Source organism: Cygnus olor, chromosome 1, assembly GCF_009769625.2.
Source record: "Cygnus olor isolate bCygOlo1 chromosome 1, bCygOlo1.pri.v2, whole genome shotgun sequence".
In the NCBI taxonomy this organism is placed as follows: Eukaryota; Metazoa; Chordata; class Aves; order Anseriformes; family Anatidae; genus Cygnus; species Cygnus olor.
The window spans coordinates 28861340-28983235 of record NC_049169.1 but is presented as its reverse complement, the minus strand read 5'-3'; the positions used below and the strand labels follow the sequence as shown (position 1 = coordinate 28983235).

The following is a 121896-nucleotide window of genomic DNA, read 5'->3' as shown; positions in this document are numbered from 1 at the left end:
CCACCATGACAAGCCCAGGAGCTTTTCAGCAGGGTTACTCTTCAGCCAGTTGGTTCCCATCTGTCCCAATGCATCCGAGTATTTCTGCCCCAGGTGCTGAACTTGGCTCTTCTTGTTGAACTGTGTGATGTTTCTGTTGGCTTGGTCCCCAAGACCTCACTGAACTGAAAGTGGCATTTTTCAGAACAGAGTTTTTCATTCAGTGGCTGTAACACTGTAGAATTCATCTTGTTTTAACTTGGAAACTTTGAAGTACCTTTAGTGGCAAATAACTTTATGTTTCCAGACAAAAATCCTTAGCCAGAATTCACTGCTTTATTGTAATTGCTTCATTGTCTTAGAAGTTAGTTGGGTTTCATTTGCAGAAATTGTGTAATGTAGGAATGAGCAAGTCTTACGCTTTAATTGTAACCTTGTTTTCTCTAATCTCGGAGCTATTAGGTTTGAATTAGCTTGTGGTCTAATTTTTTATCAGATACAATGGGTCCTGAAAGAAATTTTGCAGAGTGCTGAATTGACTCAATGTGTCCCAGGGTCAGACCTAGAAGTGTCAACAGTGACAGATATTTGCAACTCTATGAAGAGACTCCATATAAATCAAGAACATCTACGTTTAGATTACCAAATTAAATGTCTGTTCATTTCATGTGGGTTCAACTACTTGAGGAGGAGGAGCGGAGAGGAAAATTAACCTTCTAGCTTTTTTAGAAATGTACCAATGTTGATTGAATTATACCTTTATTGCTAATAAATGTTGTTTACCAGCTGGTAGGTAGTATGCCTAAGACTTTGCCTATTGCTCTTTCACAGCATGGTTACAACTTCATAACGAAATCACAGATTCATAGAGGCAAAAACACAGCTGTTTAAGCCCGTAAAATAAATGGTTTACAAGAAAAAGCATAATCAGTAGTATCAAGTATTTTGTCAATTACATTAACAACAGGGAAATAGATAACAATGCCTATTTGACAAGAGACTGTTTTTAAGATGTTATATTTGCAAAATGCTTGTCTTTTCTTATTACAGAAGGAACAAGACATCATGAGAGCTATCCATTATTCATGAATTTAAATACTCTGACTTGCATGTAGAAAATAAGACTGAACTAGATTTTATATTGTTACAGTGGCCGTCTAAAAATTACAGGCAATTATTGTTTGTTGTTTTCTTAAACTAATCCTGTTTCTTCAGAGGCTGATTCATTGTATGATCTTGCAGTTAGTAAATTAAATATTTTCTTGTTAACTTCAGTATAATTGACACCTTGTATGACTCAGAGTGCTGAGAGTAAACAACTCGGCAGAATTACCCTGTCACATCTGTGGGGCTGATTAGACATAAACATCAGTCACGACAGTTTAGGTTTGCTGTAGTACATGTGGCTTCTCCAGATGCCCCTGTACTATAAGTGTGGATATTAACTAAGACTATGTTGGTGCAAAAGACCAAAACAACCCAGAAGAAGAATATCCTTACTTTATTGCTCCATTCTATTTTTTAGGCAAGAACTGTTGATCTCAGCACAGAATTAGTGACTAGGTATAATATTCAATGGAAGAGTCATAGGCAGATGAGTCTGTATCTGTTTACTCAAATAACATATTTTTGGAGTATGGTTCTTCCATAAGACCTCAGTTTTGGTTAGCACAAAATGCTTGAATCTGTGTATTTTTTTCAGCTCTCCTGAATATGCTTCAAGGCTTTATACCTATTTTCCAAATATAAACTCTTCTCTCTTTCCACTGAAAAATCACAGCGAAGCCACTGTGTTGTTCAATGCAACAACTGTGCAGTTGCAATGTGCAACCCTGAAATGCAGATGAGATTCTGTTGTGTCAGTTCTAAAGTTCTGTATTCTCCCTCCCGCGGCTACCCCCATGAGAATTTAGAGCATTTCTTGCTGTCTTTATTCAGGCTTTTTCTTTCAAAATCTTACAGCATAGTCTCAACTTGACCAAGTTCTCTTCATGTTTCTGACTCTATGACTTTGTATTCTCTAAAGATGACAATATATTTTGAATCATTATTTTTTGCCTTTTTAAAATTTTATTTCTTCCTTCCTTTGTTGAGAAGGGGTTCTCTAGTAATAGTGTTACTGTAGCTCTGGTAGCCTGTGGGTATAAGCGAACCAAGGTTTATAAGTCTAAGTAACGTATTTTAATTACTTTATCAGTTGAAATATTCTATAAAGAAATCAAGATTTCTCTGACACTCGTCCAAGGCAAAATGAGAGATGCTGATACAGGACTTGATTAATATATAGTTAAAGGAGGAAAAATGTGACAATTAATAAAGCTTTATAGAAAAATGACATTATTAATTGGAAGGCAGATTCTCCCTCACCAATTCCATATTTTTGTATCTTACCAAATACATTCTTTAATCTGTATTTACACCATGGATAGGCTTTCTCATTTCTCTTCAATTAAGCTCAATTTGAACCAGGAAAACCTTGAGTTTCTAACCAGTGATGTGATCAGGGATCTTTAAGACAACCTGGACAGGACAGAACCCTCAGGAGCTCACTCTGGCTTTTGCAGCCAGTTACAAACAGATTAGAGGTCAAGATTTTTATATGTAAAAACTGTTTAAATGCATATCTTACTGTGATAGATACCATTATGAGTCAACTGATTAAATTATGTGGGTTAAAGCCCATTTCATTTGAAATCATACTGCTTCTGTAGACTCACTAATATAAATGAAATTTTGGACTTGCTTTTGACCTAAATTCCACTCTTGACACCCAAATCCTTCTATTAAACTGGAGTTAAATGCCTACCAACTTAGGCAACAGCTGAACAAGGGTTTTAGAACCTAAATTTTGGACTTTGGCACTGAAGAAGCATGTTGGAGGTACCTACATGCTGCAGTGGTTTGTCTTGCACACATGAGCTTTGGGGCTATTTATAAGCTTGATTTTTTTTTTCCATTGAGCTAAATGTGACTTTATTAATTGTCATTAGACAATTTGATTCCTCTACCTAACTTCAAGTTTGGGAAACCTGTTCTGAATTTAACCTTTCAGCATACATACACCTAGTATTACAGTCTTGCTGTCTTTTTTCTATTTAAATCAATGGCTGTGGGAATAGGAACATTTTATTTGAATAAGAATGTTTTGTTTTAATTGTGAAAGTTTTGTTTTGTTTTGTTTTTTTTAAATAATGGTAAAGAATTAAATTGAATTAAGAATTAAATTGATAGCCTTTTTTTGGTGTCTTTGCAAGCTATTTTTCAAAGTATTTATTTGAAGGTTAATAGACTTGATTTTTTGGAAGTGTCATCAACTAACAGAGAGCCTTTCTTAACTCACCATAGAAAATGCTCCATGGCTCAGGGTTAGGTAATACTCCATGAAACTCATCAACTGTATTTTCAGTTAGATCCATCTGATTACATAGACTAAGAACAGAATAAATTGACATCTGTAAGATTACATAGACTAAGAACAGAATAAGTTGACATCTGAAGTAAGATGAAACATTTTTAGAGAACCCGTTCATGGATTCTTGGCATGGATTATCTAGAGAATATTTTTTTAATATTGTGGAATTAAACTTCATTGTAGGATTATAAATGATTACATTTTACTGTTCAATCCTGCCATTACCAAGAAAACAAAACAGGTTTCCTCTAGTAGTATGTATCAGTTTTACTCCTAGACTGAGATTATTTTATGCTTAGTCACATTTCAGTTTGAAATGCAATTTAACAAGCTTACTTCTTTCCACATTTGAGAAGTTTACTTCCAATGCGTTCAGAAATTTGCAAAAGTAGGTCTGAATTTTGTGGCCTGTAGAAGTAACTACAACTGAAGTGACATGGAAAATCAAAAGTTCATCTGAAGTCTCTCAGTACTTTGCAGAGTTGGAATTGGAAACATGTGTCCCTGTATCGAGAGACCAGGTTTCCTGACTTAAGCCAGAGTTATTTATCAAATAGTTCAAGAAGGATCGTTGTCCTTAGTGGAACCTTGTGCTTTGCCTTTGTTGAGTTCAGCAGTAATCTGTCTGTCTGATGTAGTTGTTTACAAAAACTTTGCATCCATGTAAAACTTCAGACAGTTGCACTTTTCAGAGTAGTCAACAGTAGACTTAAAATGAAAAAGTAGAATTGCATGTTGAGCATTGCACTCATACAGGTCATCTTTGCTAAAGATTAATCTGAACTATGTCACAGCTCTTGGTGTCAAGGCTATCTGTGTGTCAGTGCCAGTATTTATTAATTCCTGAGGAAGCCAAAACCACTTCAGTGAAAATTTATCACCATTGCAAGTTTCCCTCTGTACAGTATCTTTTTCACTAACATATCAAAAAAAGATTGTGTTTGTCTCAAATCACTTTGAAGTATTTCACAACAGCCTTTGTGTAATGAATTTTCAAAATAATATTGTACTATACAGCTTGCAAAATTTTATCATAAGTATAATACAATGGAAGAATGCATAAAGTCTCTTTTGCATTATTTTTATTTGATCTACATTTAAGACATTGATGCATAAATTATATTTCTTTATTATGATTCAGTACAAACTGTTTAATTAAAGAACCAATTAAAATGCTTCTATTTTTAAAATATTCCCTTATTCTAGGTTAACTACTTTTTCATTATGTGTGTGTGTGTATATCTATCTATTTATTTATTTATTTATTTATTTATTTTTCCCAGGCAATATCCTCTGTTTTTATTTGGGAAAAATTTTTGTTCAGAGATTTGGAATCTGTTCCTTCCCTTGATTTTTGCAGGGCTGGAAGTCTTCCGTTATAATTTTGCTTATAAAATATGCAAGTCTAATAATTTAATTGGTGCTTCTTTTATCTTACCCATGGCAATGATGGTTCTGTAGACAACAGAGACCACATCTAGCTGCTACTGAAACCAGACTCTTTCTCTTGTAATCTCAATGGAGAGTGAAGCAGGTTTCATGAAAATGGATGATAGCCTGTAGATCAAACAAAGGTATCCCCGTGCTGCTGTGTGATGAAGATGCATTTCAGCACCCTTCTGTTCTGTCCATTCCTTGAGAGAGCACTGCTCTAATGTATTATAAGCCAGTACTGCAGCCTCAGCCTGCAGATCCTACCACTAATGAAGTAGTAGGTACTACTACTAATTAAGCAGTCTAATCAAAACTGAAAATTTCTGTTAAATGAGTATTTCTGTTAAATGAGACATACTAATATTTCAAGAAGTTTGTGTTGCCATTAAATATAAAGCCTATACGTCTGGAGTCCTTTTCTATCTAAAATTTATTTCAAAACATTTTTCCATTTAGAAAATGAAGCTGTCCTGTTTCATGTCCCTGATTCCAAACTGAGTCGAATGCCCCAGCTTTCAGCAGCTCTTAGGTCTTGTTCCTGGAACGGGAAGATTTCTGTCACCAGAAGATTATTTACTGGCTATGACTGAAGGCAGTGTGACTGCTGAGAACTTCAGCTGAGGACTTGCTGTGTAGTATTTGCAAGATATTTAGCATCTTACTTCATAGGTGTATCAGCATTTGAGACCCAAAAATAAGACAACTAGCTGAGAGAAAAGATTATTTGGGATGCCACTGAGCTGTAAGCAGTCAGCATCCTCTGGGAGGTGCTAGTGCTTTATAGTATTGCATTCCCAGCTTATACATTGTGGGGCATATCTTTCTAGTGAGGCACTGAATGCTTTTTATTCTTATAAAATTTGGGGAAGCTGGGGAGGAACAGTCTTGGAAAACTGGTCTCTTAAATGCATCATAAATTTTACTCATTTTAGGTCATTTCTCTGAGTGGCATTATTAGCATATTTAGATTTTTTTTTAATAGAATCTTTACTAATTTCACTTTCCCGTACAGAATGAAAGATATCAACCAGAAAAAAATGCATTATTTCTGCATTTAAGTCCCTGTGATAGCGCATTGATCTACAATGATACTGAACAAGAAAACCATCTCACTATTTTTATCCAGGCATGATTGCACATATGTTGTTTTACCTGGCATAATTATGGCCAAAATGCAAAATCTGGAGGCGATCCTCTGTTCCTTTGTAAGACAAGTAACGTAAAGGGAACAGACTTACCAAGGCCATACAAATTAAGACCCTTCATATTTTTCTTGTCAACCTTTCACATGCTTAGTGCTCATTTCAGCTTGCTAAAAGAGCCTTTATTATAGCATTTTAGTATTTGATTTTAAATTTCTCACTGCAGATTGTTCAGATAACTGTTCTGGCTGCCTCTGCACCTGTTTTGGATCCTGCAGGGACAGTTGCTCTTTGTAAGTCTTGAGGACCTGTGACCTCTTTCTGTGCTTTCCCTGCTCTTGCTGCAGAGGGTTCTCCTGTGCCTTTGCTCTCCTGGGGGAATGGCTTCTCCAGCCATGCTTTCATGTCCCTCACATCCACGCTAAAACACTTCTGTTGTCTTTTAAGCACAGCTTAGAAACCATCTGCACAATTCTTCTCCTCAATGTAAGACTTGTACTAGTTTTGTTTGTGTTGCAACCCCATATTGGGGGAGGAGGGGTGGAAAGAAACAGATTAAATTGAATTTTGGCATAGTTCTGTTTGTCATGCTTTTGCTTCAAAAATTATAAGTCCTATTATACCACATCAATCCCTTTCAAGTATTAGCTGCTTTTTTTACTTTTTTTTTTTTTTAACAGCAGTATAACTTCATAGTAAATGATTTTTTAATATTTATTTTTTTAAATCTCAGGCTTTAATCCAACCTGCCATAGCATTATAATATTGTATTTCAAAAAACATTCTCAAAAGGCATTTATAATTTAAGCTGAAGTTCCTTTTATCTTTTAATGGTATGACATTAATGCCAAGGTTTTGGGGATTTCGTTTAGCTATGGTTATCTAAAGATAAGCTACTGAATATATGACCTGATTCTCGACATCGTCAGATAGCTGCAGTGCCCAGGAAACCCAGGACTGCAGTTTGGTTCAGAGCCTGTTTAACAGATTTATTAGCCTAAGAAGTTTCCAGAGCTCTTGAGGTGAAGCTAAGCTCATTATTTATGAAAACAAAGCACATGCAAGTCTTGGGCCAGCTAGTACCTGTATGCAACTTCCAGTCTGGGAATATATAGACAGCAGTAGGAGGAAGCATTCGTCCAGCTGGATAGCTTTGTGCATTTTGTGCAATTGCATAACACTGTAAAGCCAAACCTTTTCGGCAAAGTTAATTGCTTCAAAGAGAAGCATTGCATTAACTCTGCAGGTCTTGGTCCCCACACCTGATTATGTGGCTTTGCACTGTGCCCCTTTACTGGCAGCTTTACTGCCCTGGTTCACTGGGACACTAGTTTCTTGTTATTCTTATCATTCATATTATTCTTGTAATTCTTATTATTCATATTATTCTTCACAGATAATATGACAACTTACATGTGCTGGTCTGCCAAGCAGTCTAATGTCTCTCAGTTTAGTTACAAGACTTCTGCATCTTGCCAGCTTCTAAGATCCATCTAAAAACTTTTTAACCATGCCTCCTGTAGTATGCCCTGTTTAACCTGTAATAAAATCTCCTCTGATTTCCTGTTGATTTGTTCAGATTGAGATTCTTACATCAAGGATTTGTACTCTGCTCCCTGAACATATAGAAAACCCATTTGCGCTGGAATACACAAACAGTACCAAACCCAAGTGTAATACAGGAAGAACTGGTCTCTGCTGTTTGAGTCAGGTCTTTGTAACTTGCAGACTAAAGGCTGGGATTCTAAAAAGGATCAGTTTCCAGAATGGTAAGACTGGGGATGAGACATAATGTTACTATACCAGAATCAAACATCTTGGTATACAAAGTGTTTCAGACAACTTTATTACAGCAATCAGTATGTGGACCCTCCCAAGGAAAATAAAAAGGTGAAAACAAAGCAAATAAAAGTGATCCTACAGCATTTGGGTTTGGGGCACTATGAAGCAGAATTCACAGCCTGAAACCCTGGCTTACCCTAGGTCCATGAAAGGATTTGTGTGCCAGTACGTCGGTTTGCTAATGTTTGCTGTCTTGTCCCCCACAGCTTAACCTGGAAACTTGTATTTACAGGCCTGGGCTCCCCAGAGCATGTCGTGCACACACCTGGTATCCAGGCCTATTCAGCAAAAAATGGTGAGCTTTCCTGGTGCTGAAGGATTACTGTCCTTTAAGTTCTCCCCACATTCACCTGGGATTTACAGTTTCCTCTCTGATAGTTAGGTACCTAGGAAACAGCTACACTGGAGCTTTCTGCAGAAATAAGAAAGGTGAGTTTAACAGAGAGATTTCTAAGGAATTATTTTGTATTCTTACTGCATCCAGAGCTATGCAAAATAGTAGAATTTCTGCAGTTAATCTCCTCTTGGGTGTTTCTGGAGATCTGATCCAGACCTGGACTCCTGACAATCAAGATGTTTCTTGCACCTGAGAAAATCATGTCCTTTAAATGTCTCACCTGAAGGTATAAAATGCAGATCTTACAGTTGTTTTCATTCCCTCAGCTCTGTTGCTTTCCTTATGTATATCTCTATGGACAATATAAGGAGAACCAATTTCCCAGCCTAACTTCCTGCACAACCTTTCCAGCTACTGGTTGTCTCATAAGGAGACAGTCTAGTTTCCAACTTCCTGTCCTGTAGCATACCAGATCTGGTTTAAAAAACTCCAGAAAACAAAAAGGATAATCCTAGGATCACAAATATAACAAAAAGTTCATAACATGCAGATTTCTTATCTTAGCATATTGAAACAACGTCTGAAGTCTGCTGTAGATAAAATAACTCTATTCAGTACAGAATGGATAAAACCAAAATGGCTGACTAATTTTAACGTCAGTCAGTAAAATAAAGAGGTACACATGATTTTTTTTTTTATTATTATTTTTATTTTACCTTTTTGTGCATCATAGGCTGATTTGGTGAGATCAGATAGAGGAAGGCCTGAATCTTTTGGAGGTGTGGGGAATCGCAGCCAGAAGGAAGCTTTGCTGCCTTTTCACAAGTGTCAGTTGACACTTCAGCATCCTCCCAGGATCTCTCGTGCTGAAGCACATGTCCCTCTGACTCAGCTTCACCTGTGCCAGTGGGGGGCTCAGAGCTAGGGCTGGGAAGTTTTAAACTATCACAGCTATTTTGGACAGAATCCTGAGTCAGGCCAATTTCAAAAAATGCATCCAGAGAAGATGGCCTTAAGACAGTAAGTATGTGCTAGGCTTGTGTAGTATCAGAATGTAAAATTTCATGGCTATTTTAAGCTGAATTGATGGTATTTGCATTCTTTAAACTTAGTCACTAAAAAAACATGTGGCCTAGTTTTCAGAGATTCTGCAGATCCTTTTTTTTTTTTTTTAATTAAGAAATACTGATTACATTTGTGATGAAGAAGCAGCATTTAAAGGAATACTAATGAATAGTATAGTATTTCTTTCTTCTTCAAAGCAAAACTGCTTCAGCTTAGGTGCTCTGTATAGCTGTAACAGGAGACTTGCTTGACTCTCAAGTACATACAGCTGTCCTTACAGGAAAGGTGTCTGTTTAAAGGGTCATGGAGGGGATACAAATGGTAGAAAAAAAAAACAAAACACTAAAAATACAGACAGAAGAGAGCAACAAAATCCCAGTTATTCTGAGATGGCAGGGAGAGACTGAGACCCCTTGTGACTAATGTGCTCAGGAACACCTTTGACTCAGTGCAATTACTAAAAACATTTTAATCCAAGGTATCGATGCTTTAATAGCAGTGCAGTTTACCTTATCAGCTTTAACAGGCAGTGGTGTATACTCCAGAAAAATCTGTGACTGAGTGTTATTTACTTCACTGTGTAGTGAATTGTTGTACCCATAAACAAAAAGGACATGCAGACTACTATGAAGTCAAGCAAAATTGCTCTCAATACACAGTGCTACCTTTACAAGAAGAAGTCTTTTAAATGCTTGTACCCCTTTGGTCAGTATAATCCAGTTTGCCATTGCAATGGAGAGGAATTGCCACAGTCCTGTTCCTGCTTTCAATCAGACACACGAGGCACTGGTTTGTGCTGAAATTAACAGCAGCGCTGTCTATTGTGTCTCGCGACAGCCTTTGTGAGCAATGTAAAGTACTTCCGAAATCAGTGCCATGTATTTTAGTGAAGCAGGAAGGGACCTGGAAGTTTTGGGACTTATGTCCTATCATTTGCTTTACTCTTCTAACTGAGGTCGTTGTTACTTGGGACAGTTATAGAAACTCTCAAGTACCTAGTTTTCTGTCCTGCTTCTTCCATTTTTATTGCAGCCTCAGATGAGTATGTCACACAACCACTGGTAATCCAAGACTACTGCAAATCTTTGGCATTTTAGCATCTGTTACATGAAGAGCAGAGGCACACCTGAGGTAGGGTGTAGGATTTTCCAAGAGAGAGGACAAATAAACAGCATGTGAAGGCACCACAACAGGAATTCTTAGTTAATCTCTGTGCACTGAATGAATTACAGCCTTTAGTTTCATATGGGAAAGATACTACAGTGGTGACTTTGGTGTTGCCCTGTACAGGTTGACTCATTTGGGAAGTCTACATTATATACATGTACTCAAGTTTACCTTGAAATCTGGCATGTCCTGTGGTGAAGTGGAATAGCACTTGTGACCCAAATTCAGGCAACAGTCTTGAAATTCATTTTCCATTTCATAAAACAGCACATTTTGAGTGCCAGCAAGAATGTCTTCTTTTGTGAAGACATGACCTGCAAATCATGAATCTACTTATTCCTCAAATGTCCTTAGTTACTGAGCAGTTATGCTAGGCTTGGCAGAGCACCTACTGCACCTTTGAGGGCTTTGCACGGAGAGCTAAATTCTCTCTTTAGGGAAACTGTAGGGGATCTTCTGGGCCAATAAAATATGGTCTTGTGAAATTGCCATATAAGAATGGTTCTGGTGGGGACATAACATGGCTGCAGAACTGCAATGCCATCCAGTCTATGTAAATTTCATGCTTGTTGTTGACAGAAATCACTGTGGTATTTAGAAATGCCTGATGGAGGAAATCTATTTCTTTATTTCTGTGGCAGTTTTATTTTTCTTTTTTTTTTTTTTTCTTTCTTTTTCTTTCTTTTCCTTTTTCTAACCTTAAAGGAAATATTAAATTAACTGCTTTACAGGTTACAATTCACCAATTTCAGGACAGAAATGAAGTGTGAGTGTTTGTCAGGAGCAGACACTACAAGACAAAAAACGGGGGAAGGAAATCTTGGGGTTGCAAAGGAGAAAAAGGCAAATTATGGGAAAAGGTGAAGCTTTGGGGCAATATTAGGGGGGATGTTCTGGGTGAGGAGGGAAATGGAGAAGTAGGAGAAACCGAGTTTAAACGGGAAAGAGGGCTGTTACCTCTGACTGTGTACCAGGATCTTGCAATTCCAGTCCTTCCGCAACATCTGAGATAAGACCTCTGTGCTAGGCGCCAAGAGAACTTCTCACCCTCTAACTTCCTCAGTCACCTTGTCCAAGACCCCATCTCGAGCAAGCTGAGGAGGGCATTGGACACCACAAAGCAACCTTCAACTTTTGCCAGCCACTTTTTGTTTTGCCGTTAAGTAATAATGCTGGCAGGCCCCAGCTTCCTGCTTCCTCTGCAGGTGCTCGGCACAAAAGCAGGCAGCCAGCTGGGGGCAGGAGGCAGGGACCTGCCGCTGAGATACAGAACTTGTTCTGTGCTCACCAAAGTTTGAGCTGTCATGCTACGTTACCCATTCTGGGAAAATTCCCTGTAATTCCATATTTGAGGGTATCCATTTTGTTTTGGCTGAGCCATTTCAGTGGATACCGTTAATGGCCTTAAAAAAAATGCCTTGAAGACTACTTTACAAAACAGTTCAAGAACAGGGTACAGCAAATAAATGTTCAGAAGATCCATTCATCATTTTAAAATAGCTATTTTCCTGTGGCACTGCAGCAGCTTCAATGAGATGACAACTCCAAAACTGAAGGTGCATCTTCACAGGGGTATTATTTTGCATTTAGCTTAGCTGCTGCTCATGAAAGCAGCTGCAATAACAATGCAATAATTAGAGTGCACTGACTGCCAAGACAGTGTTTGTTCCTCACTCTCTTTTGAAGGTGCTTTAAGTTCACTGCTTATTGATGCAGTACAGACAAAAATACACCTTTAAAGTATGGCAGTCCTTCAGTTTTGCTTCACACCAGGAACAAGCAGTCCTTTTGCCATCAGGTGTTATCCAGCTGTGAAGAAAATTATGGGCATTACTTGCACATTCCTGAAATCATCATCACCAGAATATGGCTGTGGTACTCTAGGAATGTTTCAGCCAAGGAGGGGCAGTTCTTGACTTTGAGGGGGAAGGAAAGGCTCAGGATGGGCTCAAGAAGTATTCCTCAAAGGGTTAACTGAACCAAGATGTATCTGGCTAGCCAGCAATATTTTATTAACACAATGAGGTAAAGGCAAATTGTAGAAAACCCAAAGAAATTAAAACCAAAATGTTTCATGAGTTCAAAAAGGAAATGAGTTACCTGTGGATTTGAATTTCCTATATGAAATCTCCGGTATTTAATTATACCAGCTGGGATTTACGCTCCAGCAATATGGGTATTCATGATGCATTCGCACCTGTGTACAGTAGAGAGTACCTTTCATTGAACAGGGATGCACGCTAATGAGATGTCCCTCTCCATCTTCTCTACTTACTTCCATGAAACTTGTAGGAACCAAATATCTTTAGCATCTCCACCTTGATGCAAAATAAGATTTAAATTGGCCACTGTGTTCAAAAGTTACTGGGAACATATGCAGGCACACAAGGGGGTATTGTATATGTAATCTCCTTAGGAAACTGTCCAAAACCCAGACCTCAGCAATATTTTTATCATATTCATGGTCTGACAAGCTGGATGGAATTTTGTCAGAGAGCACCCAGCAGAAGCCTCTTTTGGCTGCCAATAAAGCTAAGGACAGCTTCTGGTTCACAAAGCTGGCAAGAGAGAAGTTCAAGAGAATTCTGGCATCAACAACCAACTTGTCTACCTTGGCGGTGTTTTTAGTGTGCACACACCCTAGATTTGAGTAATAAAACCTTAAAATAAATGAGTTTCTGGAGCAGGCTAGAAACAAGGCATCAGTTAAAGTAGGTTGATTCAGTTTTATCCCTCGGTTTTTGAGATGATACTTATGGCAGATGACTCACAGAATTATGCCATGGTGATAAAGCATTTAATTGCCTAGCTCTACAAGGATTACTGTAACCATCAAATGAACTTTGTACCTATCTTCAGGATATGCTAAAGGTACATCTGTAACACTGCCAGACAGCTGTCCCTTCTCATCTGCTCCAGGACATGAAGCTACGCCTCTGCATGCCAACAGCATTTTGTGAGGAATCAATCTGCCTGTGTCGTGCTGAGTTCCCACTTACCTTAAACAAGCACATTTGTACTTTTTAATGCCTTTTTTTTTTTTTTTTAGATACAGTCTGCCAATGGAAACCGCTGCACAATTAGTAGCTTACTTCCTGAAGGTATTCTTAGCATGAACTTTCTTCCATGACTTTCCCAAGTATTTCCCGGCCAACATCTTCTGAAAACTCTTCTTCCTTCCCCGCTATGGTGATGGGAAAGATTGCTGCTGATAGCTCTTCTCGGTCAGTAGTCCACAACAATAAATAAATAAATAAATCGCCCACCTGCCCAGTGGCCATACATTGCAGGAGTATACAGCGAGTACTCCTGACTGCAGGGTGTCAGACTTGGGAAGAACAAGGAGGGGAACCATTTACTGTCCGCAGTCCAGGGAAGAGGCAAGAATCTCTCAACTGAAGAGAGTGGGGGAATGTATCTTTTAAGACACCAAAACAAGAAGTTCATCTTTGTCTTCCTGCCTTTCATAGTAATGGAGCTTGATCCATTAGTGCTATCAAGGACTATTTCCTTCTTCCTTGCAAATCTGAATGAGAAGAGAAAAATCAGAGGAGAACATGCTTGAACAATACCTAGTAGTTCAAGATGTCTGACAGCAAGGGTTTTTGGGACTGAACAGGATCTCTCAGGGTTGGAAAGGGAAAGATGAGGGGTTAGCTTTTTATAACCAAAGATAATCACGCTATCAGCAAGACTTAGGAAAACAGAGATAAATGAGGATTCCTCCTGCTCTGTGAAGAGCAGGCAAATGTTTTTTTATTGGAAAGAAGACTGAAACAAGGCCTTTATTTTATTTTTTCTTCCTGTCACAGATTATTTTCTGCATAGGTCATAGCATTTGAGATTAAGAACTGAAGGTTTGGTTTGAAGGCCCTACTGACACAGGATACCCAGCTGAGGGCTCTCTCCCCCACAAGATCTTGGTCCTCAAGATACCTGAAACAGAGTGGGCAGCAAATTGTAAAATTGGAAACTTGTGATCTCTCAGACTTTGACAAATCCAAGCAATAATTTTTATAAGCATCAAAATTTAATGACTTACTGTTTTTAAGTTTACAAACTTCCCACTTAGGTGCACTTCATTACAGCAAAATAACTTCTACTTATTTTTTGAGAAGAACAAGCGTTTTACATCGCATCTGTGTAACTGAAAAAAGTCCTACTAATGAGCAACTTTCAGCCAAAGAATTTCTGTTTTCATATTCAGTTTTTTTAAGAACTATCTAAAGTATTTAAAAACTCCCTGATGTTTCCATGAAATATAGGTGCCAGTGTATAAAGAAAATAATTAAGATCTTAGTGAATTACACTGTATGTTGAAAAGACTCCAAGACAACACATGCTCAGTTTTCATGAAATTGTATGTTGCATTTCATTAATTGTTCAGGCCCCATATTTTACAATATTAATTAAGTTTCATAGCAACATTCATGACATTTAATAGCGATGCTCATACAATATTAAACAAACCATTAAAAGAAAATCACAGCCACGAGCTTAATAAATTACAGGAGTGAAAACTTCCTTCCGAAATTTGAGAGAACAGTCATCCTGCTTCATTTGTGTTATATTTCATTAAAGAAAGATAAGCAATATGTTTCATGACAGATTCGCAAAATAGGTCTTAAAATTCTCACCAGCCATTCATAAGCTAGTCATTCAAAATCCCACAAAGCATAAAGGCAGCACAGCCACAGCTTAAGTGGAAATTATTTTAAATTATTAATAACAAAAAAATAGTCCCCTCCTGTCATAGCAGGAGTGCTGCTTTGACAGCCCTCATCAAAGGCCACATAATACTCTTCCTGTATCTTTCTGGCTGGTCAGAATTTCTACCTCCACGTCTTGAAGTAGAAAATCTTACCCCTCAAAGACTTTTAAATGGAAATCTCTAGTCTGGCAACTTACCTTTCAGATTTCCAAATTCGTACTTCATCCTTGCCTTGCAGCTTATCAGTCAGTAATTCAGCAGTCATTCAGGAGAGGGCTCTGTTGATCAGGGGAGCTGGGGGAGACAAGGTGGGGCTCCAGCGGGAGGACCATCAGCTGTATCAAGTGCAGTAGCTGTGAGAAGAAATTGATACCTTACAGCACAACAGTTCAATGTTGGCACATAGATAACTGTGATAAACCCCGCTTTGGAGTACTGAATCCATCAACAAAGAAAGGCACATAGTGCAATGAGAAAGGTTCTTTAATCACTCCCACCCTATTAAAAACTGGTCACCTCCTACCTGCACCAGCTGTGTTGGCTTTGTATCAGTGGAGCACAAGCACAGCAACCTGCTTAGAACTACCTGGTAACTGATGAGTAGAGGCAGCAGTTTCTGGGTGGTGTTGGTGACTGGCTTCTGCAGGCTGGCGTTAGGGGTTTGGTATTGGGGTGCTGCTTTGCCAGCAGCTTGTTTCTAGAGATATGAAATTGCTCAGAGCAAAGTTCTTCAAGCAGGGTAGGTCACCCCGGATCTGAGGAACATTTTTCTCCCTTCTTGAGCCCTGAAACATTTTTATGCTGCAGCCAGAGTGTCCAGGGAAATTCATTACAGGATACTGGCCCATGGCTCCTTGTTTATAATTTGCTGGAGCTGTTGGCAAAGCTGTTTTACTGGCAGAGCAGGGGCTGTAAGGAGCAGCAAATACAAGGCCATATAGGTATGTTACACATGTGCTACTAATGACCTAGAAATGACTGGCAAGCTCAAGAGGAGGGAGGTCACGGAGAGGTGCTGGTAGTCTTGTACCCCACAGCTATTCTGTGTACTCACTTCTTCCTGTGGCACAGTACTAACTGGACCTTCATAAGCTCTACAATAAGTAGGTAAGTGTTACCCTTTGGGTTCCTTCTCTTTTTTCCCTTTGCTTTTCAATATTTTGCTGTACTTGGCTATCAACGCTTGTGGATGGTGATATAGTATGAAGCATATTAAATAATGTAACTAGTATGGAGTATTTTAAATGCTCCATCTGTAATGTTAAAGCCCTCAATCAGTAAGGTTTAATACTGAAGGAAAGTGTCGTGTGTGCTGGATAATAGGGATATGTACTGGGATTTCTTTTGTAGCTTATTAATTGCTTAAGGAAAGCTTTCTCTAATGGGAGTTTGTAAGAGGCTAGTTTGTAATTTGGCCATGATGAAGAAATTAGTATAGTAAAGGCAGTACTTCGAACTAATTTTTTGATTCCTCCAAAGAGGAACACATTTTTCAAGAGAGGCCTTCACATATCCTCAGATCCTCACGTGGACAAGTTAGGGCTGAACAAAGTCTGTGCTGTGATTCCTGAGAGCACGAAGCAATTGAATCCCACACTGTTTTATTATTTTCTGTGTATGAATGAGAGGTCTACTGCTGATATTTGTGATTCAGACTCTAACACTGACCGCTTTCTCTATCAGCGACAGAACTGCTTCGCTATAAATATTTAATAGTAATGTTTAATATTTCCAGACATGACAGAGCTGAAGCACTGAAGTGACCTGCTTTTTTTTTTTTTGCTTTTTTTTTTTTTTAAATGTGTGTGGTGGTTGAGAGGAAATTCTCCTGCTCACTTCTTGGAAAACAGTAGAACAAAATGACAACCACATTACAAAAAAAATAATAATAAAAAGATAATAAAAAATAGAGTTGTCATAAGGTACCAGAAATGCCTGGAAAGCATGGCTGACTGTAGGATGTTCCTGTGAAACCATTCTGTGCCAGCTCATTAGAGGGCTTTGGCAAGGATATTTGGCATAAAACAGGTTTTATTTAGAATTAGGAACTCTGCTGCCCTGCTCTTGGCAAGAAATGAACTTGCAAATTAAACTGTCTTGTAATATAATGACATTACCTTGTGCTATGTATCATTGTAGAATTAGAAACATTGATCTGAATAAGAAATAAAATTTCTTATGAAGTGGAGAAACACGGACAGCTAACATTCAGGGAAAGTGCATAGATACAAGTGACGAATGCATTGCGTGCTCTCACAGATGAAAGCAGTTCTTAAGGTCTAAGCCTGTGTTCAACACTTGAATCCTGTTTTGCTAAGGCTTTCAGTAACTCCAGTGGTTGCTTCAGTAGTTATCTTTTTTTCAAGTTCAATTTCTAAAGAAAAAAAAAGTCTTCTTCACTGGACATCTCAGGTGACATAATATTAAAATCTTATATTTGCCAGGGGCTTACTTTTCAATTATAGCAAGTTTGAAAAGTCTAGGTTAGGTGGCAGAAAGTTTCAAATGCAGGAATACAGCAGCTGGGCATGTGATGCCTCTCTAAATGTTTGATGAAACATAGGGCTCATTTCTGGCTACCCGTGGGGAAAAAACCCACAGGGATGGTTGTGCATTTCTGGAGCAACTCACTGAGTATAGGTTTAGTTTAGTTTCTAAAGTAAATTCAATGCTTTTAAATCAAAAGCGCAAAAAGCCTAAATTGGTCTTCAGGGTCTGTGTCCCCTTTATAGGAAATGGATGCATTTTAGGTGTGATGATCTCATCTCCTTCAACGTGCCTCAGACTCATAGAGTTACAAATGGAGAGAGTTTCCCTGATATTTTCTTGCAAATCTTTTTCTCAGATCAAAGACAGCATCCAGCCCCCTGAAGAAAGCCAGGTTACGGAGCACTACAGCTATTTTCTTCTAGCCTGAGCATACAGGAACACAGTATGCTTTCCTGCAGTTATTGTGCTTTAGCATTCATGAGTGTCCTTATGAAGTCAAGCTGTGAGTCACATGCTGTGTCACACTACAGGGAAGAAGAATATCAGTTGTATAGCATTCTTAATCATGAGGAGAAATTGATTTGACTAAATGAATATGCAAATATCAACACAGAATAAAATTATGAGTTCTTCCTGATGTGCAAAATGCCCTGATGAAAAATATTTTACTGTATGGATGCTTGACTTCAGGAGATTGTCCATTATGAAAGAAACAAAAAGAAAAGGGAAAGAAAAGTAATTTAATTTCTTCTTACATTATGTTATTATTGAAACTGTTGGTATTTTTCTAGTTTGGAGAAATGTAGTTGACACGAAGCTTTTACTGCATACTTTGACATTTAAAACACAGCTTCCTGTGTTTGCATTCATGCATGGTTTCCTGAGATGAAGGCTGGTAAATAAATACTCGCTGCTGTTTTCCTGCATACACCATGAGGATGTACCAGATGGGATTTGTTCTACAAAAAGGCAAGTTACTTCTGGAGCCTTAAACACCCTTGCCCTAATAAATCAACAGGTGCTTGGCAAGGAGGCAGGCGTTTTCCTTCTGACCCCAAACTTGGCATTGAGAGAGATTTACCCATGGTGTGGGAGGTCACAGTTTGCTGCCTGCTACTGCTCAGTGAGAATGAATGTCACCACCCCCAGGTGTCAGAGAAGTCCTTGGTGGAACATCTGCTCCACGCCTCAGCTCGGTATTTCACTTTGGGATGGGCTGGCTTGGGGAAAGATGCTGTGTGCTGTCCAGAGTGGGGAAACCTCATTCCAAACAGCTTTAAACACTGTGCTGAAGTAACCAGAGTTCTGGCAGGTGAGGCCAGATTTCCAGCACCCTTAGTGAGCATTTGAGCCAGTCGTCTAGTCAAATGGCAACCTCTTTCCTCTCTTACCAGCTCGTGTCTAGAGCACGTGTTTGGAGATCTTGTCTGATAGAGCCACGAGATCAGGTTTTCCAGGAGGAAACCCTTGGGCCCAGAGGAGCTCGTAACACTGGGCTGGGTGGTTTGGTACGCAGCCCCCTGCGGACTGAGGGCTTCCAGCCAGACACAGCAGCAGCATAAGGAGGACAGAAACTCCTTTGACAGCTGCAGGCACTGGCAGAGTTCAGGCCTCGGGGCTCAGGAGAGATGAGGTGTAAGCCCTGGTGCTACAGCAGGGATGTGAATGTGGTGCCCCTTCACAGCAAACCGCTCTGCCTGCTACCCCTGCACCTGTCAGCTGCCTTACTGCCAGCAGTGCTGCTGTGTCCCTTGTCCTCTTCTCCTTCTATTTCCCTCAGCATGCTTTTAAAATGCCATTTTAATGGTGAAACAGGGCTCCAGAAGCTAACTGAAATGTTTGGCTCCAGAACAGGCTTCACAGATCCCAGTTTCGAGCTGCTCACCTGCCTGTGACTGGGCTTTCGGCACTTCCCAGTACTCCATGAGTGGTGTTCTGCTTGGCCTGGGGCCTGGGAGCCTGTCTGGGTGCCTTGCTTTCCTCACACGTCTGTGACTTGAAGCCCTGGGATGGGGCAGCACCGCACCTTCACACCACACACCAGGAGCAGGCAGAGGCCCTGGCCTGGCCCTCCTTCCATGGTGAGCTTGGTGGGCAGCTCCTTTCCACCCAGACCCACTCTGCAATGCGTCTGAGGCTGGCAAACAGCTCTGGTAGAGAAAGGTGCTGCTTCTGCACATGGAGGAAAGCCCAGCAGAGGTGCATTTACTTCAGTGGTGGAATGATGAAGTGAAGTGCTAGCTGTGTCCTGCTACTTATCTCCTAAAATCCACAGTTTTAAAGTATGTTACAGCTGCCATTTGGAATGGCTTTTTGGTAAAATAAACCGATGGCCTGGGCTGTGGGATACGTGTTTGGTGGAAGTACCAGTGTGGCTCTCCTGACGTGTTCTGGTGCAGGATGACCACACACCCCTGAGAGTGGTGGGGTGCTTCCACACGCTACAGGTCAGTTCGGAGGATGTTCCACACCCGCTAGTGTTACCATTCCCTTCACTTCTCGATCTGTGTGGGTTTTTGGGGTAAGCCTAATGGCTTGAAAGAGGAGCTGTAGCCGAGCTAAGCACTCCAACCAAGATCTTCTGTGGTGGAGAAGACAACAGGATAAATATATGAAAAGTGACGGATGGACGAGTTGGAATGGGCTGTGAACTGACAGCTTTGTGACCAGTTCTGACTTATTTCCCTTTTGCGGTCTAAAGCTGAGTGCCTCATAAATCCTAAAGACATCAAAACTGTAACTAACATAGCAGAAACCATCCAAGATCTCTAGAAATTTAAGGAGCAGTGACTATAACTAGAAAAGAAGAGAGAGTGAACGTGGAATGAGTTCCCTCGCCAAAGTGATATTTTGTGTATTTCAGTTTTGATGTTGTAGGTTGACTCAGCACACTGACACAGTTGTGAGCATTGGCGGTCACACAGTGACTATCTTAAAGTCTGACGTGGACCCAAAAATGAAAGTCATTTCACAGTTTACAGTTCTGTTTTACGGATGAATCTTAAAGACTCTGTTATGCTCCAGCAGATGGCTGATAATGCCCCCATGCTCTGCCAGCCATGAGGCACATGGCTCCCTGGGTAGACCAGAGGGCTGCAGGCTTTTCAGAGGGAGGAGAACCTGAACTGACCACAAGAGGAGTCCTGGCCTTGGGTTACCAGCTTGGTATTTCAGAGCCCTCAGTGCAGCTGCTGTCCACGAATCTGTCCCATATCTCTTTAATTCAAGTACCTGCAACAGGCTCTGGCAGGACCAGCAGCTTAACTCCCTGTTAAGGTTAGTTGGTGAGGAGCTGGGGAAAGAGTCAGAAAATGAACTACAGTAATGCTGCCCAGCTGCAAATTAATATCTAGCATCATGCAATGACTAATAAACCTTCTCTCCAGGGTAAGTGCAAGTGAGACCTGCTAACTTTTTGGTGGCAGTTCTTTACTGTGCAATTGTACATGGCAATTTCCCAATTGCCATCAATTCATTATTTATTTTTTCTCAGAAGAGCCACAGGGCACCTGCTGCTCAGCAATGAATTCCAGACAAGTACTAAGGTCTAGCTATTGAGACATGTTTTTATTGTTGTTTTTATAAAATCAAACAAAACCCACCAAAACTCCATAAAACATCTCAATGCTGCACATTATGAAATGGAACTAGAAACTTTAGAGGAGGTTCTCAGGAGCACCCCACTTGCTAAGTTTGTCTAGCATCCCCAGCAGGACAGTTTGCTTACCCAGAACTGAAGGTGCCTGAATACTCCGCATGTGTTACAAGTCTCCATCGGCTAATTCTGGTGTGTGTGCACACTTTTTTGTGCGTCAGGACCAGGCTGGTCTGCTTCCTTCTGTCTCTGGGTGGAACCTGTCTGTTCTGCCTTGTCCACACAGGAGTTCACCCCATTGTGCATTTTCTGTACTTGAGATGAGGTAGATGATACGTCAGTCATTGGAATCCTTCCTGATAGTTATCTTAGCTATGCTGTTTTTAACCACCTATGCCAAACAAGCAGACGCTACAAAATATTATTTCACTTCCTGCCCTAAGTCAAGCCGTCTTCTGTACGTCTGGGCGTGAGACAAACAGGATGCAGGGCACTTGCTGGACGTCCTGTGCCGCTTCCCGCCCGGCTTTCAATGGGGCCGTAGTTCACGTACCTCATGCGTGTAGGCCAGCGCTGCATTCGCTCTATGTTCATAAAACCTCTTGTCAGAACGTGCTAGGCCTTCAGTGAATTTGCTTCTCTGAGGAATCTTAGGTATTAGAGACCTGCCTTGAACTCAGCAGGGAAGGTAGCACCATTCAGGGGAGGTTCGGGTTGGAAATTAGGAGACGTTTCTCTCAGAAAGGGTGGTTAGGCATTGGAATTGGCTTCCCAGAGAGGTGGTGGTGTCACCGTCCCTGGGGGTGTTCAAGGAAAGGTTGGACCTGGCGCTTAGGGATGTGGTTTAGTGGGTGACATTGGTAGTAGGGGGGTGGTTGGACCTGATGATCTTGGAGGTCTTTTCCAACCTTACTGATTCTGATTCCTTATCTAGAGAAGCATGTGGAGCCCAAGAGTAAAAATGAGCCAGAGGCCTGGCTTAAATGGAGCAAGCCACCTTCCTCACCAGTGATGGCAGAAAACAGGAAGGTTCCTTGCTGCTGCAGCAGGCATTTCGTGCAGACACTGCTGTGTGAATGTGCCTGAAGGTATGGGTCAGCCACTGTTGCCCTTGTACTACACAAACCCCACTAGCTAGGCCAGCTGTTGCTGTATAGTGATAACTGGTTTCAGGCACTGATTTTTTTTTTTTTTTTAAGAAACCTTCTCTATAGCAGTAAATTAAACAGTGCCAGGACACGAACCCAGAAATGAAACCTGTCCTGTCGGTGTGTAAGGCTGGGCCATGACAAGGCTGGGCTGTGGCGAGCTGATAGCTTCCCCAGCAGGGTTTGGGAGCTGGTATGGGTCAGGCACAGGCTTGGCAGGCAGGCTGGATACAGGTGCCGGGGTTTGTAGGTCAGGGTGTAATACTACAGACAGGCTACAGCTGCGAGAGACAAAACTGACCAGCCCTGAAGCCTCTCTGTAGCTCTAGGTCTGCAAAGCCTGTTCCCCTGGCCACAGCTCTGGATCAGGCCCAACTGTTAGTATTTCTTTTCCTCCTGGCTTTCCTTTTTTTCTTCTGCCATTTCCTTCCTGGAGGATAAGTAGCCTTTCTCTAAGGATAAAATCTTCATACTCTTTTGCAAGGCAGAATAAATCTTTAGGGCTTTCAGTAATATAAACCTGATCCGTCAGGTTTTTTCCCCCTCCCCATCTCTCTTAATGGATCTCATGCATTTATAATACACAGTACCATGGTATCTAGGGACCTTATGCACAATTTATAAAGCAAACTTTTTTTTGCAAAAACTTTCTACTTGTCTTCTGGCTATTGCCAGTCTCTGAATCAGGCTGTTCTGTTTGATTCGCAAAGGAAGCGAGTTGTCTGTTTTACGGTCTGACACGGACTGTTTTCCAGTATCCTGGCCTCGTGTCTGGGGGATGGCAAAGTCAGGTTCACATTGCTTTATTTTAGCAGCAGGTATTAATTATAGAACTGTCTATCATCAACAGAGCTTGATACGTTTCTCCGTCAGCTTCAGCATGGGCATAAGTCAGCACTGGCAGCTCCCTAGCTCAGTTCAGAGCAGTAACTGACGTAGGAACCCAAAATATTTCAATGTACCCTGCGATGGTGATACTATTACTACAGAGAAAATTGAGTGTTAATGAGGACTGAAATTTTAAGTTTCCGTATCACTGGTTGCAAGCAGCTGCATGCATGGATTTGGAGCAGCTTCCTACTTGGTATCCTGAGCAGTGTGTCTGCTCCCTTGCAAGGTGACTGACCCTTCACAAACGCCTGAGGTGTGCATCTGCTTGTGCAAGGACATTGCCCTCGGTTTGGGTCTGGAATCTCTGAAGGTGAGCTCTGTAACACTGAAGGCCTTTTGTTTGGATCCAGCTTTTTAATCTCCAGGCTTGTGAGAGCATGTTTGTATTTCACTCCGTAGTTATGGTGCACAATGTATTCAACAGCTGATGAAGCCCAGCTGAGGACAGGGCAGGATCAGTAGGGAACAGGGATCAAAGCCTTTGTACTTGTTGCCAAATCAACGTGCTTGATTTTTACTTGTAAATTTATTTGCTATAAAATGTTGTAGTCTTTTTTTAATATTAGCATTTTTCATCCTACATACTAGTCAAGTGCAACTAAATACTGTATTATCGATGAGTCTGTTTTATCTTCTTTCCTAACCAACAATTGCATGATTTCAACAACAGAAGGCTTTCTGAAAACAGGTCAATGTTCAGGAGAGGTGAATTTGAATAGCTTTTTAAAAGTAAGTTCTTATGCCACAGTAATGGCATAAATAAAACCTATTTACTAGGTGTTCTAGGTTATGTTGTTTTCCAACACAAATATGTAACAGCACCTAAGGAGAAACATGATTTGAACATTTTTAAGTTCATAAGGATCTTTGAGTCAAATCTGATTTTTTCTTTTTTTTTTTTTTTTCCCTTCATTGTCTGGTTGGTGTCTTAAAGCACTGCTAATGGTGCAGTGACTCCCTCCGCAGCTCTGGATACTGGATGGGCACTACCGTGCCCATCACCTACCCCTCACGCTATCAGCTCTGCTTCTCTGGCATTTCCCCCTGCAGTCTTCACTGAGAGGGTCACAGCCCAGCCCCAGCTCACTACGAGTGATGGAAGGAGTGTTTCATAAGGAGGGAGTGCAAAAACATCCCTAGTAGTTTTTTAAGAGGAATAAATGTGCAGATTTGACCTCTTCATCACTGTACACCATCACAGTTTCCTTCTGCTTTGTTTTCCCAGGCTTGATCTAATTCAGACAGGAACCCTCCATTAACTTAAAGTCAGATCTTACCGGAGATGACAAGTTTGAACAAATACAAATACTCACATCAATGAAATCTTCAGTTAAGACTCTAAAAAGTAATGTCTCAAAGCACAAATAACACTTTTACTAGCTTGTTGACTAAATTATAAAAAATGAGAAGGTAAAGGGTATGTTAATAATTTCAGTTAATATTTATCATTTCTATTAAATTGTTAAGCTACAGATAATCCTTAGTGTTTTCAGTAAGCCCCATTGCACTTTCTATCTAAACAAAGAACTCTGAAACAAGATGTACACAAAAAAAAACAAACAAAAAAACACGTAATTCAAGATGGAGCACAGGTTTTGGAAGTGATAAATAAAAACATGAAGTGGAAATGAGCATCCAAAACAGCAAAATATATTTAAGCAATATCACAAATACACAAAAAAATCTATTTACAGATTTAAAAACAGTATCTCCAGTAAAAAATCTTCCCCCAGAAAGGTATTTGTATACAAGAAATTTAACCCAGTTACATTGTCCACTGCTGACACCATAGATGCTTACAGCTAGCATAGCATTAATTATGTCTTTTGCAAAATAAAGGGAAAGCTTAATAAAACTGATGAAGTTTCTAGGAAAAACTGAAGGCCAGACAACAACAATCACAAGGCATGCAAAGCATAATGAACAGCAAATACTTAACTCTGGTAGTGCAAAAATTAAGAAGATGGCTTTTATTCCCATACTGTTCAGAGAAAAACATTACTGTGAATTTGCAATTTGAATTTCTTTTAAAGACAAAAGTTTGTAGGACTTAATGCTTTTGCATGTTTCAGCAAGGTTGATAATGTATGGGAAGTAAATGAAAGAAAGTCAACATAAAATTGATATAAATTTATAGCAACCTTTATAACAATTTCTGAATGTACAGTACAGACAAGCATCTTGGAAAAAAAAAGAAAAAAGTTTAGACCTCAAGCTACCCTTCTCAATCCATATATATAAATCCATATAATAAATTCTTGAGCGTCTCAAGCGTAACTCGCATGTCAATGATAGCATATGTAACATTCTTTGGAATTAGGTCTAAATTTCTCTTTCAGGCTTTGCCTCTATTTCATACAGAGCACAGCAGAGGGATAATCCCTCACTGCCATGAGGAGCTTCTGGTGCATTGTCTCCCACAATGTGCACGTGGGGCTGAGCCAGGCAGAGACCCGTGGAATTGCTTGAGTACCAGGCGCCAGAGGAGAGTTCTGCCTTCACTTGGTCCTTGCCTGGGAACATGGGCCATGGTAGGATGTCTTGATATTAATTAGTGTAGAAGTGGTGAATTAATACTGCTGAATTCCTGAGGCTCATCATCCTACACCCTGGATTTTGAAAGACAAAATACAGTCTCTTTGTCCAAAAAGGCCTCACAGTTTTCAATGGCTGTAAACATATACTTTAGATTAAAAAGGCATTTTCACCATGCCTTTGCTTTAAAAAATAAAATCAAAAGTAGGTATAACCTTAGTTAATGTTAATATTATTACAAATTCAGAAAACTAGAGTTAATTGTGAAAACTGAAACAAATCTGAAAACACATGACTGGTTTTGCAAATAATCTTTTTGCAGATTGAAGAGCTGACTCTTCATTTAATTTTTAACAAACTGCTAAAGATCACACAGTCTATCCTACAGAAAAACCTAACAGTTTAATAAATATGCTGGAAACCATTTAATAAACTGAGGCAAAAGTTCAGCACCAAATGTTGTGTTTGTTCTGTACAAAACTGTGTATCACGACACTGCAGAGCAGATTTTCACTTTAGTCTACTTACAGTTCCCAGCATAGGTCAGAAATCCCACGCTTTTCAGTTCCTCTTGTCGTACAAAGATACAGGCAACGTTCATAAAGATGTAACAGTAGAAGCAAGAGAACAAGATGTACCCGTTGTAGTTAGCAAGAAGTGTTATGATTGATGTTCTAAACTTTTTCAAAAATAAAAAGGACTAATTTCTTGATTTTTCAAATGTTTGGATTGTACACGTGTGCAACACCACAAAGCGTGCTACCTTGGCGGCTTAGTTATTTAGCTTCTGACTTACTTACAGTATTTGGGCAAACAAGACAAAAAAAGCTACGCAGCTTCTCTGACTGAAGAGTACCAAGACAAGATTTCCAGAGTCCCATCCAACTCTGTAACTGAAGGACTAAGACCAGGACCTTGTGGCTGGGAGAACAGAGTTGAAGAACATTTAGGATTCAGTGCTGGCTTATGGGAATAATTTTTCTGACAAACTGCTTGCTCATAGATTTAATACTTTTGGAGGTGAACCCATCTGTCTAATCCCAGACTCAACATTTTACAGGACTGAGGTCTTAGGCACAGCAAAGACTTCAGATAAATGTGGAAGCAAAGCAGCATTTGTATTTCTTATTTTTTATCAATAGACTAGTTTCTTACTTAAATTCCTTGTTTTTTTTTTGTTGTTGCTGTTTTTCACTTCAGAGTAGCTTTTCAAAAATACAAACAGATAAGAGCCTGAAAAAGACAGAACCACCCTGACCAGTGAGGAAAAAACCTCTCAGTGCACTTTTAACTCCATCAGAACATTACAATATTGTCTGATTTCCTTGTTTTCTGTGGCAAATTTCCACTGATGGAAGTAGAGAACGAGGCAAGAGCTGAAGATGCAAAAGCAAATAAAACAAGATTCCTGGTAGCTACTTATCTACAATGACTATTCATTCTTCTCTTTTAATTTTTGCCTCAGTGCTATTTTATAATAGCCTTGATCCCACCAAACAATTTCAAGGACATAAATATTGATTTCAAGATTAGCTTGTTTCCCTTCCCGTATTTGAACCTTATAGGGGATATAAATGACAAATAAGCATGCTCTAATATTCATAGGAGCTCCTGTCTGTCACACTGGTGATTCTGAACAAAGGCTGCTTGAAGTAACACATATGAACATGCAACTGTCGCCAAAATGCATGGTCATAGTAAGTCTCTTACATATGTACATACAGTCCAGTAACAAAACGCAAATATTATAGTCCTAGCCTCTTCTGTTTAAGACTGGAGTTTCTAACTGTTGCATATACTTTAGCTGCTCAAAGAGCTGAACAAAGTGAGTGTAGCAGATTTATTCAGAGAAAATAGTCATACAAAAAGTTGCAAATGCTTTAAAGTGAGAAAGTTCCCAGAGCTCTCACTTCATTTCCTCTTTGGTTCCTAATTAGGATTTGACGAGTTTGAAACCCTGTCCTGTGTCCAGCACTGTGGGAAGAAACCAACTCATTTTCAATCTTTTCAGGCACCTGAAACACGCTTTACAGACCCAAAACATATTGAGACCACAAAACCAGTTTGCCAAATGCACTAATGGATAGGTAATACGCGGGAAATAAATCATCCAGTGTTTGGCAATATCGCTTCCCGTTGGCAAATGCAAAGTGTAGTCACTCCAGTGTTTTGACACACCATACACTGCTTTCACTGTACGACCCTTTTCAGACCAGCTGATGTTGCTGTCAGGGTTACAGTTGTACTCAACCCATTGCCTGGTGAAGTCGCCAAGCTGTGGAGGGTCTGCTTCCTCAACGTCTACAACCTTGGCCATTTCTGCTCCTTGCACTGCGATGTACTGGTCGTTTACTTTCCTTACTTCTTTAACCCAAGGCTGAGAGTTCTCACAGTCTAGAACAATGATGAGTCGGGAACAAAAAGTGCCGTTCTTTTCTCTCCACCACTCCAAAAGTGTGTCAAGTCGTAAAGCATCGCCACCTGCAACAAGGAAATACGTTTAACGTTAACATGAAGAAACTGAAAACTCTATAGAATTTTAACTGTGACACTTGCAATTTGAGTGTCCAATTTCTCATGCTCCATCTCAGCTCACGCTCCAGCTATACTTTGAAAGAGCACGTTTTTATTAAGCGAAGTTACCTATAGTGGGGATTCCTTCTGCCTAGAGTAATGGATACTTCAGGATCTACGTGACTTTGAAAAGCAGACTACTTACTCAAGTGCCCAAGGAAAATATCTTGCAAACAAGTGAATAAAACTCCCCTGGCTCCACAGTGACTATTAATGTGAAGAAATTATGTCTGTGTTTTAGCAAGTTGGAGCTATGATACAGATTTACAGCAAAAACACTAGTTTGAAAATGTCAGCTTTTAAAAAAAAATTTAAGATGACTTTCAAAAGAGGTAGAAAAACATTATTTAAAATAACTGCATTTCAACTCCATAGCGATTTTCATTGTGTAGCATAAGTACATTTAGTAGTGTTTAAAATCTTGTTACTAGGAATTGAACTGCACAGATAAATCTCAAACAGAGTAGCTGCATATTTCAGCACTCACATTTCTGTCTATAAGGGGTGACAAAAAACTGCTTCAAATTAATAGCTTGGAGTTAAGGCTTTGAGCCTGATATTGCAGTTATAGTAAAAGCAAAATTACAGGGCTACAACTTTCTCCAAAACAAATACAAACCTGGAAAAAATAGCATCAAAGAAAATCATAAGAATATACAAACGTACAGTAATGACAGTCTTGGTACACGATCCCCACATTGCTGTACTTACAATATTTACAATAGCGTGTATTTACAATAGAGATTTGTATAGAAGCCAGTTTCCTTTTTTCCTAGGTAAGCCTTCTGTGTCAATTATCAGTAAAATGGATTTGTTAACATTTGAAAGGCTTGTAAGTAAACTTTATTTTGGTGTAACTATGCAGGGGTAAACTGTGCAAAGAAAACCAGCTCATCCTTCATACGCACACAAACACACCCTCTGTTTCTAACCCTACCAACATCAAACACATGCATTGATCAGCTGGCACAAGATTCAGGCACCAAGCTGAGGAAGAAATCCATGTGTCTGGCCACATCTGGCTCTTAGGCAGGCTTCACAGGCAGTTAAGCTGACAATTCAGCAACACAGACAACACCTCAGCAGCCCAGCTCTTGTCTTTGCATTCACCGAGAATAACATGACCTCCCAGGTCGTTTGACTGCTCGTGCTTTATGCGTGACTAGTTAACAGTTTCTTTTATACACCGCTGTGTTACATCCCACCTTCCAACAACAGAGAAACATCATTAGTGAACTAAAGAATCCAGTAAGCCTCCTCTAAAGGATGTCATTATAAAGCAAAGACTACATGCTACTGCTGTGCTGTAGCAGTGCCTAAGCCAGCAGTAAGATGCTCCTTTCTCTGTTAGATCCAAATGTTGTGTTTCCTGGTTGCCATCCCTCTTAACCCTCTCCAGAGGCCAGAGGACGGCACACATTGCAGGAGATAACGACCAGATGTTCCATCTGCCACAAAATGCCACTGCCCAGCATACAGTACTTGCAGTACCATTATACAACCAAATATCCTTAGTCTTTTCAGTTTATACTTCAGGTTACGTTCAGGAGCAGTGCTATCTGGCAGGATTATCAAGTTATGCTCCATAATGTATCTAACTCTCACAATGGGAAACTGAGCACAAGAAAGCATTCGAGACAAGCACCAACTGCTTGTTCCTTTCCTTTCTGTGACTACCGATTATCTCAGAGTAGAAGCTGAAGATGTGCTTGGATAGAGAACTGAGAAGAACTGCTAAGAAAGCTGAAAACCACCACATTTATACACTATATTGTTATCACAGTAACTCTTTTTATTGCAACTGGTACCTTCACCCTTATCTGAAAAGTAAAGACAGAGTTTAATACAGACTATTGCTCTCTGAACAGGTACACAGAGATCTCAGCTCCTCCGCCACACTCCAAGATGGCCAGATGTAAGCTGTGATCTGGAAGCTGTTGAATTTCTGCATCAGCTTTCATCTGTACATAAACTAGCAGTGTATGCTGCCGGCTGGAGCCGTGGTAGGAGGCAGTCTTGCAGTTAGCAGGCTCCACACCTCGTGTGGACATGCCTGGCAATTGCACAGGGTGGCAGGTGATCTCAGGAACAAGACCACCCTACTCTCAGAGAAGTAATTCAGCCATATCGGCACGCACTGCGTTATATCACTCCTGCTAACTGAGAACTGCTGTGGCTTTTTTAATCCGCTGATACAGATGAAGCCTTTGAGAAAAAATATGCATTGCTCTTCAGCAGGTGTAGTACTTCGGGCCTGGAATTGCACCAAACAGGTGTTTGGCCTCCAGGTGAAGACTGACCTGTGGCTGAACAGCTCAGCATGACCACAAGCAAAGCTCCAATCTGTCTACATTGCTCAAGAGCACATGCTCCTGTAGAGAGACTGCTGACAAGCAGACAGCAGCTCACAGGCAAAGTACTATCTGTGAAAATGAATTCTGTCCCAGGAAGAAAACAAGTTGCAATTTTTCAAAGTTATTATTAGAAGATTCACTTTTTGCACACAGAAGAATCAGAAGCCCCATTCCATACAGCAAGAGAGCAAGGCTAAGCCCATCAGTAATGTGAAAGCCTCACAGGCTTACCAAAGAACAATTTTTACACAGCCGAGATAGAACTGCATTATTACAAAGAGATCAAAAATGGGACGGAAGAGGGGAAAGCAGTGAAGTCTATGCCAAACATATGATTAGGCATTAAAACAACCCTTTATACATGCATTTGTAGTCTTGAGGCTACATTGCACCTACAATGACTGCCAAACTCTAGGATGTCAGCAAACCATAGTTCCTTCCATGATACAAGGTTTGCTGTATTAGAAGACCTGCTTTTCTAGCATGGGATTTACACCTGCTTCCTACCGCTCTGATTAACTCCTCTATAAAATACAGAGTACATCTTAAGGACACACATGCAGCCCTTCATGACAGACTAGCTGTCACAGCAATACAGAACGCTGTATAATTCACTCGTAAGTAAGTGTGCAGGTTCTGCCATGTCCAGGGAATGAGAAGAGATTATTCTTGTTCAATACAGTGAACAAATATTCCTCAAAATACAGGGAAAATCTGTATTTAGAGCAGGAGGGTGTCATTTCCATATTACTTTTCTGGAATAAAAACCTGATCATTAAAGGCAACTTTCTTTAAAGACAACTTCTCGAACTGTAAGTGGAATAAGAAATCATGTTTAAACTTGTAAGCATACATTTGGGGTCAACAATAATCAGACAATTTTTAGAACAACTGTAAGAACAGTCAGTTTCAAAAGGATTTTTATCAAAGTGACTAAATACTAAAAAATGATATAGTGGTTCACACAGTAACATACCTGACTGTCATACAGAGAAAGGTAAGGAAAGAGCTGCTTCTTTAGATCGACTTAACTGCATGGAACAGGGGCTTCTGCATTTCTGCATTCTTTCCAGTAGTAGAAATAGTCAGCCTGCAACATTGCCTATTTAGATGATTCCTTGTAATTCCTTGAATTTCTCAACAGTCATGTTCTGTGTATTACCCATTCCTTTCTTCCTTCCCTGCCAGGAGCTCATATGAACTTGTACTCCAAAGACTGGTGGTTCTCACTATCTGATAGTTCAGAATGACTAAGTGGGACCAAAAGTGAAGTTTTGCAATAATTTTTCTTTCTTTTTATAAGAAAGAATTCAATGATTTGTGAAGTTTATAAATGCCAAAACTACTAACAGAAAAAAAATCACAAAACAGTTACCTGCTAGTGCCCATTCACCAGTGCCATGTGAGTGACCACTGTAATATAAAATATAAGTATCATGTCTGGGTCCATCTGCAGTCCGAAGTTCAAGAAAAGACTTGATCTTGGAGTGAAGGGTATCGAAGGACAGTCCACTCGTAGAGTAGTCACAGCCGTATGTCTCAATCATGTGATACGCAAAAAATCTTTGGATGGCATTAAGCATGCCTGTAGACCTCAGGTTTAACTCTTGCACATGATCAGGTGGAAGAAGAGTTGGCTGGCCATCAGGACTAAAGAGAAGCAAACCAGTTATGAGCAACAACAATTTCATGTTTAGTGGACTTTTAGCAACTGGCAATTTTTTTTCTTCCCCTGTGAAATATTTTCTCCTCTATGAAGTAGCACTGCTGTAAATTCAAATTGACTTGAAATGTACAGCTTTCAAACAATGCCAAATACTGTAGTTAAGTGAGGAGCCTGAGGAGCCACTATCTCCTCCCATCACACTTGTTCCACTTCAAAGTGTAGTCTCTACTCAACCCCACACAGGTAAGTGGCAGGGAGAGAGAGAGAGCGTCTTTGGACTTAATGCTTGCTCTGCCTGCACTCTGAACTTGCTAAACGAAGACGAGCAGTGATGTGAACATGCTGGGCTTCAACTATTTTGTGAAGTCCCACTGAGAGTACACTGCCTTCAAACAGGTATTTGTTCACTCACAATTGGAATGAAGTGCAGGGAGAATGAATGCTTATCTGCACCAAAAAAGTCTTGCAAACGAGTTTCCAACAATAGACAAGGAGAAATGCAAGTACACATTTTACTCAGGTATTTTGAATTCATATATCTCTGTTCCAAAATAGCTTTTATTCAATATGGAACTCACTTATGCAGATAGAATAACTCTTACTTGTGTGTGTTGTTCAGATGCTGATCTTTCAGCATCAGAAGCAAGTTTCAGATAATGGCATTCACTGCTTAGAAAATGAAAGTTCTAAGAAAATGATGAACTGGACCTGGAACAAGCCAGGTATATACAGGTATGTGTGCATATATACCTCAACATGAATACATAATCAACGAGACTCGGGATTACAAAATGCATGCTTTTATATATATTATAGCTATAGTCTTCATAGCTAGTCATTAGTCATGACAGTATGAGATTTGGTTCTTCAAGACACCAAGTGGAATCAGTTACTCATTCTTTCTGAAAGGTGACAGAAATGAAAAGGAAAATACAAAATTTGTCTATTAATTAAATTTGTATTTTCTTATTGAAAAAATACAAGCAACACCACTGGATTGCCTCTATTAGCTAACAGCTCACTTACACTACCGTGAGGTTGAAGTGCACGGTAACTATACCTGCAAAAGTTGGTGGGAATCACAACAGCATACCCAACACACGTTCCTCCCAGGCAGTTTCCCAATTCATGAAAAAGCCCATGAGCCATGGATTCCAGAGGCAAAACAATGAGAAATGCACTCATGAAGATCCCATTGGTTGGCTAAAAAGAAAGAAAAATATATATATAGAGAGAGATTTAGGTATGGCATGAAAAACCCTTCCTGTATGCTGGGTATGGTTTTTAATAATAATTCCCTGTGTTTGATCAAACGTAACTGGGTCCTGAAACATGGAACGTGAGTTATTATACGTAATGTAGACTTATTTTTCCACATACGTTACACAGTGAAGTACTCTAAAGAGAAATGGAAGCTCAATTTGGATATCTGGGGAGAAGGTGGCTGGCAAGCAGGGATCACTCTTCTGAAAGGAATGCATCTGAAATCACTGACAGCACAGGATTTAGGTTTGAAAACCCTGATCATAGCTTAGCTTTTAAGCAGAGAAATCACATGCCACAAAATTATTTATGTGCATAAAATAAGTACATTGGTAAATATCAGCAGGATCAGGACTTAATCAGTAGAGTACTGCACAGAATATCATGTACCTAGCATAAGATGACAACATACTATATTGCATCATTAAAAATACACATTTAACTATTCTTGCTTTTTAATGCCAAGAGATTTTAAAAATATTCTTAGTGCAGACTATTTAATGTGTCACACAAAGGATGACTTATGCGAACATTAAGAACTTTATTGCAATTAAAAAGACAATTCTTTATCAGCTACACAAATATCAGATGAGAAAGAAAATCTACTACGGGACTTCGTAGTGCCCACACAGCTAATGCCCTACCTGAAACTTTCCTGTTTTGTAGATAGAAACCAGTTTTGGAAAAGATTACTTCAGTTAACACTCACTGATACATAAATCACTTCTGAGAAAAAAAGTTTCACAAGTTATGTTGCAACCACTAGTACTAGTAAATGGTACGGTTATTCATGGAATCACAGAATCCCGGAACAGTTTGGGCTGGAAGGGACCTCAAAGACCACTCATCTCCAACCCCCTGCTGTGGGAGGGACACCTCCCACCAGACCAGGCTGCCCAAAGCCCCATCCAGCCTGGCCTTGAACACCTTCAGGGATGGGGCACCCACAGCTTCTCTGGGAAACCCGTTCCAGTTCCTCAGCACCTTCACAGTAAAGAATTTCTTCCTAATAACTAATCTAAACCTACCCTCTTTTAGTTTAAAGCCATTCCCCCTTGTCCTATCACTACACTCCCTGACAAAGAGTCCCCCTTTGGGTACTGGAAGGCTGCTATAAGGAATATTAAGTATTCATCCTTATGTAGCAAAGGAAATATATTCATACCTTATAGCCTTCTGCCGTTAGAACAGCCTTATGACCTCCCAACCACAACTATTTTTGTGCCCTCATTGCATAAATCTACAATATTAATGGCTATTTATTTATTTAAAAAAAACAAAACTGGATATTCCCTTATTGTTTAACAGTCTCAGTGATTTGATGAGGGCTGGTAGTTCATTTTACACACAGACAAAACAATTTATAATTTGGAAAGTAAATGAGACTAAAAAAATGACACCTAAATGGAGTCAGTTCTTGTCGGCACACAGCACTATCTTAAAAATACTCAGTTTTTAAGAACTGAAATACTGCATGGCTTTGCAAGTGTTACTTATCTAATGTGCCTCCTGTGCTAAGAAAGAGTACTGTGTTTGCTGAGTGTCCCAGTTTTAAATAGTGCCCCATTGTACTCCTGACAGAAGAATTTCACTTGTGTGTCCTTGAAACGGTGACAGCAATACTTTTACCACAAGTAAACACCAGAATCCAGTATTACCTGATAACTAACTGATAACTGGTAGCACTCCTCTCAAATAACTGATAACTTAACTGATGGCATCACTCTCAAATTCCACTACCTGAAGCCACTAGAAGATGATATCCAGAACCAACGATGCTTTACTGAATTTGCTAATTGTTAATACTGCAATCAGATTTCGTGTGGTATAATGTCAACTGATTTGGTGCTAATAATTTCAATCCACATGGAGTAATGCATGCCCATGAAGCGCACATACATTATAGGAGATTCTTAATCAGTTTTATATACATCATTTTCTTAGCCATCTTGGGAGGTATCTTGCATCACTCCAGATAGATTCCTTTCCCATTCCCAATATTGCCTACTGCTCAGAGGGTCAGGATCAATGACTGAGTTAGGTTAAGTTAGGTATTTGGGGCAAGTGCAGAGAAGCTTTCAGCTAGTAATTCTTAAGTTGTGTCAGAGAATAAGGATTTTCAGAGTAATTTCCCCAAAACACAGTGTAACAATTATGGTGCAACCTGAACTTGTTCTGTTGTAAATTAGGAGAGGAAAAAAAAAAACAACTATATTTTTTTCCAAATGCATCAGCAGAAAGTTTTTGTTGCTCAGTTTCCTAAATATGCTCTGAAAAGGACTCAATAAAAATTTTTTAAAAAGTCATGTTAACATTCATTCTATAGAAAGTTGTTAAAGTATAACGCATTAATGAAATTGTGGAGCTCTCTGGCTAAACTAGTTTCAAGATTTGAAGACTTACTTTTGAAACTGTAGAAGCCTGAAGGTAACTTGCCTTAAGTTATTATGCAGAAATTGAAGGGCTCATCTGGGAAAGCTTCCTATTTATGATCAGTCTGAGGATTTTCTAAACCTTGGAAAGACTGAATGCACGGACCGTGAAGTATTATAACCCACTTTTAGAACTACGGCAAATTCAGCTTCTCCATCATATGATGTATATGACTTTTTTGGATCTTGTTATAACAAACTGCTCTTACACTGCATTAGTGTTCTGATCTGAGCGAACATATTACAAAATAAAAAAATACACCTGCCCATAAAAAGTACAGCTACCAGAATATCATAAAAATACTATTGTAACATTACTTGCTATGACTTTTTATTTTAAAAGTTTTCTTTCAAACTGCTATGTTGTTCTAAACACTCCCTGCACTCCCCAAGCCCCTAAAACATATACAAGTCAGTAAGCCTACAGAATGTTCTGCAGTAACAGAACTTGAGATCATCAAAAAGGTTAAGAGTTTTCACCAAATTTCTGACTGAGTCTGATTTCTAAAAAAAAAAAAATATTTACTTTTAATTGCTGAAAGTATTCCTACTAATACAAAGCTACCAGCAGGAAAATTCACAAGTACGTGTCAGATAAAGGCCCTATATAGAAATGGTAAGGATCGCCTCCTATCATAGAATGGCTCGGGTTGGAAGGGACCTCAAAGACCATCCAACTCCAAGCCCCTGCCACGGGCAGGGATGCCACCCACTGGACCAGGTTGCTCAGAGCCCCATCCAGCCTGGCCTTGAACACTTCCAGGGATGGGGCATCCACAGCTTCTCTGGGCAATCTGTGCCAGTGCCTCACCACGCTCTGAGAGAAAAATTTCCTCCTAACCTCTAATCTAAATCTCCCCTCTTTTAGTTTAAAACCATTCCCCTTTGCCCTATCATTATCTACCCCAGTAGAGTCCTCTTTTTTTTTTTTTTTTTTATAAGACCCCTTTAAATACTGAAAGGTTGCAATGAGATCTCCCCAGACCTTTTTCTTCCCCAGGCTGCACAGTCCCAGCTCTCTCAGCCTGTCTTCATAGGAGAGGTGCTCCAGCCTCTGATCATCGTGATAATCCATGTCTCTCTGTATCCTGCTTTTAATTTGTACCACATATTAAAGAGGAAAGGGAAACGCATTCTATAGTGTTATGAGTCAACTCTGCTCCATCTGAAGTTTCAAATTCATCTTCATTTACTGGCCATCTTATGCTATGAAGTAGAGAAGTATGTTGGTAGGATGGATATTTCACACGTATGGGCATCTCTGTAATGTAAAGATGCTGGCACTTGCTGTCAGCACTTCTTCAACAATTTTGATTTAGAAGAAATATATCACTAAGTAATATAAGAATGATTAATAGTGTTTAGAGCAGCTCTGTAGTAAGATAATAAAATATTAATTTAGTGCTGCAAAAAAAAAGTAAAAGTAAAAAAAAATTTAGTGCTGCATTTTAAAACATCCAAACTATAACAACTTGAAATAGCAAAAAAAAATTAAAAACAAAACTAATTAAGCTACTAATTACTGTAAATCTTAAGACAGGTCACTCTTTTAAGATAACAGATAAGATGCAAGGTCGAGACTTACTAAATCCAAAAGATTTGATGACTGGTCCTTAATGCAGCAGATGGCTGTGCATACATAGCCGGGGCCACAAAGGGATTCTGTTCTTTCATCTGTTCAACCCATTTTCACTCTGGTTTCAACTGCACTGGCAAACTTGGCCTAAAGTAGCTCTCTGTACTCCGAGTGCCCATTGACCCCAGGCTGCGCCAAAAGCAAACAGAACACAGGGACCCTCACAGCAACGCCACTGAAAACATCTGAAACCATTTCACCTTTTTGTCTTTGGTGGTGGTGGTTGTTTTTGTCTGCTTGCCTTTGTCCGTCTTCTTCTAAATGAGTACTTCTGAAATATACAGTGAGTTCTCATTTCAAAGAACAAGGAAAAATAAAATAAAATAATAAAATAAAATACTTCTTGCCTTTGACTACTGAAATGACAGACAATGAAAGATGGGTGAGATTCGCAAGCAGTGCTATTTTTCCCCTTCCTTTAGCTTTTCAAGCAACATTTTATGGTTAAATGTTGCTTTGTTAAAACACCAGAAGTTACAGGTACTTTGTACCCTAAATATATAATTTTATATTCATGGATAGGACAACTCCATTCCCAAGGAGAAAACCACTGTTGAAAGTGAAGCCATTCTGATAGAGTATTTAAAGATGGAGCGTTATTTATGTGTGACTGATGAAAATAACTAGGAGGAAGAAAAAGCTGAAGCAGCATTAATTTAAATTGGAAGCCAGTTACAAAGACCTACAGAAAAGCCCTTCTGATTAAAACAGAAATAAATTCATAAGCAGATGTCAACTTAGATTATCACAGAACCTCTGAATGTCACCTGGTCCTCCCGTCACCCTGCTGAGGGACACCCAGGGCAGGCTGCCCAGGATCACGTGCAACAGGCCGACACAGCTGAGGAAGCTTACACAGATGTTTTTGCCTATTTGTGAGGAAAACTTCTGCCCTGCTTTCCATTATCCAAGCTGAATTTATCCAATTTCTGGTTTTATATATCCCTAAATGCCTGCACTCACATATAAGTAAATATGAAACAAAGCTGCTTAGCTCCTCCGCAGTTATCATGCAAAACCAAAGACGTATACGCTCCGTGAAAAAGAAAGCTCTGGAGAAAAAGACTAACTTGATAACTAATCTACAGACATTTGAAGGATAGCTTATTCCAAATGAAAACAAGAGGTGTGCTTTACAGGGAAAGAGAAACTTACAGTGTAAATCAACAACCAGGTGAAACAGCTGTAGATAACAAATTATTTAATGAAAGAACAGTCTCTGGAGAGCAATAAATAATCAGCTAGCTCTGACTATTAAAATAGCACTGGGAAAACCTAGAAAGCAGTTTGCAGAAAATAGCCATCACGTTCTCTGGCAGGCAGATTTAACGTGTTGTTTCCCGTCCCTGACCCCTGCTCTAATCCCAGGAAAGCCCATGCTGTTGCATAGATGGAACAGCAGAAGCAGAAGGGGTGGTCAATTTACAAGCACGTTAACTTGAGTCCTGAATATTCGGAATGCAGAAATTCAAATTCTGAAATTAATGAGACTGACAGCAAAGCTGCGCACATTAGCCAGATTCTGTAGGCTTACAACAAATACTTTCTCTTGTCCCAAAATAACACTGGTGCATTTTCCAGCATTTCGCCGAGGGGCTGTGGACAAGGCACCCTAACTCGGCTCTGAATTTCAGCCTGACGGCACTCATCGTGATGCGAGGAACGTAACCAATTGCTCCTTATTAAGCCCTGAGCCTAACTCAGCTACCAAAAGCACCCAGGCTCATCTGAACTCTTTCTTTAGCCATTCTTCTCCAGTGAAGCAGTACAATGATGAGCAGCTAGGGCTCTGCTCCCACTGCCAGGGCTGGAAGGAGGCTCCAGAGGTCCCCGACAGCCTCAGGCAAGATGACACCGTGACGTACTGACCAGGACGGGACCAGAGATGCAGGTAACCAGGAAGGGCTTGAGCGCCCCTTACAAGAGGGGAAGACGGGTAGCAAAAATAAAGAGGGTAAGGGGTGAGCTTGAGAACGGTTCAGCGGGGCATGAGGGGGATTTAGAACCTAGCTGAAGAGAGGTGAAACAGAGGGGAAAGGGGAAACGACGGTGTTGTGAAAGAAACGGAGCACCTGAATCCGTAAAGAAACCGTGAAGCTGCTATGCAAGTCAAACAGCAAGCCCAACAACAAACAAAGCCCGAGAAAACTTTTCACGATTCAGAAAGCAATCTGTTCTTATAGAGAAGTTAAAAAAAAAAAAGTCAACACCTTCTATTTTATTAAGGCATCGTAACCTGAGCTTTCAAAAACCTTTTGCAAGACCGTGGCACTGCATAAAGAATACAAAATCACAAACTCGCCCCAAACAAGAAAACACACATACCATAAACTAACTGTTCTTCCATGAACAATTTGAGTTCAACAGTACTGCTCATTTAAGCGCAAGTACTCTTGCATATCATGAATACGATTATTTTACTAATCCATAAAATTCACTAAAACCGAGAATAATGTACTGAAAGTACCTCATTCCATTACTTTACCTGTCTCTGACATAGTTCATTTTTCTCTTGGTAATACTAAATACAGGTCTTCCAGGGATAATAATTCTCTTCAGTCAGTAATTAAGCAAAACTGCGCTGCTACCTTGGCATATAGCACTTAACAAAATCTGATTTGAAATTTCTGAGAAAAAGATTCCTCCAAACCTTTCCAAGAACCATGCTTGCAAATTCCAAGCCCTTCATCCCCAAATTTTTCATCATTTTACTAGCTTCCAGAAGAGGTAATGCCTGAGTCATTTGCATGACTTCTGCTGGATCTTGTCCCAACCCAGAGCCTAATTACAGACATGAGTAATTGCTGAAATGAGTAAGTACTACTGGAGCTAAAGAGGCTATTGATCTGACTAAAATTACTCACACAAATGTAAAGGCAGCGCAGAACGCTTCCTGCAGATTTCGCAAGGAAAATTTTCAACGGGTTTCTACTGACGAGTCAAGGTGTCTTTCCTCTCCAGCTAAAGCAGGGATTAATCTCAGAAGCAGACCGTGTCACTACTGAAACACGTCCCACTGAAAAGCTGTTACTCCATTTTTGAATGCAATCAGCTTTGACAAATTGCTTCTACAACCCTCGTGCTTCCTGAGGTCATCCGCCAGCTTCAGACAGACCTGAGGGTTCTGCTCTTCACAGTTCAGTTTGATCTGTCGGAGAGGGATTCTGCTGGGAGCCCCAACCCTTCCCAAGCACACCTACAGCCCCTGGCTTCTTGCAAAAGCTAGACCCCCCTTAAAGCAAGGTCCTCAGCTAACAGGGCTCCATCCGCAGCAGTTCTGCGTGAGTCACAAAGGCCCTACGTGCGCAACAGCGAGTTAATTCTCCTCATTTTAAAGGCCTTTCTATGAAATGAGATTATTTTTTTCCTGGCAATTTTCGTCAATCAGCATGCATTGTAGCCACCAATTAGCAGACAACTTTCTCTTTAGGCCTTGACCTCTCATACATGTCATATTTATACGATGCATTGGTATTGCAGTTGTTCAAAGGGCATACATAATGTTTCTGTAATGAAGTTCTCCAGGAAACAGAACCCCTTCCATCCTCTACCCCATTTTTGGCTATAAGATAACACACACAACCGAGCCAGCTTTTTCATATGCTAGGGCTAGGTATTTATAGCTGACTGTTAGGAAGCGACTTTCCAAGGCGTAGACTTTTAGCCAATTCTGTTCATTATACGAGAGGCCAAATGGCAAACCATTAAGCAATTCCAAGCCACCTCTCTTATCGAATGCAGTGTCATTAAACTAGCTTTCAGCACATCCTCAGACTGAGGAAAGGTATAAACGGAAAACGCTTCATCTTCTAGGTTACACTTAGCAGACTTCAAATACAATTAGCACTTACTAAAATGACATAAATCCCAAACTGCAAGTTGTAAAGACTGGAAACAGTCCTGTTATTTTACACACGCAGAAAATGTTAAGAAGGAAACTTTAAGAAGAGCAAACACATTTTCAGGAACTTTTGACTCTGGAGTACTTTCCACTCCTAAGAATGTAAAGAAAAAATGTGTTGCAAATTTAACTAAAGACATTCTCCTAATAGGATCTTTGGTGCAGCCTCATGCAGTCACCCTTACCTTTTTATGTTAGGGATGTATTTTTTGTCTCAAAGACTCCAAATGCATGCCTAGGAAAGACTGTGAGGATAGAATAAGCAGGCATGTTTCCTGAGTACTCCAACTACTGGTGGCTCTTGAGCCAGACACGGGTTCCTTGCAGAACATAAACCTCAGTGAATTTGTCCCCACGGACTATGCAGTTTCCCCTTGAGCCTGTATGACTGCTTAGCACACCGGGATGCACATTTCTCAGCTAGCTTGACTCTGTACGAGGAGCTGTCCCCACCTGTCTGGCTCATTCCTGCTTCCTGCCAACTCGATTCCCCTCAGCTCTTGGGCTGGGACTCACTGCCTGTTACTTCTCCACATCACACACAGTATTTTATATTCCCACTTTGTTATCTCATTTCCATACCGGAGTATCCCCACTTAGTCATTCTTTCCTTGGAAACTGTGCTAGGTCTCTAATGAACTTCATCACCCTTCTCTGAACCGTCTCCTGTTTTCTGGTCTCTCGGATGGCAAGTAAGAATTGCACAATTATTTGACATATTGAAGCTATACATTTATACTGTGGCATGATGATACTTCCAGTCCTTTCCCAATACTTAATTTACTTTTTTGACCATTAAAAAAACATTTTAATGGAACGGCATCTAACAGTCCTAAGATCTTTTTCTATTACATTCTATGTCAGTAACTTTTTTTTTTTTTCCTGCAGCAAGGGTTTCTTAAAAACAAAACGCAAACAAAATACAAATTCTAACCTATTAAGTATTTAGGGATAGTTTTTTTTTGTTTTGTTTTGTTTTTTAAGGAGGAAAAGCAGAGAGTTCTCTAACAGTTTGTCTGTTGCAATATGTGTAAAGCATCAATAGGAAAGTACATATTCACTGCAGAAGTTTGTTTGCTGCATTACCATTGAGTTTGCTAGACCTTTGGAAACAACACTCAAAAATCCTGCAAAGGACTCTAAAATAGAGTCTTGAGGTCTGCAATTCCCCCTAGAAAGAAGAAAAAATGTCTAGTTCCCTTAAAGCCCCAGAAAAAAAAAAAAGTCCTGCAAGAGGGTAAATTTTATGCTCATATATCATTACTTTCTCATTTCTAATTATTTTGAAAACTGACACTATCCAGAAAAACAAAGAAAAGGCCACAGCTCCTTGCAGTCACTGTAATAAATGATGTATCCATTTATCAAGTCATGCTCTGACCAGGTCTGGTAAAGTATTTCATTTTCTGACAACAGATGAAATAGGCGCAGTGATCTGTGTGGCAAACATCACACCTCTGAAATAGAAAGGATTTTGGTTGGAGACAAGTGCATTTGTAGTCTTAAAGTAACTCGTTGATGTAAATACATAATGGAAGAGACATAAATACAGTAAAATAAACGCCAATATAATTATCTACTAGAATTATTATTATTATAATAAAAACTGTATTTCCTGACAAGTAAAAGTATGTGGTCTGATGCCTCTCATTTTTGCCACCACAATTACTCCCCTTCCCACTGAACAGGTAACAAACAACCTATCGGACAGAGGAGGTGAGCGACAGCTTATCTTATGTACACACAGGATGCCAGAAACCGAAGTTAGCCAACAACAAACACTAAGGGTTCAGCTGAATTGCCAGCTTGCTCTTTGTGAACTGTCCTGCACGAGTCCTTCCAAAGTCCAACAGGACTTCTCCAAAATTAGAGAGGCCTGGAAATTATCAAACGTGTAACAGCTGCAGTTATTTCTGGGCACACAACAGAGACGGAAAAAAAAAGAAAAATGATGAAGAATTATCAGCATGAAGAGGAAAATGTAACCTGACAAGTTTGAATCCAAACCTCCCTGCTTGTGCACATAACCTGCACTCAGGAAGAGTACCCCTGAAGGCAGCGCCCGCGTACTTTCAGCAGACCAGCAGGGAGAGGGAGCCCTGCCCAGGGGGATCCTGCAGGACACCCTGGCGGTGTCTGGTGTCCAGCTGCACGCGGACCGGCTCAGGAAGCCACCAAAAGACAATACCTCTCTCCCGTGACTACCCAGCCAGCTTACATGCCTGGCTTGTTCTGACCGCTGTTGGGTATAAATAGGTGGAGTGACTCCACACAAGTCACTTCTCTAATTATTAACTAATGTGTATCAAGGACGTTAAAGGAGAAAGACAAGAGAAACTAGTAAAACTATTTGAGAGATGCTAAGAAATTTGCTTTTAATGAAAAAGTCACCTAGCATACCAAAATTAAAGATTTGCATTTTGCTTGACAAAATCCCATAGTTCTCAGGAAAAAAAAACCACATGGAAGTCAACAACATTAATCTGTGTCAGTTTATCTTTGCTGCTTTCTGTTTCCCAAAGTATTTTCCCATTTCTTTCAGTGCATTAGCACCTTCACCCTCTGTAAACAGAATCACGGAATGGTTTGGGCTGGAAGGTACCTCAAAGACCACCCAGCTCCAACCCCCTACCATGGGCAGGGACACCTCCCACCAGACCAGGTTGCTCAGAGCCCCATCCAGCCTGGCCTTGAACACCTCCAGGGATGGGGCATCCACAGCTCCTCTGCGCAACCTGTGCCAGGGCCTCACCACCCTCTGAGTGAAGAACGTCCTCCTTATATCTAATCTAAACCTATTCTCTTTCCTACCCCTTATTAAAAGAATGTTGCTGTTTTCAGATCAACGTAAAAAAGAATACAGGCACCAAACTCCCTTTTCACCCTGCTGCACTAGTGATAACACACAATGTACTTTAGTTTGAGCATTGAGCAAGCGCTTTTAGAGAAATGTGTGTTTCCTGACAAAGAAAATGCATAGGCCTTATGTCAGGAATTGGAAGAAAAGTCACAGATAAGAACACCGTGTGATGTTAAGAACTGGTCTTTCTAGGAATGTATGAGATGCATAAACAGATTGCAATATAAGAAACTGAGAGCACCTTATACCAACAATTTATCAGTTTATCAACTGACCTCGGACTTCACATCAAAACAAAACTATTGAATAATGCATTCTTAAAACGTAACTTTGCCTTGATTCCATTAAAATAGTCCATAAGAAAAGCCCTCAATGTGGTGCACATTACTAGGATTCTACACAGTGCTTTCATTTGAAAAAAATAAATAAATTACAGCACAAAGAATTCAGAGGTAAATTAATTTTGTAAGCAGGTACGTTTAAAATAATTTGCACGCTTCATTTGCCTGGAAGCATGAACTCTGCCCATTCTGACTATATGGGTAAGCTGCTAAGTGCCAGTTGCCTTCCTCAGACACAGTCAAGGCAGCACAAAGTGTTAAACTGGAAGAGCGTGCTTTTGAAGCCAAAGGCTCCAACTCTGAACTGCTGAGCTACAATACACCACCAAATGGCACAAGAACTCTTAGGAGCCAACAATTCTCAAGAGGGAGATCAAGATAAAGAGATTATTGTTTACCTGCCAAGAAACGGCCCCCAAAACAGCAGTTGCGACAAGGCTGAAAAACACTAGCTGTTCTGAAATTAAACAGAAGTGACGCATTCCTTTGGATGCCATAACTCTGTCAAGGCTGTTGTTTTCTGCACGGTGGGTATAGTATATCTTGTGACAGTCATTTAGTTTTGTGTGAAATCCCCAAAGAGTTATAAAAAAAATCACATGACAGATCATCCAAAAAATTCCAAAAATAGAAAAACCAGGTATCACAAAATACCAGAGATCCAAATCACGTAGCTTAAAGGCGGCAAGGATGAAAAAGATCAGTTCAATGACTCCAACTGAGATGACAGAAAGCCTTCTGCAAATCTTCCCACGGTACAGGTAAGGCTTCCATCGTTCAGTAACAGAAAGTCCACTGAAGTAAACGTCGAGAAGGGGATCTGAAATGAGGCAGCTGAAGAAACAGGCCAAGGCAAATGGGTTTGTGGGAATGTGCAGTGATGGAAAAAAAAGCAAGGATGCAATGGCTCCAAAAATTGCCAAATTTGGAATTGCCAAAAAAGACTTCATACGTAAGTCAATAATTAACACGGCCAAAGCAATAACCAAGAGAATGATACTCATAGATTCTTCCACCAGCATAGTTGTGCTGGCAATTGCAAACCCAACTAGCTCCAAAAACTCAACTGTTGTCAGCAGAGTCGGTCGATGATGGATACAACCACAAATCCTCTCAACCAAAGCACACAATACCCTTAAAACAATGGCGGAAAGGAGCAGATATTTAGTTGCTTCTTCTTTCACATCATTCTTGAAGGCAGAATTATTAAGAAAACAGAGAAGGCCCAGCAAAAAGCCAAACCAAAGATTGGAGAGACTCAAACTTGCTGTTTCCATTGAAAAATAGTAGTAGAGTATGCTGGCAATTCCAAGAACAAAGAGTCCCAGAATAAATATTACCAAAATCAGTGCATCTGCAGTTTTTTCCCATCTGACATAAAGGCCCATGCAAATAGCAACCAGTAAGTTGATTCTGGCAAGATAGCCCAGATATCTGACCGATGAATGCATGTTCACTTCTCTGTTTGCTTCTTCTAGCCTTGTCATTGCTGCATAGAGACAATGACTAACACAGTAACGCAGTGACCTACACATGTAAACTGCAGTTAGGGGGTTTTACCCACTTGACTGAAAGAAAATATTTGGGTTTCATCCAACAAATACAATGCAACAGCTGTCTTCTGTAATATCATTGCAGTAACAGTGGTCCAGAATCACTGAAGTCCTGGAAGAAGAATTAAAATAAGCGTTAGTGGCAATTAATTACATTTAATCATACACAGAATAAACATGACACATTCACTTAACATCTAAATTAAAAAACACATAATGAATATCAGGAAAGTGTATTCTCAAAGGTCAGTCAAATTGGGGTCATTATTAAAATATAATATGGTTCTCACATAAATTTAATTTCATAATTTGAACATAAGAAAAATTTAAACCAAACTTTCCACTGAGTAACACCCATTGGGTATCTACATCGGATATCTGTGGGTATCCAAAATATTCTTATGACATCCATTACCTTCTAAAACATTTCTCTATTGTTTTAAAGTACTGTTTTATTTCACCATCGCATTTTACAAGTTCTCACTTTACACTAAACATTTTCAGTATGTTTTGCAAGACTCCTTTTTAGTAGTCGCATAGCTACAAGGGTTTACAAAAAGAACTTCACAATCAGTTAATGAGCTTCAACACACAATAGATCACAAAAAAAGCAATTATCATTATCTCCACTTCTGGGAAGGGGAATGGATACACGGTTTATCAACTGGTTTGGCATTCAACATATTCGGAGATAAAATCCAGCCTTTTTTTTTTTATGTCAACTCAAAGCCTTTATTTGCTCTTCTATGAGACACTTTTTCCCCACCAAAAAAATACACATAAATAAAATGATCAAGATAAATATTATACTTAGAACGTAAGCGCTTCGTACCCACACCCATTTAACCACCATAGTTTTCTTTTCAATACAGTATAGGAACACGCAATAATATTTTAGGGGGGGTGGTTGTAAGAAAATGTGGCTATGGAGACCTCACTTGAGGTCATCAATAATTTACAGAAAATGTTTCTTCCTGGTCTGAACTGAATCTTGAAACGTGAGGACTATTCTAATCCTACTAGTGTTTAATCTTACTGAGTTTACACATAACAAATAGCATTCATTTCCATAATGAGAAATGAAAGTTCTTGAGGCAATTCTATTTCCACCAAAATCTGTATTTCACTGTATTTAATGACAGTTTTCTACTTAACACAATGTTGTCACAGGCAAAGTTCAAAGCTCTCTTGTTAAAGGCAAAAAAGGTTTGTGCTTCAAAGCCATAACCCTGCTCTGTAAGCAGAACGTGTTATAAGCCACAAATTGGTAAGAGTTACTCCAAGAACAAGCCTTCTTAAAGCTTACAGGTAAAGCAAAACACATGTACTTCTGATTTTTGACCATTTTGCACCTAGAAACTCTACACAAGGAGTCACTGAATAAATAAAACAGAACCTACACCTCCGGAGAAAGTAAGACAGAAACCAGCAGGTGGATCAGGAGAAAATAAAGAAACAATATGATCAGTATCAGTATTTTTCCCTTGCTAATTTTCCTAAGAAGCATCACAAATTAGAAAGGGCTCCAGAACAAACAAATTCCCTTAGTTAAGACTTACCGAAATCCTGTGTAATAATTATATTTAACTTTTGTTTCACAACGTATTAACAAAATGTTTATCTCAGAGTACAATTAGATAGGTTACTGGCAATCTCCAGCAAGTAAGAAGACTCATTTGTAGCCTCTATCATTTCTGAAGTAATTACCTAATTGCCCATCTTTCAATGACTTCTGAAGAGTTAACGGTACCGGAGAGCAGATAATGCCTCAAGAACACTTAGAGCTAGTGTTATAGCTTACTGCTTTCATTTATAATGCTGGGGGAAGTATTAAAGGACACTTTGACTGAAACTCTTAAGAATTCATTCTCTCTCTTAATTTTTATTTATTTATTTATTTAAGTCAGTGAACAACAGAAGTGTGGGATTGATTTGCCTATCTGCTTTAGCTTCTCTGAAGACTGACACGCCGTATCAAACCAGCTTAAATAACTGGTGCAGCGACCAACTAGGCCTAAGGAATCCTAGTTTTTAAGTTACTTAAGATTGATGATATATATTTTCAAATTATCTTAAATACCTAAGATACATTGCAGATATTATTTGGAAAGAACTGTGCATTAAAAATCTGTTTAATTAAAACAGCGTACATACGAACTACTCAGAAGGGATGGTTATTACATAGTGCCGTTACAAGTTCAAGTTCTTTGAACTTCAGTAATGCACTTTCACAGCTCTCATTATTATTAATGTTTGATACATGTAAACTTAATTCTGAACTGCCTAGACACTTAAGGTCTTGTAATACTTCTCCCATCACCTAGTAGAATACTTTCAACCTTTCCTTTGTTTCCTACTTCATATAGATAGCACAGCTCAGTTAGCTATCATATTGCTGGTGGCACTGTATCAGTTATTACAGCACTGGCCTCACTCTTGTATTCCTGTAATACAAACAACACATGTTATACGCAACCTGAGCTATTTATTTAAACTCCTGCGTGTCCTCTCTCCCCCCACCAAAGTCACCAGTTAGCTCACATTGAAACCATGAGTACCAGAGGTGTGATTTCGTATTTTCTTCTCTCTCTCTCAGTATTGATGCGTGACTGCTGCTATGCTGAACCACGTTTGCCGTCCTGTCCCATTATCTCGCTCACTGAACCTTTCTGGAATCCCTCCGAGACGACGGACTGCTGCTCTAAGTGTGTGTGCAGACAACAGCCTCACACAAGCCACCAGACTGGCACACGTACAAAAGGCGTAAGCTCCCGACGAATGTCCAGCTTAAAATTCTGCCGCTGTCACTAAATCCTTTTTGGGTAGGATCAGTACAAAAGCAACACCATCACCCTGCAGCAGGCAAGCAGCCACTCTGAGAGGCAGAAATCCTCTGCCCAGTTCAGCGCATTGCTGGCAGCAGGTCGCAAGAAATGTGGCACAGAAGCTGCTGCTGCTGCCATCGACGTGCCTGCACGAGTTGCCACGGCGGGGAGCGCACACGGGTTTAGAGCAGAAAGGCACAAAGCCTGCACAAGTGCTGTTATCTGCAAAATGACAGCTTGGACCTTGAATTCAACCTCCTCTTCCTGGTTTTCCACTGATTCAGCAAAAAGATGGGCTAGTAAACCCTGCTACTGACCGTGAATATCCTCCGAACCAAATCACATGGTCAACTTTTTGGTTAGAAGAAGAAAAAGTAGTGTTCTTGTGATTTACATATCACATCACACGGATATTACCAAACTGCTGTAACACAACAATTTCAATGGGAAACTTCTGTAGCTCATTAATTCTTTACAACATAATTTGGTACTTTTGTCACTCATTTGTGTTTAGACTTTGAACAAAGACAGTTCAAAGTTTATTTTTTTTCTTTAAAGTAAGGGTCTTCAGGTTTCAGGTTGCAACATCTGCACTAAATATTTGAGCAAATCAAATTTAGACATAAAATAAACAGAAGGCACACATTTCTTTTTAAACGCTCATTAATTTTTGCAAGCCCATGGTTTTAAGCTGAATTTAAAACCAGGTTTACTTTTAAGCTCAACTATCCAAGAGCCTTTCTATAGATATTCAGGAACAGCATTCCCAAAGAAGTTTTTAACGTGATTTGTAGGAATCGAAAGAAAAACCCAGAAAAGCACGCTTTAGTAGCATAACAGCAGTTGACTTCAAGTTTGGGCAAGGCCTCTCGAAATTGGATAGTGACGGTCTCTTGGCTGGAGCTGGCCTCCTGTTTTATTCACCCAGTTTAGCACAAGTTTACAACAAAAGCAACTCCGTGAGACTTTAAAAAAACAACAAAAAAGCAGTATTTATGCAGAGCATCAACTGAGTGGTTTAGGCCTCAGACCGACGGCCCCTTCCCAGCGGCGGTGCCGAGCCCTCAGGCCGCTGCGGGCACCAGCATCGGCGAGGACAACGCGCCCGAGGGGTCCCCGGCGGGGCAACACCGCCCGCCCCGAGCCTCGGCTCCCTCAGATCCCTCCTCCCAGGGCCCGGCACCCCTCAGGACTCCCCGCCGGGCCGGTGCCGAACCCCCCGCTGTGCCCAGGCCCCGCCATTCGCCCCCTGCCCCCGCCTCCCCGGCCTCACCTCCGCGGGCGTCCCGGCAACCTCCCGCCCCCGCGCGCAGCGCCGCCGCCATCTTAGGGCTGCGGCGGCCCGGCTACGGGCAGCGCGGAGGCTCAAACGGCGCCGCCCGGGCGCTGCCAGAGCCCCGGGACCGGCCCGTGAGAGGGGTGCGGGGCTCCCTGGAGGCCAGGGCGAGGTGTTCGTGGAGGAACGGGCACCTCCGCCGCTCCCCTGCGGTTAGAGGAGCCGGAGGTGGGGGTGCTGCGTTCCCACCCGCAGCCCCCGCCGCCCCACGCAGGGAGAGTTCAGCAGTGGGTTGACAGGAGGGAAAGCACGTCCTCCCCTACACACACACACGCACAAAACGGAAGGCTGGTGGGGTGGAAGGAGGGAAAGCAAATAGACACGCGCCCGGAGTCAGCCTGCAGGTGCTTGGGACACACAAGAGGGACGGCAGTGTGGAAATGAGGAGGGATGCCTACCCTCCTTCACTAGCAGCACCATTCTGCAAGGCCACAGGACGCAGATCCCAGACAGACTCGTACCTCCCAAACAAAAGCTGCCACCCCCCCTGTTTTATACAAAACGCAATCTGTGTTTCATTCACAGCACTGCCTTGGCAAGCACAGCCAGATGGGTGGGAGGAGGAAGCTCATAGACCTTAACAGGGCCATTGCTTACACAGGCACATCAGTGGTAGCTGAGCTGGAAGTGCAGACAGCCGCCACACAGTGGCTCCTTGAACTGCCAGAGGGCTGGCTTCCCGCAGGTTTATGGCCCTCCTTCCTGGAATCCCTTCACCGTGGGTAACCGCCTCCTTCCCACTGACAAGAAGCAGAAGTGCTGACTGGCAGCAGCTGGCCACTCAAATATCTGAAACTTGGTCATGCTTTCTCTTCTGCCTGAAGCTGCTGGGCACCTGAGTCACAGGAACCCCTCCTAAACCCTCCTCAAAATTTAAGTAAAACTATGCAATAGGCCTAAAAATTATGCCTTTTTTTTTTTTTTTTTTTTAAGCTATGAGTTTTTCCTTTAGAAGCACCTGCTACAGCTGCTTTAGTAGCATCATGAAAAACACTTAATTGACACTGTGTTTCTTCAACTGTAACTTAGGGATACACTTCCAACAACTACTTGTTGAGCTTCCTAGATGATATTTTATTTGAAAAGTAAGAAAAAGCAGCTAAGTTTCAATGCAAGTTTGCTAAATGCAACCCTTCTAAAAGTCTTCCCACTATTCCACAGGAATAAAACAATGAATTTAAAATGAGAATAAAGGAGCAGGAACCTGAATAACCCAACTTTGCAAGGAATCAAAGATGTGCTGTGGATTAGTGGAGGTATGATTAAAAGCACTTTTAATAATCACTTCCAAAGGCAAGTCAGCAAGTCTCCCTGAAGCAGAAAAGGATATGAAAATTCTGTGAAATGATGCTTTTTAATCTTCACTGTTAAGCAAGGGATCCAGAATACACCAGCTAAGCTCCACGGTGCTAGGGGCACACTTAAGTTCTGCTGAAATTTAATTTTCCTACAATCTTGACCTGATTAGGAGCCTTGCATTTTCAGTTCTTTGGGTTGCTTTTCCTACTGCCATCCTTTCACAGCACCTGCAGAACTCAAAACCATTATGTGGAGGAATACAGGGATGACTTCAAAAGGGCAAACTTACTGTAGCTGCTGCAAAGATATTTCAAAATGACAGAGGGGAAATTAAAAACAACTAGAATGGAAAGAGGAACTGCATTACTAAGTGGTCACACTGTAAGTAGGCAGAAAATAAATATGATACAAGATCAACTAGAGGAACTCCAGAAATACTTCCATAAAGCTCACGCCACAACTGAGATGTAGAAATTTAGTACATCAGTTTCAACTTAACTTCTTTACTAGATTCCAGTTTATAAAATAAACCCAAGTGCTTTCTTGAAAATAAGAACTATGCATTGGTTTTACTGGACTTCAGTGTAAACCAACTACAAGAGAAAAAGAAACAGAACACCCACATCTCAAAGAAACAGGTCTTAAAGTTTTTTTTTTTTTTAATAAATGTGCTTTGTTCACAAAAAGTAGTGACATAAAGACAACAAAAATGCAAATACACTTTTTTTTTTCCTCTCCAGCACCTTAAGAACAAGAGATTTGTCATCTCTTGCCCAGTCAAAATTTTCAAACATTTCATAACCTAGAAACATTCCTCTTGCACCAAAGCTAAATATCCAACAACTCCCACTATCACTAGTATTGTTCGGGGAGGTGTAAGTATTTATGTAAAACTGACTTTCATTCTCCACCACAATCCACTGTCCCTTGTTAAAAAACAAACAAAAAAAACAAACAAAAAAACACTTCAGGTATTTAGAATAAGCGGCAAGAAAACCAAGCTGTTACAAATCTCAGGTCCCTAAACCACAAATACAATGGTGTCATCGAGCTGCCAAGAAGGCCTAAATTTTAAATAATTATGTTTTACACTCTTTAAGGATAAATCTTGGCTCATTTGTATGAATCACAAACCAATTTACATTGACCAATGCCAACATTTCTGTCAGCTGGTACACAACTTTTTTTTTTAGAGGAATATCAATTAAAATGCTAGGTAGACTTTGAAGTATGTGCAGATTAGATTTCTAAAAACAGCTTTATTTATAGCACCAATATTTTAGCTTTAACACTAGCATTGCTGGAGTCAGTGAAAGAAGAGAGGTTTTGACTGATGAACATTTTAGTGAAAGTGAAATGGTAAAGCATTAGATGCAAACACTGAGTTATAGCTGTTTTTGAATCTGTTGTATATTTCATTAGGTATTTTCCATAAAAATTAAGTCAACCATGATAACTTGTCCTTTTTTTTTTCCCCTAAACACAAGCTGTATAGGCGTTTGGTTTGTATACAACTATATCATTCAGATTGAATAACAGTTTTGAATCAGATGTTTGGGGACACTTTAAATTTATGAAAAGAAGCACAGAAAGTTTATATTAAAGAATAAAGCATTGCAGTCCAGTTCATGTTTGAGTGTAAGTAGGACCAATACAGTATGACTCTTTGTAGGAAGTTGTATACAAGAAAAAACAGACAGGCCAAACTGGCACTTTCAGTGCAAAACTTCAATGGAAAGTTTTCATTTTTGTAGCAACTACTGTAAAATCCACACTAACACTTCAGTTTACCTGGTAACATCCGTATTATAAAAATAACATGGCAGATTGAAATGGTGTAAGGTGTGTTTCCACCTATGAAACTTTACACTGTATTTGTATTTTCTACCATGTTGCTGCTGTCAGTCTTAAATCCATGATGCGGCACCTAGTTCCAATCATTTCTGATAGGCACTCACTTATAAAGCCTAACATTCAAATTTGAGAATTCTGGTCATTTTTAAATGGAGGGCAATCTAAGCTAAACTAATACTGAATCCTCTATTTTTAATGCTGAACAGATTATTTTTTTTCTGGCAAAGTACTCACAAATTTATTACACAATTAAAAAAATTTCATAAACAACTTGGTTTACCTTCTTACAGTGCAGACCAGTTTTCAGACAGCTATGGGTTTTTCATTTAGCTAAACAGAAGACTGGGGTCCAAATAAGCAAACGAAATAGTGTATATTAACTTCACTTGTGTGGTCTGAATGTCTTTTGTGCAAATACATGTGTCCTTGAAAATTTTGTGAAAATGTTCCTTTTTTAAAAAAAAATCAGTCTGTAGTTATCATACAATTGTTCTTAATTGTAGACCTCCCAAATTAAAGAAAGTTTGTTTTTAAAACACATAAATAATTTACTTTAAAACATGACAAAAAACCACCACCACTCCCCCCCCCACCCCCAAAAAAAAAAGAAAAATACAGAACACATTGGGGAAATACTGATGTATGTTAGTGCTTGTACATTGAAAATTGCAAAACCCTGTTGCAGCTTTGAAGTGAAACAATTGTCTAGACGTACCATACTTCTCTTTGTCTGGGGGATAACCTCTTCAGAAATGTCATGTCTATCTGCTATTTATGCAATGAAAGTACACAACATGTATGACTATGGATTAATATATTCCAGTGTTTTGGTGTTATCTCAAGAGGGCTGCAATTAAAGTAAAATTAAATGTGCATTGTAGTTTCTCCAGCCCAGGCTTAACCAGAGCAAAAGAAATTTTGGAAAGAAAGCTTTGTTCCGTAATTAAAAAGGGACATGTGTAACCAAGCATCTTAACCTATCTGCACATTTAATTAAAGTGCAAATTATTTCTTCCTACATATACTTCTCAGAAGCCCAACAACTCCAGTGCCTTATGCTCAACCACATTAAAAGTTAAAATATTGAAACAACATTTAGCAAATTAAATAGAATTCACACTTCACAGCACTAAAGAAAAGAATGGTACCTTTCTGGAAGAAAATTAGTGATACATATTCTAAAGAAAGTAACAGCAATTTATGCTATGACAAGAGTCATTTGCATAAAACTTGTATTTTTTTCACTTTCATACAAGAATAAATTTTAAAATTCAAAAGTAGAAAAAAATAGCAAACTCTGTAAACCGTTGCATTTTCTTTATGCAAACCGTTGTTGTGTGTTGAGCCCACGTTAGTATAGCAAAATTAGTTAAGCAAGAGGTTTGACTTGGCATGTCAACTACTACATTAACTTAGAAGCAATATAGGATCTTCGAGCTCATAAAAAGGAATTGAACTAGACTGGCTTTCTCCAGAGTCTGAGTCATAAGGAGCATCAGGTAGCTCCATAAAACCGTAAGCTAGCTGTTCATCTTCTGTATCTGATCGAACGTAGCAGGAAGTGTTGGAATACTCCTCATCCTCTATACTGTTGAAATCCTGCGGGATATATAACATTCCTGGATAGTTCCTGCTAACTAAGTCACTTGTTGTTTGAAGGGAGGTTTTCCTAAAAGCCATCAGGTGCATGTGAGAAAACTTGGAATACTTGAAGCGTTTAAAACCCAAGGACTCTATGGCAATCTTCCAGCTTTTCATCATCATAGCTCGGCGATTCTGGTGAGATGAATCAGGAGTTATTACAAGCAATAAGCCATTTAATACGAGAAGTTCGTGTGCCTTCTTGCAGCATATCCATCGTTGATAGGGTGATGGAAAGTAAGAAAGGAGGAGCGAGAAAACGACGACATGGAATAGTTCTCCAGGTAGAGAATCAATAGGATTTTTCAGTTGCTTAAGAAAGGCATCTATAGCATCTTGTGCCAGTTGGAGAGGTTGCTGAATTTGTAGATTCAAGAAGTCACATTTGTATACGCTCTGGTGAAATAAGAAAATCAGAAAAACAAACATCAAGGTTAGTTTAAAGAGCAAATACAACTCACACCCAGAGAATGATAAATAACATCCTCTTCAATTCCTTGAGGAAAATTCAAGCCTGCTGAACATCCCTCTTGCTATTAAATCAAGCACTCTAAAACAGTAATTTAAAAGTAATGCATATTACTAGCTTTCACAGTTGCCAAGAATGATTTGAGATATGCAGCAATTTAGTGGAGATTTGATAGCTGAGAACTGTTCATTTAAAACAAAGAAATGAAATAGAAAGCCCTAATAGAACGTATCAAATCAACTCTCTCACAATTGATTTAAAAAGAATTCAGATGAGTGTACATTGCTCGTTTCCCCCAAATCCCATGCTTTCATAGTATATCATGCATTGCCAATAAAATTCCATGTTAAGGTGCGACAATGGAGTAAAACAATGCAATTCTTAAAATTCCAATCTAGGCTATATTGGGTTTTAAATTGTATACCTTTTATTTTTTTTTAAAACAAACAAACCTGAAATAAGTAAATAGGAAATAAATTCAACATTATCAGTATTTCTACCAGCTCTTTAAAGAATCCAAGAGGCTTAATAATTTGGTCACTTGGAAAAAAGAGACGTTCCTTCCTGGTACAGAAAAGGGAAGAAACTATGGCAAGGCAAAATATATCAGAAAGTTACAGTACACTAACTACTTTGTAACAGCGATGAAGGTACAAGTTTTAACCTTGCTGCAAATGCAAAATTCACCAGTAGACATTTGGGCAAGATAAGAGTTTTAAATTCTTCTTTTAATCATTTGTGTGCTCAAGCTGTCAAAGATTGAAAGTGACACCCTGATACAACATACAAAAGAACAAATTCATAACACCCTTAATCACAGAGAACTCAAAAAATATAAAATAGTAAGCTATTCACTAGGCTTAAGTTTTGACATTTTATATTCAAAGCCTAGTACTGACTTCTCTCACGAAAAGGTATTGAGATACAAGGCTGCAACTTGATAGAAACAAAAATTGTTATTAATGCTTACAGAACATGCAGGGGAAAAACAGACTGCTAAACAGCTACGTGAATATTAGAGCTGACACAAAACATTCTCCAGAGCATATCAGAAAGGTGGAGGTAGACCTGCTGCATTTTCATATCCCCCTCCCCAAAGTATTTCTAGCATATTTTATGAAGCAATATTAAACAAATCAACATTATTGCAAAGGTATTCATAAAGCAACTGATATGCGTCGTTGTTCCCAAGTAGAAGATAACATTTCTGTATATATAAAATCACATTCTCTCCAGAGAACACACAGAAAACTAGAAAGAGTAAATCAATCTTCCAAAAATTTGTAATTTACTTTTCAATAGCTTTAATCTTGGCCTCCGATACAGATGAAAAAATAATTCAAGATAGATTTTAATTAAAATTCCTTGATCGTAGTGAAATAATTACAATCATTATATCTGCAGGGTTATGTTCTGCTTCCTTGTACTATTTAGAACAGGAAATCAACAGTAGTAACTTCAGGATATATAGTAACAGCTTCAGAAGAACAGTGCTTTGGAAAATAATTTTCCAGGGTAACATGGTAACTTTGCTGAGGAGGAGGACTTAAAGGCTACACATACACAGCTGAAAAAACTTACACTGCAAGTATTTCTTTGCAGTAGAAAGATACTAATAAAACAGCTATGCAGAAGAAAATTTCATGATTAAAATATGTTTCAAGGGGAATTTGAACTCTACAAGACAGTTTTATGACAAAAATGTTGCTATGCTGCTAAAGTGGGGATTGCTACTCCAGATGTACAAGCCTTGAACTGATCTTACAGTCTTTCTAGACACTGAAACAGCAAACTGGTATCTCAGTGCATATACTGACATTTAAGAACTCAATCGAACTTGTCTTTTCTCCTTAACGTCAGTACCATTCCAGACTTTGTCTCAGACTGTATTTACTCCAATACAACATCTGCTGCATATTCAGCTTGTTTCCCAGCACTATAAAATTATATTGGGACTTTCACCAAATTGAGATTTGCCGTTCATTTCAATTATAGCCTTCTCCCTTCCCCTGACAAGTAGACAAGTGAAACTCCTGTAGGAGAATAACAGCTGCTAATTATTCTCTGGAATATTTGTGTCACTGAGTGTTTGAAGGAGTGACCAACAAAAGCACCAGTCAAGAAGAAACTTGTTCTGCTTACCTTAGTCTCTCTTCCCCTTGAGCAGTACCCCTCCCCACCACACAAAGCACACACCCAGAACGTTTAACAGAAATATATTTTTGCATTCATATCACACAGCTGCATTTTCTGTATAATAAAAGATCCTAAACATTGTGAAGACATCTATTCTTTTGTTTATGATTTTATGATTCTCTTATTAAATAAAGATTTTAGTTCCTCTGACAATTTTTCAATTACATCCTCAAAATTCCTCAAATTATCTGAAGTATTTTATTCAACTGCTACTTCTATATCTAAAATATTTATATACAGATAGTGGATTAGCCTATTCTTAATACATAATTATTTAACAAACTGACTTCCTAAAAAGCCTCCATGTTTCAATTTGTTTCAAAAAACATTTTGGTATCTTACCTAAAAGATCAGCTAAATGAGAAGGTTTTACAGGTTCTTCTATTTTCAACTTCAACCACTAAGTTAGTGCATCGATTTTTTAGGTCAGAAGACAACATCAACTCCCCTAAGAACCCTCTGGCTGTTATTCTGAAATCCTACAATCAGCGCAGACAACTGCTGGCCAAGAGATAAATTTATGCAGGTTACGCTGCTGATGCAGCTCAAAGCAGAGTCATCCCACATACATCAGCGCTTATTAATTCTAGTTTGGAGGTGGGCCTGAACTTACTACAGAGGTAGCATTTGAGTGCACCAGTTGTGCTCCTTTTTACTCCAAGAACGCTAGCTAAGTTGCAAGGTGCCCTGAATACACCAAGGTACCAAGAGAATGGCAGTAAGAGAAGCTGGTGAACCTGAGGCAGGCCTCACAGTAACCATGCTGATCTGTACGGCAGTGCTCCAGTGAGTTCCTGTCATCAAGGTATGCTGCTATGTCGGAATGCAGGAAATCAATTATCTTATCGTTTGACTGTACTGGGAGAGAGCCTGAAGAACTGGTTAGTACACAAATTACACAAATGCTGACTACCCCCTCTTTTCTTTTCTGTTGTCTGGCCTGGATTACTTGTATTCCTCAATTACATCCACAGAAGTAACCTTTCTAGAACTTTTCCAATAATGATTTTGGTCACTCTAAATTTAAACTTATTTTCTTAAGAAGAAATGTAATTTTTTAAAGGAAAATAGCATGACTGAATACATAGTAAAATATTAATTATGTATAACCACAAATTAATGGTTAGACTTGTGTCATGTAACTTCAGGTGTCTAGGCTTCTATTACAGTCACTGGAGAACTAGTCAATAAAGGATCAGAGATCATGAGATCAGAGCGTAATTCACCTCACCGTGAAAGAGGAGATTTTTAAGTTTCGCTGATTCTAGTTTTAATAGACCCGCACTAATTTGAACATAGAACCTTGGATGTAGACACCTGGGCTGCACACATCTCAGCTTGAAATTTACTTGCCATGTATGGCCATTTTAAATGCCGTAGGCTGCCACTTCACAATGGCATGTTATCTCCTTCACATCCCACGTCATGAGCAAGAAACAACCCTATGCTGATGTCCTACAGCATCTCGAGTGGTAGCAAGCAATTGTGCTTGGGCAACTGATGCCTATTCCTCAAATTAGGCAAGATGAAGTCCATTAATAGTTGCTTTCTGTTTTAGTTGAAACTAGCACTGAGTTACTTTAAAAAGCAATTTATACGACTCAAATATTTCTAAAGAATTATTTTTTTTTTATTTTTTTTTATATATGTGCTTGGAGATAAATTAGGTGTTAGGGAACTAAACCTGGTGACCACAACAAAATGCCACTTATTTTGCATGTAAACCACGCTGCAGCAAACAACAGAACACTGACTGCTTTCAAGTTAACTGTATTATTGTACTCGTACCTCTCCACATCTAGAGAGGGTTACCTTACGCCACTGATTTTAATTTTAAGCTATTATAAAAATTCAGCTTCGTAGAAGTTAGCAAGAAACGTATGGTAAAAGGTCTCACATTTTCTGACAGAAATTCATTCCTTTATGTATCTTTTCCTTTTTCTACTTTGTCATTTTGCCTGGTTAATAAATACTGTGTACTTGGTTAATAAATACTACTAGGACTGACAAAAAAAAGTCAGATCAAGAGGGAAAGACAGAAGAAACATGATTACAGCAAAGTTAATGCATTTGGAAATCTTACTACATAGGGAAAGTGAAACAATTGTATTGTTGCATTACCCCAAATGTATTACTCACCTTACAAAGTTCCCTAAACAGTAATCTTGTCCTCAGAATTACAGTTTAGTATTTGTAGCAATAACCTGAAAATCCCCTTTACAGAGCACTTCTGGTTACTAAAACTCCCCACAAAAAATACACCAAGTAGAGGCACTGACTATTTCTTTCTGTCAGCAAATGCAGCTTACCAGAGGTTCAAGTCTAAGCACAAGCCTACTCAATTTTCATTTATGGCTTTTAAGATGCAAGAACTCATCTGAGACTGCATTAAAAGATGGCTAAAGTTTTTCTAGTTTTAAGATGCACAACAGCATTATAAAGGCATAACTCTTGAACAAAAATGTATTTTAAAATCAAAACTACATTTAGCTATTATTTTGAAGCCTGTTCATGGATGTAATAGAAGGACCACCGTTTCTTTTACAACACAGATGTTTAGGATACATACTGATGAAGTATTAAACACCTTTTTTTTTTCAGCCATTTTGAAGTATTCTAAAATATTTGAGAGCCAAATTTATATCAAACATAGTAAATGTTACATACCTCAACAGCTGGAACAATATCTATGCCAACTGTCAGAAATTCTTCAAACTTCAAAAACGGATTAAAGCAGCTACCAACGTCAAGTAATCTGATCTTTCCCAAGGAATGAAGCAACCTAAGAAGCAGCAAGAAGTCAGTTTTATCAAGTGTTATTTTTGAAGCTATATTCTGAATTACAATTTCACATAATTAACACAAAAGATATTCTTGTTGAATACTATGGCAGTGACTAATATAAGTGAATGCCTTAACTGAACTGCTGAGACGTCTAAAGAATCAAACGAACAGTAAAGCAGATGACCCCCTCAAGCTGAAAAATTTACCTTAAGAGTACCTGTAATACTTTAACTTCATAGAAGGGCTCAGGTTGGAAAGGACCTTAACAACCATGTAGTTCGACCCCCCCCGCTATGGACAGGGACACCTCCCACCAGACCAGGTTGCCCAAAGCCCCATCCAGCCTGGCCTTGAACATTTCCACAGATGGGGCATCCACGGCTGCTCGGGGCAGCCTGTTCTGTTGCCTTCCCAGCCTCTGGGTGTAAAACTTCCTCCTAACTTGTACTTATAGTAACAAAGTAAAACGGCAACCAGTGCGTCCACTACTCATGCTGATCAGTAATTTCTCTATCGCTTTGTGTTTCCCCACTTACCTTTTTGTGGTACTTATTGAAGTTTAAGTGACACAAGTCATTAGAGTTGAAGTTTCAGGAGTACATAAGAGAAACTGACAGCACTCCATGACCTACCTACTCATCAGCCCCATTTAAAAGGGCATCCGAAGTCAAGTGTCATAACTGGTTTAAGCAGAGGACATCCACTTGTATTCCAAAATAAACAAAAATATCCCTGAATGTGAAAACATCTAGTTATTCCATGCAAAATATCTAAAAATACTCTATTAGCTTTGTTTTAGCTAGCATTTTTGCAAATGGATGACTACTTGAGCTTCACTCCAACTTTATTTTCAGTGGATGCTATGAAAGTTGGATCAGTCCGTACAGCACCACAAACTTAAAAACTGGCAAGTGAAGTTGGAGCAATAACCACTTGGACCACTAGCGCTCAAGAGTTTGAATTCCTTCTATTGGACCATTTACAGGGCTATAGCTAAGAATTTTCCGTTATGTTTTGTAAGAACCTAGAACACCCAAAATCCATTAACAGATGCAAACAGAAGTGAACTCATAGCTTTCACAGGGAGGAGACTGATAACTTTCCAGTGAGTGAGTGTTGCTTTTTGCTTCCAGTTTCTGTAGCCAATTCTAAACTGGCACCTCCAAAATATCATTTGTTGCCTTTCTGAGAAAGATTCAGCCCTAGAAAAACGTAACTGCAAAAACTTTCAGAAACAGATCTACAGAGCTAATGGAGTCCAAAAGCGCCATGGCTGTACTCACATCAACAATAAAACTGTAAGCAATACCGCAGAAAAAGTTTTTAAGAAGCAATAAAGAGATCACAGTTCTCTATGTTCCTCCCCAAACTCTTCCTTAACTCTCAATGATCTACCATGAAGATGATGTTAGAGAAGCAAGAGAGGATTCCTTGTTGCCTTCAGCTGAATAACACTACCCGTCTTATGGATTTTCCTTCTTCATAGGAAATATCCAGGGAATTCTTCCGTCAAACTACCAGCACCACCAAGGCAAACAGCACAACGATTACCTCTAACTCTCAGTTAAAACCACACACATTACCAAGCTACCCTGTGAGACAGCTGACACCAAGTGGGATTTCAAAATGAAGATGATTGCAAAAATTTTCCCCAACTTGGATGCCAATGACAATGTAATCTGTGCAACAGAATGAATGACACAGAAGGACCATTGAGATCCTAGTGGCAAGAAATCACAAACATGGGCTTGAGTCAAGCAGTGTCTTTTTCCATGTAATGTTAGTACTTCTCAGAGCAGCACTCCTTGTCTAGCAAATACAGACTCTAATGGCTTAGTGTCTTTTTCATGTCAAGTCTACTGGCTTAGACTTTTTCATTCAAATACTATATGTACACTAGTGTTCTACATTAGTCTAACAGTAACAACAAAATAATTGAAGATGCATGGGACCACAAGAAACAAAATGAAAATTTGATTCTATAGTCCAGCTCAGAGAAAACTTCCAATAAAGAAGAGCAACAGCCTCTAAAGGTCTCAACATTTTCCATTTAAAGCGTTAGATGAAATACTTAGACTTAATTTTAAGTAACACAATATAGAACCCACTTATCTCCAGGAGAACCCACTGCACCTATGGTGAAATGAAAAATCACTGTGATGCATTCTGTTTCCCTCTTATAAAACCTACATTCTTGGCGGCGGTGTTGCTTTTGACTCAGTGAAGAGGTTGCACCGCTCAGATTACTTCTGACAGCATTATGGCACGCTTCTGGATAGCTACACCCTTGTATCCCAAGCTGAGCAGAAGCCATCTCTTCTACACTAATGGACAACAGATCCCAAGATGTTTGATACAGGACAAAGATAAGTTTCTCCTTTCACTTTAATAGGTGTTCTTTCAATTACAGCTTTCTCTTTCATTCTGGTAAGACTACCAGACTCCAAATTCAATGTGAATACACTTTGAAACCTTAACAGTAGCAGAGATTCAGGTGCTCACTTGTGTTTTGACTTTCCTGCTGCTTGTCAGGTTCTGCTGCCCCTCTGAACACAGGTGCAGTGAGAAACTTAACAGCAGTTCCCAGGCTGACAGTTCTATCTTTTCTATCATAAGACCAGGATCTTAGTTAGGCGCTTCAATTAATTTTGGAGGTCTTCAGACCACTGGTGCAGACACCTGCTTTTCTTTTTTTTTTTTTTTAAACACTACAACTCTCAAGTCAGATTCCTCAGTGAAAACATAACTGTCATCTATGTGACAGTCACTGATCTGGTGAGCCAATTACTGTGTTACAAAGGCAGTATTGCTGAATTCATTGATAATCACCCTTCAACCCCTTTTCTAATGATTTTCAGTCAAGGCAACTATATGAAAAGTAAAAGAAATGCTTTGCACTGTAGGAAATCTCCAAACACATCTTGAATCCACAGCTCTCCAACGCACTAATATAGTGGCAGAAAAAGTGAATAAAGATCAGGAACTGGTGAAGAAGTGTCCGTAACCTGGAAATGTGTCCATTTTAAATTTATCCTACACTTGCTTATTTCAAGAACTTTATTAAATGGACTGCAGTTCTTGATTATTAGCCCCCTTAAAAATGCACATATTTTTAACTAGGTGTTGTACAGGCAAGTGATATTTTCTCTTGGAAGTAGATGGAAACTAGAAACTAGAGTATAGTTATATAACCACCAGGAAAGTCATTTTATCTTTATCTTTATCATTAATCATTTCAAATGCTGAACTTCTGGTTTACAATTTTCAATTATTAAGCTACTGTTTATCCAAGGATGGGAGGGGAAAAAATTCCGAGGCCCTATGCTGTTGTCAGAAGAGCAGAACAAAGCCATACAACTGGCTTTGAGTGCCAACACCGGTGTATCTCAAATCCTTAGTAACATCCAGACATAAATGCACTCCATGGGAAGGACTAGCTTGCTGAGATACACTTATATGAAAGAAGGAATGATGGCTTAACTGTCTCTTAAGATACAACCTAACACCTGAGAAGAATCTATGCAAGAAGGTTATGATTTTTACCATTAAGGATAAAAATCAAGACTTCAACCTGATGGAAGAAGATGACAATACTCAAACAGAACAAAGGGAGAAGCTAGTAAACAGCAGATAACAGCCACTTTTGTATTTCAAGACTGAACCACCTTGAAGTCCAGCTTCACACCAGGTGAAGATGCAATGTTAGACACATAAGAACTGTTCCTGGGATGGAAATAGGTACTGGGGACAACATATTACCAGTCCTTTTCCACTTTCATCTGTATGCCCACGTTAGTTATTTCCGTGAGATTCACCAATTTTAGTCTTGCAAAGAGGCGAGCAACATGAGCATCTGAAAATGGCTTCATCAAAGTAGCTGAGTGCCTTTCTGAGTAGCAATACAACTTGCACTTCTGGTTCCCACAGCACTTTCTACCACTACCTTTGGGATCTCATGGAGTGCTACCTACTTTTTTCTGCATCTTCTGGTCTTTTTTAAGTTTTAAAACCATCATGGAACCTTTTACTTCTGAGCTAACTCAGTGCCTACCAAGAGTTTTGGGTTTTGATGAAAATAGCGGTGATGATAACCAATGACTTAGCTGTTGCAGAGCAGCACTTACACAGAGCCGAGGACTTTTCAGCTTCTGGTCCTGCCAGTGAGGAGGCTGGGGGTACACAAGGAGCTGGGAGGGGACACAGCCACGATGGCTGGCTCAGACTGACCAAAGTGACGTCCCATACCACGTGGCGTCACGCTCAGCAATAAAAGCTGGAGTAAAGGAGGAAGAAGGCAGGAATGATGGCATTTGCCCTCCCAAGAAACCACTACATGTGATGAGCCCTGCTCTCAAGGAAGCGGCTGAATACCTGCCTGCTGATGGGAAAGAGCAAATGAATTCCTTGTTTGATTTTGTGCATGTGGCTTTTGCTTTACCCAGGAAACTGACTTTATGTCAACCCATGAGTTCTCTTTCTCTTCCCCATCCCACCTGGGAAGGGTGAGCAAGTGGCTGTGTGGTGCTGAGCTGCCCGCCGGGGTTAAACCACAACAGCCTTACAAATGAAACTAGTATTTGACTTCTATGGGCAGTGGTTTATAACAGATATGCCCCATTTCTATAAGGTCTGCACAACTACTAAAAACCTTACTGTCATTTGTTGCTTACTCCAGACGTTACAGTAATGAGAAACCCCCTTCACAGAGCAGAGGGAACTGTTTCATGGACCAGTTCTTACAACTGTCCGCAGAGTATGAAACAAGTCAAATATAACATTTAATGGAAATGTGTTTATGCATTCTTATTCCTTTAAACTTAAGTTATTCACATCACACAAGGAATCGTCACCAACATAAGCCTTGTTTTTTTAGGGAAAAAAACAGTGTGGACTGTAAGTGAAATAAAAAAGCTACTCATGAATATGAAAAATAAAACTCTTACTTGAGTGAAGGTTAAAAACAGAAGTTAAAACTGTTGTTAGGGAAATACTTCAAGGGTAGTGCAACTTCTGCAGAGCCAGTCGTCGGAACACTAGCATATTTAAAATTAAGGGTTGTAATTCAAAATTGCTTTTGAAGTATATAATTGGAATCAAGAGTTTCTCTGCAATTATTTATGAACAGAAAGTTTTAAGTGCTCTGATATTTACATTTGCCACTTGGTACTTACATAAGCAATTGACTTTTCAACAATACTGAATAGCCATTAGATTCTAACTTAATTAACTTCTCCCTTATTTCACCTCAAGCTTTAATATAAATTGCACTGCACAACAATGACATACAAAAGCAAAATTACTCTAACACTTAAATGGCGATGACTAAGATGTCATTCGCAAGCAATCTTTATTGGATCCACCAAAACTTATACTACAGCTCAACTATTTCTTTATGCATGGATATATTCACATGAAAATGCCCTTAGAAAAACAAACGTATCAGACTTCTCTAATATATTATAGGGAAAAAACTGCAGCTAAGTCTCATCACACAAAGAGGAAATAAGTCTGGAAAACAAGTAAAACTCACTCTTCTGTTATAGCCTCATGATTTGTCAAGCCAAGACTCGGTAAGGGTTCTTCAATCTTGGGAGGCTGGGAAACATTGAAGGCTGGAGTGGTCTTCGAAGCAAGAAGTGCTCTTTTTTCGTCTTTCTCAAGTGCTTTTCTTTTCCCGCCATTCTGAAAATATTCTCGGCATACACTGAAAAGACAAAAAAAAAATCCCCCAGAAAAATAAAATGGTATTTTTGGTCATTACTGTAGACAGAACACAAGACAGAGGTTTAAGAGATACAAATTCTGTCATCTTTAGAACAAATCTCGGCTTTACTGCAACTTTGGAAAGTCAGCTTTAGGAACGACGTGACACACCCCCAATGACAGATAGGTGTTTTATTTCCAAATATCAGGCTGTGAGTCACAGTTGCATAAACAGACGCAAATTAACTTTATCTGGATAAGCTTTCAATGCAAAACAACAGATGTCTTCTCAGAACATCACCAGTGGGTAACTGCAGCTATCACCTGAACACCACAGCTCTCTATCAAGGCATGCTTGCATACACGCAGTTTTAACTAAGCTCCTCCTAAATGCAGGGACTTTTGAAACATCTGTGTCTTGCAGTGCACTTTAAGAATGTGAAAAAAGGCGAATACAACCCAGGCTTATGGCCTAACTTATTTATACCTGTTTCTAATTTAGAGCCCCCACACACTTTTTTTTTCCTTTTTAAAATAGCATCTGCAGTAGCTGTATTATTGCAGAAGACTTATTTTAGCTTTCATTTTTTTTCCCTGTTTAAGCATTTTGCTAGTTAGGAAACAGAACAAAATATTCAGTCACACACGAACTGAAAGGTTAACCAGTTTAAAGGAATGAATGTTATCAAAAGAGTTAAATTGCACCTGCATACTTCAGCCAGTAGTCAGCATTACTGTAAGAGACACCAGCATATGTTCCAGAGAATAACCGAATTGTTTTGTCCACAAAATACAACTAGAAATGGAAACAATTTGTTGCTGTGAAATTAAAAAGCCTGACTCACCCTGCACAAAGCAGTATTTTTAATTAGATGCACCAGCCAAGCATTTGCATGAAAAGTTTAACAAAAATAGTACTTGTTCAAATTATGTTTTCATAACAACGCATTTTTACGATACTTTCTTGAAACATATTCGATTTTTCTCTAAAAAAAAGCTGCAGAGGTTTGAGGTAATGTTCCAGAAGACAAATTCAAATTTAGTTTAATAGCGCCTTATATTGTATTATCTTTACCCTGCTTTGTATTTCACCTCCCAGATTCAGGGAAAAGACATGTTGGTATAATATAGCAGGTTAAATCACAAATAGACAAGGTCTTGGAATACAGAGGCCTTATTTAAGTGTTGGTGACATTGTAGGTAACAAATATATCCACCACAGAAAATGTGAAGGAACAAGTTTAAAACTGTCATTATTGTTGAGTTTCATAAAGAGAAACATATGATCAAACAGGTACAGATAGAAGCCACTTTACTCCAAGCTGTCAGGGAATGACCACCCCAAATCTGTACACATGTAATTACAGTAGCACATTGTGTCCACATCGTTAATTGTTGCTGTGAAGGAAAGAACTAAGTTACCTTGTACACATTTCTGTGCTGACATGCTTAAATGGCCTTGAGATCAAAACTGACCCGTGCCTAACAAAATCAAAGTACAAGCAAGTCTTACTTGCTTAAGCAGGCCCTAGGCATTCTTGCAGTAAATATGAAAAGTTTAAAATGCAGACAGTAACCTTACGGTAGTAAACAGCCCTATGAGAAACAAACATATTAAAAATTATATTCATAGTCAACAAGTTTAGTTACGACTCCTCAGTAACCAAAGCTATTTTCAGACCAAAGAGAAGCTGGCTGGAAAAGACACTAAAGAAATTATAAGATCCACACCTTGGCAGTATTGAGCAAGATCACACACAGAAGCAATACCAGCAGTCCAGGCTACAATAATCCCAAATACATAAACTGTGAAATTACACCAACTCCATTACAAATTGCATATACACGAAGACAACAATTTCCAAAATTAACACGGTTAAAGTAGAAGTCTGTCATTGAACTTAGGGGAAAAAAACAAACCCCAGAAAAAGATTTGGATTTATTGCTGCTATGCTAATAAAAGTTGTATTTTACACTATATCAAATTATTTGTTCACAAGCATATAATCAGTTTAGAGACAATGTCTTTTATAACTATTTAGCTGTGTGTCATTTAGTCAAAAGAAAAGACAAACTCAGGAAAATCCATTTCCTTACCCTGTTACAGCTACCTTACCACCTTGTAAGCATTTTGCAGTGTCTTAATTTTACTCTAAAAGCCTTTTTTCTTGTTACCTCTTCTTAAACATTCTGAAGCAACAGCTGGCTAAATAATGTCGTACAGCTACGACACCAACAGGTAAATCAGAACAAAACAAAAAAATCCACAAACTTGGGAGGAATGTATTGCTTCTTCTGCTCAACTATTGATGTTATCAACTTTTTCCGTCGCTACAAGCTGTCATGCTGCCCAGGTTAACACTGGTGAGCTGTTGTGCAGGAGAATAATCTACTTGCAAAATGTAGGATAACTTCTCCTGTCACTATGAAGAAGCTACTACTTCCTCGTAGTTGGTACTGCTGTAATTCAGTGTTTCTTTCCCATTATTTTACAGCTCTCTCTCACGTCAACTGAGTTCTGATGTCATGAAACACCAAAGTCAACTATGGTGAGAGGCATCATCAACTCCTGGGTTTTTTGCTGCTGGACAAGAGGGGCTAGAGTCAAAAGGTGGCTGGAGACTGGGCAAAACTCTTCATGTTCAGATCCCTTCTGCATACTTGTGCCGTGCCACAGGGAAGCACAAAATATCCAATCCACACATCCAAACAAATACCCTCCCCCCCCCCCAACAACAAACAAACAACAACAAAAAAAATGGTTAAGATGACAGTTCATAACCACTGAGGGTTTTCTCCCCAAAGCCTCACAGGAGCTGTCTCTGTACTCCCCTCATGGAAGTGGACCTCACACGTATGATGGGGTAGCACCTGATCACATTGGCACCTACTGCTCAGTAGTTAATAAAATGGAAGGCACTCAGCAGGTTACCCTTACAGTAACTTGTTGATGTAGCCACACGTTTAACTTTACGGTTATTAAAACCCCATCACCAATCACACTGTGGTTTTGAGTATGCAGTTACTTAAGACTCTGCATTTAACAACTGTCTCAAGTAATGAATAGACTATCCCTTAATTATCTACAAAGAGAAATAAATAAGGAATCTATTTTATAACTTGAGAACTGCCACGACTCCATTTCTAACTGACATTTAAGCTTCCGCTCTTTGATGATATATTAGCCCTACAATTAACACACTTGTTTTGAAGAATTGTGCAATTCAATGCTACCTGAGCTAACACTTGCTACAGTTTACACAACCAGCAAAATAAACTTTTCAGTTCTAACTGTTTAAGTTTGCTGGCAGAGACAGGTTAAAGTGTGAAGTTCATATTTTGCTTATACAAAAATTCCAGGTACTTCCACAGTGAAATTTGTTTTCTATACTTCAAATCTGAAATAACCAATTTGTTCAAGTTGAACAGCCTCCTCTCTGCGCCCTCTCCCCCCAATCCCATTTGGGCTGGACACATATAGAAAGTTCCAGTTAGAGAGTATGATACATATTCATGAGATAAATCATTTGTTCATACTCTTCAGCTATGAAAGAAAGCTTTGTTGTAGAATACAGTAACCAAAACCGTGTGTTTCAACAGAATATAAAAAACTAGGGAGGGGGTGATGTTTCAATCCTCAATTGCCAAAGAAACACCATATGAAATTTGAAATATGTCAAAAGAATTAATAGTTACTTTTCTTGCCAAGTAATAACTAACAACTAAATTAACGCTGGTCACTTTTTATCTTGGCAAAGAGCAGTTTCTGATGATAGCTTTTTATGAATGCTCAAGAGTTTCAAGGAGACAGCTTTGCAGGCTAAGAGTACACAGTCCATCTTTTCTGCTTTTCAAAGAAGGAAAGGTGAGCCTTACTTACATTCCTTACACTATTTACTAACCAGAATCTAATATTAAAATCAAGTTCAGTGAGGGTATAGAGAAATAACATACTTCCCATCAGAGCTGAAGAAAAGTCTAGACTTCTCATCGTGTCTGCAAAACTTTTCTTCCGTCCTCCCACACGTTTACAAATAAGTATACTAAACTCAACTGAAAGAACTGCTGGCCTGAAAAAAAAAAGTTTGAACTCTTCTACAGGTTTAACCTCCCCTACCTCATCCTGAAGAAAATCAAGGAAATGGAGAGTTTTTAAGGTCCCTTGGAGACATTAATCGTGTAGGATGGCTGGAAAACATTCTGCTGTTGTCATAAGCATACAGATTTAGGTTAAGGAAATCCTTTATTCAGCCTTTATGATAGCACTAGGTATTCTAAGTTATCTTAATTATATTTTGTTAAGTTCACGATGAGAAACTTGTATACACCATTTTCCCAATTTATTTTTCATACTGGGTCTCAGTTCTAGGTATTTGAGACATTATCCTTTTGAGAAACCACAGCAGGTCTGTAATCAGACATTTCTCCAATGTTGTGTCCACCCCCCAACACCACAAACCAAGTTCTGGAGGCAATATCCTTCACTACCAGACGATTTCAAGAATTTGAAAATAGTTAGCAGTTATCGTATGATCAATGCTCTAATTAGCTCTAGCACTCAAACAGATATGGTTTTGTCAGAACAAAGTATTTAAAAGGAAAAATAAAGGCTGTCATACAAACATGCACAATGAGCATTAAATCCTTTTTCTATTTTAAATAGTTTCCCTTCTCCTCTTTACCCCACCTCCCTTCTAACTAATTCTATTGAAAGTGAATTGCTCAACTAAGTGCATTCATCAAAAAAGCTACAAAACAGCACTGTAAAGACTTCAAACATTAATTTATTCTATCCTCCAATCCTAAACAGACCTAGTAGTTATTTTCAAAGATCTTATAAGATCTGACTAATGACTAAGACAGCCTAGCTGATAGGAAAAAAACACAACATTGCTTTTGTGGGAAAAAAGCATCCCATGAGTGTTTCATATTCAGCTTGTGGTCTGCTACAGAATCCAAATGCTTTTCTAAAAGACTGACAGATAACCAATGACTCCTGGCCTGTATTTGCATAGTTAACAGTATTTGGTATAGTTAACATCATTATTAATCTTAGTCCTGCCCTCAGAGTGACAATTCTTGTTTGGTCCCATTTGCAAATGTTATGAACAGACTGTATTCTAGCAGACTGTTAATAAAAATATTGATTGGCAATAGATGCAGGGACAGACACTTACAAAGCCCATCTCAGTAAAACAATATTTAAGACAAGATTTTAACATCTGTTCTCCACAAGTTTTTCCAAGCAGTTGTGTATTCCCTAAAAAGTAACTTCATCAAGACCATATTTCTTCAGTTTACTCATAAAATTGTCAAAAGACTAAAAAATGCAGGTCTAGATAATGTTTTGTCATGTTAGCTATTGCTAGCTAGTTAGAATTGCAGATTCTGCTTTTTGTTATTTAAAAAAATAGCCAAGTCAACACAAGTCTTAACACTGATGCAAAAGCAACAAAAAGAAGCAAACCTGCTAGTCTAGCTCGCTTTGGTTTAACTAGAACCAGAACAGGCTGGCATTCATTGTCCATACAAAGGTTCACCAGGCTACCTATGACAGCAAAAATTAAGAGTTAGGACAATTATTCAGGGTAAATGCAATCTTATCCCATTTCAGTTTAAGTTTTTTGTCGTAACGTAACTGAAATGAAAGAGAAACAGAAACGTTAGTTTCCAAATATCATTTGCTACTTGCATTTGATTACTAAAGATATACAAAGAAAACGAGGGAAAGACAGCTCAGTGCAGTCCAGGCTTTTTACAACACCACTCAGCTAGGCTGTATCTAGAAAGGGACAAGGTTTTAAGCCCTCTTCCCCCATGCTAGCAATTGTATAATATTGCCATGGAACGATAAATAAAAGAAAAATGGCCCTATACAAGGCAGCAGATGGTCAACAGCACAGTCTACCCCTTACTGCTTTATCTTTTACAGTTTCTAGAATCTGAATATGTGCAGTTATAAATAAAAATTAATGAAGTAAAAGTGTAAGTTTTATGTCACCTGGTTTAAGAACTAACTTCACAATATGCATTTTGCCAGTATCTTCAACTAAATAACTAGAAAGACTTTCAAAAGGATAACCTGGCAGGAAAATTATTCTTGATCCTGAAAAGAAGTACACCTGGCTTCTCCGATGGTTATTCGGCATCCTCTGGTTTACTTTATCAGGTATCTGGTTATACAAGAACACAAGAAAAGTGAAGGAAAGATTACCAAAAAAAGTATTTTTTTTTCAATCTAGTGGAAAAAAACACTTTTCTGTTTCATATGTCTAAAAAGATCTTCCTTAAAAGGAAAACCAAGAAAACCCAAGCTATCCTTTCTTCAGCAGAGATACACCAGTGGTTCCCAAGTACTTTCAGCATTCCACTCTCAAATTAAGTTTCATCTAATACATCAGCTACCTTCCTGCTGTCATGACGACAGACAGTTAAAGCACCGAACAAAAACTTTCCGTGATGTCTCATGCATGTGAAGTTCTCTTGCGTGCAATTAAGCAATTAGACACAAGGAGGAGTAAGGAAAACGGGGCCTGCCACCTGTCTGGCACACCTCCTGGTCCTTTGATAAGGAACAAAAAAATTGCAGAACACAAAGTCAATCTGCTGTGTTTCGGTATATAGCCATCCAGGCCTCAGTTTTCAAAAACGTGAAAAGTAACCCTTTTTATTTTTCCCTGATATAAGTTTCCTGACCCCTGGACTCTACAGGCTAAAAAGGTCCATGTTTTAAAAGAAGCTTTATACTGAGACAGAGCATTTTAGTGTCTCCTACCAGGTGGATTTTCTTCTTAGTTTATGCTGCAAGGCCCAAACTAGACATTTAAATGTTTACTCTGTAGGTCTTGTGGGAACTACCAAAAAAACCAACCACCCAACAAACAAACAAGTGAGAGTGTCAAAATGCTTCAATACAAAGGACACCAACTGTTCTTCCACTGTCAGGAAGGAACATTACCCTCTCCTACAGGGAAACAGGCAAGCTTACCACAAGCTAAGGGAATACTACTTAGCAGAAATTACTTTAAATAAAGTGCATATAATTTTACTGAAAAAGTTTCACAGATCAGTTGACAATCAAGTTGTAAAAAATATCAAGCAATGTAGCATGGGAATCAGTCCCGGGTCCAAAACAATCAGTGCTTGCTCAGATAACCAGAACAGTCAGTATTCCTCTCAACTGCTCTGCAAATGATGCCAAGCTGGACAGAGGAGAAGTTGCAAGAAATCTCAGTATTAGAACTCTGCATAATTTAAGAGAGTGTAATTTAGTAAAGAGACAAAGATCAATATTTCTACAGAAGTAATGAATAGCATAAACACCAGAAAACAACTAGCAACTGAGAAAGCCTGTAAAAAAGAAACTCTCAGTTGTGGATCAGAAGTGAGCATAAGTTGATGACACAAAATCAACACAACCAAGAAAACCACCAGAAAACCCATCAAACAAGGCCAGCTGCATGACAAGAGTTTAGTACAACCTCAATGATATTTTTTCATTTTATTTATCTCTGACAATGCCAGTGGAACGCTGCATCCAGTTTTAGGCATAGTTCTTTCAAATTGATTCACCTCTCTTGAAGATGAGACAACTTAACACAAAACATGCCCAGGAAAGGGTAAGAAACACTTGACCGTTTTCTTAACCTAAAGAATCAACGATCGATACATAAAGGAATGGTTTTCAAATATTTGTTTGTTGTAAAGAGAAAGAAAATGAGCTTGTCATCACTTGCTCCATTTCCAGCAGGCACAGAACATCTCAATTTGCCACCAAGGTGATGTACTCTACACCAACTGTTTCACAGTCTGTGCCCCCCTCTTTTTTGTTCATTGGTTGGGATCAGAAGACCTATGTTACAAGTTTAAATAGAGTGATACCATGCCTGCTCTTCTTCACTGTCTTTTGCTTATTACTATGTAACACTCACCTCCACTGTGACTATTCCAGAACTCGAACAGAATGGTACTTTGTTAATATTTAATCTATTTATTTTCAATCTTCAGTGATTTTAAAGATTGTAGGGAAGTTGGAGAGCTCCATCACTGCAGCATTCTAAGAACAGACTAACAGATTCCTACGAAGACTTAATGACATGTAGTTGATAGACCTCCTCTAGGTCACATCATTTAAAAGAACTGTAATACGATGATGGGAAATCAGAAGGTTTTCTAAACATCTAGATGAGTAAAGTCACTGTATGTCTGTCTCTAGATGTACAGCATCTTCATCTGTCTGAAGACATTCCCAAAGGCAGGGCCATGCATAAATTCTTCTCCAGGTTAGATTTCCAAACTATTGTTTTTTCTGCTGTACAGATTCCATGGTATGCCTCAACTTTATGTAGGAATCCCGAGTGACTAACATTTATCCTCTTAAAGTTTCCTCAAAGATTGAAATAATTTATTTGAACTCGTTCCATGATTTTGTTATCAGGACATGTAAGAAGTTTAAAATCCATGCACTTATATGCACAAATCAAACCCAAACTCTGTACATTAAACTCGAACTACTCTTGTTACATTAGTTCAGTTTAGGTTCAGACAAAATTACTTCATTGGTCTACTTGCAAACACCTTCAGCATTTGAGGGAAAAAAAACATTGTTGAAGATGCATTTGAGGTCTCACATTAGAAGAAATCATTTCATAAGCTACATATCCCTAATAAGCTGGAACAGTAAGATGGTTATTTGTTTCAGGAACCAATAAACCATTAACATTTTATAGAACAAATCTTAAAAATTGAAAAACAACAACAAAAAAACTTAAATCCTGTATTATAAATAATTGTAAATAGAAATATGCAATCACATCTTTCAAATACATTAGGGTTTACCTGCAACACCACTCAATCCGGCCTTCCCCTTCGCAAGTTTTTGCCCAGTGATTATCTGCAAGGTTTTTCATTGCCACAGCATATTCACAGAGAGTTTCTCATCCTCACAGTGCTCACGCCAGATCTTATCAAAGTCTCCCACTAAAGAAAACAACAACAAAAAATTGTACATTAGATACAATGCACACATATCTAATTGCACATGAGATATGACAATTGCTGCTTTATTGCAGATGGCAAAATTCCCATCTTCCAATTAAAAGAAGTTATATACTGTAGTAAGAGATTACTTTACCTGCATTTAAAAACAAAAAATGAGGTCCTATTTCTCTAGTTAAAAACAAAATTCCAGGTTTTGGAGAAGGAAGGGACTATCAGGTACTTGAGAAGCTAGCAATATTCTCAGTATATGGATTTTGTTCAGTTTGTTCTGTGAAATTAAAGTTACCAGGAAGTCCTGCTTTCAGGTTTCTGTGCACAGCTATTAAACTTGACAAACAGTTTTAGAAATGAAAGACTGAAAGGCTTCGTAGTCGCATTCCTGTTCACAGCAACTATCCTGGATGATGTTACATGTAAAACTGCTTAACTGAAGGTTTATTCAAGGCTATAGATTTCTTTGGATACATTGGAAAAGGAATTCAAGGCTTCACTAGTGTCTGCCTATGCAGTCAGTCTTACCCAGTTGGCATCTAGGTGACAGTGCAGAAGAATCAAACTGACTACAGTCGAAAAAATCAGATAAATTTACCTGCCAATATCCAGGGACAGGCTTATTTTCACTTTCCTCACCTTGCTGAAAAAGAAGACTTGCAGGTTAAATTCTGACACTTCAAAGTAATTAAACATCATGATTTTCCCACTTTTGCTGGGAAGCACCTACTTCTTCAAGCTTGCTTTACATAATGTACTGTCAAACAAAAACAGGATAAATGCTACTGGTAGCAAGCCACAATTCCTACTGAGGTTTCTACAGCGTAAAAACTCTTGGTATACTTTAACTAAAGGACACTTCTACACTATGAAGGAGAAAAAAACATGCTCACTAGTACGATCCTCACTAATTCATTCTGTGTTTCTTAATCACAAATGTGTGCACACACCTGGTATTGATTTACATAAATCTGCAGAATATTTATCTACCAATTTTGCATCTATAAGCTGATACAGATAACAGCAAGTTATTAAGAGTAGAGCTACATTTTAAGATTCAACTCTGACAAGCAACATGCTTTTAACAACATGGTTCCAAAACCGGTTTTCGCAGCACCTTAATATGAAAGAGAAATATTTACAAAGTGTATCCAAGCATAACCCGACTATGTCTGCTGAAGACTGAAAGTAGCTTACAGTATGACTTGTCCTCATATCAGTAAGAGATTTCTAGTTTTCACCCATTTACAAGAACTCCTTTGATGTGCTTTGTTTTAATTAGCAGTAATAGATTTCCTTCTGTCCCAACTTTTTTTTCTTTTTGCGTTTGTACAAAGCAGTAATAACTGCTCACCCCATCTGTCCTCCAATTCCAGCACGACTGGGTATGACAGATAGCTGCACACTCAGAAGATCTAAGCCAGACATCCAGGTTTCTGCCTGTGTAAGTTTGGTTTAGGGATGTCACAACTATTTTCTCTTCTTCAAAAATAATCATCAGCACACTCATGCAATCATCAAAATGAGTCATGTTTCAAATTAGGTGTTTACATCGCCTTTGATGAGATGGCAGTCAAGATGGAAGGCCTGGGAGTAGACGTGATACTGTTTGTTTTATTTAACAAGATAGTGAGTATAAAGCCTCATATTTCCCAAACAATGCAAGTTTGGGGAGAGCTGCTCTATAGGAAAGGGCCTCGCGTGGAAGCGGTCAGGCAGGACAGGAATTCTAGCACTGGGAGCAAGAAACGGTACACACAGTGTCCCACCAGCAAAGAGGGCAAAACGAGCACAACTCTTGGGAACTTGATTTCTTACATCAGAAGTGCTGAACACGCACAGCATCGAGGCAGAAAGCACTAGCCCAGTCCAAAGTATACTCTTAATAGCTGCTTAATTGGAATGCAATTTAGACAGTTCCATGGGTTTTCTGCCACAAGACACTGAACCTTACTGCATGAGCTAAGTAACTGTAAAATGAATGACACGCAGTTGATAGAGCTTTGTTCGAGGAAAACGTAGGCTAAATAGAAAAATAAGAAGTTAACACGTGAACACTTCCTGAGGGAAAACATCACCAATATGAATTCCTAAGTTTAATACTATTCTTCTTTTCATCTATTTGGTCTATTCCTAGACAACAGTTCTATTTCCAAATACCATTTTTTCCTTAAAACTTAAGAAATAGGATAGATGGGGGGAAGAAATACACAAAAGTCAGATGCCCTTAACTAGCCAGGGCTTTCTTACAGCACAGCAGCAGTGCCTCCTGACCCCAGCTCCTCTTCCCATACCCACCCGCTTTTTTCTTCTGAACAAAGCAGGGATGTTCATATGAAGGGCGACTTTTTACTCAGGCAGATAACAATAGGACAAGGGGGAATGGTTTTAAGCTAAAAGAGGGAGATTTAGATTAGAGGTTAGGAGGAAATCCCTCCCTCAGAGGGTGGTGAGGCACAGGACCAGGCTGCCCAGAGACGCTGTGGATACCTAGTACCTGGAGGTGTTCAAGGCCAGGCTGGACAAGGCCCTGAGCAACCTGGTCTGGTGGGAGGTGTCTCTGCCCATGGCAGCGGAGTGGAACTGGGTGGTCTTTGAGGTACCTTCCAACCCAAACCATTCTGTGACCTTTCTGAAAACTAAATGAAGGACAAGAGTCCAAAGATAAAGAATCTTAAATTTAGGTACACGGCAGCAGACCTGGAGCTGACTACCAGCACCCCAGAATGTGAACTTTGGGTTACAACAAAATTGCCTATGACAGAAACAACTTTTTTTAGCACCCAGACAAGAAAATAAAACTGAATGATACAGACCATTAGAAGAGATATGGAGAACCAATGTGAAAAATTCATCACGAAATAATTCCATCACACATCCTATATCAAGTCAATTCCGTGTGCACTTCTGGTTTGTTTTCACTATCAATAAGGAATGGATGAAAGCAGAATAGGACTCCACATGATCATGAGTGAAATGGAAAAGTTCAATATAAAACAATGCTTTGTTGTTCCAAGATGAGGAGACATCCGGGAAAAGCATAAAAGGGCAGCTTCTATGCATAAAGTTGTTTCCTCATAAAACGCATAATTTAGCTTAAACTTCACGTAGCTTGGCAAACTAAGGGAAAAAAAATCCATGACAAACTTCAAAGATGTGGCTTCTAAGTCAGGAGTTCCTAGACCATGAAATCACTGAAAGACAGAACAGCGAGCAAGTGCAGGGAGATACTTCTGCAGCACTTGTCCTATATTCTTGTCTACGCACCTGCCTTTGACTCACTGGGTTTGATATGACGACCATTTGTCTGCCCTTTTCCAGAACAACCACAGATAAAAGGTTTTCTGAAGAGACTGACATCATTGTGCAGTGACTTTCAAAGAAGCGTTTGAGGTTCAGTTTCTCTTGAGCAAGTACCCTGGCAGGGAGTTATTTTGGTTTGTTTTCCACATTCTTCCCATGAGTTTTGAGAAAGCACAGACAGGCGCATTAGGCAAATTTACAGGAACTTGAATTCCAGAATCACGCTCCAATACTGCCTGAGTTGAAAATGCAAATAGTGATTCCTATCTGCTGACACATTTTGAGGTAGTGACTACAACAGGTCTGGAAATATCTGATTTTGTGGTACCCAGAACACAGCAGAGCTGTGTATTAATATTTTCAAACAGTGTTATAATCCATGTGCAAATATGGCATTAAATCTGGTGCAGTTAAACAATTATTTGTGAATCATTGCTTGTATAACCAAAAAGACTGTAAATTGTACAGGAAGGTTCCACAGCAAAACTAATGCTTATTTAAAAAAAATAGATCTTCTCTTAAGCAATCACTAAATCCGTAAACTAAATAAGAGACTGTGGTAGCTGATCTAAAGGATCAAAAAAAAAAGCCTCACATCTTCTGTCACATCTTAATATTTGGCTTAACGCATTACACTTTTCATCTCAAGTTCTCATGACCATACCATGACAAAGTTTAAGGCTACTCAACATACTCGCTAGGCACTTGACGATTACCTTTTATGCAATTTAAAACCTCTTCTGAGCACTGACTCTTCAGATCTTTACACATCTCAGATCTCCATAAAGGAACCAGTTAAGCCAAAATCCAGCTGAAAAGCCTCTGATTTATAAGGCCAGTGCATAACAGAAGTTTTACATACCTATCAAATCACCACGGTGCAATTATTTTGAAGGTATTTAATGTCTACTCTCCTCTCTACCCAAAATTTCTTCACCTTGAAGATTAACTCCTCCTTTAAAAACAAAACAAGGCCAAGCCCACCTCTTTCTAGCAATTCAGTCAACGAAGAAATGATGACCAACTAGGAGGTTCTACACAGCCCGACCTTTTCGAGAAGAAAACCAAAAACCCAGCCGTGTTTACCTAGAGCAGACGAATCCCTCAAATTCACCCACACGACTCCTGCACGTAGAGCAGCCGCCCACGCCCCCAAAGGCAGCACTCACTGAAGCCTGTCTCAGAGAACGAGCCAGTCACGTACAAGTTATTTTTAACCCCTAATTACGAGATAGTTTTAATTGTGGGGAACAGCAAGAGACAACTAACGTTAGCTGTAAGTTTTAACAACTGAAAACATTTTTAATAAAGAAAAAGAATTATACAATTATACGGTAAGGACTCCCCAAAATTCAGCTTTCTTCCATCCTAGATTTTATCGTTTTTATTAAACTTTTAAAAGATGTTTCTTTATAGATTGTTAAAATTGTCTTTTAAGGTACATTAAATAAATAGAAAAATTAGTCAATTCTTCTTCTTCAACTAAGACTTCTGACAGAATAAATCAAATCAATTTGTCTTTTCAAGACAGTTCTCTATAGAAGAAACAGCTCAGTTTTGCTAAAAACAGTATTTATCACTTTGGCATGGGATAAAAACCCAAACAACTGATCTGAATCATTCTGTTTTATCCAGTGATAAAATAGTTATGCCATATGAAGCTAAACATACAATCTGCACCCAGGGGTAACTTTTGTAGTTACGATTTTCCTTAATTCCCTCACTGCACTTCAGAAAAACTGCCAGATAGAGATGGCTGCAGTACCTCAAAAGCAAATGCAAGACACTTCGTCCATCACCAAACTAGAATGTATCACCTGCATCCCTTGATTTAACTGACACCATGAACTTAAGATTCAGCTAGATGCAATGTCATTTTACATCTTAATCAACCTCCCTTACTCCCCAAAATACTTTTTTTTTTAGGACTTGAAAATAACGACCCTTCTAATTCCAGTTTTGCTTGTTTGGAAAGTTATAATTGTAATTAGTAGCTGCAATAACGAAAAAGAAAAAAGGACAAAACAAAGGTTTGAAGTCTTGACCACCTGCATCCTAGTATCAACTGGTAATGCAAAACTCAGAGGTAGATGAAAAGGGGATGGATTGCATCTATTTAACAGCACCAAACCTTCCTGCACACACCTTTGTTGGCCCCTATGGAGGGGAAAAAAAGTAAGCTTAAAACATTGACTACAATGAAAGACAGAACAAAAGTGACATGTTCATATTTGCGTAGTGTTTTAATAACACTCTTTGAATTGCTCATTGTTAAAGACAACCTATGCCCACATTTAACAAGTGTCCATGACAATGCTGGATAACTTGAGATGACAGGCTGCTAGCCATAGCAACGCCTAGCAAGATCTCTGAGCTTTCTTTTTTGTTGTTGTTGATGGCAATGCTCTAAGGAATGAAAAAAATCCATCTCATTTTAGCCTCTTAGAGGCTCTCTTAAGCCCTCTGCCTCTCACGTACTTGCTGGAAACAGTAAAGCAGCTTCTAAATCATGCCAACCAGTAAATGGGAGAAGAAATCCTACACTGTCCACTAGGCAAAAACTGAAATCAAATTCCTGTGAATACTTCACAGGACATTATTTCTTTATTAACAGTATTCATCAGTCGGAATTTAGTTGTACTACTACATCTCCGGATGCTATGGCAGTAATTAATTACACGAGGAATGTTAGCTAACGCTCTGCTATTTACTACTTTCAGAATATACAAGATAAACCAGAAACCTACTAACATCTGCCTTACTAAAACAACATCTGAAAGACATTAGGTATTTTTGGCTTCGCCATTATCCAGTTTCACATGTCTAGATACTGAGCACGAACTTCAACTCGGACAAAGTTCAAGCAATCTAAGCTAATACTTCTTCTCTTGTCTGACTAGCGTTTACTTTACATTTCTTAGGACTTACCTGAAATATTTCACAATTAAATCTTCTTTTAAAGTGCAGAAATCTTGTGTATGCATATATGCACACACACACATATACAAAACAATATACTGATATCTATCTATATAAATATGAAATCTACCTGACAAACTATCTGTAGCTGGTAAAAATCTTGTGTGTGAATCTACTGCCTATCTGTTCACACTAAACAGATGTCCAGGGTACAACTCACCTGCTATTTAAAGCACCTCTTGTGGGTCAGCTCATGTCACCCTGAAGAATGATTTGTGTCTCCAATCTGCTACAAATCACTTTAAAGACTGATGGCTGTCACACAGCCAGCGGGGAGCCCATTCGTGATAGCTGAAGCAATTACTGCCCCCAGGTGTTGAATCGACTCTGTTTGGCAGGAATCACCCCCTCTCCTCCCCAAACCTGACTTTGAGGGATGACTGCGTGCTGCACCCTAAGGACACCAACAAGGAGGCAAACACATTAAGTAAACTGATTTTGGTGGATTTATGTAAACGTGGGAGCAAAAATCTGAAGCAGCTGAAGCACAGGAACAGATTTCATCATGCTGACCCTGCAACAGGAACACTGTTTTCCCTGCAAAAGCAATAAAAGGAGCTGGGGAGGAGGTTACACGCAGCTATTTGTCCACTGATTGCAAGTCTGTCCTGTAGCCAGTGGGCATTCAAAATTTGCGGGCTAGCTAAATGATACCAGTAATTTTACTGATTTCCCCATCAACCTGTAAAATAATATGGGATTTTTAATGAAATGTTCACTCAAACTGTGGCGTGCAAACTGAGGACAATCATATCTTAATGTCTACATCATAAAACACCTTCAATTTTGATTTATAATAAAATGAAATTTAGTTGTTTGAAAATCTAACAGTATTTCCAAATGTTTCCCTTTTCCAGGAAATTAATGCAAGTGGGGAAAGGCAAATGGACCTTACTATATATACAACTGGTTTACCGTAGAAATAAACATAAGTTTTCATTAGAGAGGAGTTACAACTGTTAACATACCACATAGAGCTCAGTAAAAAAGTTTTCCTGCCCTGTGAAAAATGTCACTATTTCAAATGTTTCCTGTTTCATATCAGGAAGAACTTAAGCCCTCTCAAGGCTTTTCATGAAAACAGGAGAGGAAGAGACCATAAAGCAACTGACTTCAGAACGACGCTTCTCACATCAGTGTCTACACCACTTACCTATTCAGGCTACCTACTATTGTAGGGCATGGCTCTCAAAGGCCTTCCACATTTTCTGGAATTCTAAAACCTCTTAATAACTTAAAACCTATTTCTCCAAAGCCTCAACTTTATTTTTAAGGAGCCAAACTACCACCTTGAAATGTTGCTATCAGCTTCTGTGATGTAGTAAATAATACTTAGTAAGACTAGTATCAATTCTGTGCGATTCAAAGACTACACAGCCTTAAGAGGTGTAGAGTAAAGATAAATACAACACTTATGACATATTTCCTGGTGTTCACTAAACACCTTTAAAGATACCTCAGAGTTTTTCCACTATATTAAATACAGGGTTTTCCAGTGAGAAGTAGAGGCTGTTGCAAAACATCTTTCCAAACTATATATAAAACCCTCTGTAACCAAGTGTCAGGCTGTACAGAAAATGTTTACTTGATAAACAGAGGCCTGCACGATTACAGAGGTAATAAACAACTCGCAGAAAAAACAGGCTGCTTCTGTACAAGGAAGGGATTTTTATACCACAGTAAAAATTAACCCTACTTGGCTAGTAGGAGCAACTGTAAACAAAACCACCAATAGCACACTGCACACATTCAATAAATCATGTTTAGTTCCCTATAAACCACTAAATCTGCTTTAACAAGCCTGACTGTCGGGCTTGACAGATACCAGGGTACTGCAGCCGATGCATGCTCCAGCCCAGGGCTACAGGTGCTGAAAGGTGCATACTGGAAAATCCTACACAAATTGGGGTCACCTATGGTACCAGGCAACTGAGCCAAGAGCAAGAGACTAACCCCAAAACTGCTCCACCCATACCCATTTTCAACAGGCTACTATGAGAAGACCACGAAAACCCTAATTTGTTCATTTTTTTCATGAAAAACCCTAATTTGTGTACTTTCTAAGTGCTCGCGTCAAGCATTCAGAACCTGAAGTTTCTTGTACGTGACTAACGAAAGGCTTGAGAGCTGTTGTTTCAGCTTGTGGATTTCACCCCGGTGTACAGCAAGTAAGGCTCAGCGAATCCAGTTGGGTAGGAAACAGGACTCTAGAAAAATGTTCTACACTAATGAGACATATTCCTAAGCGAACACTTCACACCTCAGTGTGCTTGTTCTCACTTAAGAATGTTTTCTTTATGAAGACAATGCTTATAAGCTAACCTGAAGAATGAGGTATTTTAGGAACCACTAGACGGGTTTTGTCTGTGTCTACTGCTGCCTTAAAGGAGTCTGACAACTTATTAATGATTAGCTAATTTAGTTGACACATTTACTAAGCGTGGAAAAGGTCCTTCAATAATTCAATACACTCTTTTTCTCCACACCAAGAAAACACACACTGATTTGTAAAACTTCATGAAACCATTTAAATATATAGAAGACACACAATAGTGCCTTAGGATCCACAGTAAGAGTATCCTGCAATCCCAAAAATACCAAGTCTGCCATGGTACTTATGTTTACAAGCTCTCCCCTTCTTTATTTACTCATTAACATCAGAGAGAGTGTAAGGAAAGGGAAGGAAATTGAAAAAGATGAAAGAAACGGCGATGAAAGAAAAGAAAGAATCAGTATTCCACTCAAAGTCACACTAGATTAGTAATACCCAGAAAACAGGAAAAGGTAAGTACTGGTCACACAGTACAAAAGTTAAAATCGTTCAAGAAAGAAATACACTTTTACACAAACTTAAAAAAATTTAAGCTGAACCACTTTAAACATTGAAAATGCTTGGTCATGAATACACCGGCATGGTCTGGGACCAAGACATTACATTAGCCACGGTACAGAAGTACATACAAAACCCATCCACAAACATAAGGGTAAAGATAGTTCAAAGAAAGGCAGAAATTAAAAAAGAAGCCAAGATTCAGCTTTGATAAACTTCAAGAGTTCATGGTTTTTCCTTAAGAAAAAAATCTGTCAATCAACCTTTAGATGATACAAAGCTGACTAACTTTTCTCTAGTGATTCCTTAGAAATGGGAATAAGATGCCGTGATGAATCCCTGGTTAAAAAATACTGCTCTTGCACTTCGACAAGTTTGTGACTTCTTCAGAGAAGTGTTAGCTTGCAGTTTTGAAGCACACTGCTCTCAGTTTTGTACTGGCTCAGTTTCCAGAAAAAGAAAGGGGAACTATTGTGGAAATAAATCAAGAGCAACAATGCCAGTTATAAGCAAGTCAGGTAATACACGGACTTACCTTTACAACTGCCTACAGAAACACAGGCCTTGCTAATACCAGCAAAGCAAATGAATTCTCAAAGTAATCTGCTATTAAAAATCAAGCCTGTATAACTTCTATCCACAAACATCTCTGTATCTCAAGGACGCAATCTATTCCTCTCCAACACTTCTCACAGAACACAGTAACTTATGATCATATTACAGTATCAAGTGGTTTTCCTAGACCCTATGCAACATAATCACACACCTTGAAGAAAGACATTCAGCATATTTTTTTCTATAAACAAAATTAATACAGACAAAGCACTGAAGTCCATGCAATAGCATTCTAGCGCTGTTTGCTTATTTAGATGAAATAGAGACCAGCTTCACAGAACTCCAGTAAATGTGAGAGTAGTCAGCATAAATTAAAAAGAGATAATGCAGACCCTGGAATAACACAGATAGCTCTATTACTGCTTCATACAGAGGTGGGAGCACTGCACTGGGGAGGTCAAGAGACTTTCCTTGCGCACATAACCAAGGATACTGTTTTTTAACCTTGTTTCTTTCATACACTCAAGTTACAACTCAAACTCTACCAAGAAATTACGGATGATTTACTGCTTTTTTGCTTCTTTAGCAAACCGACAACTTGGATTTGTCACAGTAACGCACTTGCCAGTCAGCGCAGCAGAGTATTAGAAAATAAAACAAAGACATTTCAGATGAAATGCTCAAGTCTGCTTTTGGAAGCAGAGAGAAATGTGGAGAGAAGGACTCAGAACTTCCTTCCAAAAACAGAATTCTGAAATTGAAATAACCTAACGTATGAAGTACAACTACTATTAATCACAGGTTACTTGTAAAGACTACCTATCAGATAAGCATGTAATGGGCGGAAATCTCGTTGCTGTACAGAAGTGACATGATTAACTACTTGTTTTAAAGCTTCTCCTTAAAGATACAAACAACCTTGCTGAATTAACATGACTAGAAGATTACTGTAAAGTTTCTGCTAACGTGATTTACAGGGCCTATGAAGTAAATTAGAGTACTGTTTTTTTCCTTTCTTTTAACCAATTATGTTCAGCTGAAGAATAAAACCCAACGTAGCTTTTCATTCCAAGCTACTCTTTGCTGAGCAGTGTGCTTATGCTGACTTCCATGCAATTCAGGCTTCCATCTGAAGCAATTCAGTTGTTACGGAGACTGCTCACAGTTCTTAAAGTTAATAGTGACAGCGTTTGCTTTTTAATCTGCAGGCACTGTGAGGTAACAGAGAAATGTGAACTGCTAGAAGCTGGACCCCTCTGCCAGGGCTGGAATGTTGAACGTACTGTATTCCTTCACCCAAATGGCACGGGAACATGGGAGAGCCTCCCTTCGGTTTTGGCTCACACTAAGGCCAAAATAAACAGCTACTCTTGACCAGTGGTCTACACAGGTAAGATATCTGTGCCCAAGTCCACGGTCAGGCTCCTGTGGGGACTCCTAGAGCCCAGCAAGCAGCCTGACCTTGTTGCTTTAACAGACATGTCACACGCAACCTGGAAGGGACACAAGGACCAGTGACAGAAGTGGAAGAGTCCCCGTTTTACAGGTGTCCTTCTGAGGAACAGAACCAGCTGTTTACCAGTCACTAGAGAGTGGTGAACTCCCTGAAAAAATGAATGAATTTCTTGTAACCTGCCCTATAAAGAAGGTCAGAGAGATCGTTGAAGTCATCCTGAGGAGGCTACGAATTCCAGAAAAATAAGTCTCAACTGTGACGCCCATCGACACTTATCTTAAGATATTCCTGTGATTGTTTTAAGCACTCCAATACCACCACTGCAACACCGCCAACAGGGCATCAACACCGACGCCCAGGCAGATTTCCAAGGCCCCAGCACCACCTCTGCCATAAAGCCTTGCCCCAGCCCGACCCCTTCCCCGCGGCTTAAGGAAGGAGCAGCGCCAACAAGAGCGGGGCCCACCCGGGTCACCAGTGGCTCCCCCGGGCACCCACGACCTGCTCGCCCCCCCGCTCCCTGCGGACGGCCCCGAATTGTCCCTTGCAGACCGGCCCAGCCCGAAGCAAGCCCCCCCCCCCCCCGTGGCTACCACGCCCCAGAGCACCAAGCCCCGCTGCCGGGCGCACCCCCTTCACCTGGCAGCATTACCGGCGCTGCCCACCGAGCCGAAGGCGACGTTCCCTCCTCCTCCTCCTCCTCCTCCTCCTCCTCCGTGCCGGGGAGGAGCAGGAAGCGAGCGGGAGCTGCTCCGGGCCGCCGCCGCCCCCCGCCTACACCCTCCTGGGCAGCGGGGGGACGATGGGGGGCTCCGGCTGCCAGCGTGAACCCCCCCCGTCCTCCTCCTCCTCCTCCTCCTCCTCCTCCTCCTCCTCCCCCCCCCCACGTTACCTTCTCGTACTTCTGCGCAGCCTGCGGTGGACGCTCTTCACCACCCCGGACAGCTTCTCTTGCTCCAGCTTGCGCTCCTTTCCGGGGGCTGCGGCAGCGGCGGGGGGACGGCGGCGGCCCCCGCCGGGCCGGGGCCGGGGCCGGGCTGGGGCCGGGGCTGGGGGCCGGGGCCGGGGCCGGGGCGGCGTCCTCCATGGTGGTCCCGCTGCTCCGCGGTGCGCTGCAGGCCCGGCCGAGTGAGGGCTGAGCCGGCAGATCGCCGCCGCCGCCGCATGCGCCGCCCCGCCCGCGGCCCGCTCGGCACTGCCGGGGATTGGAGTCCGCGGGGGGCTCCACAGCCTCTCCTCGGCCGGGCGGGCTGGGCGTGTCGGGACCTGTCGCGACATGTCATCATGTATCGTGACGTATCGTGACGTCACGGTCCGCCGCCAAGGCGCCTTCCTACTCCGAAGATGCTGTCAAAACACATCCTGGCTTGTATCAGGAATCGTGTAGCCAGCAGGAACCAGGGAGGTGATCGCCCCCCTGTACTCCGCTCTGGTGAGGCCGCACCTCGAGTGCTGTGTTCAGCTTTGGGCCCCTCAACTACAAGAAGGACATTGAGGCCCTGGAGCGTGTCCCAGAGAAGGGCCTGGCGAAGGCTGGTGAGGGGCCTGGAGCACAAGTCCTGTGAGGAGGCGGCTGAGGAAGAGAAGAGGGAGGCTCAGGGGAGACCTTATTGCTCTCTGCAAACTGCCTGAAAGGAAGCTGTGGGGAGCTGGGGGTTGGCCTCTTCTCACAGATAACTAGTGATAGGACTAGAGGGAACGGCCTCAAGTTGCACCAGGGACGTTTAGTTTGGAAATTAGGAGACATTTCTTCTCAGAAAGAGCAGTCAGACATTGGAACGGGTTGCCCAGGGAGGTGGTGGAGTCACCGTCCCTGGGGTTGTTCAAGGAACGGTTGGACCGTGGTGCTTAGGGACATGGTTTAGTGGGTGACATTGGTAGTAGAGGGTAGTAGAGGGATGGTTGGACCAGATGATTTTGGAGGTCTTTTCCAACCTTTATGATTCTATGATAAATGGATGCCAGCAGGGCGGTGTCCACTGGAAGCATGCAGCCCTACAAAGCCTTTATTCTGCCTTCCTGGGGCTGCTTGTCCCGCTTCCATGCTGAGTGTGGTTTCCAGCATTTTGGGGATGGAAAGGCATCACCAGGGCAGGACAGAACCTGCCAGCAGCAGAGCCGATGGAGCTGGGTTCTTGGGGTTTTTGTCTCCTGCTGAAGAGCTGGGGACGCAGTGTCAGGACACTGTTATTCCCCTACTGCCGCACCTCCAGGCCTGGCCAAAGGGCCACCCCCAAGCAGGGTCAGTGCCAGCGGGGCAATGGCTGAGCATTGGCCTGTGACTCTGCCCAAGCACTGCACAAAACCCAAAGCACCTTGATTCTCTCCTCTAAGCGCAGTTGGAAACAGTAGAGGCAAAACCACTCCTCCCAGGATCGTAGCAGGGACATCTGCAGTAAGCTGTTCCCTTGTTTGACTTGGCTAGAAGCAGCTAATTGTGATCTCTGAGGATGTTCATAACGCTAAGAAGGTAATTGCGGCTGCAGTTAAACCAGTGACAAATCACACGGACTTGGGCAGGGTCGATATTTCGTCCTAATGAGAATTCGGTGACATGTGCCACTTTGTCCAGTGGGGCAGGTAACAGGTTCTTATCAGCACTCTGTCAATCCTGCCAAAAAGATTATTTCATAGCTTAACCACGGAGCATGGCATCAGTCTGCCTTTCTGATAAAGTTCTTTTTAAAGCTGCAATTATCAAGACAAAACAGAAAAGTCCAAACAAAAGCCTGCCATTATTATTGACTGTAAAAACATCCCTTTTTAACTTTACTCTTAGCTATGCAGTCAAATACCGCATTGCACACATCTTGCAAGTGGGTTGCAGATTGCGAGCAAAGGTCCAGCTTTTCAGTATTGTTATTTTTCAGTAAGTGCTTAAAAGAACTGCAGTCTAGTTCAGATCTTCCATCACTAGATTTACATGCCAGTGGGTATTTATTGTCAAAACGTTTCAGATTTTTTTTATTTTTTTACTTAAAATACAAGAGCATTATGTAAGGAGAATTTTAATTTTTTTTCCTAAGAAAGTAAAGAGAAGCCTGGTGATGTGTGTTTCATTAAATTTTCAAACTGCAAAGAAAATGAGCACAGGTTAATTAGAAAAATATATTATTTCACTTTACCTTGGAAAGCATCCGGAAATCTGCTTCCCATATAGGTGATTACATTTCATATTCACAGAACTGATCCAGTAAGCTAAATTTGAATTATAAAGAAGGCTTAGTGCTGGGACTCTATTTTAGCTTTCTGAAATGCTTCTAGTTTTATATGCAGGTCCACACAAGAACAATTAAGACAGTTTAAATAGAGGAGAATAAATTGATAGCTACTGGGAACTTCTTGCAAGAGGGGCAGCCTACACAGTGGTTAATGCTCCATCCACTTTTACGCTGTGTAGGATTTTTGGAAGCCCAGAATTAGGAGGAAAAGCATGAGCCAGTCTTCTGTGTGTGGCATGATACTAGGAGGCTACTGAGGGAGCTTCTTCAGCAGACTAGGAGTATTGGAGTGGACAGAAAGGTGGGAGCATTTGGAGAATGCCTGACAGATACTGCTGTGGCATCAACCCCGCTGTCCCCAGCTCTGAGTCTCTGGATGTAGCAGTGTAGGATACACGGTCAAACATAAGTATATATGTGATCCGGAAATCTGCAGAACTGGAAAACTGGAGAAAAAATTGCAGAGTTCTTATTTGAAATATACTCTCTCTGAACAATAATTTAAAGTTACTATTTGAATACTGTTGTTGTTGTTTGCCAGTTCTAAGGAATTCTTTCTATAACTAATGTCCTGGGTTGGGGCAGTCCCAGACAGGAGCACAAACTGGGAGAAGAACTCACTGAGAGCAGCCCTGCTGAGAAGGACTTGGGGATTCTGGTGGATGAAAAGCTCAACATGAGCCAGCAGCACGTGCCTGTACCCCAGAAGGCCAACTGCAGCCTGGGCTGCATCAACGGAGGGGTGGCCAGCAGGGGAGGGAGGGATTGTGCCCCTCTGCTCTGCCCTTGTGAGGCCCCACCTGGAGTGCTGCATCCAGGTCTGGGGCCCCCAGCACAAGAGGATGTGGGGCTGTTAGAGTGAGTCTAGAGGAGGGCCACAAAGATGGTCAGAGGCTGGAGAACCTCTCCTATGAAGAAAGTCTGAAACAGCTGAGGCTGTTCAGCCTGGAGAAGAGAAGGCTCCGGGGAGACCTCATTGTGGCCTTTCAGTACTGAAAGGTGGCTTAGAAAAAAGATGGAGAGTGACTTTTTGCTCATTCAGATAATGACAGGACAAGGGAGGATGGTCTTAAACTAAAAGAGGATAGATTTAGACTAGACATCAGGAGAAAAATTTGTCACTCAGAGGGTGGTGAGGCACTGGAACAGGTTGCCCAGACAGGCTGTGGATGACCCATGCCTGGAACTGTTCAAGACCAGGTTAGATGAGGTAGCCTAATCTAGTGGTGGCGTCCCTGCCTATGGCAGGGGTCTTGGAGTTAGATGATCTTTAAGGTCCCTTCCAACCTGAGCCATTCCATGATTCTAATAAAGTGGGTTCAATTGATCACAATTATATGCAAATTTACATTTACAAATAATATTTTTATTTTAATACTATGACTTTACACTGTACAGTTTTAAAATCTGACTCTCCCTTTTTATTGAAGTTAATGATGGTGTTGCTTTCTATTGTCAATGTATAAATTAATTTCTGTGTTTCAGAAATGTGTTAACAGCCAAAAAATCCACTTTAATGTACTTCAATGCACTGGCTACATTCATACCTAGGTGTACAAGCTATTTTTTTAAAAAAGGGAATAGAGAAGCGTAACATTTGTAACATATGGGTCTATTTTCTATATTAAAATAGACCACAATAAAATTACATTCTTCATTCCTAAAGAAGTAAATTAGAAATTTAGCTTCCATAGGCAAGTAAAAGGGAATCGCTGGATTTCCTTCTTTCTTTCTTTTTTTTTTCTGGAAAAAAAATGAAAAAAAAAAAGAAAGAAAAAATTAAATGAACTGAATGAAATGAAAGAAACAAAAAAAAGAAAGAATACTAAAACAAGAGGCTTTATACTTTCAGGATACATAGATACCTACCTTGGTTTGGCAATGGAGACACTCTGTAAAGTCCCTACAGAATATGTGTTGAGAATTAGCTTCCAGCAATGGCATCTGAATGCACAGCTATCAAAAGAGGAACCTCCACGAGGTGCTGCATGGAGATACCTGAGGGTGATGGCAGCTGGTGATTAAAGGAGGACTGGTTCTAGCAGGCCTGGAGCTTATGGCCCACTGCTCTGGCGAGGCAGAGAAAACACTTGTGCTGAATACATTTCTTGAACTCAGTCCAGGAAGAGTCAAGGAACAAACAGAGATGACTGCAAGTCTTGTAATTGTCTCTGAGGCATAACAGCAGTACTACTGATAAGGACATGTGCACTTACTCCAAAGGAATGCGACAATAAACTACTTGTGTCCTCATGGGGACAGGGGGGTTTCACCACCTGGAAAGAATCATTTTGAGCAGCTGGACTTGCTGTCTTGAATATAGAAAATGGCCAAAAGATCCTCTGTGCATTACTTCTTAAAACAAAACAAAAAAAAAAGCAGACTTAGGGCAGACTAAGACACCTTCTTTTGGCATTTCTGAAATATTTCAGCACCTATCACTTTTCACGAATAGCTTTAGAAACAAAAGTCTAGATTCACAGACTGGGAGGAGAAATTACCCCTCTCTACCCAGTGCTCAGGTGGCTGGGATATTGACTGAGGATGTGGGAGAACCAGTTCACATCCCTGCTCTGCCTGAAGGGTTCTGAACCCACATCTTCACTAGGGGATGATACAAGGTGGAAGAGCTCTTCCTTCCTTCCTGAGGGAAGGGTGGCAGCAGTCTGTATTTCAGTCTTTCTCCCCAGGAAAACCATGGAAGAAAAGTAACATAAAAACTTTCTGAAAAGAGCAAATCCGCAGTGCTCTTCTTCCATCTCAATTTCAGTGGCATTTTTGACAATCAAGCCTTCTCAGCCTGTTCATCCCTACTATCTTCTAGTTGCTAGTTGTATGAAAAGGAACAAAAAAAAAAAAAAGAAAAGAAAAGAAATGACATATCATCAAAGAGAAGTAACCTTTCTAGATAACACTCTTTCTCCAGTGTGATGACATCATCATAAGAGTCTCTAATGCAATGTAATCTGCAAAAATATTACCAAAAGCATGTAATGATTTTAATGGAATATTGAGATGCTGCGGTATTTAAAAGGAATAAAAGGTTCCTTTGTTGATGGGGAACTGTTTTTGCTATGTGTACCCAAAGGGAAGACAAAGAGGCACCAACAGTATATTTGGTTTGCATTTAAGATTTTACTTATTAATTGTGGTGTCCTATAAGCCACGAAAAGCAGGTAATTTGATTTAAAAAGTGGAAGTCACAGCTCTGTATTTGCACTGAGGCAATTATTAGAGCTAGTCCATTACTACATTTCTCCAGACTACACACTTTGGCAATTTAGTAATTAGAATTACATAGTAATTAAAACTGCTACCCCATAACAATAATTTTTGAACTATAGATCTGTGACTCCATTCCTGGAGACTGACACCTCTAAAAGTAAGTTTACATCAGCAGTTCCATTACTTAGCCCCCTGTGCTTTTTTAGTGGCAAACATAGGTTTGGTAATGACTTCAGTTTGGATCTGATGTCCCAGTATTTACTGAAATAAAATTTTGCTTCTGGAAAACTGAGGGTTCTTCTATTGAAGGACCAATTAAAGTTGCTCCTCAAGTAGCTGGAGACACCCAACTTAGAGAAGAAGGCTGAAAAATCCATCACATCTGCGGTCTCGTTATGGAGTCTAAATATGTAGTCTCAAGGCCACTAGAATTAGATAGTGATAGGAGATTTTTATTTAGATTTTATTTATTGAAATCACATCTTTTGCTTGTTAGCCTGTGTTGCAATAAGGCAGGAATAATTTTAATAGTAGCCATCATTTCTGATAATCAGTGCATTCACTGCTATTCTGGTCGGCAGATACCAAGCGTGTCTATCCATGGAAGGTAGCTGTTTCTTTGGACACAGGAAGGAAGAAGTTACGAATGCTTTAATCGCTTCGGTCTGACACTTGTTTAATAATACAGTGGGAATTAAATTCTGTGGAACTACTCAATTGCTTACTGAAATGCAGCAAAGTACTTTATACCTCACTTATTTTCAGTTTTATGTATAATGTAGAAAGGAAAACGATCCTTTAATATTGAAGATAGACTACGCATTTTTCAAATAAAAGCTGTGCTTTATTGTACAACTTCTTCACAACATGAGCATTGCAAACATAGGTAATACTCTATTAAAGATCATTAAATATAAACATAACTTATTGAAAAGGAATTCCAAATTCCTTTGAAAATCTGTGTTGTTGTTGTTTTTCATCGATTTTAGTCTAAGCACATTCTCCTATTATTTGGAAAGTATAAATTATTAAATGAAGACAGTCAATACAACGATTGTTTTAACAAAGACTACTAGCTACTCTTTCTAGACTGAGTTTCTTCCTAGCTGATTTCTTGCTGCCATGAAAGATTAACTCATAAAATCACTTTGATTTAGCAAGAGATGTCAAAACATCCAGCAGGTCTAACTGGTTTTCTTCCGATGTCAGTCAAAATAGTATGTGGTTTTAGCACTGATTCATGTTTCTGTCAGTTGCTCTGCATAAACTTGCTGAGTAATCAATTCAAACACAGCGACTTTACGAAAAGTCGGAGCTAGCAGGAAAGCTTTTATGTTTGATTATTGCTGTATCTAGGGAACCTGATAGCATTAAGTTCAATTCCTGGCATACAAATCCGAATCTTCCCGTATGGGTCAGGTATGTACAGCTCCAGTTCAGTTCAATAGCAGTGTAGCTGTATGTTGGGTCATTCTCAACTTGGGAAATCCTGCACTATCCCTGTAATCTTGTACTGCAGGTATGATAGCCTGACTCATAAACCAAGATGACCTCACCGTCTGATGGGAGTTGCAGGTGCTAAAAAGCACCCTGAGAAAGACTAAGCTGTGTGTGAATTTTTGCGACAGGAAAAAAAAAAAAATCTATGAGGAAAAATCTGTTTCTGCGACGCTGTGGATAGATCCGGGTATGCTGCGTCATTTCACTTTTCTCTTTCTTTTTCTTCCTAACTCCTGAGGGGGTGTGTGAGAAGATATTTTGGGTATCATTAGATATGACCTATAAAGGAAATATATTTCTAGTATGCGTAAACTATTCTTATCTATCCCAAAGATGGCCCAACTCCTTTTCATCTCTTCTGTCTCTTGAATACCGTCACATGGTTTATCTGGGCCCTTACTGAAGTTCAAGTCAAGTTTTCAGAAGGTGAGAGAACAACAACAAATTCTATTCATAGACCATCAAACAGAACTGTGTCTTCAGGATGGAATATTGCAGGCAGTATAAAGTACTTCGGGAAGAGCAATGAATGCTAAAGCTCCTACCCTGTACAGCTTGTACATAGTTCATGTTTTAGGGTAGGGTAAGTCTGGCCTCAGTGACACTAATGTCTAAGGTACTGTCAATAAAATCTAAAGGGTTAGTACTTTCTTCATTGAAAAGGATTGGGACTTAGGAACCTAAAGAACAATGGTAGGACAAATGAAACCACAAATAATAATGCTGTTTCAGAAATGTTGGCAGTAAGTACGCAAAGACTCACAACAGTTTTCCCATATAAGCACCACAACGAAAGATTAGTTAGAAGTATGATTTCTCACTTCTTCTCCAGAACATCTAATAAATGAACTGTGACACAAATACCATGAAGTGAGCATTCTCCACACTAGGTTGTTGTTGTTGGTGGTTTTTTTTTTGTAATTTTATCTCCTATTGTTATGGATTAAGAATGATCTGATAGCAGCTGCCCTGAGGTATGAACAAGATGACAGTCCGCAAAAAAGAGAGCAGTTCTAGAATGCTTATTTAAAGATACGTAGAGTTGTGATGAAATTAAATAACTGTTTCAATTTGCTGAGCATGCACTGATAAAGTATTATATTCAAAAACTAAGAAACTGGACAGGAAGGTGCTATAGCAGTTAATGGAAAGCATACATTTCATATCGATGTTCACATTTTAATTAAGGAAGTATTTCAGACTTCTTGCTAATAAACATTTCTGTAACCTCTCTCTACATGTAAGGGTGTTCTTTGACATTAACCACCTTGTTAACTCCTGGAAAAACTTTATAAAAAAATAAAATTCCATTGTTGAGTGCTGTAATTATCATTGGAATTTCCAGTGTTGTTAAAAGGACAAATTCTCACACATTGAAAACACTTCAAAAATAATTTAAACTGTCTGTTTGAACTATGTATAAATCATTACATTAAAGGCAGGTTAAAAGTAGGATTTTAAATAGCAGGGAAGTATATATGTATCTTTCAAAGCTCCCTCTTTCCCTTCCCACTGGACTTTTCATGTAGTTGGGACCACAGCAGCACCTATTACTTATTAGTATCACATGAGACCAGGGGTTGTGATGCCAAGCTTTGCTCTGTAAATGGTGGGAATTAGGGACTTTTTCCTGCGGACTCCTGGACGAGATGCCTCACAGTCTCCTCACAGAGTGTCATCTGTCTTGCATTTTCTGCTGCTGCGTGGGGACTTGCTTTTCTCTCTTGCTTTCCCTCCTCCAACAGGTCCCAGGTGGCATGTAACCTCCCACGGTCTTCTCACGAGCCCTCCTGACAGCACCGCTGTGGCAGCCCTCCGTCCTCCTTATACTCTCATCTTGCTGCAAGTCCCCAGTCTTCTGTAACCCACTCCCATCTTATTTTACTGCTACGTGGGATTTCTACAACGCCCATCATTTGTCACTGGGCACAACATTAGTCTCGCAAAAAGCAGTGGTGGGCACCTGTGCTGAAGCACAGCCTCGCAGCCATGCAGAGAAACACGGTGGTGAATCTGCTGTGAACCCACGTGCCCAAAATGGAAGATGGCAGCCATTCTGATGAAAGAGAAAACACGTCAGGTAGGCTGAGGAAAGGCTGCCATCTGCCTCACGGTAAGGCTGAGACTGCTGCAGTCAGAAGAGCTGACTGCTCAACAAGTGAATGGCTCGTCTATCTGGGGAGGATGGAGTAACGTGGAAATGCAGGCCGAGAGAGACTTGGAGGAGGCACATGCTTCACACACTTAAAGTCATGGTAGCCACCACATGGTATAAACCTTTGGAGTCTGAGACATAGAGTGGTGTTGTGACTTCTCTGAGGGCAGCTTCCAAGTGTTTCAGAGCATGACCGTAATCTTGCAAACGTCATCACAGGATGGGGAGAAAGCAATTCCAAGGCACACGGTGGTCTACAACTTCATCTGGCTTTGATAGAATCTCAGTTATATGATTCAAACAGTAATTACAACTGCAAAATATTTTTCAGCTCTTATGGATGCCATGTCTTTTTCATTAATTAAAAAAAAAGGGGGGGGGGGGGGGGGACAGGGAGAGCTAACCGAAAATTCTTGATTTCTTCAAAGTAATGGTTGTCAAGTAGAACCTATGCACTTACAGAAAATATAGTTATGACTTTCAACAGCTAAATTTTGCTAGAGAACAGGTTTTAAAGTGCTCATATTTGCTGTTTTGATTTATTCCTTGAAACGCATTCCATAGAAATCTTTGTCAGACAAGTTTTCAAACTGGTACAGATAGTCCTTATAAATGTTGATGGCTTCATTAGAGAAAGTTGATACAACAAATGTTTTTATAATAAAAATATATATTTGGACTACTAACCTTTCTGTACCAAGAAAAAGACATAATTTTGGAAGCCATAATGACAGCATGCTACAAGATGGGGAAGATTATTTGACAGCACACTGTAATGTAAGGAGGGTGTAAGAACCAGGGACAGAACTTCTACTTGCTGGAATGTAAAAGGTGGATTTTGCTGAATGGCTCCTGTAAATCCAAATGAAATGGCTGCCAGCTCCTGGATCACATGCTTAGTAGGTATGTAATTTCACATTATAAAGTTTAACATTTGCCTCTTGTGGAGTGTGACGAGATCAGCAAAATGCAGCATGAGCCTTATTTCAGGACTTGACAGGTACTTGAAGCATCTATGTCCTTGATTTTTCAGGAGAATGGTCTCCTGAAGGCTTTTCTACATAAATAGGAACAGCCTTTTCTTAGAAGACATAGAAATAGTTTTGAAGCATCAAAAAAGGTAATTGTGGCCAATTTTCTTACATCACTCATGACCTTTCAAGCTCTGAAATTCATAAAGGTGAATTTTATCCATCATTACTTAAAGGTCCATGAACCAGAAATAAAATCATGACCAAAATGCACTTTTAAAATAATTTTGAAGTCTTTCCTTTCCTTTCCTTTCCTTTCCTTTCCTTTCCTTTCCTTTCCTTTCCTTTCCTTTCCTTTTCCTTTCCTTTCCTTTCCTTTCCTTTCCTTTCCTTTCCTTTCCTTTCCTTTCCTTTCCTTTCCTTTCCTTTCCTTTCCTTTCCTTTCCTTTCCTTTCCTTTCCTTTCCTTTCCTTTCCTTTCCTTTCTTCTCCTCTCCTCTCCTCTCCTCTCCTCTCCTCTCCTCTCCTCTCCTCTCCTCTCCTTCCTCTCCTCTCCTCTCCTGTCCTCTCCTCTCCTCTCCTCTCCTCTCCTCTCCTCTCCTCTCCTCTCCTCTCCTCTCCTCTCCTCTCCTCTCTTTTTTCTTGTTCTGAACAATACTAAAACTTGTCTGAAAAGGTAGGAAGAAATCTTCAGTTTTAAAGTATTTCAGGTTTTACATCCCTTCGGTAAAAGGTTGCCTCCGTTCTTTTGCCCTTCAAGCTGAAGTCAAAAGACCGATAGAAAAATAGAAAGATCTAGCTGACCTTATAATTGCTGGAAGGTTGTCTGTGTGCGTATCTATTTTTACATGATTCACTTTTTCAAAAGAAGTTGCCTGTAAACCTACCTGGATAAGACAAACAGAATTTCATCAGTCCATGAAGGCTTATTTATAAGAGAAGTGGCCCAGATGAAACAATGTGGAATAAATACTTTGACTTTGTTGGCAGTGTGGATACTGGTTATATTTAAATATGTTTAGCAAGCACTGAGAATTTCATCTTGTTCCCACTCCAGCATAAGGCATCCTATGGCTGCTTCTTGACAAATTCTTTTTCAGACTACCCAGAAATCTCATTTATTGACATTGCTTAAGATATCTGGGAATTACCTGGGATTCTCATGTGTTCATGTCTTCTACATGATGGTTTTCCGTAACTTTAGCCTGTAATTTGTGGCAGACCAGCAGTTGCTGCCATAGCTGAACTAGCCTTACAATGGGGATAGAAACCTCTGAACAAGGGGCACATGTCCAGCTGTGAACAGACACGTGTAGCCACCCCAGCTTAATATGCCAGAGCCCAAAGAGAAGAATAAACATCCACAAAGAGAAAGAAGACAAATGGCTATTGTACTTTAAATTCACACCTGGCTTATTTTGCAACGGCTTCTTCATATAGATGAACATGAATGGGACCCTCCCTAATTTTCTTTTGCTGGAGGAAGGAACCTTTTGCTCCTGGGGGTAGAATGGGTCTGTCTCCTTTAGCAGTTAAGAGCACTACATTAATGTTTCTGTGATGTGAATCTCCCTTGCCTGTGACTCTTCTGTGCTCGATGTTCTTTAAGTTACATCACTTAAGGCCTTTGGAGGACAGGAACTGGATTTCTTCCTGAAGAAGTTTAACTGGAAATTGCACACCGGTGATTTTTCTAACACACCCCAAAGGTAATTGGAACATGTAATCTTTGGGCTGTTGAGAAAGAATACAGAAGTTGATCCTGTTATTATTTTGAATTGTATTCCAGCATCATTTCCTCTTTTATCCTGAATAAGAGAAATACTAACACAAAGGTGAGCTTTTAAAGCTCTCCATTGCTGAGACTTCTATAGAGGGGCTAGGGTTTATTTTTTTTGCAATCTGAGAAACTTGATGAGGTTTTTGAAACTGTAAAAAGAAAGACTTTCCAAAATACCTATGTCATTAGTATGGTGTAAAGGACTTCTAAAAGAGCTACCTAAATCTCGGTGAGTCATTTTTAAAGGGAATTTATTTTTAAATAAATTACCCTTTACATTCTCTCCACTCTAGGGTATATGCTTAGCAACTGTAATACTTGCTCTTCTGATATTTCAACTTACCATGCCATCTGTAAATGTCAGAAGACTCCTCTTCCTATAGAACCTGGCACCAAAATTAAGGCAACAAGCAAATGGATGTAGTCTGATGTCTTCTTGAGCTATTGTGGATTACTGAATTCACATGTGCTTGCTGGGATGTCTATCATAAGCAGCTATCACTCTGACAGCAAATGCTTACAAGTCTAAATGTGAATTTCTTCAACTTAGTGGCAAGGCTTGGGTCAATAAGCTTAGTAAGTGGTTCGAGTTCACTATTACTCTGCATATACTCTTTTTACAATAGTTTTACAAACACTCAGTTGGGTCCAAACCAGTGTAATCTGTCTTTCCTCTAATACAAAAACAGTAGTGGCCATTAGATCACATGTTGGCACCTGCTGTGTAAACATGCAAATCTTGTTTGATAAATGGGCAAAAGAGCTGTGTAGTTTCGGAACTGGCTGTAATTCTAGCTGTAGGAATAGCAGTCAGTATGATCAGAAGAATTATTTTCTCACATTAGTCCTTCACTGTTTCTTGTGTGATTTTATAATTTCACATAAGTAGAAGTCTGACGTATATTTCTTTCTAAACATACACTTACTGAATCCTTAAATAACGAGACCAGGACAGATTGAAACCAGAAGAGATTTGTAAACTGAATAAAGCTGAAAATAAAGCACCAATTTTTCAATCTTATTAATTGGCACAATACACCATCTTTTGTCATTAATGGAATTGTTTTCAATGTGGTCATATCTGCTATATGAACAATTCCCAAAGCATTACAGCCAATGTGCAAGACCCCACATTCAGGATCATATAGTGGTGACAATGATGTATGGGAGGTATTCAACATTACTGTGGCCCCTACCTGGCTCCATCATCTCTTATACTGGCACAGCAAATAGAGCTTGCCTAGCTATGTCTAGCATGTAGGTTATCAGCATGGAATGGTAGCACTGTGCTGTAAATTAATAAAATTTGGACACCAATGCAAGGAAATATGAGACAAAGACCCATTAAGTGAATGTCACACACAATCTAGAAAATCTGACAGGTCTGTGAATAAATTGAGGATCACAGCTACAGCTGGATTAGGGCAGACTGGGCTCTAGGTAGACTATAGCCCTAGGTCAAGTGCAATTACCCTCTTCAGAACAGTCCTTTGGGATTATTTCTGGAGAAAAATCAATTCATTAATTTTACCTGGTTCAGAATTTAAAAAATTTCTTAACAAAGAGCAAGACTGTGTTTTAAATGATATTCTTGGAGAACATAAGACATTGGTATAATGCATCACCCCATGCCACAGGTAAACTGGCTCATAGCAACTCTTCCTTAACCTAGTCCTGATCAGAATATTGCTTTTAAGGAAGGAGATTTCTTTAACACTATTCAAGTGGGAATTGAGTCCAGCTACATCACTTATTCTTTTTTTTTTTTTTTTTTTTAACTCAAGCAAATTGAGACATCTTTCTGTCGAGACACACACTTGTAGTCACTTGTGCACAGTTTACATGCTAAGGAAAAAAATGACCCTTTGCATCATACAGGGTGTTCTACTCTCTCAGAGGATCATTTATTGAAATCCTCAAGTTCCTCTTGCCAGATGGTTTTAATGTAGAGAAGAAACAAAGACACTTGTCTTTCAGCCACTCTGGCACAGGGTAGCCTCTACTGCAGTGCCACAGAGATCCTATAATTCCCACGAGACCCTGCAAAATGTTGAGACAGATCTTACCATTTTTGAATAGTCGAGAAAATGCTACAGCCTGCTGAGAGACCCTTAAGGCAGAGTAAGGTAATGAAGAACTGGACTGTAAGTCAGTTTTTTGTTCTTCACAGAATCACAGAATGGTTGAGGTTGGAAGAGACCTCCGGAGGCCATCTGGTTCAACACCCGTGCTCAATCAGGACCACCTAGAGCCACTTGTCCACGAAAATGTCCAGTTGTGTTTTGAATATTTCCACAGATGGAGACTCCACAACTTCTCTTGGCAATCTGTTCCATTGCTCAGTCATCAGCACAGTAAAAAATACGAAAAAAAAAAAAGTATTTCTTGATGTTCAGATGGAACCTCCTGTGTTTCAGTTTGTGCCCATTGCCTCTTGTTCTGTCACTGGGCACCACTGTAAAGAACATAGCTCCATCCTCTTTGCACCCTCCCTTCAAGTATTTATATACATTGATGAGATCCCCCTGAGCTTCCTCTTTTCCAGGCTAAAAAGTCCCAGCTTTCTCAGCCTTTCCTCCCAGGAGAGGTGCTCCTGTACCTTCATCATCTTTGTGGCCCTTCACTGGGCTCTCTCTAGTATGCCTGTGTCTGTCTTGTACTGGGGGGCCCAGAACTGGGCCCAGCACTACAGATGTGACTTCTCCAGTGACAAGAAGTGGTTGAGTCACCATCTCTGGAGGTCTTTAAAAGACGTTTAGATGTAGAGCTTCGTGATATGGTTTAGTGGAGGACTTGTTAGTGTTAGGTCAGAGGTTGGACTTGGTGATCTTGGAGGTCTCTTCCAACCTAGATGATTCTGTGATTCTGTGAAGTAGAGGGGAAGAATCACTTCCCTTGACCTGTGGGCAACACTTTGCCAGATGCAGCCAAGAATGCTGTTAACCTTTGGGACAAGGGTGCATTGCAGGCTCGTGCTCAACACGGTGTCCACCAGGACCCTAGGTCCTTTTCTGCCAAGCTGTTACTGTATGGTTCCTGGCTCCCAGTTCAAAATTTTAACTGCAAAATAATACTTCCTAAATGAAGGCTGCATACCTTGATGTGGTAACTTTAGCCAAATATTGATTTTTTTTTTTAATTGACAAGTTTTGTTATACATGATGGTACATGATCTAATAAATCACAGAAGAAAAGCAAAAATTAAAACTTACACTAAATATGTCTTCTTGGATTTCACCAGATTGATTTTAAGTCTATAGGCTAAGTAAAGATAATATCTATGAGACTGCTGTTTCACAAACATTGCTTGATTTATAATACTGAAACTGAATTGTAGTAGTTGCAAATTTCCGGCAAGCAAAAAGTGTAGATTTCTTGCAGGAGCCAACTACCAGTAAATGGGTAGTGACAAAGTAAATGCAGCACTTAGAGACAGAAAACATAACAGAGAAATATAACATTGCTTTAAAGCTCACAACGTGTTTAAAATAAGAAGAGGTACTAGAAGCCTGGTCTGTATTCAGAAAAAGAGAGTACTGTAAACTGATTTTAATATCCTCTAAGAATTTAAGAAATAGAAACTGGGAGGAGGAAAGGGGAACGTTCCCCCAAGAGGGGAAATGTTAGGAATACTTTTCACTCCAAGCAGCCAGTTAAACGATCAATTAGACAACATAGCAAGGGCAAACAGATCAATGGTTCTATCTTCCAATGAAAACAAATGTGTTTACTTACCATCATTTGCATCTTTGTTTAGGATAAGCACAGCATCCTTTCATATTGGTCAAAACCCAAAGTCTTGTTGATGTTGCCTCTTTTTTCCCCTAAACAATTACTTTTGTATTCACCTTTTTTCTCCTTACCTGACTTTTCGTAGAGACAATGTCAGAAAGGAGTCAATGGTTGATACCATACAGCTCTTCTCAGAACATTTTACAGTAGGGGATTCACTCACAGAACTCATTCTCCTTCACCCTGAAGTCACAGATTCAAATCTATTCTAATTGAAATTAAATATAATTAATTTCTTGTGACTGCTCTTCAGTAGTTTCTTATGTGGTGGGGACAGTTTCTGATGGACCAGTGCCTGTGTCGCAGCAGCTCAGTCACTGACAGCATCTGCAGGTTGTTTTAGGAGTGGAAGGAGCCACCACATCCGCTAGGACTAATCCACCACAGTCACAGGAAATCCTGTGATACACCTGTACTTCAGGAGGTTCTGCAAATCATCTCACTTCATGTGCAACAGTAAAAGTTTGCTACATGTAAAATAAAACTGAACTAGGCGTGAAGTAGATGGTCAGGAAGCATAAGATCAGTCTTCTTAGGAAGGACGATTTCAGCACGGAATAGAAGTATCTCTTGCATTATCAAAGTACTTAATTCTCTGAAATAAAGGAGGAAGACCTCAGGAAAAGGGAATTGCACTGCCACTTGCTGAACCACTTCCAGAATGTGGTCAAAAAGGATCCATTCTCAGGGTACGAACCTGGAAGCTTCCACCAACCCTACATTTAATATTAAGTCACCTGCTTCTTTTTCTGGTGAATTCCGCAGGAAACTCTCAGTCATAAAGCCTGTGCAATGTAGAGGTCTTTTGAGCCTTGAGCTGTGCAAAGCAGGATTGAGCTGTGCAAAGTAGGCATAAAATGCTCTCATTCTGCCTGGTGTACAAGTAGGCAGTAACACACTGTATTCATAAGACAAGAAAAAACAGGTATGTTGCTCCCAAGCTTGAGAAATCGTGGGAATGCTTCTTAAATTATACTTCTTGTGAAACAGAACTTGTTTCAAAAACAGTAGCTGGTGTGATTGGTAATGATGATGATATACCCTACAATACTTTAACCCCCCTCAGAATCTTATTGGGCCATTAGTTTACCCCAGGGAAGAAAACCAGCTGGAGCCACAGCTGCACTGGCAGCAGATGTCACATCCATAATGTTCATTGCCTTTAGGTGTAAGACCTATGAAAAAAAGTGTATTCACATGGAGAAGCAAGACAGTAGTATAGGGCTGTCTGAGCTACAGAAACTAGCTTTTGCTCTCTATAGCTGAAGGCCATATTAAATGCAACTCAACTTCCTGGGCCTAATAAAAGTAATGGTAACTTTAGTACAAAACCATTGGTTCTGCATAACACAAGTGAAAGTTTCAAAAAAATAATAATTAAAAAATCTTAATTTTCAAGATTCTGTCTTCCTATTAGTTTGGAAGAGCATAAACAGCATTCTTTGGGTATATAGCATTGTGAAAATACATGCCACTCCAAGTGAAAAATGCTGTCAGTCAGTGCCTCAGTGCTGGCATGCAGTCGCAATATATAGTCATTGGACAAAAATAAGCTTATTGCAAAATCATCCTAAATTCCATGTTCTACTCCTCACATAAAAAAAAAAAAAAAGAAAAGAAAAAAAGAAAAAAAAAGCCTTTGTTTAATCTTTAGTTCTGGTTTGCGAGTTAGAAGTCACAAAGAAATCTACATTTTTTTTGTGTGTGGAACTTACCTGGCAGAGAAGTGCAAGAACACATATCATAAATTTTCTTGCTGCAAATATGTGGGTGTAAAGGTTAATGGCATGCAGCAGCACTCTGAGTTCTGGGAAGAAAGGTCTGAGACTCAGCTCGCTGCAATTCAGAGCAGCTGTGGGGTGTGAGCGCTGGCATTCCCTCAACCTGCTTTCACGTCTCAGAGTTTTTAGCTGCTTTGCAAACTCACAGTTTCAGTGATCGCTGTCCTCAGCTGTCCTTAGCTTTATGTCTTATTGACAAAGCGGCTAGGAAGAAGCCAGGCTCCCTGTTTCTGTCCGCAGCCGTATGGCCCAGGTCAGGGCTCAGAAGGCAAATCGGCTCGGCACTGACAGGAGCAGTGTGCAGAGAGTTCATCACTCGCTGTGAGTCACCCGCCCAAGCTGCCAGAGAGAAAAAGATCTTTTGTATTTTCTGCCTGCTCCTGGCTCTTGTTACTGTTGGGAGACAGGAAAAACAAGGCATTCATTGACTCTATTTTTATTTTTAGACGTGTTTTCTCCTCTTCCGTTATTCAGTACTTGACGTCTAAAAAGCACTGAGATGCATCTGACTTTCCTACTAATTTCAGACAAAGTAGTGTGTGAAAAGAACTTGTGGTCATCATCTGCCCCATCTCCTGCTTCAAGCAAAACTCTTCTGATACTAAATGAGACCAGCCATGGCTTTGTCTAGCCCGGTCTGGAAAACTTCTGAGGATGAAGGTCCCGTAACCCCTCTGTAGTTACTGCGAGGTAACACAAATAGGAACAGGAACTGACCATTGACTTTCCTTTTTCACAAGTTTACTGCTTGGTAGGACTGCAAACAGCAGAAGTGAGACGGACTAAATTGTCTTTCAAATCATGGAGCCAATTTTGCAGCAGTTAACCTTGTCGATGCAAAATAAATCATGCTGTAGTGTGTTGTGTGGTTTTTATTTTATGTTGATGATTTTCATGGAGCATCAACTTTTAGAATGATATCAACTAAGAATCTCATTCTGCTCTGCTTTATGCAGAAGTTTCTAGAGGTCTTGACTGCAGAGATGTAATTTAAAATGTAACTTCAGCATGCTCCCATATTCTGAATTAAATATCTTAGAACTAGACCTTGCCATGGAAAAGAAAATGGCCACTTACCACCAACAAAGAGTTTTCCAGCTTTCGGGGGATATTCAAGGGGAAGATGGAGATTGTGGAGTAGTGCTTCAGAGAGGTGTTTAAAAAGGAAAGGCACTAGAGCAGATGGGATCATAACAAAGAAGCAACTCTTGGTTCCACCCTTAGGCTTAATAAGTGGTAGATATACACCAAGTGTGTACACCTACCTTTCCATGATAGGTCTGGAGCCTCTGACACAGTTTTTTATTTTCTTCTCATTTTCTTCTCAGCCCACAGCAAAGCTTTTTTTGAAAAGTCATTATAGTAGGATTGGTGTGAGGTGGGAGTAAATGTACTTGTTTGCAGTGTGACTAGGGAGGATGGAGTTAGGAAAGTAGAAGAATATTTTGTTAGATTGTCTGAATTCTCAAAATTCTGGGTAAGGCCTCACTGAGACAGTTATTTTTATTTAAGGTCAGTTTGCTAATCATAAATTTTAAAATGCAGTAACGCAGAGAAAGACTTGAGGGTGATGGACAAATGAGACAGGAGTTCACAATGTGATGAAGTGGCAAAAAATGTGTACTGTACCATATGTATAAATACAGTATGCCTTTTCAGGATTGGAAAATAATTCTGCTTCATGCAGCTTCCCTTACACTTGGGAATGCCATGTCCAGGTTTAAAAGGATTTTGAAAATTTGATGGAATCCTAGACAGCTGACAGCAATCCTAAAGTTTTAGGATATCATTTGTGTGGAGATAGCAAAGGAATTTAAGTCCAGAAGGAAAAAGCTGAGGCTGTGAGCAACTCCTCAGCGTGGAACAACCAATGTTATTTCAGTCATGAGACAATTGCTAGTATAAAGAAAAGGGCATGTCCTGAAATCAAAGTAGCTGTCCTACTATTTAATTCTAAATGAGCTTTTGGTGATTTACCCTGTTTCATGAATGACCTATGTACCACTATGGGCCAGTGACGCATTTCCTGCATCACAGAAAATTGTCAGATGCATCAAAATCAGAGTGGTGGCAGGCACTAGACTCCCCTATATCAGCTTGTCTGTCAGCATCTCTTAAAAGTACAAGTTACTCTGTCTTTTCCAAAATTTTACTGCGTGTGAGCTACTCCTGTAAATGGAAAATACATGTTTCTTTCCATGTATAGCCATGCATAGAAATATCAGTCAGAAGCATTTGTGATTTGTCTAAAAGGTTGGGCCTAGAAACAAGTGTTAGTAGACTGGTAGGTTACTACGGACCAACTATGCTAGTGCAAGGTATCTGTTCATTATCTTAGTTTGGTAAGACATGAGGGTATTGAAATTAAAACAGGCAAACAGATGATGATGTAATTAATTAGGAGTTGCCAGGTTGGATGTATCTACTAACTGCCATTGCAAGCAGCTTCAAAGTTTTCACAAGTCACTTGTTTTTTACAGTGCTCTTAGTATGTAGTGCATAAAAATGCTGGATTTGTTGATAAAGTCAGCCACCCCCAGCCCCAAACAGAATTATTTTATTTAAGTATGTGTATGAATTGTTTAATATTTATATTTATCCAACTACTTTGCAACTATATTACAGGTTTGGGAAAAGCAGACTCTTACCTAGCCCAATCTCTGTCCTTGGATGTTACATCTCTAATTTATCTCCTGTAGATAGCAACATCTTGGATGTCAAATACCACCAGCATGTCAGGTACATTTTGATGCTGTTTTAATGCATGAGTAGAGGCTGAGTGGCTAATGCCAAGAAAAAATAACGTTCTTTAAATTGCTTGGTATGATAACCCAAGAGGAGACAAAATGGCTGAAAGGGTTCATAAGTGGAAGTAAAACCTTTTGCTTCCAGGGATAAGTAGTTACTAAATAATTATCTTTTATTATATATCCAACGTCAGAGATAAAGACAATATTATACAGGTCTCTATATGACAAAAGCAGCATGTTTCTACAAAGCTGAAACAAAGTTGAAAAGCTGAACAAATTTTCAGTAGCTGACTGCTTCTTCTTCTGAGGTATTTTTTCATAGAAAACATGTATTTATGAATATGATCCTAAGCTTTCTTTTATATTATTTGTAGAGAGAAGAAACATTAAGTTAGGCTAGATGTATTTGAGTTTTACTGCCATCCTTTTCCCAGCATTTCATCTGTTGCACACAAGGTACAATAAAGCCAGGGATAATGTCATGACATCCATTTCTAGTGATGTGAGTAGGAGCTTGCAAAAAATGAAGAGTGTTGCTGCTGTTCAGTGTTTTGTGCCCTTGAGGTGCCTTTCTATCTCTGCTGATGAGACCCAGACAGTGGTGCCTTTTATAATGCAAGCTGGGGTGATCTCCTGACTTCTTCAGTGCTGTCACAAATATGTCTCATCAAGTAAAGAAATTTCCATGAACATGTGTGACCTGTCCTACCTTCACAGTCCTACCTCTCACTGCAAAATAAATATAATATTATGTTCAAGATCACCTTCCTCTTCATTAGTGGACATTTTATGGTATGCATCTGGGTTAAGACAGCAGCTGTCATCTCAGGTACAACGAACCTGACTATCTCACCTGAAGAGTCGATGCGTGAGGCAGAGCTCTCCTGGAGACTGATTCAGGTTCACTTCTGATCTCATTATTTTCTGTGCCACGTAAAAGAAGAAATCGAGGCCTGCCTTCATGTATAAAAACACATATACATGATGATGAATGAACGCATATGCAACTTCTGTCGTTTCTCAGGTAAAGTAGATGGGCTCTGTATGTGACAGATGCTGTTTCCCTTTCCCTTCCTTCCTTCCTCCCTTCCTTCCTCCCTCCCTCCCTTCCTTCCTTCCTTCCTTCCTTCCTTCCTTCCTTCCTTCCTTCCTTCCTTCCTCCCTCCCTCCCTCCCTCCCTCCCTCCCTCTGTTCCCTCCCTCCCTCCCTTCCCTCCTTCCCTTCCTTCCCTCCTTCCCTCCTTCCTTCATTTGAAAGCATTCATTGTGTGGCGTGAAAATTGGCATAGAAACCTGAATGGTGCTGCATAGCTAGGGCTACTGTTAATGCATTGTTTTTTTTTAAAAGCCTGGTCCAGGCCTGAAGTAAAGGTTTTACACATGCGTATGTACAAAGATCTTCTGTATATGTAGATGTATTTTTTCCCTTTTCAGTGTTCGCATCACGAGAGAGAAGACCTTGTGAGATCCCTGTGCCCTGGAAGGCCAATTCACATCAGTACTGCAAGGTTCTACTTCTTTGGCTTGGTGCCTTTTCTGATGTATTTTTTTCTGAACATTAGCCCAATAGTAATTTGTTGTCCTTTGGCACAAATGGTTTGCCAATAATCGGAGCTTCTGTCTTCTCCCTATTGACAGCAGAATTTCATCTTCCTTGGGTGTTTATTTGTTGCAACTTTGCTTATTTCCTGCAACACACCATAGAAATGGACTCCCATGACCAACTTTTTAGTTGATTATTGCCAAGTCTGACTTTTGCACTGGTCCTGCACAACAGCAAGCATTTTATCTGCTCAGTATCAGTACAATTTGTGACGCTTACTGGGTTGCTTTTAGCCCTTTCAGTTCTCTCTGCCTCTAATAACAGAGCAAAAAAACACATTTACCTCAGCCCATGGCCTTGCAATCAAATGAGGAATCAGAGAAGACTATTGACCTAACTGGCTTAACTGCTTACTGTACAGGCTTTAACCTTGGGCAGGAGTTTCTGTTTCAGGTGTCATCACACATGGGAATAGTTAATTACTCCTTCCTTCAGTCTGAATGAGAGGTACTTACCAGACTTGTGTGAGTAATGGATTTTGTTGTGGGGCAAGCATAAAAATCAGATGTAAAATTGTTTGGATTTATTCCACATTAAATGTATCATTCTGACTTGAAAAGAAAATTTAATTTTGGAATGGAATGTGTTTTAATTAAAAAAGCATTAAAATTGTTCACTTAATTCAATGTGATTGTAATTCCTTCCAGATTTGTATTTGCTCAGCATAATTTCTGATCTCTGAAAATGTCTTCCACCTCTAGTGTTCAATATATCAGTTTACTTAACTGTACTGGTAAATTAGTGGCAGCCTTTTTTATTAAGACTAACACTAGACTTTGGAGGATCATAGCTTGGAAGTGTCTTTTTCTGTTGGAGGTTAATTTTCAAAGCCATTTTTATTTTTGGGGTTTATTTTCAGGTTTCTCCTTTCATTGACTGCTCTCTCCAAATACTGAACAGAACAGAAAGCTGTCTAATGCTCTTTTCCCAGCACTTTATCCAAATGTGAAGGTCTTCATGTTTTCCTTTACTTGTATTTATCTGGTTACATTAGCGGCTCATCTTACCACATGCTCAGATTTACTCCAGACCGTGTTCAATATCATAGTCATTTTTGCATTATTGTTAATTTCTGCCCTGGTCCTAGACCTACTTTTTCATATATGTATTTAGTAAAGCTCTTCATAATCCTCTTACCCATTTGCCCAGCATTGCTAACATGGAATCCTTTTTTGATGTTCTTGCTCTTTCTGAAGTCCTTGCAATTCACTTCCTGAAATATAGCCATTTACAGCTGAAAAAAGATCTTTTCATCTTATGCCAAGGAAACTATGATAATTGTTTCTTTAATTGGGATTAATTCTTCAGCAAGTTGGATTCTCCTGTTCTTGAAATCTTTGACTTCAGGATCATAAAATTGTAGCCTATGTAATTTAGTCTTTTCGAAGCTTTGTGCTAGCTTTGACTCATGACTCCAGAAAAACACACAGTTGAAGGACCAACATCTAGTGCCAACTTTCACAAATTTTAATGGAAAGATATGATTTTTAGATGTCTTGATAGATTAAATAGGGCCGTCTTGTGCAGTTAGGGCCTATGATGATTTGGTTATGTTTACTGTTTTCTGTTGATGGCTTATCAAGGGAGCCACAAAGGTTTTTTGATATGCTGGTGAACTCCCTATATTTTGCTTTTTGAAGCTTTACATTGTTTCTCTTTTTGTAAATGGTATGACTATATACTGAAGTATATATATCATATATGTATGTTATATATGTCAGTATATATATATGTTATATATGTCAGTATATATACATATATATATGTATATATGTCAGTATATATACTGACATATATACTTTATATACTATATCTTTATATACTATATCTTTATATACTATATCTGAAGATTTAACTGGTACCTCTGCTTATGCACTCAGCAAGACAGGGTTTGGGTCACTTTGCATGTTAAATTCTGTATAATCTTAATGTACTCTATAAACAACTAATAATCTAAAAGAATTGAGATGTATAACATTGATGTATAATTCATGCTTTCATTTATACAGGGTGCAATATGCACATACTAGCAGCTTCCTCTGGGGCCTGCAAACTGAACTGAAAATTGTTTTGACTTGTGTTCAGTGTAGTGTATAGAATAGTAATTTTACAAGATATATCTTAATTGTCAGAGGAAGAAGTGAATTACTATCCAAAGTAGAAAGTAGGACAAGAAATCTGTGTCATGTCACAGTCATTAGTCCAATCAGAATATGAGCAAAGGGGAGGAATCATGTAAGTGTTAACCTTGTCAGACATAAAGGAGAACAACCTCAAAATCGAGATTAATCTCATAGTGATTATTTAAATATTATGAATATCTTCTTTCATCAAGTGTTGTCAAATCTTAAGAGTGCTGTCTTACAAAATACATTATAAGGAGGGACTCTAATGGATGACTGGTTGGCAATAAGAAGGAATAAATTTTTTTTTGTATTGAAATCCTATTAATTTAGTCTTCAAGTCTGTGGAGCTAATGGGAGAAATGAATCACAATCCTATCCTAGACTTTATGTGGTACTTTTCCTCGGTTGCTTAGCACGAAGGATGCGTATATTATACCCATATTTGATTAATCAGGTTTTGTGATTTTGAAAGTACATTAGGAGTGGGCACAAAGAGTTAACAGGAAGAATAAATGGTACTGTTGTAGAAAAAAAAAACTATTGTAAATGCTTTGGGGACTTTTTGTTTCTGGTTTATTTCTAGTTTATCTGTGTGTGTGTGTTTTATTTATTTGTGTTGATTTTCCTCCTCTTTTTTTTTTTTTTATATATATATAATCTCCTTTCTGAAAAGTATTTCGTTTTCTTGGCTCTTTTCCTTTCTTAGTTAATTTTGCAAACTCTTTCTTCTTGTCCCCTTTCTGTTTTTGCCTTTTCTTTCCACTGTAGTTACTTTAAATTGAAAGGCCCTTGTCTCTGTAGTGTTGCCTCCTCAAGGTCGGAGATTACCATCATTTCTTCCTTTCCACTGCTCAATATTTGTAACAATTTATAAATAATTCACTGATTTCTACTATGATTCACACCTTATCCACCAATGCTAAAGACAGTGGAACTGTATAGGGTATGTATGACAGGGATTTACTCTACACTGTGATGTAATTACCACATCAGCACAATGCGGGCAGATACCTATTTTATGGGTGAGGACAGTGGGACAGGAATTTCATTGCTTCAAGTCAGGGGCAGGATCCAGCTAGAGCTGGGTTTGGCACACAGCTCCCCGTTATTTACCTATCAGTTATTTACTTTTATTCCTTTAGACTGGGCAGTGTCTTACCCTTTCCTGGTCATGACAGAGGTCATGTACAGTCGCAAGCAGCCCCTGGCGGCTTTAGCAGGGAGCATGTGGTGGCACTAACAGCCCTGGAAATTTCCACATTTGGTTAAAGCTGCGTCCAAGAAAGCAGAGAAGTTGTAGCCATCCAGCTACCCTTCCAGCACAGCATGGCTACATGCAAGAAAATTAAAATGACAAATTTTCCAGAGGTGAAATGTCTTTGTTAAGTACAGAACATTATGAAGATACAATAATGTGCTCGGAGTGAATTTCAACATTTCTAGCAACTCAACAGCAGGAGAGCAGTTGGATCCCAACGAGGGGCTCTGGAAGGAGCAGTCTGGCTTGGGGAGGCTTTGGGACACCAACCTCCCCTTGAGTGTGTGCGGATATGGCCATGCTAATGCCACAGGCAGCAGCCAGGTTTCCTACATTGCAATGGAGAGCAAAAGAACGTATCTGAGTGCTTTGGAGATGTGTCTCTGGGGAGGTTTTGTCCCAGTTCTGCTTCTTGTCATTCTGGGTCATGTGAGCACAACCATTACAGTGAGCAAGGTGATAGTGTTTAAGAAAAAAGATCCCCTTGTATACTTTTCAAAAGGGTTTCTTTTGACCACACGCTTTCTTCCTCCTGCTCACGACAGCACTGGCAGCATGAGACTACCGGTATTAGATACGTTAGTACGGTGCATTAATTTTAATGAGATGGTGAATTTAGGGCAGCATATGACTACAGTAATTTAGATGAATTCCGAGATCTGAACCTCTTTGCTGGAGCCCTCTCTGAGGCTGTCACTGTGCCCGTGTTAGTCAAATGCATCCAGACTAAAGCCAGACCTGTGCTGGCTCCCGTCCAGCCATGTCAGCTCTGTGTCCTACACACTTCTGCCTCTGGGGCAAGCACGGGGGAAGTAAATGCAGATCTGCCCGTGCTTGTCAGAGCAGGAACTGTCTAAGTGAGCCCCTGGTTGGACAAACTGTCCTTTAAAACCTACACTGAGACTGGTCCACAAACCCTGCTCTGGTCCGAAGGGGGGCATCTGAGTCATCTCCCCTTGATGGTGGATGGTAAAAACAAGTATTTCATAGCTATAAATATGATTCAAACAACATAAATTCACCACCCTGTCCCATAAAGGAAACAGTTTCTGTGTAAAATGAGGCACAACACAGCAATAAAACAAAAGAGAGCAGGGAGCACTATTTGGCACGATGGACATAGACGCTACCATCAGTCAAATCAGCTGCTCATCTGGGTCCTGTGGGCTTTGCTGAGGAGGAGAAGTTGTAGGAGGTTAGAAGCCTTTGTAACTTTTATCCTGAAATGTGTTTCACCGAGGAGAATTTTCAGAGGATTTCTGAAGACTTGGCAGACTTTTATACTGAAATCCACTTGTGCATGAAGGAGGCAGGGGAAAAAAAAAAAAAAGCTACATGAACGTGAGACAGAACCATAGAAACACTGCTTACAGATTTAGGAAAGGGGAGGAAATAAACCCTAGGTGCAGTGATAGAGCAGAGGGGTTCAAGAATTTAGCATGGGAAGAATGTTAAATAGGGGAAGAGCTGGTATTAAATCATCACTTGTCATCTGCCTCTGTCACCAGGAGGGCAGCAGGATGCCAGCCCTTGGCTGCCCGAGGTGCCCTGCAGGTATGCTATGGACCAGCGGAGGAGTGGGCAGGTGGCAGAGTGCCACGTTTCTTCCCTCTCCTCCCCTGTGCTGCCTGTGATCTCTGCAGTGAGGACTCAGCCAGCTCTGCACAATGCTCCCACCCTGACTTGCCTTTTTTCACGGTGTGCAGGCAGGATAAGGACCCCAGCACCTGGGGAGGCTTTGGCATGGTATTTTTCCACTGTTTGCGGCTCTATCTCCAGTCGCAGTTATTGGGCACTCTCTTGCCCCTTTTGTGATCCCTCATTCCTCCCTGCAGAGTGATGTGAAATACTGTCAAGCAGAAAAGCACTTTATACCCACTTTACCCAGATGTAGTGACTGCGCGAAGTCCACAGAAGCAGAGAACAAGTACACCGTGTTCTGAAAAGTAATTAGTCACTGTATGTGAAATATCAGTGAGGCCTTTGAGGGAGAAATTGCTAAATGAATCAGTCTTGAAAAAGTACACCCTTTTAATCAAGTGGATTTAAAAATCAATCTGGTTCATCTGGTGCAAATCTCTAATGTAGATTTCTGTTAATCCTTTTAACCCTTGTCTATATCAATTTTGCTTGTGTCAGTAAGTTACTGAGAGCAGATATAATAAAGGGCTTAGCACACATGTATTAAGTGCTCCAGTGCCCAAATCCTGAGTGTTTGGTACCTGGAGTAAAATGCAATCAAACAGTAAAGCATATAGGCTCCCTAGACAGAGAATGGGATGAATTAATGGACTGAGGGAGGTTTTGGACCAGCCCTTGCACAACAGAAATCTCCTCCATGTTAGAGGCAGGGGATGTTGAGCACAAGGGTGTATTTGGGTGTTTGCCCCTTTTGGGAGCTTTTGTGCCACCTCTATGAAAGTGCAGGCCTCACATAGTGCAGGTCCATCTCTGTGAACCTGTATCAAAAGATCAACCTCCCATTTTTGGATGTCTTCAAACATTCATAATTTTAGAAATCTTGCCTTCTGTCTGATTGTGCCTCCTGCCCTTTGTATAATAGCTCAGCAGACAGAGCCTGTGTCTAGGGCACGGAGCAAATTCGGGCCCTTGGATTACCTCAGCCTGGGAACCTGCTTCTGGTGGCTGTCCATTTCACCAGAAGAGGTACCTCCTGTCTCCTCTGCAGATGTGGGGCTACCAGGCAGCAAAGACCACAGTTACCACACATCTGAAGAGCAGAAAAGTGGAACCTGGTGTAGTAGCAGGGAAAGTTTTGTTCCATAGCAAAGTATGTTTTTTCAGCCAGTGGTAGTAAAACAGCATGCAACACATGATGTTTTCAGGGAACAGGGTGTCTGGATGGTGCTTTGGAGACACCTGCCTTTCCCCATGTACTGCACTGATGTCCCTGTGCCTTATCCTACACTGCCTTTTGCAGGCAAAGAGGCTAAGGATTTTGTTTTAATGTGGCCCCGAGTTTCTTCATTTGGACGGAGCTCTGAGGCCTTGTCCATGCAGATTTTTGGAGCTGCCCTTTCATATATCTCTTCATGTTGTGCTTCCTATATGTAAAGTCAAGCCCCATCTTTGGTTCTGGCAGCCAAGAGGAAGGGAGTGTGCAGGAAAGGAAACACAGATTGCTGCTACCTGATCTCTTGTTCTTCATGTATGTGTCTGAAGCTCACTGTCAGGAAAAAAAGGTAGGTCTGAAAGGAAAGAAGGCAAGAACAAGGTCAAACTCACACTACACTAGGCAGGTCTGCAGAATTTCTGGGTCAGAATGGGTGCGGCATCCAAGTGCCGAGCTGAGCAGTTTATAGGATAAACAACTATGCAGCATTTGGTCTTCGAGGAGAAAGTATAATTCTTTTGATTATTGTAGGCATGCACTACCTGACCTCAGCAAAGCAGTCCGAATTGTGTTTTTGTCAATCTCACGAAGGCTTTTGCTAAGAAGCCTGCTTGGAGAAAGCTAGGTTAGGCTGATGTCTAATTGAGTTACCTGAGTCTAATTCTGTTGTCATAATTGCCCAGGGGAAGCAGAAAGGGCTGGTTACCAATTAAGATTTTAATGTTTTTAATTTAAGAGAGTTTGAAGGGTATATGCAGTCTAAGAAATCTATCTAATTGATAGGAAAACAAGTTAAATATCATACTGCCTCAAACTCTAGCTGTGTTCTCTGTCCAGGGAGTTCAGTTTTCTATTTTTACATTTGAAAGGTCAGGTCTTCACAGCCTGCGGGAGGTCTGGAATAGCCATGTCATGCGAAGCTGAAATCCTAGCTGCAACTCTGCCTCCCTACAATGAGGGCCCAAGTGATGAATGGGGAGACACCCTTTTCTGCAGAAGAACAGCTGTAACTCATGTTTCAGACTGGTGTGACATCAGTGGTTCAGTCTTCCAAAGATCTAGCTGATGTCTTCTGGCACAAAGGTTAACAGAAGAAGAAAACAACCTACCAGAAACGAACAGTAAGGACCAAAAGATTGGGTTTTGCTTCACTGCTCCTTGCTGATCTGAGATCCTAGCAATCTGATGAGAAATACTACGCAAAATGCTTGGTATGAGCCTGCATCCTGTTCATCTTTGTGAACTGCAGCTCGCAACAGAACTGAAATACAGAGAACTGCATAGTTACACAGAGCGCAGCTAAAATCTGGCAACCCTGTCCCCTCTGACAGATGCAGACTGGTAACGAACTGAATGGTTGCTCTAAGATAACACCCAAGATGTAAGCAGTAATGGGAAAAAAAAAAAGTAATTAAATATTAAGCAATCTCTTATTAATTCTTTTTAAAAATTCTCTTAAACCTTTTACATGAGAGAGAGAGCATTTTGAACATCTTGAATGACTGCTGAGGTTGTAAACTTATCTCTGAAATTATATAAGGTGCAATTAGCCTATTAGGTCGTTTGCCGCCTGTGCTAGCTTTCCAGATGCTATGGCTCACTCGAGTAAGTTAGCAGTGACTTTCTAAGGAGCAAAATGGCAATTTAGAAGAGAAGCTACGGAGTTCAATTCCTCAGAGTCTCACATAGTGCAGGTCCATCTCTGTGATCCAGAGGACTCTGCTCATGTGACCCGAAGGGCAGACCATCATCTACCTGTCTTCAAGAGCATGGCAGTGGCATCAAAGCAGAACTCTGCTTCCTTAATGGGCTCTTTGAAGCTGCAGTGGCGGAGAAGGTGAAGCTTCATTCTCTCCTGAAGAAAAGCCAGCACAGCATGGTTCTCCAGAAGTGACATATATAAACGTAGATAAATGAAACATGATTTTATGGAATATGCTGCCCTTGGGGAGTTCCTGCTTCTGCTGAGTGACCTTATTTGTCACTGATTTTTTAATTGTAAATCTGTGCTCTGCTTTTGATGATGCTTTTCTTGACTGCAGGTGGAGAAATCTTGTGCCACCTCCTCCACCACTTTAGTCCTTGTGTAGTAACTTGCACAAGCAGAAATTGGTACCTCCTTGGTGTTCACGTAAAAGAATACACAACATGAAAACAATTGAGAAAACAGTGAGTAAAGATGGGATGAGGCTTTAGCTCTCCAATTTGTTATGAAGCTTATTTAGGCTATATTCGTACTCTTGGTGGTCACATTCTGCAAAGATAACAAATTAGCTATTACAAGTGGCTGTCAAAATGGAGATTAACTGAATATTGCAAAATATTGGTGAAGCATAATACTGAATTCTTGTCTTGACGTAGGCAAATGTGTTGTCTGATTTATGACAGTGCAATCAAGTTGAAAGAAAGCCCAATAAAGACACATGACCAATCTACTGAAACAATTCAATACTGATTTAATGTAGAAATACTTTGATTGTTCAAAATAATTCTTTTGGTTACATTTATACCTGCAGACTTAAGGCTGGTTGAGCTAATGTTTGCTCGTGCTATAGTGGTGCAAGTTGTATAAAGGTCTGGAAAATAGATCCTAGCTTGACCTGGAACCAGACTTGTAAGACTATCCTTTCAATTAACAGCCAAAGCACATTAACAGCCTTTTGAAATTCGACTAGGTGCCCACTGCAACCATAAGCACTCAAAGTTTGCTTTGAATAGGATATTTATACGCCAATAAAGTATATATTATTTCTGTGCTTTTCATAGCTTCATACAGGAGGAGAGTGATGCACCAGGATACTCTATTTCAGACTGGAGTGCTAATGTTCATGACAATGTAGCACACACTTAGAAAATACTGAAATTTGATGATGAAAGTGGTGGCAGGTAGGTACCTTGGAGTCACTTGCTTTGTGGGATTCACTTTCATTTAAGCACCAAGGTTTCTTGAACAGTTGCCTCAGGAAAGATACACAAGAGACAGGCCTAAATCTTCCAGTTAAAAAATTACATTTGTTTTTTTTTTGCTTTCATCTTTGTCTTGGAGGACTTCATGTCATTTAGTTCTCTTATGGTGAGAGGGTCCTGCATCTCCAATCTGTGTGGCAGGGTAAAAAGAAGCTTTGGTCTGTCAGCCAGCACAAGCCTGCCTTAATCACGGTTTTGGCTTCTTCCTTGGCTTCATCTGTCATTGCTCCAGGAGCCATAAGTGCTGTCTGTACCACCCCATCAGAGACAGAGCAGCTGTCATTACTGCCTGTAATCTGGGTCCTGTGGCAGGACATCCCCAAGTCCGGAGCAGGGATGATGGGGCATGGGGAAGCACGGTGGGACATGCATACACTTTCTCCAACGTGGGGGCTGTTGGCTCAAACCCTGTAAGATCTTTTGGCTCATGTATTGTTTTTAGACCATCTCTGTGGTTTGAGTAATTTCATATATTTTGATATGGCATTACAAATCCTTAAGCCAGCTTGATCAGTAAGCTGCAGCCTGACTTTGCCTTCCTGTACAGAGCCTGGGCATTGACTGCAGGGCCATTAACAGAGCAAGAAATGCAGCTCATGACCCTACACCTAAAAATAAGGTGCTATCTTAACTATCATTTTGTGGATTCAGTGCCCTAGAGTCCTAGCTTTTCCTTCACCAATGAAGACTGAATGTAAAATAAACCTACTCTAATTATTTGGTAATGTTACACTTTTTTTTTTTCTTTTAATACATCTAATTGTGAACTGAAAACCAAACCTACTTGTAATTTTCATGGGCTTTTGTAATTTGTTATTGGCTTTTATAGATTATTCAGTAAACTCAAATTGCTTTTTGTCTTAATTGAGTCTTGTCTGCATTCTGCACTGGCCAATTTTCAGCCTATCATCTAAATTGCTTTGTGCCCTAATAAGATTGACTAGTTGATACGAGGTAGTATGACATTTATTTTACACCTCATATTCCCCTCAGCTTGTGTAGAAAAATCATTTTAGAATTAACATATTTTGCAGTTGATTCTTGTGGATGCCAGTTTTCCAGAGCTAAATATAACAGGGAGAACATTTTTTGGTCAGACTGTTCCTTCTAAAGTTTATCTTTTTAGCTATCACCCATGTCACAGAGAACTTTTCTGAAATCAGCTTTTGGAATTTTAAAGCTTTTCTCAAGCTTGAATTGAGCTTGCCCCTTTTGCATACAGGGGTGGGTTTTGTTGGCACAGAAATCAGAGGTTGCAGGTGTTTAATGTTTCTGTTTACTGAGCACTTAAACAAGTGTTCAAATACATCTTCAGCTCATCCTCTCCCAGTCCTGGGTCTGTGTTGCTGGTTTATGATGCAGTTAATTAATTTCATATATTATATTAAAAGGAAACTTATATAGTGGGTGATAGACATTTTAGATAGTCCTTTTCAATGGTGATAAACCTGCTGATCCTTTTTCTAAAATGGCTGTACTCTCATTTCTACCTTCTTACAGTTCATAAGACATGCTAATGTGAAACTCAAGAAGATGTCAAAGTTTCTGTATATGATTTTTTTTCTGGTTCCATTTGATTTCCATAGAAAATATCCAGAGATAATTTGTGTGTGTGACACATAAGTGGTAAGGCATTAGACTATTAAAATTATTATCTATTTGCTCTCAGTCATCCTAAAAACATTGTGAGAATTTTTTTGTTTGTTTGTTTTGCAAATGAAGTAAAACTGTAAGTTTACATCACAAATTAATGTTAAAAATAATATCTATATTTATGGGAAGAGAGGGGGTGAGAGTTGGATTACGCACTGTGGGCTCTGGGGAGGTGGCTTACGTGTTCTGCTTGGCTGCCTCCAGTCAAGTTCAGGTTATCTCCACAGGCACTATGTGCATAAAGGGCTGGTTTTAAATAGGCAGGGTGGGTTTCTCCAGCACCAGCCAGCTGATGTACAGAGCAGCTTAAGCCATGCTGATACCTGCTTGGCAAGGGAAAAACTACAACATCCCCCCTGCTCCAATTTTACTGTGCATGAAGAGGCCCGTACAGCAGGTCCTGCTGCCTGGGACAGAGCACAGCACATCTTACAGCCCACCACCCCAATGTCACTGCGCAAAAAAACAGCTGTCTTTTCAGAGTTACAAACGTGTGATCATATGGGGGATCTGGAGACTATGCTGAAATTTTCTGTTGTTTCCTGTTTAGCAGCAATTCTGTTCTAGAGGGTAGGATAATCAATGTCACCTGTGGTTTCTACCTCCTGACACATCCTATTAGCTGGGCATGATCTGAGCCTTTACTGGGTCTTTCAGTTCAATAGAAATCTGCATGTGAAATCTTTCTTTTTTTGCCAGCTGTGATTACATGGTAATGATCAGATATCTGTCCTGACATCACCTTTCCTGCTTACTTGTGGGTGTCAGGTTCTCCTTTCTCACTTTGTTTCAGCTATTAAACTGTCAGAAAAAGCTAGTGCTTTCTTACTGTAATGAAGTCATATTGGGGGTTTTGTGTGAATGCGTTTGTGTTTTGCTTAACTGTTAAAATTGCAACATTTATCTTTCGATTTCCTTTGCAGTATCTTTTACTACAAATTAGTTGGTGGTTGCATGGCTGCATTCTTCCACAACCTTGTTAGGAAACATGAAAAATTGAAAATCTTGCAGTAATAGTTCATTAAATCTAGACTCTAATTAAGAGTGAGAAATGAATACGTAATATTCATAGTACTATCAGCACCACACATTCATGAACTAAGAACATATACATTTTTAAATCGGTGCACACAATGTACATTTTTTTTCCTGTTTATATATCCCTACAGTAACAAAATGAAGCATGGAAAGTATCATTATTAATGACCTGTAGGCAAGTATAAAGGTTATATTTGTATGGCCCAGAAATAGGATTAAAAAGGAGACCTAATTTTATAGTGTTGATATGGAAGAAACTCTCATCTATTTTTCTATGGCAGTATACAATCTTTATGTAGATTCATTATGAAGTTATTAAAACAACGCTATCTTATCAAAAAACCTTCAAACTAAGGAAACGTCTAGGCTTTATAATTACTACCAGCCACTTTAATAGAATATAAATATCATATACAATGTCATCATGGTACACAAAGCCAACCATCCTATAAACCATGGTAATATACCAGGGAATTACATCTGCGTATTTTATAGGAATTGTCATACGAAAGCTTAAATTAAAACAACTTGTCTTTCTACAATTAATATGTCAAAGTATGTGAGAAACTGAAGTGCAACTGTAAGAGCAGAATTTAAAATACCATTCTAAATTTCTGTTATGGTTCTGAGAAAAAATATTTCGTGAAAATGTTGTTTTTAAGTCTCTCCACATCC

The 121896-nt window shown here is 39.8% G+C and overlaps 2 protein-coding genes and 1 long non-coding RNA gene across 6 annotated transcripts; 1 reads left to right on the top strand and 2 right to left on the bottom strand.

The window, feature by feature from the left end:
• The first annotated feature begins 15528 nt into the window (after nucleotides 1-15528).
• On the top strand, nucleotides 15529-24272 carry LOC121066836. The gene is made up of 3 exons (XR_005817983.1): nucleotides 15529-16196; nucleotides 23440-23523; nucleotides 23613-24272. It is a non-coding gene; the product is annotated as an uncharacterized LOC121066836 (long non-coding RNA).
• Nucleotides 24273-24841: 569 nt separating this feature from the next.
• Nucleotides 24842-51067, bottom strand: TMEM168 (transmembrane protein 168). The gene is made up of 5 exons (XM_040550557.1): nucleotides 50427-51067; nucleotides 45174-46440; nucleotides 33403-33545; nucleotides 32052-32326; nucleotides 24842-28229 (listed from the first exon to the last, which is right to left on the bottom strand). Exons 2-5 carry the CDS (start codon nucleotides 46308-46310, stop codon nucleotides 27682-27684), a joined length of 2103 nt encoding a protein of 700 aa, XP_040406491.1. The 5' UTR covers nucleotides 46311-46440; nucleotides 50427-51067; the 3' UTR covers nucleotides 24842-27681.
• Nucleotides 51068-52988: 1921 nt separating this feature from the next.
• BMT2 (base methyltransferase of 25S rRNA 2 homolog) lies at nucleotides 52989-87580 on the bottom strand. Of its 4 annotated transcripts, none has more exons than XM_040550522.1 (5): nucleotides 87442-87580; nucleotides 75274-75414; nucleotides 66263-66436; nucleotides 60616-60730; nucleotides 52989-55679 (listed from the first exon to the last, which is right to left on the bottom strand). In XM_040550522.1, the coding sequence occupies exons 2-5, from the start codon at nucleotides 75342-75344 to the stop codon at nucleotides 55050-55052; spliced, it is 990 nt and encodes a 329-aa protein (XP_040406456.1). In that variant the 5' UTR covers nucleotides 75345-75414; nucleotides 87442-87580; the 3' UTR covers nucleotides 52989-55049. The 4 variants fall into 4 exon arrangements, with proteins under 4 accessions (XP_040406456.1, XP_040406447.1, XP_040406474.1 ...); XM_040550513.1 differs by lacking the exon at nucleotides 87442-87580 and adding an exon at nucleotides 87189-87282; XM_040550540.1 differs by lacking the exon at nucleotides 87442-87580 and adding an exon at nucleotides 81869-82234.
• Between the last annotated feature and the right edge of the window lie 34316 nt (nucleotides 87581-121896).

Excerpts from the sequence above, each read along its gene's own strand:
- TMEM168 (XM_040550557.1), bottom strand. The coding sequence starts at position 46,310 with ATGTGTAGGTCACTGCGTTACTGTGTTAGTCATTGTCTCTATGCAGCA. Across the intron at positions 33,546-45,173 it reads TGGGGGCCGTTTCTTGGCAG|CCAACCAATGGGATCTTCAT; the intron begins GTAAACAATAAT and ends CTTTCTTTTTAG. Across the intron at positions 28,230-32,051 it reads TGGTGAATGGGCACTAGCAG|GTGGCGATGCTTTACGACTT; the intron begins GTAACTGTTTTG and ends TCCTTGTTGCAG.
- BMT2 (XM_040550522.1), bottom strand. The coding sequence starts at position 75,344 with ATGAAAAACCTTGCAGATAATCACTGGGCAAAAACTTGCGAAGGGGAA. Across the intron at positions 66,437-75,273 it reads CGGATTGAGTGGTGTTGCAG|TGTATGCCGAGAATATTTTC; the intron begins GTAAACCCTAAT and ends TTGTCTTTTCAG. Across the intron at positions 60,731-66,262 it reads CATGAGGCTATAACAGAAGA|GTTGCTTCATTCCTTGGGAA; the intron begins GTGAGTTTTACT and ends GCTGCTTCTTAG.